This window comes from Zeugodacus cucurbitae, chromosome 3, assembly GCF_028554725.1.
Source record: "Zeugodacus cucurbitae isolate PBARC_wt_2022May chromosome 3, idZeuCucr1.2, whole genome shotgun sequence".
NCBI classification, from domain to species: domain Eukaryota; kingdom Metazoa; phylum Arthropoda; class Insecta; order Diptera; family Tephritidae; genus Zeugodacus; species Zeugodacus cucurbitae.
The window spans coordinates 31354865-31468513 of NC_071668.1; the positions used below are offsets into that span (position 1 = coordinate 31354865).

Consider the following 113649-nt stretch of genomic DNA (forward strand, 5'->3'; position numbering starts at 1 on the left):
GGACTTTACTTTTCAATTGCCTACTCAGTCCATAGTAGCACCTGTTGGCAAGAGTGATTCTGCGTTGGATTTCAAGGCTGCCACTCCTATAACAATAAAAAGCGTTCCCTATACATTACATAAATTTATTTGGTTTGTTTATATACACTGCGCGTCATCAGAATAGCCTCCATGCTTAGGTTAGGTTAGGTTAGGTTGCAAGGCTGTTTCCCAAATGGAAAAACACACGTAGACTTTAAAATGTAGTCCTTTGTGAAGCCTGGATCCCCCTTAGATTAACAAAATTAGGAGTCGACGAAGCGCCCTGAACCTACTACAAATCTGCAGAGATTCTTAACCTCTATATTCGCTATTTCGCGAGCATGCTCCAAAAAGTGAGAGCCAAGAAATCTCTTTCTTGATCTCGCAAAGGCGGGACATTCCAGAAGAAAGTGATGAGACGATTCCATCTCATCCTCCTCCATGCAGCTTCTACAGCTAGCATCCGGTAAGATTTTTAACCTTACAGCGTGGATCCCAATAGGGCAATGGTCAGTAAGAACCCCTACGACTAAGGAGAGGTGAGGTTTACTTAGGGCGAAAAGTTCAGCAGACCTACCGCGGTTAACCTTAGGCCAGAAGGATCTTGCGACTAAGCATGTGTTGGCAGCTGACCAGCGCCTACCCAGCTCCAATAGCAGACCGCAGTAGGACAATGGCGCTTGGTTGATACCAAATATTTTCCATAGTATTTGGGTTAGAGCTACAAATGTTTTTTCTAACATAATAGAAATTTTGCCTCAAAATAAGCTATAAAAGGACATAATACGATTCTTTATAAAATTTTAATTAATTAAAAGCCAAAACAGTACAAAATTTTGCAAACGAAAATTGCGTCATTAGGATAGCGTCCGCAAATGCAATGTAAATTATATCGCAAAATTTGCAAACCACAAGCACCAAATTGTTTGTGGTTCTTAATTGATTTTTTTTCCTGATGACACGCAGTGTAGTTACAACAGTAAGGTAGAGGTTTTTGTCATTATATACAAAATTTTTAAATTTAACTTTGTAAACTATTTTTTAAACATATTTCATACTGCATTGGAAAAAATACTGTAATTATATTTTCTTTGTCCAATCTAGCTAAGTTCATAAATAATAAAATTGGGATATTCACAAATTGTCGTAAAGTTTCGAAAAGCATAGTTTGTACAGTTTACACTTGTTTCAAAAAATTGTTGTTGGATTGCTTACAAAATAAATTTACCAAATTACGACTCAGTGCGCTATGTGTTCAGTTCGTTGTACATATGTATGTATAATGAAATATTTTTGTTTTTCAGTCAAGCATTTTTTTTCCAGATTTATCACAACAAAATTATAACGAGGTGCTCACAATCATTGTATTTGTTTTTAATTTCATTTACGACTTGTAACTTTATGACAACTTGTTAGTACCCCAAATCTATTTTTGAAGTCTGTAGATTACATTTGTGAAAAAGTAAACGAAGTTAAAAATGTTTTAATTTTACCCTAATATAGCAGAATATACCCTTTTTATAGACGCAAACTACTGCGGCTGTAATGAATGTACACTTATGTAATAAACTATTTATTTCAAATTTTAAATTATATATTGAAAAGTACTTATGCTCAAATTTAAATCGATATATTTATATAAATCTGTAATGTCATTAAAAAAATGACTAATAATAATATATGTTAAAAAGTTAATGATATAATCACCGTGGTGAGGTGAATATTGTCATTACATAATCATCTATAAGTTATTGAAAATTCAGCTTTTCGGGACCACCAAAACCACCGCTATTCATAAGTTGGCTTAAGAGTAGTGGGTTGTAAGCAGCAGCAGCTGCACCAAAAGCAGGGAACGATGAGAATGGTGGAACAAATGTATTATGGAAGTTAGGAGTTTTCTTCGGTGTAGACACTTTCGTGCGCCTTTTTTTGGCTTTTGAAGCTGTTACTTCTTCGGTTGAATCACTTTCTGATTCCGATTCAGATGTTTCCTCCTCTGTTTTAGACTCTTCATCATCATCTTCTTCTTCATCATCACTAGATGCTTGTTTGTGTTTACGCTTTATTGACTTCTTTACCGAATCTTTTGATTTTGTCCGCGGTTTTTTGGCCTTTTTATTTTGTTCAGTACTTGTTAACAGTGCATTGTTTTTCGTCGACGGACTGTCGATAACGCTAATATTTGTGGGTATGACGAATTTCTTTTCCGGGTTGAACTGACTCATTTGACCCATACAGAACTCCATAAAGGATTGAAGCATAGTACTGAGGTTTGCTTGTTTAGGACAACTTTTCATATTGTGATACGGCGCCGAGCAGTTTTTGCAAATCATTTGACATTCGAAGGCAGTGTGACCCTATTCGAAAATAAATATGTTTATAAAGATTGAAATACAGAAAATAGTTTTAGTTTTACCTGTTTATCACATATCAAGCATTGACTCTTTGACGTTCCAGAACTATTTTGTCTTGGTTCCTCGGCCTCTTCTGAAACATCATCTTCAATAACAAATTTTTTTTCTAATTTTCCAAGGCATATTAAGTCCTCTTCAGATGAGTGCTTCTTATTTGATTTTTTTGAAGCTTTAGGTCCTTTCTCCAAGACCGTATTAGACTTGTGGCTTGTTTTATCACTTATCGCATCATCTTCTTCCGAAGAAGAAGAAGAGGAGGAAGAAGAACTGGAAGAACTTGATGGGGCTGTAGTTATTTTCTGTGTTTGTTTAGCTAGTGGTTCTTGTTTTACTTTTATGGTTTTACTTTTAACTGGATTTGGCTCTTGTTTATTTTTTTCAGCCTCATTTTCACTTTCAGAGGATTCAGAAGAAGAACTAGAAGAACTTGCGGATTTTTTTAATTGTTTAATACGATTATCCTCTTTCATATCAGGTTTTTCTTGCTTTATATTCTTTATTATATGCGTTTGGTTTTCCAAATTAGTTTCTTTTGACACTTCCTCTTGATTAGGGAGTTTTAAAGTTGTGGAAACAGTGGGAGAAGCTGTAACTGTTGATATATGGTTGGTTTGTTGTAAATTACTTATTGCTGGTATTTGCAAAACTGACGACGATGAATAGCCTAGATTTTGCTCGTCTGTTTGTTGTAGTGGAGCATTTCTTCTATCTTCATACCAATTAGCACCATTATTACAATTATCATTGCCGTAATGTGACTTTCCACCACGTTTGCCATGATTACGACCACGACCATTGCGATCTTGTGAATCATGTTGAGGTCGCATATTATGTTCTGCATGTGGGTCTCGAAACTTTTGAAAACTATCTTCCTGATTATTTATCGGAGGAATACCAGAATTAAAGTTATTGTTATGGTTGTTGTGGTTGCCATTGCCATCGTAAGACCAATTCACGCCTGCCCAGTTTCCGGAACGTCGGTTTTCATCCCGTCCATCATGATGTGTCCCTTTTCTGTTATAGTTACCTAACGACCCTGTACCACCAAACCGTCGATGGCCATTATTACCTGCTCCACGGCGATAATTATTTTGTTTCCGACTCATAGTTCCAAACAATTAATATTTAAAAACCTGAACGATCAGGAAGAAAATAAACACTTAAGCTAGAACTGTCAGAATAACACACGTGGGAATAGAAGTGCTGACAAGTGTTTTTAAACAGTAATGTACACAGTAAAAATAAGATTTATTGGCATATGTAAAATTATGGAGAGCAATATGTTATAATCAATTAAATTTATTCAATTATTTAAATAAAGTAAAAAGCTCAATTTTAATAACCCATTACAACATACTTTTTTATAATCTGATTTAGTAATCAATTCTGGTACTCATCTACAGGAAACAGAAAAAATAGCGGATCGTTTGTAACAATAATGATATGATAAGTTAACAGATATCTAGACCAATTATAATTTTTTTTATTTTCTTGTTTTACTTAATTTTTTCACTATTTTTAATTTGGGTACAATATTGATTGTAATTGGCATCACTGGTAAAGGATTCATTAAATGGAACTACTAAACTTAACGAAGTTACCCAGCAGTCATGGGTACTGAAACTCAAACACATTCAAAGAAATTTTAATAACACCACTACATACACACATACACAACAAAGACCGATTTCACACAGGCAATTTTTGTTGCGGCAATTCTTAGTTTTATGGGAGAGGGGGCGACCAAGGGAAGCGAAAGAGAGAGAAATTCTCCTCTCTTCGTCGCCCCCTCTCCTATAAAGTTAAGAATTGCCGCAACAAAAATTGCCTGTGTGAAATCGGTCAAAGGGTAAAATGTGCGTAAACATTTAACTTCTCTCATACAGCACCCTGAATGATAGAAAGAAACAAAAAAAGTTCTCGTGTTTGAACAAGTTTTGTTTTGAGCTATATCATGGCTGCTTGTGAAGTATTATTTTGCGTGTTTTATTTAATTCAGTGATCTGCAGCCTAATTAAAGTTTAAATTTTTGAAGCACGCATTTTTAAATAAGTAAAACGTAAAATAAAAGTTTTCTAAAGCCAAAATATGGAATTGAAGAGGGTGATACAGAAATACTTCATTGCACTGTCAATTCGAAGCACGCAATCGAAGCTACGCCAACAATGGTCAACATCAATGGCGAAACCATTTAATACGTAAATAATTGTTGAATATAATAATATTATCTTGCCTTAAATTCTAATTAATTTTCCACACAGATATTTCAAACCTCATATGGCGCGTTAAAGGTACGCAAACTTATTGGTGTCACTTATTGTAGCAGCGTAGAACTTTCGAAGCGATGGAATATGTGCTGCAAGCAAATCCAAAACTATGGACGCAAACGCTGCTACATGGAACACAAATCATTCACACACCAGATATTACGTTTAATGTCACTTTTTTGCGTGCAATTAAACGTTTTGGTCAACACAAGCACGAGAATTGGAACGACATGGCGTGTGTCAACTGGGTTTTGCCAATGAGCTAGAGGACAAAGCAGTTTCAGTATTTTTGGGCTTATCGGCACTTGGCCGTGCCATTAGCAGCTAAAACACAGAAATTAAAGGGTAAATTTAAGTGAATGTTTGTGCTCATAGAAATTTAAAAACTTTTTGTATGTTTAATTAGGAGGACTTTTTTGATTCATTTTCACCTAGTATTGAGGAACCATAACGTTGTTGTATCGCTTTACAAGGACATAAATTCACCGAAATTAGTTCAATGGAAATACTACATGGTGCATGGTGTTAAGACTTGAACGGTGCCGTGTTAGATTTAGAATTCCTGAGGTAATTATTACCAACTTTTATTACAAACTTTATAAAAATTCTAATACTTTATATTTTATAGAAACCCTCCTCCCAGATGAATCTAGTACTAGTGAAATTAATGAAAGAACAGATCTTATTAAAACTCCGAAATAAACCAAAAGAGTCCTCACATAATGTGCGCAGCTTACACTTCCAGACCGCACGGGGTATTTGACATTTTCCACTCTTCCTCCAGCCTTTGTCGGATAGCAAAAATTGTTCAAATATTCATTTTCACCTACTTTATACATATGTATATAGTGTAGTACGATAATATATGTATAAAGTAAATATAATAATAAACAACTAAATGACATGATATTTTAAATAAATATGTAATATAATTAATGATTTTGTTATTAAATTCTCATTTGGGATTTTGGTAGAACTAACCGAAAACAGAGGGTATAGATTCTGGGCTTTTGTGGGTCGCAGTACTGAAAGTGCACGTGGAGTTTTCGTTCGCAGTATTGGGTCTTTCATCCTAGATTGTACCAATACCATTCCCGAAATTGTGCAAGAGGTATATATACATTGCTAAATGATGAATGTAATGTGCAAGAAAGGGATGAACGATCGCACGTACACAATAGTTTCGGGTACTTTTGTCAATTCGCCCTTAAGAATGGCATAGAAACTTTCATTGAAACTGCGGGTACCGCTCCCTGGCATTTCACCGAAGAATTCGCCGGTACCTGTCTTGCAGGGTAGTAATATAAAATAATCTGTCATCGATTGGCTAATAGCCTAAACAGACGGCAGAGTTAACCCCGATTAACTGTGCTTTTAATCAGTTCCAAATATGTAGGTGACAGACAGCAGCAAAGCGAGTTATAAACTCCCATAAACAGCTGATGGGCAATAATATTTTAATTTTGGTAAAATAAAATTTGATAGAAAGCAAATATTGCGGTTGTTAGCCGCACAATTAGTACAAAATCACCAATTACTAAAAAAATATACATAAATACGTCATTATTAGAACTTCCATTTTAGAAAAATTTAGCTATTTCATTGCATGCGTATGTTTTTGTGTTCATTTAATTGGAAAGCAGCTGTCAGTATTGCATATTTTCATTCACAATAGATAAGAAGCGGCCATGTTTAACAATGCTGCCAACGAAAGTGCCACGAACTCCCACTAACTCTCTAAAATTTTGAGAACTAAAATGTCCTCTTAATCATGCGCAATAGTGATGCACCATTTTCTTAGGTGGAGAAATACTTAAATCTTCTCAAAAATATCTCTTTTTATCCATTTGTTTCGAGCTGCGGATGCGACGTAAGTCATCGTCTTATTTAATCGATTAAAGTGTATTTCAAAGTAAAAACAACAAAAATATATTCAGTGGAACTTCTCTAACTCGAATCAGTAAAAGTCACAATAAACTTCGAGTTATAGAATTTTCATTAAAACATATAAATTTTCAAAAAGCTGTTTTGTTTGCCTCATGATGTCTGTATGCCATGGCTTTGTTAGATGATTTATACAATCCATAAGTATAATATCATATATTTTGTTCGCCTCCGTACGATATAGAGGGACTCTTTTAAAATTCTGCCTCGATAGAAAAATTTTAAATTTTGTTCGATTTATGGAAGGAAATTTGTATGAAAGTTGCCTTCTATTGCCACTTCAAGAGTTCGAGTTATAGAAATTTGAGTTAGGGAAGGAAGTTTGTATGAAATTTGGCTTCTAAACAATATTGCCAATTCAAGTTTTCGAGTAATGGATATATTCGAGTTATAGAAGTTTGAGTTATTGAAGTTCGACTATATTTGTATTGACATTTTTGTAAACAATTTCTCCTTTGAGTCGTTTGTACCAATCGATGACAGCTAATATTTCTCTATGATATCGGCTTAACTAATAATAGAGGTCAAACTGTTTTCATAACTGTTCAATAATGTACATACCCATGTATGTTAATTACATAAATAATTAATATACATATATGATTTTTAAATTCTTCAATGGAGTTTAGAGGAAAAATATTGATATAAAGACATTTAGAATTTCCACTGAAATTCTGTAACTTACATTTTGTGGATTTTCCCGCTGCTGAAATCTGTTTCTGTGTTTTACTTCGAAGAAGTCCAATAATTTGTTTTAATCTGTCGTAATTTAAAAGTTTCCACAGACGTTATAAATCATTAACAACTTTCAGGGGGTATGACTTATCAGCTGGCACTTATTGCTCTCCAACATTTCTGAAGCTAAAACGCACATTAACTTAATCTTCAAATAATATCATTTTCAGCCTAGAGCATACAGAACGATTTTTGTGGTTAAATAGCACGTATTGTCCTGGTGCGATCATTGAAATCACCTTCAACATCGTCCTTCAATTACGTGCCAACGTTATCAGAAGTGAATTTCAACTGAACTGTGAACTCTCTTACTTATTTAACATGATGGACCATAGAGAAATGGTGAAAGCTTGCTTCACTTAACCATCAAGTTGTCGCTAGCCAAAGGCGCTAGTATAAATGTCCAAACTCTGTAACACGCAAGTTTAGTTGTCGTGACCATCTGCAAGAGATCGGTGTACATAAAATACGCGTCTGCACAACAAACAAGCATTGAATGCTGTCCGGAAAGAAATTGTGTAAAATATTATAAACAAAAACAATAACAATAACGGTCTTTACCTTTTTGCAGTAAAACGTGGTCAAGTGGTGCATGAAACTACCTTAAAATATTGTTCTATTATGGTGACGACTTTGTAAAAAATGCTGACACTAGAAAGCTTAGCAAATGATAACATAACCAAGGTCAAATGTAATAGTAGGGATCAAGTTATTGACAAGCAGATTTGCGATGATGTGAATGACACAGTGATAATTACTGACGTGCATCGACGACGTACAATGGTTACTCTGAATTCCGTTAGATTTACTACGCAACTACTACGTTCGCTGTTGATGGTGTTCATTTTGCTAACCAGTTTGAATGCCAAACAATTTGGTAATTTCTCCACTATTGTAAATTTTGAGGAAGGCATCGTACACAAATATGTATGTATGTACATATGTACGTATGCTCACTTAAGTTAATTTTCAGTGTTATTAAATTATGCATTCGAAAGTGTAGGAAAGCAAATACATACACTTGTATATATGTATGTATTAATGCAGCATATACATACATACGAATTTTACGGTGCGCATTCCTAACATTCTGTTACCGCTTTTTATAAATTTTGTGCATTCGAAATTCAGAATTACTCAAAATTTTAACAATAATTGAATTCTACTTTGTTTTCGTTGACGTGACTGATTATTACATACACACATACATATTAGAGCTCTTGATATTCAACTAAACGAATTAACCGGCTAGGGCATTATTCGAATAATAATATTCGGTTTGCAGTATCCGGATAGTCGTAAGCTGTCGACTATTCGATTAACCGCTCATTTCCGACTAACCGGTTAACCGTTCGTTGTTGAATATTCTAATAGAGCAAGTTCATTAAATTTCTATTTGGGAAAACTTTAGTATACCGGCCCACGAGGTATGGATAGATAGAGGTTCTCCAGATTACGAATGTACATATATAATTATAGCCGCCGCAAACTTATAGTTTTCGGGATATTCGTTTTTCAAGTTGAAAATTTGGCAAATTTGATATTGCAATTTCTTGATTTACAGTTAATTTTTCATTTATATTATGCACTTATTAAACACTAGCAATTCACTGCATTGTTTCTATATATTTATTTTAAATCAATTACTTTAATTTTTGATTTAAATAAGCATTTTATTTTTAACACAATTCTCTTTAAATGCAACAAACGGGTTCCATGTTGATAAATAACACAGCCCGACAAAATTAAAAAAAAAATAGTAATATCATGAAAACTAGAGGTGATAGTGACAAACTGATTACAGATTTTAATTCACCCAAATTAACTAGAATCAGTTGATAAATTCAAAGAAGTAAATTGGGTGTTGGCCTGTGTAATCAGTGCTGTCCATATATACATATTTTGCAAACGAATTCATATAAATAAAAAGGAGGGATTGTCTAAAGTTCTTCCGTACTTTCTGCATTGGCGGCCTTCGGCATTGCTTCAAAAAAAAATAACCCTGGTCGAGCCAACTCCGGGCATTATGGACGGAGAGATGGACATGATAAGTTCTTCCGCGTAGAATTACTTTTTCATTAGCTGCCTTTGGCCACGTTTAAAAACTCTTTTGCATCTCCATTAAACGATTATGGTTAATATTTTTGGAATGTAATCCTTCTTTTTTATTTTTTAGAATCGTTTGCAAAATATGTGATATGGTAACACTTATTTTGTGTCCGCATGCAACTCATTTGTTATTGTGATATTGATAAAATTTTATAAAAATGAAAATGCTTATTTAAAGCAAATTTCGTAATAACTTATCTTTGCTTATACTATTATAAAGAGGAAATATTTGTATGTATGTTTGTAATGCATAAACTCAAAAACTACTGTGCCGATTTCAAAAATTCTTTCACCATTGGAAAACTACATTCACCTCGAGTAGGTTAGGTTAGGTAGAGTGGCTGCCAACCGGCGCACCTAGGCCTTTGGGAGGCCCATTGTGATACCACTGGGACTGAGATCCCTCACACTATCGAGTCATCATTAAACCACCCTGTGGTCCTAATGAAGTGAAAAAGTTCACACAGTTTGACATTTGCTACTTCGCCCACATCTTCGAGAAAACCGCGTCCAATAGTTGCGATTCTTTTTCTGTACAGAGCCTTGCATTCACAGAGAAGGTGTGTAATCGTTTCTTCTTCTTCTTCTTGGCAGCTCCTGCAGTAATCATTGAAAGGTAGGCCTAGTCTGCTGGCGTGTCTCCCAATCAGACAGTGTCCCGTTAGCACCCCTACAAGGGTTCTTGTTTCATTCCTCTTAAATTTCAATAAGCGGCAAGTACGGCTTATTCCACTCTGGCCACGTGTGTCTACTTACGGAGCAAGTCGTTACTTGTTTCCATTGTGATTCAGCCGTATCTACTGCATGTTTATCGATTAAGTATTTGCAGGTTGCCAGAGGTATATAGATTGCCTCTTTATCGGCCTCCAACTGCATTGTGGTGCCTAGTCTGGCTAGTTCATCTGCTACACAGTTCCCAGGGATGTCACTATGTCCTGGGACCCATTGTAGGTGTATCGTGAAATATGACGTCATTGTCAATAATAAATCCAAGCATTCTTTCACTATCTTAGAAGATATTCTATGAGACTTTAATGATTTTAGAGCCGCTTGACTATCCGAGAATATGAATATCTGTCTGGCCGCTAATACTCTTTTTGACAGAACGAGAAGGCTTTCTTTAATTGCGGTGATTTCTGCTTGGAATACACTGCAATGATCCGGTAGCCGGAAGGCGATTCTGGTATCTAGTTTTTCCGAGAATACCCCACCTCCAACTCGTTTGTCTAGTTTTGACCCGCCCGTATAGATACTTATCGCTGAATCTTTGTCTACTTTTCCCATATCCCACTCCTCTCTAGAGGGGAATGATATATGTAGTTCAGATTTTAGATTCATTTCAATAGGATTGCGAAAATCCGTCCTATTTGGTAGAAATTGGAACCTGCCGAGTATACTAGAATGACCTCTGTTGCAGGTTTGCAGTAGTGAAGATTCTCTCAGTCTAAGTGCCGATTTCGCCGCCTGTTGCTTACAGAATATGTCTATAGGCAGTAAGTGCAGAATAGCCTCTAACGCCTGGCTCGGCGTTGTTCTGAGAGCTCCGCTGATACATATACATGCCGCTCTTTGTAGACTACCCATGCTCTTTACTGCGTACTTCTTGTCGATTATTGGCCACCAGACCAATATACCGTATGTCATAATCGGCCTTACCACAGCTGTGTAGAGCCAATGCGATATGCGGGGTGTTAGCCCCCATTTTGGTCCGACCATCCTTTTACAGGTGTATAAGGCCAAAGCTGCCTTCTTTACCCTAACTTCCAAGTTTGGTTTCCACGATAGCTTCCTGTCTAAAATTAGTCCTAGATAGCTTGCTTTCTCACTTATTGTTAGTGATGTGTCATTTATTGAGGGTGGTGTGAACTCTGGGATCTTGTGTTTCCTAGTAAACAGCACTACACAAGATTTAGCCCATCGATTTAACTCATTTAACCTTGTTTGCATAAGGTCCGCGAGGATACTTGGGAATTTTCCTCTAATTGAAACCGCCACATCATCAGCGTAGGCCACAGCATGTACACCCCCCTTCTCTAGATGTAACAACATACTGTTCATTGTTAAGGTCCATAGAAGGGGGGATAGCACGCCTCCTTGAGGTGTACCCCTTTGGACAGATCTGCACATCTATGAAACCCCCAGTGTTGAAGTTATGAACCTGCATAGAAGCATCTGTTCTATAAGCTTCGTGAATGATTCCGACACATGCAGATCTTTAAGCGCGCTGATAATGGCCTTAGGCTGGATGTTGTTAAAAGCTCCCTCTATATCCAGGAAGGTAATGAGAGTGTATTCCTTTACCTCCAGGGCCCTTTCAATCTCTGTCACCACAGAATTTAAAGCTGTTTCCGTGGATTTTCCTTTGGAGTACGCATGTTGCGAAACTGCTAACCTTTCTGGAGGTAGTCTGCTTCTTATGTTAATTTCTATTAGTCTTTCCAACGTTTTCAGTAGAAATGAGGAGAGACTGATTGGTCTAAAGTCCTTTGGACTGCTGTGAGAGCTTTTGCCCGCTTTAGGTATGTATATTACCTTCACTTTCCTCCATAGAGAAGGAATAAAGTTCAATCGGAGAGTCCCTTCGAGAATGGTTGTTAACCAATCCATTACGTAGCTTATCGATTTTTGTAGTTGAGTCGGGAATATGCCGTCGGGTCCCGGTGATTTAAAAGGCTTGAAGCTATTAACAGCCCATCTTATCTTGTCCTCTGATATTAAGTCGGCCATATTAGGATCTGGTTCAATTTCAGTATCAAATGTATATTCCGCGGTGAAGCTATCTGAGCTGCCCGGGAAGTGAGTATCCATCAGTAATTTTAGGGTTTCCTCACTGGATTCCGTCCAGCTTTGATCCGGCTTCTGAAGGTACCCAATATTATGTGCAGATTTCGCTATTACTTTTCTTAGCCGCGACGCTTCTGCCGTGGTCTCGATTTCTTCACAGAAGCATTTCCACGAATTACGTTTAGATTTCCTGATTTCCTTTTTGTATGACCTCAGAAGGCTGTGGTAGCGGTCCCATTCCTGTTGTTCTTGGGATAGTTTTGCTACATTGAATTGCTTCCTGCAATCCTTCTGAGATTTCTTAAGCTCGGGGGACCACCATTGTGGCCTAATTCTTCCCTTACTGCGAGTAAGAGGACATGACATTGCCAAAGCTTGCTGATAAGATTCCGTGAATCGTTCAACTAAAGTGTCTAAGTCCTCTTTGTACTTAGGTTGGAATGGAGGAAACGTAGGAATGTTCTTTTTTAGCTCTTGCATGTGCACTAGGCAGTTTGTTTTCCTATGATTCCTGTATTTGTTCTCATGGTCTACTTTTTCACTCAGTACAAAATCAATATACCAATGATCGGAAAAGGAGTGTTCTTCTAGAACCCTCCATCGTATTACCCTATCTATCAGCTCTTCCGACACAAGTGTAATGTCCAATACTTCTTGTCGGTTTCTAGTGATGAAGGTTGGCGCGTTGCCTCTATTGCTCAACAATAGTTTCGTACCTACTAAATAATTAAAGAGCAACTCACCTCTTACGTTGGTATCAGAGCTGCCCCACAGTGAATGATGGGCGTTTGAGTCACATCCAAGTATTAATGGCCTCTTGGACGCTTCGCTATCGAGTACCTACCTTTTTATAAGCAGAGATGGCACCTGCTCCTCATCGTATGGCATGTAGCAAGAGACTAGCCGGTAATTACCTCTGCCCGTCTCCCAGCTTACTGCCGTGGTGTCCTTGTCACTATATTCGTATAATATAAAAACATTAAGATCCTTCCTAGCCAATATACATGTCCTTTTCTTACCTTCGCAGTGTGACACGTATAACTTGTAATTCGGCGTCCTCAGACCGCAAGCCCGCCCTCCATTAACCCATGGCTCTTGAATGAGGACAAAGTCAGGCTGATCTGTTGCCATGCGGTTAATTAGAGCTACTGACGCTAGTTTGCTATGGTGAAGATTTATTTGTAAGAGATGCATTAGTTATGGTTACATCTACATCATCTAGAGAATCGCTTAAAAGCTCTTTCTCGGTATACAAATTTGAGAGCCTGCCCGCTAGTTCAGACTCTGAGGAGCACTCACCTTGTTCGAGGCTATCGATATCGCTCGAGGACTCCATTGGATCTTCCTCTACCTCACCCATCTCGTTATCCGAGGTAAGATGGTCGATAGCGCCGGCATCTGCTTTGTAGGTCTTCACTTTGACTTTAGTGAAGCCATAATTAATTTCACCGCCACTTCTGTTCAGCGGTTCTATTGAGTCGTTAGTTAGCAACAACAGAATCTGCATCGTGGCCCTTTTGGTCTCCACGCCTGATTCAGTTGTTGCTTCTTCGAAAGCTTTCACAAATTTCCAACCCTCCGTTGGTAGGTTTGGGTTGCAAGCTTTGATCAGCTGCATGATCTGTTCCGGCTGGGATGGTGTAGCCGGTATCCAAACTCTTGCCCTCGGCCTGGACGGAATGTCATTTTTGTCGACGGCTATTAGCTTGGCTCCGGGATACACCTCTCCCACCTTCGCTAAAGCGGCCTTATATAGCTGGACCGACCTTTCGTCATCACAAGCTACTAGCTTGATCTGACCCTGGTACCATCCAGCATCTGTGCATGACGGCGGCGGGGCTGGATTGCTTAATAGCACTTCCAGAGCCACGTTAGCCAGCGCAGCCTGTACCCATTTCCATTGGGTTCTGGGGATTTTTCCTTCGGGGTCTCCCTCATCCAGAACACCAATGATGATGCGGTTCCGGGCCACTTCCGCAAAGGATCTGTTGGGCAACTCACCCCTTGTTTTAGGCCGCTTCAGCTGACCTTTGCCTTTTAGTAGCGACAACTGGCGGTTCCATGCTAAAGTTGGGTAACACCGCTTTAGCACACTCCAAGGTTTCCTGGAGCTCTTTTGTGAGCTCCTCCTTTGTTGGTGGGTACCGGTGCGCTCTTCGTAAGATGTATGCAGCGCGTTTCCTTTCCGCATACTTCGCTTTTGATGGCTCTTCCACCTTAAAGGTAGGCCATTCTCTGGTTGACACACCAGCAACTACACACTTGGCATCTTCCTTTGCCTTCTGCCTCCGGTTGGTAGGCCTGGCTCCGGCTGCCTTTGTTGTTGTTGTTTTGCTGGAACTTGGCTTAGCTGAAGTTCCAGCCCTGGTGTCAACCTTGGTGTCAACCTTAGCATTCAGACCAGGCTTAGCCACTGTCTTCGTGCTAATTGTTCTAGAGCTCGTTGCATACGCTGCTCTCTTTTCGGAACAATCTGTTCCTGCCGGCTTTATTGAGGGAGAACCGGACTCCCTTGGTTTTTCTTTAGTTTCTTCTGTTGTGCTCATATTTGGACCCATAGGGGAATCTATGTCCACTTGCGCATAGCCCCCGCTACGCAAGCAAGGCTTTCTTATTACGGAGGGCGCCAGGTATCCGTAAGCTCCGTTCAAGACTGGGCTATTTAAGGGCCCCCAGCCAGGTTGATCCTCGGCACGGGTCGCATGACACCTTGATCCAGCCCTTGGTTTTACCCCCAACCATGATACGACTACATCACCGAATGCTGTGCTATTGAAAAGCAACAAACACTCAATAATGGACTCGTACCTTAGCTAGATACCCCACAACTCAGTTGCGGCACTGTGGTAACTATTACCAGCCGGCACCCTCGCGGAGGGTTCAGCGGGGGATTTTTGCCGACCTTCACCTCGAGTAACATAGGCTATATTTATTGTTAGAATCTCAACTTTCTAGAAATAGCTCCCAGGTTAGGGTATAAAAATATTATCTTGGAAGTCATTCCTTCTCTTCTCTTCGCATCGCAATCGCGTGCCAGAGAGTCGAGTAACGAGCGCTCGATTTTGCTTACTGAGAAAAATTTCAAAACCTTCCAAGTACGCGCTTGAGAGTCAAGTACCTAGCGTGTGCAGCGCCTTGAAGAACAAAATATTAGAAATATACGAACTCTGAGCGTTCCCAACGCTTTCATAATAACAGAGAAAGACAACGGACACCAAAGACTAGAAGTCGTAAGTCGTTTTAGCTCATTGCAAATAAAATTTAATTTCATGTTCGATTTATCCTCATTTTACTTTTATAAAATGAACCCACGTAAGAAACGGGAAAGTACATACATATATATGGGAGAGTGTGTATAAGTGTGTAAAAACTTATAACTTTTGAAATGTTTGTTTAAACCCGTTCGAAGCCTGAGCGGTCTGCTAGTATAAAAAAACTACATAAGTAGAAACAAATTAGTGAAAATTCAATATTCGATGAGAAATAACGTGTTAAAAATTGTAATTTTTTAAACTTTGAATACAAATATCTCGAAAACTATAATCGGCGGCTATAATATAATATATTCGTAATCTGGAGAACCTCCTCTATTCGCCAATACCTATTTTAACCCCGAAATCGTGGGACGGTATAGTATTTTTATTGAAAAAGGTGAAACTAACGAAAAATGAGCACAATTGACATTTTCATAAATAAAACCTGGTGGCGTTGCACTCCGGGATTGCAGGCAGAAGTGAAAACTTGAACTTATGGCGCGTTGGGCACTTTTTTGGGTGAGCGTTTTTAGGTGCGATCGCGACATGAGAAATTGTACATAAAAAAGCAAGTTTATCAAAGCCATGTGGGTACTTTTTGAATGGACATGAAGTATAATAATATATAAATATTAGTAAATAGTAAATACAAAATTTATTAATTCTCATCCATAATTTCAACAACTCTTACATCATCATCAGCATTTTCATCATTATTCTCAGTATTTTCATTTAATTCTAAAACTGAAACAATAGGTCTATGGTAACTAAAGTATGAAATGAACAATTTTGATTTAGCTCTATTTGTATATCTTATGAATACTGCATCAATAGTAGTTTTGAATTTTGTTGTGCTAAGATTGCGATCATCGGACATGGTTAAATCAAATTCTTCATATAAAAATTCAATTAATGAGTGATTTTTGACATCTGGTAGATGGACCAGCGATTTGAGATGAATGTATTACTGTTGGAGGTACATAAGGCACATCTCTGGTAGATGGACCAGCGATTTGAGGTGCACTTTGTTGTACAAACGCCTGGTCAGTTGATAATAAATTTAACGTTCTTCGTTTATCTCTGTATCGTTAATCTTTGTTCGCTTGTTTCGTTTGAATCATCCGCATCCATTTTCAAATATATAATCAAAAATAAAAATGTAGATTTTTTTAAAGCTATAATCGTAACATATATATTTTTTCGGGTTTTCCTACTTTTCCGTCTTTCACATAATTTTTATCGATTTTCCGACCGTCGATTCACGTCCCTAGTGAAATTCTCTACTGAATTGAGTATATTTTCGATTTTTCAGGTTTTCCTACTTTTCCGGCTTTCCGATAATTTTTAATTCTTAGCTGAAATGAGCATAGAGTTAATATTCCTAATTTCCCATTTTTCTGTAATTTTGTAAAAATTTATCAACTTCAAACTTTAAATGTAGCGTATTTTTAAATGCTAGCGCCAAACTTGTATTCTTGTAATGTTAATGTTGGTAAAACAGGAAATTGTCTCCCTAACCGAAGAAAGAGACAGCTGATATATACCTATGCGTATACTAATAGTATTGTACACTATTGTAAACATATACATATGTACCCCACGTGTTTCTCATGTTTTAGATAATTTTATTTAATAACGTGTTGCATTTGTTTATGTACGTATCATGTACGTAACAAAATTTACCAAATAAAATAATGGGCCTAATCATTGAATCCGTTTCGATCGAAAAAATGGTTCGATTCGATCGAAAAAATTTACGTCGGAATCATTGAAACCGTATCGAAAATAAAATTTACGATCACATTGAACTCACTTACCGACTCGAGAAAATACATTCCGCGGCTAATAGATGTCGCTAATTACGAAATCATTGAATCCGCAAAATCGAAAATTTAGGTCGGAATCTATCCGTTGGTGAATGAGTTGCGGAAATGTAAAATAAATAATTACTGATGACGGTCTAAATTATGTTTTAAACGGATATTTTAGAGCCAAGAGACAAAAACAGACTAAAAAAAATAAATTAAAGATGTTTGAAAGCGATATAAAGTTGCCCCCTCGAAATAGCGATGGAATTTTTGAAAGAGCCTCAGGCGAATTAAAAATTTTTTGGAAGAAATTTCACAATAGTTAAAGGTCAGATTTAATTTTTTTTGAACAAAGCAAAAATGTTTATTTTAAGCATAGACACTTTATCAAATTTGTCGCATTTGTCGCTTAAGGTCGATTAAACAGTTTACGTTCTCACTTTGTAGTAAAGCAGTTTATCGGCGGAATCAATGATTGCATGAACATTTTCGATCGAAAATCTTTATCGTATCGAAATCGAATTCGCTGCGGATTCAATGATTAGGCGCAATAATTTACTTACGTGATGAGCAGCAGTTGTTGTAATGTATACAAAATATAGTAACACTATAGTATACAAAAGCACAACAACAATGTTTTTATTAATTCTATTAACACTTTAGATTTATTTATTTTTAACACAATTCCATAGCAGCAACACAAGTCAAATGAAATATTTAAATAAATAAATTTTCCGTTTAATATTCATTTATAAAATAAATATAAAAACTCTCAATCTCGTCTGTTGCGAGGGAAGACTGCGTACTGCGTAACTGCGTATGCAGCGCTCTCGCATACCTATACACTCTGAGTATACATATATGTTGGTATGTAATCTCGTCTGTCGCGAGAGTACGAACGAATGACCATGCAAAGAGCACATATAGTATACATAAATTATAAGAATACACGCGGAGTATATCTGTGTAAAATCTCATCTGTCGCGAGAACGTCTGAAAATGCTGGTTTCAAACAAATTTTCATTTATTCAAATACTCTCAGCGGAAATTTTTCACAGCTGAGATCACCTGTTCGAGATGCTACGTATTTCGACACACAGTTTTAAATAAACGCACTGCAAAATGGAAATATTCTTGTGGATTTGGAAGGAAAATATTAATGAAAAACATCATTCACAACAAAAGTTAATTACGTACATATATATTGCTCTTCCTCACCATCTCTGTGGTTGCAATATAGGCCCGTTACGAAATACATAGCTTTTACAAGTCGTTACACAAATATTTGCGAAATATTTTAGATAAAATTGTGATCAAAACCATATAAAGTATTCTTTATTATTTAAAATAAAAGAAAAATGTTTGAAAAATTACTAATAATTTACTTAAATTAATAAATTTGGTAGTATAACACGGCAACTCGACATTGTAGTTTTGGGTATTTTGTAGTACAATGCAACCCGCGGGAAGTGCCCATTGACGCGAGTTGTTGGTGTTCATAGTATCACAATCTTCACGACAACCGCGAAGTGTCTGTGCGAAGCGTTTTACTTCATTCTATTGTATTCGTATCGCAATTTCTTTCTATGTATTTTAGATTATCTACTTGTAGGTTTCTACAATGATTCCAATAGTCGCAACTATTCGAATAATCGTAATAGAACGTCGTAACATTGCGACTATTCGAATATTATTAATCGGTTAATATTCATACGAACGGTTACAAACCGTAACAATAAGTATGTTTGTTACGTCTTCAGTTGCATTATTAATATTATTGTTTATGTATTCATATATTTGTGTGATTTTAGTTTGTAAGTTTTGTGTGCGCACACTCTAAAATGTACAATCGAACACGCCGATTTCCTCCTTGATAATGGTTTTACGCAATATGACTTCTTTGACCACTTTGCTCATAAAATATCTCAGCGAATCAAGCACCGGCTGGTAACGGTTGACTGTGCAAGTCATGTGTGTATTACTTTATTACCAATCCGAACATTCGTACATCATTTTCTACATAAATGTTTTTGTGTATATGTTTATTTTGTTGTGTTGTGCTATGTTTATTGATCCATTTTTTCAGCGTACATAATTCAACTGTTGAAAAAAAACTTCCAAATTGTATGCAAAAATCAACTCCTTCTCCTTAGGTAATCAAATTTACAGTAAGTAAGTTTTTGCAGCAAAAAATATTACTGTGAGAAGAAAATCTATAATATAACAAGTAAGGAAAGGCTAAGTTCGTGTGCAACCGAACATTTTATACTCTCGCAATTTATTGATATATTTTTATTAAGATAACACACAATTTGACCCAATTTGAAAATCCTATAATTAGGTATATGAGAGCTAGGGGAAGTTATGACCCGATTTTAACCATTTCTGGTACAGAGACACACTATTAGAAGAAAAAGATTTCCTCTTAATTAAACTATGATACCTGAGAGATTTACCGAAATTTTCGGTGAAAAATTACCATGGGGCACTGAATTCTTCTTATTTGATATTCGGGGCTTTGAAAAGTTAGAGTCCGATTTCGACAATTTTTTCACAAGTGATGCCACAGATCATATACAGTATTTGTGTAAAGTTTTATTGCGCTATGTTCATTGGTTCCTTATGCACATATGTATATATTATAAAGTGAAGGAATGAGATGAAGTTCAAAATTGAGTTACATGAGAAGTTGTCGTGGTTGTGAACCGATTTCATCCATTTTCCACACGTGTCATCAGGTTGTACAGAAAATATTATATACATAAATATATATATATCATATCATATGCGCAAGCGCTTCCTGATTGGTCAATATTTGCGATTGCGCGACATAGGTATTCTAATTAGAACATTTAAATGTTTCATGCTACAACAAAAACAATTTCATTCATAAGGAACGCGCGTCTTCCATAAAGTAAAGTGCGTGAACCGCAACTCAGCGTCGCACTTCTTTTTCTGGGCGCCTGGTAAAGCAAAAGTCGTTCAGTTCAGAAATTATAAGGGAACATCGAAAACTCGCCACTTCGAAAGAAAAAAGTACACCATCAGGGAACTGGGAACAATGATACAAACAAGCGAAAGTGATGTGAACAAAACACTGACTAAGGCGCGCGGATTACACCTTTCGACATGGCACAGGTGGTAAGCACAAAGGAGTTAATCAAAAGCGATTCCGAGCATTTACGTTCGAATTCTGTAATGCTGAAACTTTTTATACTCTCGCAACATGTTGCACAGAGTATCATAGTTTTGTGTCACCAAGAAATAAAAGAGTTAGATATGGGGTTATATATATATATGTATATACAAATTAACTTCCCTTACGTGGGAAGTATTAAAAAAAATATATTATTTACCGCTACGCGCGGTTTTAAAGAAAAGAAGAAGTGTTGGTTTGAGTCCGCTCACCAACTGGACGGAACTGACTTTATTCTTAAAATTGCTTATACTTATTTATGTACTTACAATTCTATATGTAAAAGCTAATTATTTGAGATGCTTTGGCATTGCATTAAGTGATGAAATGCCAGAGCATTGGATTTCCAATTATTATCAAAACAAATAACGGAATCTTGAATTTTGCTTATTTATCAATATTCTTACTTTTATTATGCCTTCTTGTGAGGGCTACAAATATTGTTTGAATAAGAATGGATTATTCCATTCTGAACGGAAAAAGTGTATCGAATTCTTAGATAAACAAAAACAGTAATAAAGATTTTAATTTATGTGGTTGCATAGTTACAAAGTGTAAAGATTCAATTATGTTTATAGTTATGGTAAAGTTGCTGTGTGGAGGCTGTCGTTAACTTACATATATATAAATGATCAGGATGACGAGTGGAGTTGAAATTAGGATGTCTGTCCGTCCGTCTGTCTTAATGAAACTTAGAACACATATTCCTTGGCTGAGGAGGTTGTTTTCAAAGATGGGCAAAATCGGTCCACTGCCACGCCCACAAAATGGCGAAAACCGAAAACCTATACAGTGTCATAACTAAGCCATAATTAAAGTTATGAAAATAAAATTTGGAACATTGGGTCGCATTAGGGATGTATTTTTTTTTTAAGTGGGCGTGACCCCGCCCCAAACAATGGTTAGGTTGAAAATGACTAAAAGTGGGTTAACTCATTAAAGAGAAGCGTCAGAAACACCAAATTTTACATAAGAAATGGCAGAAGGAAGCTACACTGGAACTTTTTACAAAATGGAAAATGGGCGTGGCGTCGGTCAAAAGCCATATCTCAAAAACTACTCGACTGATTTCAATGAAATTCGGTATATAACACTTTCTTGACACCCTGATGACACGGGTGGAATATGGGCGAAATCTTCTGATTCGTTCACTTTATAATGCATATATACATTAGGAACAAATGAAGATAGCGGAATAAATCACAAATACTGTATTTGAGCTGTGACATCACTTGTGGAAAAATTTTCAAATCGGACCATGACTTTTCAAGGTCCCTGATATCGAACATGAAGAACTCAGTGCCTAAGGGTAATTTTTCACCGAAAATATAGGTAAATCATTCCCTCTGAATTTTTTTCTTATAACAGTTTGTCAGTCAGTCAGTTTTCTCTGTACCAAAAATGGTTAAAATCGGGTCATAACTTCCCCCAGATCCCATATACCTAATTATAAGTAATATAAAATTAAGCGAGCGTATAGTCTTCGATATATTGTATCTTGGTGGTGAAAACGAGTGAAATCGGTTTAGGAATTACCTCAGTCCCCATATACTATTTATTACGATTTTCGTTATTCTATTGAACTTTATGCCGAATATATGGGTCGAATTGTGTTATCTTTATAAAATTACATCAATAAATTGCGAGATTATAAAAGTTTCGGTTGCAACCGAGCTTAGTTTTCCTTAATTGTTTAATAATCTCTTTTTAAAGGAGTTTTTGCAGATTTAAGTTCTTATAGACATTTCAATAGTATATTTTCTTTATTATATATTATAAAGTGAAGGAATAAGATGGATTATAAAATTTCATTCATTTTAGACACGTGTCATCAGGTTGTCAAGAAAATATTTTATACCGAATTTCATTCGAATCGGTCGAGTAGTTCCTGAGATATGGTTTTTGACCCATAAGTGGGCGATGCCACGCCATTGTCCAGTTTGTAAAAAAATCTGAGTGCAGCTTCCTTCTGCAAAATTTAGTGTTTCTGACGTTTTTCGTTAGTGAGATAACCCACTTTTAGTAATTTTCAACCTAACCTTTGTATGGGAGGTGGGCGCGGTTATTATCCGATTTCAACTATTTTCATGGTGTGTGCTGGGGTACGTAAGAGAACCGACTGTAGAAAGTTTGGTTTATATAGCTTTATTGGTATTGCGAGAATAACCGATTTTGGAGGCTGGGCCACGCCCACTTTCCCAAAAAATTACATCCAAATATGCCCCTTCCTAGTGCGATCCTTTGTTCCAAATTTTACTTTTATAACTTTATTTATGGCTTAGTTATGACAATTATGTGTTTTCGGTTTTCGCCATTTTGTGGCAGTTGTCCGATTTTGCCCATTTTCGAAAGCAACCCTCTCAAGGTCCCAAGGAACATGTGTTCCAAGTTTCATCAATATATCTAAATTTTTTCTCAAGTTATCCGTTGCACGGACGGACGGACTGACGGACAGACAGACATTCGGATTATGACTCGTCTCGTCACCCTGATCATTTTGATATATATAACCCTATATCTAACTCGTTTAGTTTTATGACTTACAAACAACCGTTATGTGAACAAAACTATATTACTCTCTGTTTGGTTCATTTATTCAAATAAACTGAAGTTACACAACTAATGCACAAAGAAATAGAAGCTTAAAGTAAAAGAGAATAGGATAAAGGAAAATAGTGATGCGAAGTGTTGCCATATCAAACTTTATTTTCAACACTCCTTCTCAACACTTTACATCAATTAGTTAATATATACCAATTTCTTTTGAAAACTTTACATGTTTTAACTTTTGTAAGTTTTTAGTTAACATATCTGACATCATATTACTGGTTGAAATATAATTTAACTCTATTTCATTATTGCTAAACATCTGACGGACGTGATGAACCTTGATGTCGATATGCTTACTTCTAGCATGATAGGTTGGATTCTTCACAAGGCTTTGCGAACTTAGATTGTCGTTGTTTAACCTCATTGGTCCGCTCTGCTCGAAACCCATTTCTTTAAGAAGCTTTTTAATATAGGATGCCTCTTTCGCTGCTGCAGATAACGCTATATACTCGGCTTCAGTACTGCTTAAGGCCACAACGTTCTGCTTCTTCGATTCCCAAGAGAATACGCCACCAGCTGCTACAAAAGCATAGCCTGAATACGACTTTCTATCACTAGGGTCACTACCCCAGTCTGCGTCTGCAAAACCCTCAATAGCTTTGCCGGTTATGCTGTAGTGTAATTTATAATTTGCTGTCTTCTTCAAATATCGTAACACACGTTTTACTCCTGCTTCGTGTTCTACATGCGGATCTGTATTCCGCTGTGATAATTTACTCACCGAATGCAGAATGTCTGGTCTCGTAGAAATCGCCAAATACATCAATGCACCTATGATAGATTGATATTCTACCCTGTCGACCTTATTGCATTGTTTGCTGCTACAATACACCTTAAACCCAGCATCTAATGGAGTTGCGACTTCTCTGCAATCTTCCATATTATAATCATTAAGTAGCTTTAAAATATATTGTTTTTGACATAATGTTACACCACCAGTTTCGCCGTCACGCTCGATTTCCATACCCAGGAAATGTGTTAACTGTCCACCATCGATTACTTCAAATTTGCTTGCTATCTTAGCTTTTATCTGGATGAGTTCTGGCTTACTGGAACTCGCGATAATCAGATCATCTACATACACTGCGATCAAGTTCGTCACACTTTTAGAACTCTTGGTATAAATGCACGGCTCACTGGGACATTGCTTAAATCCCAATTCTTTAAGAACAAAGTCTAATTTGGCGTTCCACTCACGCCCGCTTTGTTTGAGACCATACAAAGATTTTTTCAATTTCAACACACGATTTGAATACTTTCTATCCATGAAACATTCTGGCTGCTTCATGTAAACCTCGTCATGTAATTCGCTGTTCAGATACGCTGATGACACGTTCATTTGGTGTAGATGTAGTTTATGCTCTACTGCCAATGCGATTATCATACGTATATTGGCATATCTGATCACAGGAGAAAACGTTTCGAAATAATTTATTCCGTACTGTTGACTGCAGCCTTTAGCTACTAAACGTGCTTTATATTGTTTCACCACGCCATGCTTATCACGCTTAATCGCGAATACCCACTTGGAACCGATTACCTTATGATTTTCTGGTAATTCTACAAGGGTAGAACGTATCATTACGTACGAGTGCTGAATACTCCTTCTCCATCGCGGCTTTCCATTCGCCACAATGATTACTATTTAACGCCTCTTCTACAGTATTTGGCGCGTCGGAAGAACTTTTATTCATAATATGTAACTCGTTGTATTGCTTCTTTGGTCTTCGTCTCATACCTGTACGTAACAACTTTGGTCTGCCTCGACCAATCACGACACCATCTTGTATGCTGCTGCTGCCACGATCCTCTTCGTTAGGTTCTACACCTTTCTCAATCAACGCGCTGCTATCTTCTGCTACTTCACCACCTTCGATGTTACTCTGCAACTGCGTTGCCTCTGTGGGCAATACTACGCCATCCAGTTCACCATCACCGAAAACGATTATTTTTGGATCTACCTCTTGACTACTTTTAGTATTCTCAACGAATATTACGTCACGACTGACGATAACTTTTCGGCTTACTAGATCATACAGACGATAACCTTTACTGGTTTCAGAATACCCGATCATTATGTATTCCTTACCTTTAGAACGAAACTTTTTTGTCTGTTTTTTATCGAGAGCCACTACCGTCGATCCGAATACTTTAAAATGTCCTACACTTGGTCTCATGCCCGCCCACAACTCATATGGCGTCTCATCTACGAGTACTTTTGTTACTGTGCGGTTACGTATATAAGCAGCTGTCTTAACTGTTTATTTCCAACACTCTCTTAGTAACTTTTGTTGCGAGAGTATAATACAAATGAATCGCTAAATGTGTTGCAAGCTTGAATCATACACTACACCAGCATGTTAGTACAAAATATTTACAAATTGTACATGGAAAAGGTCGTTATGGATAGTCTAAGGATGCTGGTCTAAGGATCTATTTCTTTTAATTTGTATACTCTCGCAACATGTCGCACAGAGTATTATCCCTGCAAGACAGGAACCGGCGAAAAAGCCAGGGAGCGGTACTAGCACTTTCAATGAAAGTTTCTATGCGATTATTAAGGGCGAATTGACAAAAGTACCCGAAACTCTTGTGTACGTGTGATCGTTCATCCCTTTCGTGCACATTACATTCATCATTTAGCAATTTATATATACCTCTTGCATAATTCAGTGAATGATTTTGGTACAATCACGGATGAAAGACCCAAAACAGCGAACCAAAATTACATGTGCACTTTCAGTACTGTTCTTGGTACTATCACGGATTAAAGACCCAAAACTGCGAAAACTACACGGGCACTTCCTGTACTGCGACCTTAAAAAATCGCCTGATACCAAGCGAAGCCAGGTCCCTCTCCACCTGGTCCTTCCATCGGAGTGGAGGTCTCCCTCTTCCTCGGCTTCCACCAGTGGGTACTGCATCGAATACTTTCAGAGCTGGAGCACTTTCATCCATTCGAACAACATGACCTAGCCAGCGTAGCCGCTGTCTTTTTATTCGGTGGACTATGTCTATGTGGTCGAATAACACATACAGCTCATCGTTCCATCGTCTGCGGTATTCGCCGTTACCAATGTTTAAGGGACCATAAATCTTCCGCAACACCTTTCTCTCGAAAACTCCTAGTGCCGTCTCATCGGATGTTGACATCGTCCACGCTTCTGCACCGTAAAGTAGGACGGGAATGATTGTAGAGTTTGGTTTTTGTTCGTCGAGAGAGGACTTTACTTTTCAATTGCCTACTTAGTCCATAGTAGCACCTGTTGGCAAGAGTGATTCTGCGTGGATGTCCAGGCTGAAACCTCGTCTGGTATCGAACGGCTCGGAGAGGTCTTTCCCGATACTGACGGAGCTTTTGGTGTTGCTCAACGTCAGCTTACATAGTCGTATTAGTTTTGCGGGGATACCAAATTCAGACATCGCGGCATAAAGGCAGCTCCTTTTCGTGCTGTCGAATGCATCTTTAAAGTCGACAAAGAGATGGTGTGTGTCGATCCTATTTTCACGGGTCTTCTCCAAAATTTGGCGCATGGTGAATATCTGGTATGTTGTTGATTTTCCAGGTCTAAAGCCACACTGATAAGGTCCAATCAGTTTGTTGACGGTGGGCTTTAGTCTTTCACACAGTACGCTCGACAGAACCTTATATGCGATATTGAGGAGGCTTATCCCACGGTAATTGGCGCAAATTGTGGGGTCTCCCTTTTTATGTATTGGGCAGAGTACACTGAGATTCCAATCGTCAGGCATGCTTTCTTCCGACCATATTCTGCAAAGAAGCTGATGCAAGCACCTTATCAGATCTTCGCCGCCGTATTTGAATAGCTCGGCCGGTAATCCATCGGCCCCCGCCGCCTTATTGTTCTTCAAGCAGGTAATTGCTGTTCGTTGGTATCGCAAAAAATCGATAGTTAAAAAATGATAAAAACGAACATCGGAAAGGCAGCATACAATTTTGAATTCAAACGGGAATAGCAACCAAAGCAAAGAACAAATAATAATAATAATAAGCAAATGTTAACTCGCAACTTTTTGTGTGCTAAAATATAAGGGAACATCGAAAACTCGCCACTTCGAAAGAAAAATAATACACCACAGCATCAGAGAATTGAGATCATTAGACACAAAGGGGGAAATGGGTGTTCTCACGTCAATTCTCCATATGCTTGCTTATTAAGATTTACATTTGCAATTTATTTTATATTTTAAGTTATTTTATAGAAATTTTTAAATTAATACTAGCTGACCCGGCGAACTTTGTACCGCCTAACAGTCAATGAATGTGGAGTTACAGATAAGCATAACTTTATGATTTTTTGAAAGCAATACAATGAATACATATAATATTTATAGCGGCCCGGTACGTGCTTCGCTACGTATAAAGTGAAATATTAAATCAAACTCATTTATAAAAAAAAATATATATTTAATTATTTGCTAGCTATCCAAAACATTTGAATAAACAATATTTTTTGTTTTTACATTTTGAGCATGAATAAACAAACGGCTGGGGGTACCGACTCTGGAACATGCAACATAAAGTTGGACATGTGAAAAACATGATTCCTCCAAATTCACACCACAAACGTTAAGTGTTTGCCCTTGCGCTTTGTTGATGGACATCGCAAATGATAAACGCACAGGATATTGTAATCGTTTGAATTCAAATGGCATATCAGTTCGAATCATAGGGATACGCGGTATTAAACAAACTTCTCCTTTTGATTTACCAGTTAAGATCGTAGCTTCAATCAAATTTGGCAATAAATTTTTCACTGCCAATCTGGTGCCATTACACAGTTTTGGTGGATTAATATTTCGCAATGATATAATCAAAGAACCCACTTTCAGATTCAAGCAATGCGGTGGCATACCAGCCGGTTCTAATGAATTTAAAAATTCAGTTGGATAATTCATTGCCTCTTCTTGATTCATAGCACTGTCAATTGATTTATATGTCGTGACTACGCCTGGGAGTTTTGCTTGAATTTGAAAATTTATGGCATTGATATGAATGTTCTTCGGTGCTAAAATGGCGCGTTCTCTCAACCAATCATGGTTTCTGTAATTCTGAAGAATATTTGGAAACACATATTCAATCAATTCATCTATCGATTTCGTAATTGTACAAAAATTGTTCGGTACAGTGATCAATCCGTTGGTTCTGTCGATTTGTATTTTGCCATCACCAATTTGTAACAATTGTTTTGAAAACTCATGGGCATCTGGATCATTTTGTAGGTGAATACGCATATTAATGGTCAGTGTCAATTTTTGTACATATCTTCAAAGAACTGATGACTTCAAACAGGCATTTATTTCATCAGCAGGAGTTGACCGAGGAATGACAGGCAATTTTTGTCGAAAATCCCCTGACAGTAACATCAAAGCACCACCAAAAAGCTGTTGGTTACCACGTAAATCTTGCATTGTTCGATTAAATGCTTCTAGTAATTTTTTATTCGCCATTGTACACTCATCCCATAAAATAATTGACGTTAACCGCAGAACTTTTGCCATAGCAGAATTTCTTGAAATATTGCAAGTTGGAGTTTCAATTACCTGTACATTCAATGGCAATTTTAATGCAGAGTGTGCTGTCCGACCACCTTCTAATAATGTAGCAGCAATTCCCGAAGATGCAAATGCCAATGCAATTTTCTGTTCCGATCGCATAGTGGCTAAAATCAGTGATATAACGAACGAACCACCAGGTGCATCCAAGAAATATAACCCACCTGCATTATTGGAAATGGCTTGCATGATTGTGTCATAGACATGTTTTTGCTGAATATTCATTTTGGTTATATTCGATTGTACAAATAAACGCAAACCTGCTCACGTTGCAATTCACGATCAAACAGATCATGCATGTCACGATTTGGTGCGGTCATACCCAGTTGTACTAATGTTCTATTTGCAGTCCGTAGACACATATCTTCAATTATTATCAAAGCTTCGTTGTACATTTCCTTAAAATAAGTGGAAAATGTGATTTAAGAAATTTCTACAAATGATGAAATTTCAACACACTGAAAATATTATTTACCTGTTCGTGGATCAATCATTGGTATATTTATATTATAGCCATCGTCACCTTTCCAATGCAATATTGGGTATTGTAATGCGTCGTAACTACGATGAAGTTCCGAAACAAGTTGCAATTGGTCATTTCTACGATGAAGTATAATATCACGTGATTGAAACTGATCACCACGAATTACAATTGCAACCTCATCAATTGTCGGTGCATTGAATCGCCTTTCATGCTCTCCAAAAGGTGTTCTATCAGCCCTTATTACGATTTTATGATGATCAGAGGGCATACGATCGAGAGCAATTTTGAACAATTGAACTAATGCGTTATGCTGATGGAAAAACCTTTGTAGCTCACAAATAATTTCTCGTCTTGTATTCAAAGCACTTGCACAACGTTGATCCAATTCACGATTTTCATCACCAATAAAATAAATTTGCAAAAATTGATAATCAGCGTCGGAGCAATAACGAACCAGCTTGATGATAAATTTGGCCCTGAATCTGCAACATGAATGCAATTTTAATTGCATAATAATTTTAAAATTTTTAAAACTATAGATTGATTGGGAGAATCCTGTTTAAGTATTTACCTTAAACGTCGGCATAAAATTATCTCTAATAATGTTAGTAGCACCAAAAGAATTCATTTGAAATGCCGAATTGTATTGTTGAATATGACTTAAAAAGTGCTTCGAATTTTCAGAAGTCCCAAAAATTAATGAAGACAATGGTTCGGGTGGAGTTTGTAATGGTGGCAATCTCACTTTGCCATTAGCACAACACATGCCGGGCGTTTCATCTGGAAATTTAGGAAATTTTAAATTACGTTCACTCTGCGATGCATTAGCTTGTGCTCGTTCATCTGGAGTCTGTGATCGCCGTAGCATTTTTGTGATTGTAATGCCGTAGCATTTGCATGACACGTTCGCCGACCTATATTTCCTCGTGTGGGTCGTGGCATTTTTCTTTCAATTAAAAAAGAATAAATTAAATTAAAACAAGTAAGGAAAGGCTAAGTTCGGTGCAACCGAACATTTTATACTCTCGCAATTTATTGAAGAAATTTTATTAAGATAACGCACAAATTTACCCATAAATTCGGCATAAAGTTTAATAGAATAATGAAAGTCATATATAGATATGAGGGCTGAGGTAATTCCTGGAATGGAATTCAAAATTGAGTTATAAAGAAAGTAGTCGTGGTTGTGAACCGATTTCATCCATTTTCCACACATGTCATCAGGGTGTCAATAAAATATTATATACCGAATTTCATTGAAATCTGTCGAGTAGTTCCTGAGATATGTTTTTTGACCCATAAGTGGGCGATACCACGCCCATTTTCCATTTTGTAAAAAGATCCTAGTGCAGCTACCTTCTGCTATCATTTCTGTGAAATTTTGACGTTTCTCGTTAGTGAGTTAACGCACTTTTAGTAATTTTCAACCTAACCTTTGTATGGGAGGTGGGCGTAGTTATTATCCGATTTCTTTCATTTTTGGACTGTATAAGGAAACGGCTAAAAGAAACGACTGCAGAAAGTTTGGTTTATATAGCTTTATTGGTTTGCAAGATATATACAAAAAACATATTTAAACATAAACATAAGTTTTTTGCACATATCTCGCAAACTACTAAAGCTATATCAAGGAAACTTTCTAGAGTCGTTTATTTTAGGTACTACCTTATACAGTCCAAAAATGGAGGAAATCGGATTGTAACCACGCCCACCTCCCATACAAAGGTTATGTTGAAGACTACTAAAAGTGGGTTAACTCACTAACGAAAAACGCCAGAAACACTAAATTTCACATAAGAAATGACATATGGAAGCTGACAATGGAAGCTGCACTCAGATTTTTTTACAAAATGGAAAATGGGCGTGGCACTAATGGGTCAAAAACCATATCTCAGGAACTACTCGACCGATTTCAATGAAACTTGGTTTGTAATAGTTTCCTTACATCCCAATGATATGTTGTGAAAATAGGCCAAATCGCTTTACAACCACGCCTACTTCCTATAGGCCAGAACTTTGAAGACGATCTGTATCGTTTACTTTACAATATATAAAATAAGCACTAGTGAAGATATCGATGCAGAACTTTGCACAAATACTACGTTTATAGTGTGGCAGCCCCATTCTAAAAATCGCCGAAATCGGACCATAGTTTTTCAAGGCCCATATATCGAACATTAGGATCTCGGTGCTTCTAACCCAATATTAGGGTTTCCAACTTTCAATGGACTTTATACAATATATATGACGAATATGTGGGTCAAATTGTGTATTATATTAATAAAGTTAAATAAATAAATTGCAAGAGTATAAAATGTTCGGTTACACCCGAACTTAGCCCTTCCTTACTTGTTTTATTTAATTTAATTTTCTATCTATTTTTCATTTCATTGTTATTATTATATTATTTTTAATTTTTTAAGTTACTTTTTATTCATATTTAATTAAAAATTCTGTCTTAATCTTTAATTATTTAAGTAAACTATATAAAAATCTAGATATCATTATGGTCTCGAGCAATAATGCCGTCAGCAAATTTCATAACAATGTGTATGTTCAAATATTTTTACTACGCGTGCAGAAATATACATACATATAGTGAGAAGCTAAACTGTCCGGATGTTTTGCACTAAGGAAGTAAGGTAATGAAAATAATACAAATATGGGTATATTATCAGATATATGTATGTATTTTTTTATTTAATTGAACATTATTCTAAATTATAAAGCAAAAAAACTTATATAAATTGCTTCAAAAAAATAAAAAAAAAATAAAAAAACAAAGAATTTACTATTCGGACACTTTTGCACAGTACAAGAAATAAACATTATCACGATACTGCTTTGTTAAAATGTAACGGTATTTAACCCGTTGGGGTTATTATTTGTTGTCTCGTTATCAAGCTTTTATTGCTCTATTTGTGCATTATTGTTTGAACTGTGAAGTGATTAACATGATTTTTAAATAAAAAATTAAAAGATCTTCAAAAATGAGAAAAACGCCAACTGATATTGAAAACAATGTATTACATTTGTTGCAAAATAATTATTCATGCCGTAAAATTGTCAACCGATACCAGTCTGATGGAAAAGAATACTATTGGCATAGGCCGCAGGAGCGCATCCAAAAGGACCATGTGATTTTTGTCCAGCTGCTTGCTCTGTTTCCACTTTTCGCTTTGACTTCAGCATCAACATAGAAATATGATTTTAGCTTTTGCCATCGTCGCGAGGAGGCACCCTGCAAGACGAGTAGACTTACTTATCATATGGAATATTGGTTACCAGTAAAGAATGCTTGTATTATCTTTTTGGTCTCTTTTGTTCTAGCAGCAGGAAAAAAGTTACCATTTCTCCTCTTTTACGGCATGTCGGTGTGATTATCTTGCTCGCTCTCTCTCATTGATTTTGGTGTCCAATGCATATGGTGGTTAGCAGAGCCCCCTGTAGTAGTTTTTTTTAATCAGCCATCTATCAGTGGAGACTGTTCGATTTATCATTTTCAGGGTAACCCTTTAATCAGGTATTGGTCATTTGTTGGGTCACCGTTTCGTTACTTAAATTTGGTTCATTGGTCTTCATTCTATAGGTCACCTACTTTTCCGTTTAAAAATTAAAAATTTAAATTTTTTTTATTTTTATTGTTATTTATTTAATGGTATGAGGTATTTACATTTATAAATTAGTATGGTATTTTACATTTTTAATAATTATTATAGATTAATTTTTAAATATTAACATTTCAGTAGAAAGTAAACTTTCATTTTATAAACGTTTTTGCGGCTATCATTTATACATTAACAAAATTTACATATTTTGCATACAAAGTTAGTATTAATTATTAAATTTTTATAATTTACAATTTCTCAAAAGTTTTAAGTATTGATTTTTTGTGTTGTTATACAATACTAATTACATTTCACTACTATTGCGATTGTTGACTATTTTACATTTAAATTAATAATAATAAATAATATTATTACGTTCAAAATTTATAAGTTAACAATCACAATATTGAAAATGTTAAGTTGTAACTTCAGCCTAATAATGTATACTTAATTAGAAGCAAGATGAACAACATCGGCGCCTCAATGTTGTTTTTAGAGCTCTGTTAATTATCCTTTGAATTTGCCAGACCGCCAATGGCTAGAATACGTTCGTTTAGATATAAGCCACATGTGTTGCTACGTTCAATATTCATTGGAGAAATCTGAAAGTAAATATTATAATATAAAACAATAAAGTTGTGTTTACCAGTAACAAACCTTTGTCCACACATTTTTGACTGGATCATGAGATTGCAAACAAACGCCACCAACACTTTTTGTACCGCCTAACACATAAATTTGCCCCTTTGCTATTGTCAACTGGAAAAGGTAGAACATAATAATTTATTCGAACTTGTGTATGTTTACCGTCAAATGTTAGTACTTACACCAACATTACCGCGAGGTTCCAGCACTTTGTGTCCAAGTATTGCTCACTGCGTCATAGCATTCACAATCGGCAAGTGGTGTTCCTGCAGCCGTAGTCAAATACCGTGACGTTTGCTTCAAAACGTGGTTTCAACAAATTGGCGACCTGCTGCCACTCTGTGCCGTTATTGTCTAACCTAAATGATAAATTATTATTATTTATTAATTCATTATTTAATAAATTAATAGATTTATTAAGTAATTAATTTATTTATTTATTAATTTAAAAAATGTCCACATACATATACACAGTGTCCAATTGCGCAGCTGCATTGTGCACATAACCTGCCAAAACTTAGATGCTTTCATTCAATAGCGCCACATTCATGCCCCATAAGTGCTGTGGCAATGCAGGCATGCTCTCCCACGTACATGTTTCCAAATTGTATTCCTCAACATTATTAGTCCTTTCAGACTTGTCATTGTAGCCACCAATGGTATTCAGCTTAAGCTTTAATTTTTCGTCCTAAGTTTGCAAATATCTGAAAAGGATAATAAAAAGATAAAAGTATATTCTAGCAAAAGATTTTATGTTTAGTATATACATAAGGTTTGATATTATCAACTCACCCATCTGCCTAAAGTAGCATAATCCTTGTTCTGCTTCTCTTTTTAGTTTCGCATGTACGCACCAGATGTGCGTTGCAACTAGGGATGGAAACGAATAATCATTTGATTAAATTAATCGATTATTTTCATTCAATTTACGATTTAATTGCATCGAAACACCTTTTCTAATTACTCGACTATTACTCGAGTAATTGCAAAATAATCGCAAACAGCATTTTGAAATTTAATACATTTTATGTTCATCTAAGTTAGCTACAAGGGTCGAAATTGCAAACGGTGTAAACATAGTTAAATTCTAATATGTCAACGTAGTTTAATATCAACAAATGAATGTCTGGTAACACTGCATTTACAGTTAAGTCAAACGCATTTTACGTTCAGTTGTTTGAAGAGCAATGGCGCCAGTTAAATGTCAACTTTGCTGCAAAAATTTAAAATTTTCTAATAACACTTCAAATATGTTGCAGCATTTAAAATTAAAGCATGCAACTGTAGCCTGCAAATTGGTGGTAAGTCGGAGCAATCGGTATTACATTTTAAATTTCTTCTAGTTATATATAAATATATGTGTACAAATTAGACTCTGCAATCTTGGAGTAAAGACAATGTTTCCCTAAGTGATGATGACACTGACACCATTTTGTGCACTCTAGTGCACACAAGAAGAAGGAAGGACAACGATTTTACATCTCCACAAGATGAATTGAGCTTTTATTTGAATTGTCAGGTATTAGAACTAAGTCGAAACACTATTTATGCTTGGGAAGAAATGAAAACCGTTTACCCAAACTGTACGGACTTTCAAAAAAGTATTGTCATCTACTTGGTACCTCAGTACCAGCTGAGCGGCTTTTCTCAAAAGCGGGTGCAACTACGACCGAAAAACGCAATCGTTTGACAACAAAAAGTTTATCGAAATTGCTTTTTCTTCAAACTTGGTTGAACAGACTTCTAAATTTTCTGAATATATTCAATGAATATATTTTCCTTTATGCTAAGACAAATGAATTTTTAATATGATATTTTAATTTTATTTCCGTTTTTGTTTTTGTGTATATACGAACACAATTTGAATGTCTGAAATAAGAATATAGTCTCCTATATTTTATTGGTTTTATTTTTACGCAAAGTTGCAAACATTGGAATTAATCGATTAATCGATTTTTTTACATTAATTGGAATTAATTGCAATTATTTTTTTAAATCTTGCAATTAATCATTTGATTATTTAATCGATTAAAAAAATTATTTTGCCATCCCTAGTTGCAACTCGCTTTGCCATTTTCTGCAGTTATTTCCTTAAAATAAGCTGCAGAATCCAGTCAACAATAGTACCGCTCTGTATGGAGATAATTAAATATATATAAAATAATATCAGTAACAAATTATTAATACGCACTTACATCCACTCACTTCAAATTTTCTTTTCATATGAATGGCGGCCATGGCGGAGATTTTGATCGGTTCATTGTAGTACGTGCATCTCTCTCTTATACATACAAAAATTAGAGTTAATGAATGTTGCCACTCTAACTACCGAGATTGCCATTTAACTACAAAAATTACTATTGCGTATGTGTTGGCAAAAGCTGAAAAACTTTGCATGTGTAGTGGCAGAGAACTTAGAACATAGAGAAGGTGCATTTTGATCTGTATGTGATGCTCGATTGCTCGTGTACAGAGCTGAAAACCGACGAGTAAGGAATTCACCAATTGCTGTTATACTCGTTATTATTTTACAGAATTGACTGTCGGGGGGAATGAAAATAAGTGACGATTGGCCTTTTGATGTGATACGACCATGCTTTGATATGATATACTATTTTGACTTCTTATGGCTTTTTATTAATTTTTTATAATTAATTTGATTTTTTAAACTCATAAAATGGATTTTAAAGTAATTTTAATAACTTATAAAAAAAAAAATGTTTATAAAATATTGCAAATGTGGAGACGTGAAACCGAAAAATGTAAAAAGTTGAACTGAGTTCACATTTGATAACATCATATCTTCATATCATATTTGTCTGCATTCAGATATTTGACCACATCGCTTGTATCATATGCGCAATCGTATAAAAGACATGCCAAATATACAAAATAGTTCTTACATAAATATGTAAGTATATTTGTATGTAAGCATAACCAGGGAATCCCTTCAAATGCGCAATCATAAACGCACAATATGCGCGAGTGACCGACAAACTTACAAGTGTACGTACATATGTACATATGTTAAATATTACGAATTGCCATGTGTCATAGAAACAACAACAACTATCTAGATAACTCTTTTCCCCGCTACAGGCGTCGCTCTCGACAAACTGCTTCCTCGCGATGATGGCAAAAGCTAAAATCATATTTCGATGTTGATGCTGAAGTCAAAGCGAAAAGTGGCAACAGTGCTTGACAAAATTCACAAAACAATTAATTTTCATATTTGCCATCAATTGTGGCAGAAATATAAAAATATGCGAAAAATAAGACTTCGGCCAGGATTTGAACCCGAGCACCGTCTAAAAACTGTTGAAAATAAATCAGCTTAATTGATATTTTACAATCCATAGCATAAGATGCTAGTTCTAATAGAAATATGAATATGATTCTCGGCCACTGCCAGTTTTCTCTTCTGAAGGAAATATCAGAAATTGTTTGAATTTGTGGTTTTTTGCATCCGCCATACAAACCGCTTTTAGGCAAGGCATGCGCGGAGATGTGCGCGACGCATGCGTTTATGAATGAAGTCCACTTGCTTTGTTGTTGATAGTACGCATGTGTTTATGAATGAAAATGCTCTTGTAATTTTTTGTTGTAGGCGAGTTGTTTTTTTTTTTAAGATGTGTCGAAGTGACACTTGTGAGGAATGTAGATTTGTATGTTCACATTTATACGTACGTATGTACATACATAAATATTTCTGCACGTGTATTGTAGTAAAAATATTTGAATATACACATTGTTATGAAATTTGCCGACGGCAAATCAATGATTGTTCGAGTTCATAATGATACTAAAGATTATTATATAGTTTATTTAAATAATAAAAGAATAAGACGAACTTTTTAATCAGATATAAATAAAAATTAACTTAAAATAAATAAAAAATATCTAATAAAAATTTAATGAAATAAAAATATTTATGAATAATATATAAATTTAATAAAACATGACTTTCAGAATTGCCTACCATCAATTGACAAATTCTCGCACAATCTAATCCGTGTATTATCATACATACGTTCATACATTCACACATATTTTCCTATTTTGCCTAGCCATTGCATTCCCTAGTTGAGAAAGGGCAACAGGTTCGACGCTCATCATAAACATTATTTTTATTAATAATTGGGTAAAAATATGATTTTAATTAGTAATTATATCAATTTATAAATTAGTTTAAAATAACATAAAATAAAAAATAATAAAAAATTTAAATGAATTTGAAAAATATCACATGATTATTTCATGTGCCAGCAATTTCTCGTTGTACAGATTCCCTGCTGCTAAAACTGAAATCGCTGTTAACCTTTCAGAAGGTGAATTCCCCGGTAGTGTGGTAAATCCCCCGTTGAAAGTTTTCAGAATTGAATTTATTTCGCTATGTTCTAAGTTCTATGCTCACGACAGACGAGATTTAGAGTTCTTTATGTATATTTATTTTACAAATGAATATTAAACGGAAAATTTATTTATTTAAATATTTCATTTGACTTGTGTTGCTGCTATGGTATAGTGTTAAAAAAAAAAACAAATCTAAAGTGTTAATAGAATTAATAAAAACATTGTTCATGTCCATTCAAAAAGTGCCCACATTGCTTTGATAAACTTCATTTTTATATACAATTTCTCATGTCGCGAGCGCACCTAAAAATTCTCTTCCAAAAAAGTGCCCAACGCGCCATAAGTTCAAGTTTTCACTTCTGCCTGCACTCCCGGAGTGCAACCCCACTAGGTTTAATTGACCTCGCACTTTGTTACTGATTCACTGTCCTTAGCTATATTGTGCTAATATGTTCGCGACATATGTATATTAATGTGTTTACCTATGAATTGTTTAGCATTTTTATACTCTCGCAACAAAGTTGCTAAGAGAGTATTATAGTTTTGTTCACATAACGGTTGTTTGTAACACCCAAAACTAAACGAGTTATATATAGGGTTATATATACCATAGTGATCAGGGCGACGAGGCGAGTCAAAATCCGAATGTCTGTCTGCCCGTCCGTCCGTCTGAGCAAGCTGTAACTTGAGTAAAAATTAAGATGTCTTGATGAAACAAAATGGCGAAAACCGAAAACACATAAAGTGCCATAAATAAAGCTATGGAAAATAAAATTTGGTATGAAGGATCGCACTATGAAGGGACATATTTTGTTGTAATTTTTTTGGGGAAATGGGCGTGGCCTCTCCACCAAATAGGTTTTTTATAAATATCTCGCAAACCAATAGAGCTATATGAACCAAACTTTCTGCAGTCGTTTTATTAGCCACTTCTTAATACAGTCCAAACATGAAAGAAATCGGATAATAACCACGCCCACCGCCCATACAAAGGTTAAGTTGAAAATTACTAAAAGTGATTTCAGATTTTTTTACAAAATGAAAAATGGGAGTGGCATCTCCCACTTATGGGTCAAAAACCATATCTCAGGAACTACTCGACAGATTTCAATGAAATTCGGTATATAATATTTTCTAGATACCCTGATAACACGTGTGGTAAATGGATGAAATCGGTTCACAACTACGACAACTTCCCATATAACTCAATTTTGAATTCCATCTGATTCCTTTCACTTTATAAGAAAAGTTTTCATAAATACTGTTAGGGGTTCCAATTTCAATGGCCTTTATACTATATATGACGAATATGTGTTTTAAATTGTGTATTATATTAGTATTAAATAAATAAATTGCGAGAGTATAAAATGTTCGGTGACAACCGAACTTAGCCCTTCCTTACTTGTTAATATTGTCTTCTACTTCAACTTATTATATTTTTTGTAAAAATAAATTAACGTTCAAAAATATTTGATTTCATGTTTATCCATCACGTTTCAAACTATCTTTTATCGTTTTATTAACATCAAATGTTAGTGAAAATCTTCCTAACAGAAATTAGCTGCTTACATATGGAGAACGGATTTTTGAACAAGAATATGTATAGGTCCAATAATTTGTTTTATCTAATCTATAATAAAAAAATGAATCGCAAAATGTGTTGCTAAGCGCATAACTCGAGAACCGCTGAACCGATTTCGCAAATTCTTTGTTTAGAATGTTTTTAGAGGTACCGGGATGGTTCTTCTTAAAAAATGTAAAAATGGTCGATTTATTTGTTTTAAATAATCGATTGTTATTATAAATGATATATCAAAGCTATTTTACGTTTCTGTTGGCAAAATAACGTCATACTTGTGAGAACTTTGAATAATTTTACATTTCACATGTTAGTGGCAGCTCTACAGCGGCCATTGTCGTCGGCAAAATTAGAAACATTTTTAATTTGGCGACAACGACAACTACAAGTCTGTTGTCGCGTAGTCGTTCTGTTGTTAAAAAATCTGTGCCCATAAGAACGCGTGTATTCAGCACATCAAGCATCGGTAACTGGAGCTTTACTCTTATTCACTCTCTCTCTCTCGCGTTAATTGTTCAACGCTATTCCCTCTCCACTGAAGCGTTAAACAATTATCGCAACATTTTCCGAAGTCGTATAAGAAGTATAACTTCAAAAGTAAATATGGAAAAATTGCGAGGAACATAAAATAAGAGAATTTTATTTGATTTGCAACAAAAATATAAAAAAGAAAACCAAAATTAATAATATTTTGAAGGTTGTCATTGTTGCTTTGTTAAAATATTTTAGTCATTGTTCAATTGTATAAGGTTGTGTCGAAAGCTGAAAGCAATTTATAGCAAGTAAAGAAAGGCTAAGTTCGGCTGCAATTGAACATTTTACTCTCCCAATTTATTGATCCGATTTTATTAAATTTACACACAATGTGACCCATATATTCGGCATAAAGTCCACTAGAATAACGAAAATTATTATATATCTATGTATTTCACTCATTTTCACCACCAAAGTATAACGGGAATAGAGGCAACTTGGCACCTGTTAGTTGGTAGATAAACGGTAGAATGTACCGCCTTGAAATTACTCCTAAATTGCAAAGCTTACGAACTCGCTAACCTAAAATCATCTAATTTGTGGCAACACATAAAGAATCGCCAATTAACACTAAGATACGAGTGTTTTTGCAACAATATCAAACTGCGATTGTACAAGCAGTTGGAAATGGTAGGGTCGCAGTTGACACCTCGACGGATTAATAACATTTCCAACAGATTTCTGTCACTTCATGAACTAGAAAGAGAAGCTTATTCATCGCGTATTTCTTGACATGAAACCACAATGTTATAACCATAAATGGCTGATTGAATGGCCTATTTTGGTGTTAAAAAAATGTCGATTATATCAAGGTGACAATTTAGAATTTCGTTGCAGAAGAGTTGACACAGCTACAAACATGGATGACGTAGTAAATTATCCCACAGACTATTTAAAATTGCCTGGACTATCACCACTCACTTAGCAATTAAAAGTAGAATCAGTTGTCATCATGTTGTATAACATAAATCAACCTCGACTTTACAATGGAATAAGACTGGCTGTGAAGAAGCTAATCAATATCGTCATCGAAGCCAATATTGAGCCAACTTTGTAATTTACTAATTTGTTGCATACCTCAATATAAGTTTAACAAACTATGTTGATTTGGGCTTAAAATATATCTACAATAATGTATATCAATAATTTTCAAATTTACCGGCTATTGTCTTTATGCGTAAGAATTTTTTCACTATATTGACAAAAAAAAATTTATACCTTAGCCACAAAAACATGTGGACGGGTCTGCTAGTTACAATAAAAAAAATTAAGTATTTACTTTTTACTTTTAATTTTTAACTTTTTGTTGTATTAATGGCTCACATATGAGGGATTACTGAAATTTTTGAATATAATATTAGAATCTCTGCCATTGTTATGCCATTATCAGCGAGCCGAAAGTTCGCCCGCGTTGGCAGCATATCTCCTTGCAGGAACATCAACAGGAAAGTGAAAACAAAAAAACAAAAACTGGGACTAATGAATGAATGAAAATTGAATTTTTGGTTTTTACGAAAAAAATTGTTGCATAATACTTCGCGACAATAAGTTCTTCAGTTCGTATATCTAAAACTATTCCTCGGATTGGCTAGGGCAATATTCTACAGATTTTGTATAATTTAATAAGACAATCGGTTAGGATTAATGGTGAAACCCATTTTATTACATACTATAGTTTTTCTGTTCGTCAGAGTAACATTTCAATTTTAAATATAATTTTTGTCAATGCTTCTAGCAGTAAAAAAAGATCTATTCATTTGTTATTAACTAATACCAATAAATGGCATCCGAATTGAATAATTTTAAATACAGTAAAAGCTCCTTATTCGCGCTTCCTTTATTCGCGTTTTCACTATTCGCGGATTAAAAAAATTAGACCCAATTTCTATATTAGCGACTAAAAATTTTTTTATTCGGGGATCTAATAGGTACATACATAATAATAAAATTATTCCAATAGGTATCCAATCCAATATTCTCAAATGTCAAATGGACTAATAAAAAAGTAAAATATATCTTATTACAAGAAAATTTTAAATATTCCAATATTTTCGCAATATTTTTGAACTTTTGGTATTATTTACATATAGAAGGGGCTCACATGGAACTGAACTCTTGTTCTTACCCATTTTTTAGAAAACTTTCAAAAAACACTTTAAATTAAATGGAACCAATAAACTCTTGCCTTTTTTAATATTTTTTTTTACACAGATAGTGATTGCTAAGGTTTCGTTACATTGGCTTAATTATATGAGCACACCCGACTAGATCACCTGCGAATGAGCTCTGCGATTTCTTTCTGAACATTGATCCGTCTATGGAACGAAGTCTAATTTTTAAGAGACAAATTGCTAATGCGACTGCTGTGTATCAATCTGAATTGAAGGAGCTTTTGAAAACTGCTAAGCAAGAAAAAATTACAAAATTCTTCAAACCATTGCCTAAGCCTTAAGATAATTAATTAAAATGTTCAAAAACTTCAATTAAATCATTTTATTACATACCTATTTGTTTTTTTTTTTGTCACCTAGGAACATATCCCCTATAATCCCATATAAATTACCATCCCGTATTCACGGTTTCTGTCTTCGCGGCATATTTATGCAACATATACCCCGCGAATAAAGAGCTTTTACTGTATAGTATTTTAACTAAAATTTTCTTGATACCGATTTATGCCTCCAACAGGACTATTTCTTAAATGAGGGAAATTATTTTCCACATTCTGTATTATTAAACTTTAGTGATACGATTCGATAAAACTTGAGAAATAATATACATCTTACAAAAAGTTTTTCACCATATGTCCTTCTCACTATTCTTTATATTTTTACTTAGCACAAGCATCTAATTTGTTTAAACGTAACACTCGGCCGAACATTGAATGTTTAAAAAATGATCGTTTCTATCGCGATCCGAGTAGGCCAGTGCATAAAATTTGGACCAACAGTGAATGTTCGAAGTATTTCCTTTGCTTGGATGGTGACGTTTTTGAGTTTAAATGCTCGGAGGGCTTGTTGTTTGATGTTGTCAGACAAATCTGTGATTTCAAGCAGAATGTGGATAACTGTGATGTCACAGCAGGTAAGAAAATATATATTTCTAAATAATGTTATGACGAAATATTCACCATTTTCGTTACTTTAGAGTGTTTGATTTTTGATGTACCCAAGTTCAACCGAAATTCATTAAAAATATATTAACAGGATATTATTGTCGAAAGACAATTATGTATATACATATTATAAGTATGCACATATGGGCATATCCCAGAAACTGTCTACCAACCAAAAATATTTGAACTTAATCCAACCTAATTTTTTTTAATGGAGCATTAGAATAGATATCCAATTTTATAAATTTATAAAAAAAAAAAATATTTCGATGACGATTAATACAAAAATTATTACCAAATCCTACCCTACCTCATGTCTTTGCAGATGTTATCCAATATAGTGAAATTTTTTACGTATTCATCATTGCTTAATATTAACATAGATGGTCCAATCGAAAGCCATATTGTTATTCACTCAATTCTCCTTAAAATTTGTAAAAAAAAATTTCGTTTACTTTTCTGGAAACATTAAAATTTGGTATGAAATGCCAGGTAAATGCGTTGTAGCGTGCGTAACGGAAAATCAGGTTTTTTTTTATATTGTGAGTAGAAATTTTTTTTTTTTACAAATCATCTATAATTTAAATTTAAATAAGTATCCTGCTTTTAAGAAAAAAAAAATTTCATTCTACAATTAAAAACCAAAAAATTACAGCATATTCATTTCTGTGGCGTGCGTAACGATTTGAGTTCTCACAAAAATTACAATAGAAACCTTTGCAATTTTTACTCTGTTTTTTTTATCACTTCGCTTCTTAAATCTATTATTCGCCTACTATTCTTAGCCTACTATGATCGTACCGATTAGCGATTATTTTTTTAAACGGTAAATTTCACGTTGTCTCGGCTTTGGTTTCGTTTGAATCATTTGCAATTATCTTTCAGTGTCACTTTAGATTATCGGCATATTGGTACCACAGAAAATTGTTTATTTACAATATAATATTTAATAATAACAGTTGAAAAAATTAAAACGGGTGCAGAGCGTAGCAAAAAAATACAATCCCGTGAAAACTTAACACAAATAGAACGTTTAAAAAATGCGAAAAAATGAAAATTAAAGAAAAACTTAAAAATGATGATTCATTATCAAAAAAATTAAAGGCTGACCACCGAAACCGTATGCAAATTTATAGAAAGATAAAGGAACCAAAACAACAAGAGCAACCAATAATATCGTTGGATGGTGCATATAAGTGCAAAAATACCCTTTACAAGGCCTTAAAAAAAGTGGATTTAGCGTTACCAAAAGACATTAACAAAAAAAAAGGAAATTCTTAGAATGCTTACAGAAAAATACTTGAAAGAGGAAGAAGAAACAAACAAAAAATACGGTTGACGAAAATGTTAAAATGATTTATGAGTTTTACACTAACGATGACATCTCTACGGAAACTGCCGGAAGAAAGTCCACACTTATATCAAAATCAAATAACCTTCCAATATCTAAAAGATTCATGGTTATGACAATTAGAGAAGCATATGAATTGTTTAAAACAACGTTTCCTGGAACAAATATTTCACGTACTAAATTTTATAACAACCGACCAAAACACGTGGAATTGTCTAGTAAGCTTCCACATAACATGTGTGTTTGCCAGTACCACGCCAATTTTTCATTTTTATTGGAAGCTATGTTTGGCATTTTTCGTATGTTCCCATCTAACTTCCGAAATTTTTTAAGAAAAGTGTGTTGTGACGAAACCAATGAAGTTTGTATGAGGAATGAATGTAACAAGTGCATTAAAGACATTACAGACGCTTTCGTTCCTTTGATTTACATTAATCAACTCGAAGAGCTTACTGAATGGAAGCATTGGAGAAACGCATCATCATTAGTTATACGAAAGGACCAATAACTGATTTGATTAATGAATTGGAATCTCAGTTACCTTCCTTTAAACAGCATACTTACGTTAAACTGCATACTTACGTTAAAAGGGCTCAACAAAAATACTTTCAAGACCGAAAAATATCTATTAAACAAGATGAAGCTGTTCTGCAAGTCGATTTTGCGGAAAACTATAGGCTCCTCAATCAAAATGAAATTCAGTCTGCACATTTTAGTTACTCCCAAGTTACCATTTTTACTTGTGTTGCCTGGTTGCACAATTGCACAAGATCATTTGCTATTACGAGCGATCAACTGTCACAGAATAAATATGATGTTTATTGCTTTCTCCAGTTAATTGTAAAGAAACTTAAAGAACAAAACGCTATTTCGAAGTTGTTTTTATTTTCTGATGGCTGTGCAAGTCAATTTAAAAACAAGTTCATTTTGAGTATTATACCGTTTTTTAAAGAAAAATTAGATTTGACCAACTTTGAGTGGAATTTTTTTGCAACTGCTCACGGAAAGGGTGCAGTAGACGGAATTGGAGCTGTCATAAAGAGAAAAATTTGGCAAATGGTGAAAGCTCGGAATATTGTTCTTAATAACGCCCATGATTTTTTTAAATTGGCAAAAAATAATATAAATGGTATTTCTATTTTATATGTAAGCAGTACATATATAAAAAATTCAACTGCATTTCTTTCGGAGAGATGGGCTAACGTTAAGAGCATTCCCGGAATAAAAAGCAACCATTATTTTTCATTTCTTAATGAAAATGAGCTCGAAATAGCACTAACGGCAGATTCAGCAAAACATAAAATTTATTTATAAACATATATACAATAATAAATTAATTTATAAACATAAAATATGAATTAAATAATCTTATTAAATAATAGTATAAATTGTTTTGTTAAAATAAATACAATTGTTTTTATTTATATACTAATGGCAAAAATTTAGCGTGCGTAACGTAGCGTGCGTAACGTTGGGTTCACGGCCATTGATAAAAAACTACACAATTTTTTGGCAGCAAGTAAGTTATTTTAGAATTCTCTTATATTCATCTTTCTTTAAGGTATTTCATTTGGTGTGCTTTATTATACAAAATTTGCTAAAAATTACGAAAACATACCTCAACCTTCAAAGCTACTTCCATTTTTTGTAGCGTGCGTAACAATACTTTGAGATCAAATTTTTCGCAGCTTAAACCTGTTACAAAAAATATTTTGATGACATTCGAAAGTACACTCAAATCCCACTAAACACTGTGTATAACTTGAAGGTATGTCTTTTGAAAGACCAAAAAATTGTTATATTTCAATCCGAAAACGCGTACGAATGTGGCGTTCGTAACGCAGGATTTGCCCATATGTACATATATAAAAAGATATTTATCTCCCTTTGATTTTAAAACATTCAGACAGCTACATTCAAAATATTTTCTATCACTTTGTCATGTTCTGTTATCTATTATCTTTCCTACTTATCTATGTATATATGTATGAAATCTTTATAGAAACACAAATCCCTAAACCACTATTGGAAAAAGCTGGATGCAAAGACAAAACGCATTTAGGTTGCGGTGACGGCACTTGTCTACCAAACGAATATTTTTGTGATGGCTCTGTAGATTGTCCAGATGAATCCGATGAGGTAAAATGACTAACACAGGCTTTATTTAATACAAATAATTAATATTAATATTTATATATTAGGGTTGGTGCGATATGGATAACGATCCCAATGCTGCTGTTTCTTGCGACGTTCGTGAATGTCAGTTACCCAATTGTTTTTGCTCCAAAGATGGCATACAAGTACCAGGCCGACTAAGTCCAAGTACAATCCCACAAATGATAATGTTAACGTTTGGTAAGCAATGTATATAGAAATAAGAATAAACAAGTAAAGAAATAACAATTCAGAAGTTTATATCAGTTTACTTAGCCTAATCTATAAAAGTTGCTCTTATTTCGCTTGTTACTGTACTTAATAATTGCTATATATTAGGTCTACAACTTTGCTTCCACCGTTTTTTTGTAAATTTAAATCTTTCTGGCAGCATGCGTATTCCGTGCAAATGTCGAGAGTTCTGCTCAAAAAGTGACATTTTTTCAGTTGAAAATAAGTTTAGGATGCAAACAGATCTCTACAAAGAAGCAAAGTTGTAGACCTAATAATAATAATTGCACATTGAAATTTTCATAAACCAAAACTCCAACAATCAGATTTTTTTTTTCAAATTCAATTTCAACAAAACTTTTTTGGAACATTTTTACTTTCTCACTCATTTAGTTTCTGAATCGCTTATTTTTTCTTGATCCCATTTTTATATATTTAAGACGATGCAGTGAATTTTGAGAACTACGATCTATATACTAAGCTTTTGTTTAATCCAAATAACCTTAATAAGCATGCGTATTCCGTGCAAATGTCGAGAGTTCTGCTCAAAAAGTGACATTTTTTCAGTTGAAAATAAGTTTAGGATGCAAACAGATCTCTACAAAGAAGCAAAGTTGTAGACCTAATAATAATAATTGCACATTGAAATTTTCATAAACCAAAACTCCAACAATCAGATTTTTTTTTTCAAATTCAATTTCAACAAAACTTTTTTGGAACATTTTTACTTTCTCACTCATTTAGTTTCTGAATCGCTTATTTTTTCTTGATCCCATTTTTATATATTTAAGACGATGCAGTGAATTTTGAGAACTACGATCTATATACTAAGCTTTTGTTTAATCCAAATAACCTTAATCCAAATGGCTGTCCAATTAAGGGCACATTTTTTGTTTCGCATCAGTACACGAATTATCAATTTGTGCAGAAACTGTGGAACGAGGGACATGAAATTGCTGCACATTCGGTAACGTATGTTCATTTTCTTTAAAATTTCTGCTTTTATTACAATTATATAACTTAAACCCAATAAAAAAAGAAAACAATTTTACAGACATCGTGGTCCGGAGATGTGGTGGTCAAAAAATGCCACTATTGAGGACTGGTTCGATGAAATGGTTGGACAAGCTAACATTCTAAATCGTTTTGCTAATGTGCGAATGGAAGATATTCGAGGAATGCGAGTACCATTTCTCCGTATTGGTTGGAATAGACAATTTTTAATGATGAAAGAGTTTGGTTTTGTTTATGATTCTTCGATGGTGGCCCCATTTAGCAATCCCCCATTATGGCCGTATACCTTGGACTATAAGATGCCTCACACTTGTACTGGCATAAATCAGAATTGCCCCTCACGTAGTTATCCTGGTATTTGGGAGATTGTCATAAATCAGTTAGAAGTAGGCGATTTTACTTGTGGTATGATAGATAGTTGTCCATCTCAATTAGGCGGCGACGATGTATATCGCATGTTGAACCACAATTTCAAACGCCATTATTTGTCGAATCGTGCACCATTCGGATTATATTTCCACGCGACTTGGTTTAGAAATAATGATTACTTGCAGGCATTTTTGGTAAAACATTGGCAACAAACACAAATATAAAATATTACAAATCTCTCTTTTATAGCGTTTTATGGGTGACCTGCAAAAATTGCCTGATGTATATTTCGTTACACAACAGCAAGTTATACAATGGATGCGCAAACCAACAACTACTCAACACTTAAATTCATTTGAGCAATGGGGCTGTAAACAACGTAAATGGGATCCTCGGGAAAAAGTTTGCAGTATACCAAATACTTGTAAATTACGAAGCCGGGTGTTGCAACAAAATAGATTTCTATATACTTGCAACGAGTGTCCTACCCAATATCCGTGGATACGCAATGAATTTGGTTTAGACTAGTATATTTCTTTGCTGTCAGCATACACTTTAGTATATTTTTATATCATACAAATATTACTTTAGGTATGAAATTATTTTGAATATTTTCTTAAAATAGTACCTAATATTATTTGTTTTTATTAAATCATATAATTATTTTCTCTTCTTTAATTTATTCCAAAATTTTAATATTAAAATGTGTGAAATTTATTTTTATAGTTAACTGTTAAGAAATTTAATTAATCATGTATCTTGAGTAATAAATGGATTTGGAATGGATTCCATACCATCTTGTGGACAAATAAGCACTAACGCTGTGCCACGGCATACAACAAGTCCTAAACTTCGAGTTTCTTCAGCCAATTTAAATGGTTCGTCTACGTCCCGTAGATACTCAACGGTATTATCAAGGACTAAGTTAAGTAATGCATCATATCCTTTTAGTATACCTGAAGCTTCGCGTCCGCCGGCAAACTTAACTCGTATTTGTTTTTCCAAGTATTTGGAAAGATCCAATATGGATTCTTTGCGGCGTTTCTCCTTACCATCATTGCCACTGCTTATCTGCTTAATAAGTATATATTTTTAAACTATTAAATATTTTTCTTTGCAAAAACAAATTAACGCACCTTTGCTTTTTCTGCCATTTATTAGAATATTAAATTATTGTAAGCTTTATATCAATTAACAGCGAGGAATCAAAAATATTCTAACAAGATATTTGTTTACATGCGGTTGCCTTTTGTCATTACTGTCAATCGAACCAATCGCTTAAGGTGAAACTACATAATTCTCTCATGGTAATGCATACATTCGTATGCGATGAGTTCCATTGCTTATAGTAGCCACACACGATAACACATGTGTGCTCGATCTGTATGAAATCGTTTCGCCATACACGACATACAAATCCATTTTACGCTCGTTCTTCAATGAATAAACATTGGAGAGAACATGCGGATAATGTAATAACACTTCTTGTAATTATGTCATAAATTTCTAATTTTAGCAATTTTATATATTTGTCTATATTTAGACAATACCAAAGTGTATTCAACAAAGTGAACCAGGTATATGAGATTTAATTTTTTACCCGAATTTGACATGTTTGTTGCCATTGATTTAACCCATACATTTATTCAAAAATTCAAATTTTGAAATTCAAAAGTAAACAAATTTCAAACCAAAAAAAAATATTTTTTTAAATGAATAAAAGAAAATGCCGAATACTTTCTGCTTAGGCAAAACAACTCATGGAAGCAATTTACTAAGGTTTTGTGCTCCAACTGACAAATTGCAAACAATTTTATCAATATATATATTATATTGTTAAAGTTAAAACAGACGGGTTAATGTAAACAAATACATGAATTGTTTACTATTTTATTGTCAAAAGCGGGTATGTCAAATACTTAGTTCACTTTGTTGAATACACTTTGGACAATACATTATTTGAACGAAACCATTTTTTTCTTCTCCAAATCACCAATTGTGTTCACACAGCGCCATACATGACAAACATGTATGCACACCCATCGTAAAAAAACAAATTTTTTTGCGAACATAGATTGGTATGCGCACAAGCCCATACACGAGTAAATCTGCTTCCAACGCATACCGATCGAACACAAATGTGTATCGTGTATAGCCACTTTTATGTAGCCAACGCAAATATATTTATTTTGGATTGTAATGTGCTGAACACAAAGGCGACGACACGACTCGACGTAGCGACGGCTGACCACAAATGTCGCAGCGACATATCAAATAGGAATTTCATTGTTGCCGTACGAAAATCTTTCACTTCAATAAAATTTACATATTTAGATTAAAGTGAAATTTTTTGTGCAAAAAATGTAAAAATATATCGATTTATTTGCTTTAAATAATCCATTGTTATAATAAATGATACATCAAAGCTATTTTACGCTTCTGCTGGCAAAATAACGTCATACTTGTTAGAACTTTGAATAATTTTACATTTCACATATTAGTGGCAGCTCTACACCGGCCATAGTCGTCGGCAAAATTAGAAACATTTCTAATTTGGCGACAGCGAAGACTTCAACCCTTTTGTCGTGAAGTCGTGCTGTTGTCAAAAAATCTGTGCCCATAAGAACGCGTGTATTTTAATATTTGACAGGTGTCGCTTGTCGTCTTCTATGTGTTCAGCACATAACGCTTCGGTCAATACTACCAAGTCTGTTTTTATCATTTTGACCATTCACAATGGTAACAGTTGTTTATTGATTTTAAAACGAAATCAATTATAATTGCTAAAATAAAACATAATTGCTGTATTCGATTGGTTACTGTTCGTTATATTTTGGCTATGTTCGCTTGTCATGAGTTTCACATGTGGAAGCAACAACAAAAGGCGTGTTTTATTTGACCACCACAAGCTAATAGCTAAATCATGGACAAATAAAACGCATTTAGCTTATTTCATATCTTCGCTTAAAAATGAATTGTGTTGACAATGCGGGCCCGAACTCTCAGCTGACATGTAATTTATTTGAAAAAAAAAGTTGAATTTATAAATCAAATTTCCTCTTGTTTACCGCTTTTCTATAATATTCTGAGCCTTTAAGGAATCTACAATCATTATTATGATATGAGGATGGTCTAAATAAATATGGATAAACTTCGATAGAATTTAAAATTTTGGTTTGTTTACATTTTTATCTGTCAAAATGGGTTTCTCGCTATTGCCAACTACATTTTTTTGGAATAAACCCAACTTTTGTGAATGAAAAAAAAAACGATGAACTGGCAATGCCTCTAGTTCACTATACAAGCTATGATAGCTTATGACAAGCCAACATAATTATGTTGGCTAAGTCTTCCATACAAAATAAGCTAATAGCTTAATTTGCTGGTCAAATAAAACACGCCTAAAATTATCCAGTTCAATTCGTACAAGGGAGTATACGAATACCTTAGACGCATTTTATTTGACCGCCACAAGCTGATAGCTAAATCATCGACAAATAAAACGCATTTAGCTTATTTCATATCTTCGCTTAAAAATGAATTGTGTTGGCAATGCGGTCCCGAACTCTCAGCTGATATGTAATTTATTTGAAAAATAAAACTGGTGCGTGGAGTTCCTACGCGCGGAACAAGTTATACTTCTTAATGATATTCCAAGAAATGCATATCATTTTGTATGAAAGAAAACTAACGAGAGAGGAAGGATAAAAATATTGTGGAGTGACCAACACTTTCTTAAATTCACATTTTATAAATTTATTATGCACAAAGTCCAAATCAATTATCATATCTGGGTTCTGACGGATTCATATCTATAATATTTACAATTGGATTATGATAACTAAAATACGATATGAAATGTCTTACATCTATTTTATCTATATTTCTCGCGAATACCGCATCAATAGTCGTACCTCCTTTTGTCGTAGGATCATTTTTTCCATTGCTCATTTCTAATGAAAATTTCTCTCTGAGGAATAAACATACATATGCGTACTGTACTTATTATATATATACTAGGGTAATTCACAATCTGGTGCAAATGGTCTTGCATATTTGCAATTGCAAATGAGCGAGGCATATTGTTGCTTTTACACTAACAAAATATACTGCGAATTTGCAATTGCAAATATGCAAGACCATTTGCACCAGATTGTGAATTGCCCTACTGTACTTAATGACTATTATTATTAGGGATGCAAACATCGTGAAATGAAACTTCGATGTGTTTTTTAACTTTTTTAAATTTAGTGTGAAAAGCTAAGGGATACAGAAGCAGAAGCATAAATAAATGAAATGTAGTACGTCTTAAGTTGATACATTTTATTGCACTTGGCATTATGTCTGTTAAAGTTGTTTCTCAATAAATAACAGAATTTCAAAACAACGACATGGAAAGTTTTTTCACAGTCGGCAATGAAGTAGCCACAATGTCTAAATATTAATAAGCCTTTTTATACAACTCCGGAAATACAGTATTCATGTCAACTCAAACTCTATTGGCTTCTGATTGGTAGGAGTAACAGCCGAGATACACTTTCTCTTCAACCTTCCGTCCCTGTAATTGTAGATAAATTTGACAGCTTACATTTCACCTTTTGATGGACCAAATGTTTATTCTGGTTCCAAATATCAAACGAGTATTCTGTTTCACACTCATCCGAAGATTCTGTTGTATCAGCGCGATTCTTGCCATAGCATCTTTAAAATGCAGTAATTTGAATCTCTGATCTAACGCAGTAGTATTGTATAAATAAATCATAAAAGTAACCGCAGTATTGTCCAAGCGCACATTCCCTTAACGAATTCTCTGTATTTTACAAAAATCGAATTCCAATGTAATAAAGCGTATCCAAATAGAGGGTTTCGAGTTAATACCCGAAAAAGTGTGAAGTCTTATTTTTATATAAAACATCGTTGAAAGGGACATCGAAGCATCGATATTTTTAGATTCAAGACATCGATGGCTAACATCGATGCTTTTTGACGAAAACATCGATGTTTCAAAAAACATCGATTCATCGTTTGCATCCCTAATTTTTATATATATTTATTTGTATTAATCCTTGGAATTTATTCATTAAAATCACCACTCAGAAGTCGTTTTATCCGTTGTAACCGAGCGATCATCGAAGAAACATCAGTTCTAATATGCCACAAGACAAAATTAGAAATGAAGTTCATAAACCTCACGCTGTGTAATACTTTCGATTTGCAAAGAAAGTAAATGAAGACTGACTACAGAAATGATCCTACGAAGTTTAGTCCAAGAATGATAGAAGACAAGATTACGACAGGCGTTTACAGTTAGCTTTTTTGGGTTTTGAGTTCCTGTTGAGTGACAACTTTCACGACCCCGAACACGCGAGCAAAACAAAATTGCACGGTGGTACAAAACAATAAAACCAAAACAAAGAGCTGAAGTCAAGGCTAGTGCTTAATTATTATTTAAAATTCTAAGTGAAAAATGTATTAACTTGAAAAAGAAGTCCGCAATGGCGGAACAACAATAGTACAAAAAAGTCGTCTATAAAGAATTTTTTTCACTTTTCCAACCAACAAAAAAGTTGGCAAAATAGCGAACTTTTTGTAACAAAACATATAATTTTAATTATAAATATGCAGATTTTAAGATTTACGTTCATTGTGAAATTTTATCTGCACATTATTCAATTTGGTTCACTATGTTTCACATTTCCGTTTTCAATTTGACAATTCTTCTGTTGCCTATTCGCTGGGTCGCTTCAGCCTGTCGCAGAGAATGTCAATTATAGAGAAGGTTCAATTGCGGACAAGCGTGTGAATTGTCAAAACCTATCAAGATTCTATAAGCGTGTTTCACCACAGCCAGCTCGGAAGGGGAAATATTAACAGTGCTTCGTAACAGAGATGAGTATTAATTGAAAAATATGCTCAGAAGTTTACATTTCTATTATAGACGCATGTTAGGCTTTTTGTTTATATGTTGATGCGTTTATATGCTTACTATATACAATTGATATGAAATTCGTTTTACGGATATTTATGAATCCAACTACAATTGAAAAAAGTTTCAAAAGAATTATGCGATTTCAGAGGCATATTTGTGGAAAAAATATATGTTTTCTAATAATATACATATGTATATACATACTTTCATAAAAAATATGTTTATAATTTTATACTAAATATATTTCTTACAATATTAAATTAACTACATATTTCATAACATTAAATTTGCATATATATTTGTGTATCTCTATACATAAGCATTTACGTGTGTTCTTATGTAGATACATATGTCTTCAAAAATTCGAATATTATCATTATCACTTATCAGTGAAGGTCATGTCACATGTGCACGCATTGCTCTGTATGCATATATCTACATACATATGTTTGCATGTCACTGAACAAATACACAAACTTACATTTGCATATGCGTGCACGTAAGTCTGCCAACCATCATAAAAAATCAAAAGCATTGTTCTACAAAAACGCATAAGCAGCATCACAAGTAATATGGCAGCCAATCGACGTAGCCAAATATTGTAGTAAACACAACAAAAACATTTTCATTCATGAACGCAGGCGCACATTCACTTGGCAAAGTTGCTTCATTCATAAAAGCAGAGCCATATACATCACCCCGCGCATGCCATGCCAACAAACGCCTTTTCGCGACGATGACAAAAATCATAAATTAAAGATTTTTCTAATGTTCCTTCAGAAGGAAAAGTTGCAACGCCGCAAAAACCTAGGGAGAAAAATGGCAACATAGCCCTTGAGTCGATTTAAAATATTTTTCAGCAAAAATTCTGTGGCTCGCAAAAATTTATGTCGATATGTTTGCATGCTCATACATATTCATACATATTTACGGCAAGCCGATTTTCTACCAACAACGCAATGTAGCGTCGCGCAGGCGGCCATCAATTTTTCGACACATCGAGCTTTACAGGGCCGTTTCAAGTGATCCCGCCGTAAAAATATTTGCGCTTAATATGTATTGACAAATATTGAAGTATTAATAATGTATCCACGCAATTAAATACATTTTAATATTCTACCAACATATTAAATCATATTTTAAATAACTACTACTCATTTTTGTAAGAAACAAGGCATAAAACTTAAAGACATTACATGTTGGGCATCTGGGCCTTTTTGCCTGCGTACGCTCCACAATCATTACAACGTTTTGAATTGAAAACAAAAAATCATAGGCTTCGGCTATTGGTTGACCATGGCAACAAAGATTTTACATGAAGCCATGAGTGCACATTTTTACATACATATATTGAATGTTGACAAATTGAGATATGTACACAATTAGAATGATTCTTTGATATTTGTTTACATGCACACATAATTACAAATGCGCGGACGTTTATGATTTTGAGATATCATAGAAATTATTCATGACCAAGTAATTAAATATATACATAGATATTATATATATTATTTTACATATATAATATTTTTAGTTTATTTTATATTTCAAAGGTTTTTATGGAATAAAAAATGGGTAGACATTTATTACATATGTATGTGCGCATGTCCTTTAATATCAAATATAAACAAAATATCTGTAAATTACATACATATATAAATATATACAAGTCGTTTGCGCATTGTATATAAGCGAATATGTAAGCTTATATTTACTAACATTGAAATTAACACAATTTTTCTCATTTAAACATGAAAACGCTCAAATCTGTTATTTTTGAGCCCTCTAATGTTAAACTGTGGTGAAACACGCTTATAGCTACATGTGGTGAAACACGCTTATAGAAACGAGTACCCCTTCGAAAAGCGGACCAGTGTGACAATCGGCACACCATGAACCTTCTCTATAATTGACATTCTCTGATTCTGAGCCTTTAAGGAATCTACAATCATTATTATGATATGAGGATGGTCTAAATAAATATGGATAAACTTCGATAGAATTTAAAATTTTGGTTTGTTTACATTTTTATCTGTCAAAATGGGGTTTCTCGCTATTGCCAACTACATTTTTTTGGAATAAACCCAACTTTTGTGAATGAAAAAAAAAACGATGAACTGGCAATGCCTCTAGTTCACTATACAAGCTATGATAGCTTATGACAAGCCAACATAATTATGTTGTCTAAGTCTTCCATACAAAATAAGCTAATTGCTTTATTTGCTGGTCAAATGAAAAACGCCTTAAGTCTTCCATATAATGTTAGCTAACAGCTTAATTTGCTGGTCAAATAAAACACGCCTATTGTATCAGTTGGTTGATTTATCTCTCAAATCACACATTTTTATGTAGGCAACGCAAAATAAGTTACCACTGAAATAGTGAAATTCGTAATACCAAATAATATTTTGGTTGGCTTGTAGTTGAATTGCTTTATCTTCACTTCCACTGAATCGGGTTGAAAAACGTAAAAGGGACATAAATTGTATTTCAAAAATTATAATTTTTATTTTATTTAAATATATGCCAATAAACCCTTAAACATAGCAAACTTAATGCAACCCTACCATCGAGAATGTCAAAACAAAAAATATGAAAGAATTTCAGTAGGCCATTTTGTATAAGTGATTTGGAGGTGAAAATTTGAAACTTGGTTGAATTAATTATAAGTGGATATTGTAAAAATAAAAGGAAGTTTTATTAATTTTTAAAGAGTTTGTTTCCGATATTATAAAATGGGCCGCAAGAAGAAGAAGGCCTCGAAACCATGGTGCTGGTATCCTTTTCAATTAAAGAAAAATAGACTTGTCCTTTGTGACAAATGTATCTATACCGTTTTATATAATTGCGTCAACAGCGCAGCTAACGTTGGGTGCTTCTTTGTACGCCACGTTTTTTAGAAATATTGTGTTAGTTATTTTTTAATTTGCGGTTGCTTAACATTTTTTGTAAACAAATAGGTATTGCAATCGTGAGTTTGATGATGAAAAAATTTTGGTACAACATCAAAAGGCTAAACACTTCAAGTGCCACATATGTCACAAGAAATTGTATACGGGGCCAGGATTATCAATTCACTGTATGCAGGTTCATAAAGAAACCGTGGACAAGGTTCCGAATTCTTTGCCAAATCGTTCTAATATTGAAATTGAAATTTTTGGTATGGATGGAATTCCAACAGAAGATGTGCGAGAGCATGAACGTCAGAAAAATGGCGGTAAATCGGATTCTGATGACGACGAACCTGCTGCAAAGAAAAAAGTGGAAAGTACGTGCCAGCTCTATAGAAATAATATGCACTATATTTAAATGTACATTTTGTAATTTTTGTCATTAGTTCCTTTAACGGCTCCACCTCCCATGATGATGCCACCAAATATGATGCCACCGATGATGGGTCAGTTCGCGCCAATGGGTATGATGGCCAATATGCCGCCAATGGCACCAATGCCTCCATTTTTGGGTCCGGGTGGTATACCAATGATGCCACCCCATATGATGCCTCCGCGGCCACTATTCCCTGCAGCTATGGCTGCTACCACTTCTGCGGCAGCAGTACATGCCCCCGTTGTTCCACAAAAGCCAACGTTTCCCGCGTACAGGTAATAAAAAACTCCTGTTATATTGGTAAGCACTTGTTAATTGTAAATTACATCTTACAGCAATGCTACAATAAGTGCACCACCAACAACCAACAATCCAATTGCCACAGGCAGTGGTACTGCACCACCTGAGACCCCTAAGACATCAGTTGTACCTGTTGCTGGAAATTCTGGTAGCATTACATCGAAAATCATGCATCCACCTGAGGATCTAAGTTTGGAAGAGTTGCGGGCGCGCAAACCAAAGTATCAGAAATTACACAACAGTGTTGGGAGCAATCATCACAATCAACGCATAGCGTCAAGTGGTACACACAGTATCAGTCATAACACTGTCGTCAGCAGCGGATCATCAACAATACCAACAAGTTCGAGTACGTCGAATGCTGCAGCTGCCCAAGCTGCAGCTATATCAAAGGCCCAGGAAGTGAGTTCTTACCATAGATATAGAAATCATAGTCAATATAACTACTGAGCAGGCGAGTGAGGGAGGGAAAGTATAGATTTACACATATACATTATTCGGCACACTAGATACGTGCTTATTTGTCATATAATAAAAAATCAAAGCAAATACATAAAACATTCGTGCGATTTTTAAACATATAAAACTAACTTACTTAAATTCGGGAAATCAAATAAGACAGAAAGGGGATATGCACAAATTAGTCCCTTACTTAACTAAACTCATTCGTTGAAATCTATGTATAAATACGGACCGATTATGTAACTTTTGCTTAAGTGGTATAGTTTTGCATTTAATTTTCATTTCCAATAATTCAAAATGATTACAAATAATACATAACATGCAATTATGTATTATTTACAGAAATATTAACAAATACAAGCAGGAATTAAATAGTGAGTGACATTAGTTTACGTATAACAATTTTCCTATTAAATTAATTTATCTAAATATGAAGTTGGTTGCCAGGCATCGTTTGTAAAATCGTTAAATAGTATACTAATATACATAATTTGTTTTAATTTTTGCAATTTTGAAATTCCGACAAACCTTAACGACGTTATAATTGTGTGTATTTTTATAATTTACAATGCAGATAAAAGGCGATTTTAATTGAAATAAATCATGAAATTTTTAAAATAAAATGCATACACGTTCTTTTTTTCCTATAATCTGGCGTGGTTTCAAAGTGCTATTGTTAACTCACTCCCATTATAAGATTATACCTATACATATAGGCTATAAACGATTTTGATACAAGTCCTTTAATTGTATTTTTATAGTTATTGACATAACAGAACACTAAGTGATTTTACTGGTTTTCAAATGTCAAAATAAGACTTGTCAGATTTTAAAATTGCAAAAGTAAAAATTATTCAGTTCGGTATGATAAGTGGTTCTTGAAATTAAACAAAATAAACTACACTCAAATTGGAGCTTGAAGTTATTGATATTTTAAAACAGTTTTTTATCTTTAATTTTTGTGATAAACAATAAGTTTACAAATTGAAAGTTGCTTTGAAATTGTTGAATTTATTTTCGTTTAAAGTCACTAACGGTTTAATTTTTCATTTGTGATTAAATAGCAAATTAATATAAATGCCACCGCAAATTGAAAATCTAATTAATTTTAATTTGGGATTTAAATCCTTGTCAGATAATGTTGTATAAACGCCAATGTCGTGCTTTATTAATGCTTCAAAATTTGTTTTTTAGAATTATTTAAAGGTATTTTTTATTCAATTTGGATATTAGGGAATATTACGTTCTGTGTTGTCAAAATGTTACGTTGCATAACTTACTACCAAGAGTAATAATTATTAAAATAAAATAATAATAACCGGAATCAAACGTTAGTATAACCACAACACGTTAATCAAAATTATAACAATTGATTAATACAATGCTGGTGGAAATGTGCAACAAATATAACAATTTGACATCAGAACACCGAAATGAATAAATAAATAAAATAAAATTAGGCGATTAGTTGCTCTTCCCTACCCTGCTTAACCTGGAGTACGTATGAAATATTTTTTTACCTAAAAAGATACTCATACAAATCTTTAGCATTTTTTGTTGGGAAAAACGCATAGTTTTGAAACAATGGTTAAAAGTTTGGTAAACATTACTTCTATTTTTGCAATATAAAATATTTAAATGTGTGTGTGTAAATATATGCAGATTTCGAATTGATTTAGCTTTGCTGAATGCTAAACAACTTGTTACCCAGACTAACCTCCCTACTTCGTCTCAGTAGCATTTATGCTGATTTCTGCCACCACAACTCATATTGATTGCGCGCTTTCTCTCTCTCTATCTACATGTATCTCTCCCACTCGTAGGCTGCTGCAATGGTAGCGGTTGCACAGGCCCAAGCAGCTCAAGTGCAGGCACAAGTACACGCCCAGGCGCAGGCACAAGCGCAAGCTCAGGTGCAAGCGGCACAAGCGCATGCACACGCTGCGGCACAGGTACAAGCAGCACAAGTTCAAGCACAGGTGGCACAAGCACAAGCGCATGCGCAAGCGCAAGTCGCTCAAGCGGTAGCCGCCCAACAGCAGCAACAACAAAAGCAATTAGAAGACCTTAATCGGGCTGTGATATTGCAGCGTCTACAAGCCACCCGTCCAGGACATCCGCAAACCGCTGGCGCCACCGTAGGCATGGTAAGTATCCACAAAAGGGTATTAAAAATATTTTCCAACAGAGTTTTAAAAAACAACAAATCAGTTGTTTCGTTAAAGCGATACAACCTCGACTATATTATATAAAATTCAAATTACATACGAACGCATGTATGACGTCATACATGGCCATACACCCAGCAAGATGATATAAATACTTTCCAGGCTTTTGTGTGTTGGATTCTCCAATATTGTGAACTGAGTTGTAAACGCTAGTAAATAATTAAAAAGCATAAAGCGCCATAACTAGTTTTGAAGTTTACTCTTCAAACTTTTAAATCAGATCAGATAAGTGGGAGTCACGATTAGTCTTAGTATAGTCTTTTTAACATATCATAGATATATCAGTTTGTCAGAAAATCTTAAATTTAACTATAACGAGGATATGAAAGGTTTACATGTAGTTAAGACCCATAGCTGCCTGTATAAAACCAGTTAAGTGCTGAACACATAGAAGACGACAAGCGACGAGCGACATCTGTCAACTATTAAAATACACGCGTTCTTATCGGCACAGATTTTTAGACAACAGCACGACTTCACAACAAAGGGTTGAAGTCTTCGCTGCCGCCAAATTAGAAATGTTTCAAATTTTCTCGACGACAATGGTCGCTGTAGAGCTGTCACTGATATGTGAAATGTAAAATTATTCAAAGTTCTCACAAGTATGACGTTATTTTGCCAACAGAAACGTAAAATAGCTTTATCATATATCATTTATAATAACAATCGATTATTTAAAACAAATAAATCGCAAATTTTTACAATTTTTGCACAAATAATTTCTTCTTCTTCTTCTTGACTGGCGTAGACACCGTTTACGCGGTTATAGCCGAGTCCAAAACAGCGCGCCACGTATCCCTCCTTCTGGCAGTTTGGCGCCAATTGGTTATTCCAAGCGAAGCCAGCTCCCTCTCCACCTGGTCCTTCCATCGGAGTGGAGGTCTCCCTCTTCCTCTGCTTCCACCAGCGGGTACTGCATCGAATACTTTCAGAGCTGGAGCACCTTCATCCATTCGAACAACATGTCCTAGCCAGCGTAGCCGCTGTTTTTTTATTCGCTGGACTATGTCTATGTCGTCGAATAACACATACAGCTCATCGTTCCATCGTCTGCGGTATTCGCCGTTGCCAATTCTTAAGGGACCATAAATCTTTCTCTCGTAAACTCCTAGTGCCGTCTCATCGGATGTTGACATCGTCCACGCTTCTGCACCGTAAAGTAGGACGGGAATGATGAGAGACTTGTAGAGTTTGGTTTTTGTTCGTCGAGAGAGGACTTTACTTTTCAAATGCCTACTTAGTCCATAGTAGCACCTGTTGGCAAGAGTGATTCTGCGTTGGATTTCCAGGCTGACATTGTTATTGCTGTTAATGCTGGTTCCCAGGTAGACGAAATTATCATTATCTACAACTTCAAAGTTATGACTGTCAACAGTGACGTGGGAGCCAAGACGCGAATGCGCTGACTGTTTGTTTGACGACATGAGATATTTCGTCTTGTCCTCGTTCACCACCAGCCGCATACGCTTCGCTTCCTTATCCAGTCTGGAGAAAGCAGAACTAACGGCGCGGGTGTTGTTTCCAATGATATCGATATCATCGGCGTACGCCAGTAGCTGTACACTCTTATAGAAGATTGTACCTTCTCTGTTTAGCTCTGCAGCTCGTATTATTTTCTTCAGCATCAGGTTAAAGAAATCACACGAGAGTGAGTCACCTTGTCTGAAACCTCGTCTGGTATCGAACGGCTCGGAGAGGTCCTTCCCGATCCTGACGGAGCTTTTGGTGTTGCTCAACGTCAGCTTACACAGCCGTATTAGTTTTGCGGGGATACCAAATAATTTCACTTTAAACTAAATATTTAAATTTTATTGAAGTGAAAGATTTTAGTACGCCATGAAATTGCTGTTTGATATGTCTTTGCCTTCTTCAAAATGTCCAAAGCGCTGGCTTCAAAGCGACATTTATAATCAGCCGTCGCTATGTCGTGTCTTGTCGTCGTCTTTGTGTTCTGTAAATTAGAATCATACAAACAGACTGTCAATACATTCGATGCAACTTTTGGGCTAATTTTGCGTTTGACGCATGCGTAATTATTTCGTGCCACACTGTTAGGTGGAAAATGTTTCTTTCGGTACAAAATAACCTTTAGTAGTAATACCAAACCCTACGATCCCCTGTACTAATATGATTTCCGTTATTTAAGTTAGTTTTAAAATATATACTAAATAAGTTAATGTGTGTAAAAATGAGATCAAACTTTAGCAATTTTGCTAGCAAATAACATTTTATAAAATGAAGTTCTGCTGACTCCAAAGTACTCAATTGAGATATAGTGTTCGGATTCATGGAATTTCCATATATGTATTCAGTTACTATATAGGCCACTTAATCTGTTGATATAACAGGTAAATTTATACAATACCATAGCATACATTATATACGTTAATATTGTCTTTTTTAACTTATAATTTTTAACGACTCGTACGAGTCCTACATTGAATAATTTAGTAGACATCCCTATAAAGCAGAAACATAATTTATATATGCTATTATGATCTAGATCGTTTATAGACCTAAAAAAATAACTATGAGAACATCTAATAAAATTTAGCACTTGGACATCGTAATCTCTGTTTTTATTGTAACACACATTTTCCTCATTTGACTTTTCCAACGAGAACGAATGATTTGCATTGAACTATAAGTTATTTCTGAATCAGGCAAAATTAATAATCATGTGTAACCACCATTTAACGGGTTTAAACTAGGAAAAGTGTAGTAAGTAAGTATGTTCCCCAGATAAGCAAAAAAATACAAACTCACTTAAAACTATATTTTTTTATTGATTTGGAATAGAGAAAATTTAATATTTATGCAAAATGTATGTAATGTTCCCAAATAGCTATAATAAGAGTAGATTTGGAAATTATAGATCATGGTGGTTTTTTTAGGTTTATATAAGGTTAACAAAGTGTTTCTGGCTTTTGTTTCTCAACTGGCTTCTGAAGTGTTTCATAATGTGTTTCATTATAAGTCAATGTCCCTAAAACCGTATTATTGAAAACTCCGTACATATACATATTATAATCTACTAGTTTTATTTGAAACGTAAAACTACACCTATTTTCATTTTGTCGACCATTGAGGTTAATCTAGGTCTTTTGACAACAGCCTAAAGCGATGTGTTAGAACACTAGCAGTTTGAGTGTACAAATAAGCCAACAATCACAGAAATGTTTGATACAGAAAAAAAGATAAGTAACATAATACATAAATTCATTAAAAGCAAGAAAAAAATAATATTCATGTAAGTACCATTTCCACAATATTAGTATTCATAAATAAATTGTTGTAATAAATAGTTGCTGAGTTGGTTGGTTGATTGATTGATATGTCTTACAAATATCTCAATGTTATTTTTCCGTAAATTACAAAAGTGATGGAACATTTAGTGTATTTTATTTTTACGCAACAACAACAACAAAAATGCATTTACCACAAACTTTATTATTAATAATATAGTAACTAAGTGCAAGTGCATATAAGACTGCAAATTGCAAGTGCAGATGAAAATTATCGACACTTAACCAAACAAAATTTAATACTTAATCTTATAATATACATATACATATACCTACTTAATACTAAAGTTATATCGGTATATCCAGCATCCCATACACAAGTCTCAATTGCTTTCCGTATATTTTATTCCCTTTACATTTGAACTAATAACTCACGCTCGTTGCTCAGCAACATAATCACTCATACACGTATACATACTATATTTATCTCACTTCTCCTAATTCTCTTGAACTCTTATTGATCATATTTGCCGAATTTACGATTTCTTTTTTCCTAAATACATTTCGAAATTTGTTAGTAAATATGAATGAAATCAAATAGCGTATATCTGCATTGTAGATAGAAATTTGTTTATAATTGATGAATTAGGGTTAAATATTAATTGTTTTAAACCAAATGCCATACGTCAGTTCAAAACAAAAAATAATAACTGAAAAAAGTTTATAAAAATGAATTTTCAAGGTTGGGGAAATTATTAATTTCTTGCTGACAATAACAACCAAGTTTAAAAAAATCTATTGAGCTATTCCCTACCAAATTTCTTTAATTTGAAAGTTATTGGCAGATTATAAATATAAAGAAACTAAGTTATGATAATGGATTCAGAAAGAATTTGAGGCTTATGAGAGCCTTAAACAAAAAAATCAACTAATTCTTTAATAGTTTCCATTTACCTAATAAACTTTCGAAAGGAAATATGAATCAGAATATTGCAGTAGCAATATTTGTTTCTTACAATAGTTTATTCTTGACATTTTACTAAACTTATTATGAATGAACTTGTTATTTGCACAAAATGCTCACTATTTATAAATCTAAGTTCGAGCTAAATAGATTCAGTCACTTTAGATATCGAAGGGGATGCGAATAACTTTCATATAACTAGAGCATTTATACTTATTAGGCATTTACATATTCCGCAAGAGTAGTATTGTTAAATTTAGTGTGAAAGTGAAAAAGAGAGACGAGAGAAAGTGAGTAGAAACGGCTAAAGTAAGTACGTTTTATATTATACTTCTATTACAAAAATGCCTTTTATATTCATTGTAATGCCAAACAAAAAAAAAACAGTATTTTATATATATACTATTTATATTTTATGCGCCACCACTATTCTTTATAATACATAAATTAATTAAACCATAATATAAATAACATTAGATGATTTTTGTGTAACTGAAATGTGTGCGAAGCCGTTGCTTTCGCTCTTTCAAATAACCAGTTGAATTCGTTGATATATTTATTTTTTATCTCTATCTAATTTGTTGCTGTCATTTGCGGCGCGCCATAGATGTCATTACCAGGACAAATGCAGCTGATGCAACCCATGTTACGTCCCGCCATGTCTTTGGGACCCCATGCCCCGCTACTGGGTGGTAATATGTTGCGTGCGCCAGGTGGTTTGCCGGGAATACCAGGTTAGTGTTTGCATACATTAATTTAAAGTTCATCGTATCATATAATAAATATATATTTATATTTGTTTTGCTTTTATGTAGGTTTGCTACCAGTACAAGCCATTCAGATACCACAGGGAATGCATATGCCCGGTATGGGTGTTATGTTACCGGCAGGCCATCCTGTACTGCAAATGATGCCACGGTTTCGGTGATCCGTTGCTCAATATGCACCGTCATCAATTTGTTTGGCAGCGCCGTTATTAGGATCGCGGTTGCCGTTATTGTATCCACTAGAAGAGTAACAGTGGAAAAAAGCAATAATGCATTTAGCATCGTCTAAAATAAATTACAACTTTAAATAAAAAAAGAATTAACGAACACCAAATGCCGTACAGCAAACATTACATTATTTGGTAAACCAATGTAGTGCATATTATAACAGGAGTCGATATAAAGCAAACTTATTGCATATTGAATTTATGAGCACATTATCACCCAGTAGCATTTGCAATAAAATTATACAATTCACGGAGATCGGAGAAGTAGAATGCGACACTTACTATAAAAACAGCAATACTTTGAACAACAATAACATCGACAAGAAGTGCAACAACAAGCAAGTTCAAATTTCTTTAATCTATTCTTCATATTTACTAGTAAACTCACTTTTAAACAATCACTATTCGATAGTATTTATCACATAAAGAGTGTACTTTTAAGCAACGTTGTTGTTCTAGAAAACAACTTTGTACTTTTATCAGTTCTTCTATTTCGTCCTATTTTAACCAAAATCGTATACTCACATCAATTAAACTTGTCAATACATAAGAACCTAATTGAAAGGAAGTTGGGTGAAAATGGGTACCTTTTGAAACTGGCAGGGTAAACTAAAATACGATGAAATGCGCTTTGTGTTAATAAGGGCGATTAATTATTGAATGATGCAATTCAATAATTTGATGCTTGAAATTGTTAATTTTCGTTTGTTATTCAGTGAATTCATTTAAATTTAACTTATTTAACTTTTTTCAAACGCTATTTATATATACTTACTCATTTACCCAAATTATTTGTTTATTTTTTAGTTATCTGCGATTTTTCAATTTAAAGTAAGATAAGTTATGTTAAAGAAAATCATTTTGAACTAATCAATCAAACACACGCAATAAATTTAAAAGAAAACGTAAGTTTTTTTGCTACAGATGTACAATGTAAGTGAATTATTGTTGAGTTTGACTGTGTCTTATAGCAACATATGAACGTATACACTGATTTGTATTTATTATATGCTAAATTGTTTATTTTTTGAACATGATATTAGCCAAAAACATAAATTCATGTTTATATATCACTTCCTACTATACTACTACGTATAGTACGTAACATTTACATTTATTATGTATATAAACTCTACACACTAATTACTCAGCTTTTGTGTTTTGCACTACTTATACTTATATTACAGTGGAACTTCTCTAACTCGAATCACTATAATCCACAAAAAAACTTCGAGTTATGGAATTTTTCATTAAAAAATACAATTTTTTAAAAAGTTTTAAAATATAGATTTATACAGAGTTTTATTTATTTACTACGCATACAGTTTTGTGTACATACGTTAAAACATGTATTCTGTAATAATGTTGGTTGCACTTTGCTATTGTTTGGCTCTTGACGTCTGTATCCCATTCCTTTGTTACATGATTTATGAAATCCATAAGTGTTATATCATATTTTTTGTGGGCCTACAAACGAATATAGAGGAACTCTTTGAAAATTCTGCGTTAATAGTAAAATTGTATTTTTTGTATTATGCCCTGGCCGAAAAGTTCGATTTATGGAAAGAAATTTCTATGAAATTTGACTTTTATTGTGAATTTAAGGTTCGAGTTATGGGAAACTTCGAGTTAAAGAAGTTTGTGTTATGGAGGTAAATTTGTATGAAATTTGATTTCTAAACACTATTGCGAATTCAAAAGTTCGAGTTATGGAGATCTTCGAGTTGTGGAAGTTCCACTGTATTTCCAATTGTCATAACTAAAGGGTATATGTATGTTTATCGTATCGTAGTTTAGCTCTTCGATTGATATATACTTCTTTTGTATGCGAATTTCATTTCCCATGACTTTCATCTCGAATAATTTTAGGAATATTACTAGATGGAATGAATATAATTGTTATAAATAACCAATACTTCTTTTGGAAGTTCCCCTCTTATTTCAGGTTTTTATAAAAATAGTAATTTTTTATGATTATTTCCATTTTTTCCTCATTATTAAAAATGCAGTTGCATCGTTATTTATTAAATACGGCATACATTTAATTTGTAAAATTTACTAACCTAAAATCCTTCAATTCATGAACTTATACACTATATCTTTACTAAATATAATTTTTAAATTGGTGAAATATGAAATACGCTTAATCGTAGTAAAAGCACACATATTTTCGTTTAAGTAACTAAGTAAAAAGTAGTGCGCTTGCAATTTGTAAGTCATGTTTGTTTGAAAAATCTCACTTTGAAAGTATATGGTATTGCATTCATTTTGTTTCTTATTTTATCTTTCTTTATTTTTGTAACCATCAATTCTGTTTTAATTTCTTAAGAACATATTCATTTTTTAACAGGTTCACAGGTCGATCGAAGTCGTCGTTGGTCGATTGAAATCTGCGTGATATATTTAATTGTTTTCAGTAGCCAACTGATTAACCTCCATATATCGACAAATAATCAAATTATTAATTGAAAATTAAAAAAACACAGACACACAAAACAAAGAACCTAGCCGTAGCACGCAAACGCTGAGTAAGCAATCATTTTACATTTCTTTACTATACCATTCATTTTTCGTAACATTTGTTTAATATCTATTATAGAGCAAAGCACGTAAAACTTAGTGTGTTTATACTTATAAGGTATATCTATTTCTAGAAAGCACATAAGATCTAATAATTAAAATCATACCGCAAAAATATATATGTACATCTTAATTGAACCGTTTTTACAGTATAGTTATCGTTGTTTTCTGTGATGGTCGGTGTCTGCTGACAATTTTTCTGTTTGCCGTTCGCCGAAAATTCACATATATTGAATAAAAATGTACATATATAACATATATGTAAAATACATTATATGTTTAATATAGTGGGAGCATTGGTAAACAAATAAGTGAAAAATATGTTTGGCTTTGTTGCTTGTCTCATAACATAATCAAATGTTACGCAATAAACACGGTAATTGTCAATTTAAAATAGATACCAAATACGTAAATTGATTTAAATTGTGTTAATACGTTGAACGTACTCAAATTTATTAAGTATCCTGATTTTAACTTATATATGAAGATGACAAAAATCGGTTCTTCATTTGATTGATTACATGAAAATCTCCAAAGTAAGTTTTTCCTTCTGTATGCTTATACGAGTATAATTCAATATTTTATAAGTATCCAAATAATATATTTCCTATATTTCGTTTTTACCAAAAGATCAATAAGTTCACTTATAACTTTTTTTAAATGTGTAAAGATGCTAATGATTAGCGTACAGTCATGACGCCGAAAAACCGGATAAGCAGGTATTAAAATATATCTTTATTTATGTGTTTGTTGTTATAATACCAAAAATGGTTTTGAATTTAATTTGGTCGACAGGAAATGGCCTGGTTGTTTTGGTTATGTAAACCCATCCACATTGGAAACTTTAGTTTTAATTGTTTACGGCACGGCTAACGGCTTTGTGATTATGGTGTTCTAAATTACGTATGTCTGTATACTCATTAACTTCCATATTAATTTGCCATTTGTAGGGTTCTTCTCTTACTTAGAATTAGGATGGAAAATAAAAAAGAATCATAGTTTGTATAGAAATATTGAATGCAATCTTAAGTGCTCCTGTACTTTACATTCTGCTTTCATCAGTGCACCAAATGGAATTAATAATAACTGCTCTAAAATTTTGCATAATATTACAGTAAAATACTAATTGGTTAGTTAGTAAGCTCGTATACCTATATTTTTTTGTTCAAACAAAATTTTTTTGATTCTGAAAGCTGATAATAATTTTATTAATATTCAGTTCGAGGCTGCAGTGAGTGTGTGTGAAGTTAAGCATTTTCTCGCATATTACATACTTGTTACTCAAAGTTTAATTATAAAACAAATTAATATATAATTTTGATTGAGACTATTCGTTTTGTTATTTCATTCTTGAAATTTAAAATATTACATATTTCTAACGTCTAGGGAATTCAATGTATGAAAGCTCTTAAGATATTCTGGGTTTTTTAAATATAACTTCACTCCGCTTTTTAAATATGCTCGATTTATATAACTAAGAAATTAATGGGTAACGCGCTTTCAATTTAATTACTTAATATTCTTGTATTGTCTTTAAATACGTGTATGTATATACATATGTAGTTTCAGCAGATTTTATACACATCCTTCTTAAAATTTGAAAATGCTTTTAAGGTGAGAAGTCTGAAACATTAAATTATAACTGAAAGGTATATTCCTGAAATTTCATAAAAAGGTTTTGTAATCACACATAGACACATAGAATCGTACAAATTTAAAACACTTGTATGTACATATAAACATCTCCATCAAAATTTTAATACACATTGTACTATATTGTATATCATTAGAGTGTACCATATAAATAATTATGAGTAAAGTATTTATCCGTATTTACTCGTACATATTGTGTATTTGAATGAATAATATACATATAATATTATTGCATATCGAGTGACAAGTGATTGCGTCGCAATAAGTTATCTGATTTATATTCCACAAAATATTTATTTAGTTGCGACCGCGCAAAACTGGTGTTGGACTCCTGGTTCGCAGTGGCTCATCAGGGGCAAACAAATGCCGCTGGTATGTAGTTCTGCGAGACTTGGGTACCTCAATGCAAAGCGGATAGAATCGAGAACATTTTAAATTCAAAAATATATATGTGTTTCAAAGAAGGCTAGCCATTGTTGAAATAAAGTAAGAATTCTTGGTGAAGGAAAACTCGAAATTTTGGAAACGGTTAATATTTAATGTATTTTAATAATAATAATAATATAAAAATAACTCATTGCTTAACATTGTAGACATTATTTTCGTTGTCCTTTTCAAAATTTCATATAAAGTATATAAAGGCAAATGTCCTTATTAGAAAGACAATCCGCTTGCGCTGGGCGACACATGAGTAGTTGGTTGCGCTTGCTCTCTATTACAAAACACCACCCCTCCGCACTCCTAACATGTACTCCTATAATTATATTAGTTTACAAACATTTTAAGGTAATATTTTATGAATTGTTTCCGTGTGTAATGATTTTGCCTGCTATGTTATTGGCGTAGTTGAGCGAGATTAGCTTTACGCCTTTGATTAGGAAGTAAAATAATGGGTATATAGTTGATATGTTACTCTATACTCGTATAATACTAAATACTGTTCAGTGAAAGAAATTGAGTATAACTTTTAACTTGAAATATAATCAAACAAATTTATTTAAAACTAAAGTCATTTATGCAGCGATTTAAAATGTATAATTGGTAATTTCCTTCGCTGAACAAATTACCTAAATTTCCTATACGACTTTTCAATATTTTGTTAGTAAATTAGCGCCCATTGACATTTTCAATTCATATTATTAGTAATAAATATTTAACCCTCATTTTAAATAGAATTATGCGTGTACTTTTTATTAAACCCTTTTATATTGCATTTATTCCATAATTAATATATGTATGTTCGTACCTCTACCTCTATTCTTCATGATACCTATGAATAATATTGATTATGTGAGAGCGAGCGTTCAATCGAAAACGTGTCACATCAATTTTGCTGATTGAAAAGTTCCTTGCAAAGGGTGCGTACGCATGCAATGCAATGCTGTTATTGTACATTTTTTAAAATTGCATAATATTCGAAATGCAAATAGTTATAGTAAGAGTAATTATTTGCAAAAACGCTTATACTGTTTGCTGCGTACCACCACCCAAGCAGGCGATGTGCTCGCACACATCATAGTCATGTCCTGGGTGACCCCAACGGACAGGCTGTTGGACTTTTCGGTCCTTGTCACTACCTAAGTACTTCGGTATATTTCTAACATGGATATATTTTTTGTTGGCTACCTGAAATATTGATTACTTTTTAACAGTATTTAAGTTTGTGGAGCTTTAAGTTTTTTTACAGTTTTGCTGTGTGCACCGATCTGCGGCTTAATAAAGAAAGAGGATTGTACAATAGTAAATGTATATAATCGTTTATATTTCCTCCATATATTGTATTGAGTTTTATATATATGCATACCAATTAGTTCTGATTAAAATTAAACTTTGTTTTGTTGCAAAAATCAATAAATGTCACTATATATTTGTTTCAACTAATAAATGCTTATGTATAAGTTAAGTATTCAGTATACAATAATGCATTTTTTTGTTAATAAAACACTTTGCTATACTATATCTTGGCGTTATGCCCTTGTGGTTATATTTGCAAGGATAGATAATAGTGCACTCAAAATATTAGGAAATATAATTTTGCAGAAAATGTGAAAAATAAAATATATCTAATAGAATAAGATAAACAAATGAAATAAAAATTTGAACGAATAAATATATTTCTCTGCTCGCTCTCTTCTGCTTTCGAGCTGTTTCTGTTTTAAATTCAATTATATAAGCCAAAGCTGTTACTTTATATGCAATATTTTCAATAATTTGTAAAATAAATCGAAAGCATAGACTAATCATAGTTTATAGTTTTAAGAAGGTTATTGTTTTTCGGTCTCTCTTTGACTCTTTCATATTATGTTGTAGCTAAATACCTTATTGTTATATTATATATGTATGTATATCTATTTATTTTCGTAATATTATATTTTCATGTTTTTATGATTTTACTGAAATATACATTATAATAGACATATATGTACATGCAACTTGTATCATTGTATTTTATTTCTAATAAGATATTACACAGTTGTTTAATGTACTTTTCAATGGAAATGAAATGCTATATAAATGAAACTGAAGAGCAAGCCAAACGCGGTTATTGACTTTGTAATCTTTACTCTAGTATACACTCGTATATATATTTGGTTTCATCGGTGCAGATGATGGTAAGTAAATACCTACTTAATAATTTCAACCCTATTGTCCAACTCTTGAGTACAATGGTTTAACATCTGTTTTGGTTAGACCCCCGGGTTTTTGATCCTTACGTCTCATTTTTTGCAAGAACTGCCTATGTACAAATACTATCTGTTATAAGATTCTGTTGAAATTCTATATTAAAATTGATGTATTAAAAAAAATAAAAAATTTCATTTCATAACTAGAGGGAAAGATTTAAATGAAAATGAAATGAAAACAAGTAAGGAAGAGCTAAGTTCGCGTGTAACCGAACATTTTATACTCTGGCAATTTATTTAATTAATTTTATTAATATAACACACAATTTGGACTCACATATTCGGTATACATATACATAAAGTCCATTGTAGGCGTGGTTGTGAACCGATTTGGACTATTTTCATAACATATCATTGGGAAGCCAAGAAGATATTATGAACCGAATTTCATTGAAATTGGTCGAGTACTTTCGGAGATATGGTTTTTGGTCCATAAGTGGGCGAAGCACGCCCATTTAAAATTTGAATGAATTAAAGCATTTTTAGTAGTTTTCAACATAACCTTTGTATGGGAGGCAGGCCAATTTCCTCCATTTTTAGACGGTATAAGGAAATGCCTGAACAAAATTATACCTGAGAGTTTCGTTGATTTAGCTTTAATAGTTTACGAGATATGTACAAAAAACTTAGTGGGAGGCGGGGCCACGCCCACTTCCCCAAAAAAGTTGCATCCAAATATGCCCTTTGTAGTGCCATATTTTACTTTCATAGTTTTATTTATGGCTTAGATATGACACTTTATGTGTTTCCGGTTATCGCCATTTTGTGGTGCCATCTTCGATCTTAACCTTCTTATGGTACCAAGAAACACGTGTACCAAGTTTCACCAAGATATCTCAATTTTTACTCAAGTTACAGCTTACACGGACGGACAGACATACATCCGGATTTGAACTTTACGCGTCACCCGGATCACTTTGGTACATATAACCGTATATCTTACTCGTTTAGTTTTATGACTTACAAAGAACCATTATGTGAACAAAACTATAATAGTCTATTTTGTTGCGAGAGTATAATAATACGGAATGTAAAGCGAGAACGAAGCGACAAGGACTACACGAATATCATATTCTATAATATCAAATTTATATTTTTCGTAGCAGATATTATTTACGTTATAAATGTAAATTTGTAATCAGTAAAATATTTGCGTAACTGAATAAATAATAATTAAATACTCTTAGATTTACATTAAAATAGGCATACCGGTAATCACGACAAATGATTTCTTCTTTTAGGTACTGGTAGCACTTATAAGTTAGCCTCCAAAACTCGAATATACATATTCAATAAATCATTTGTCGTGATTAAAAAAAAACAGAGAATACATGTTTTTTACTCTCAATCTCCAGAAAAAAAATAGTTTGGTCCAATACCAAGAAATAAATAAATTTTTGTCGTATAGTGGTATTGGTATTGTTTATTTAAACTATCATTTTACAATGTCATATCGAAAAATGTTATTATGTTGGTGAACATATGTATGTACGAATTTTAAAAATAAAAAATATCAGTTGATCAGTGATAATGACATTAGAAAGCAATAAGGGAAAACAATATTATTTCTATACTCTCGCAACAAAGTATAATAGTTTTCTTCACCTAACGATTGTTTGTAATACCTAAAACTGAACGAGTTAGATATAGAGTTACATATGTATATGTAATTAAATGATCATGGATGACGAGAAGAGTTGAGTTGAGTTGTCTGTCAGTCCGTCCGTCCATAATTCAAATAGAAATTTAAATAAGTATCTTGAAGACGCTTGGTACACGTGTTTTTTGGCACCAAGAGAGGGTTGGGATTGCAAATCCTATATCTCAGGAACTAGTCCACTAATTTCTACCAAATTTAGTATATGTATATAATTTTAATAACATCCTCAGCTTGAATCGTTTTTAGACCTTAATTAGATCGCTTGGAAACATGTTCTCAACATTTCTGTTGATTCTATACCGTTAATTTGGGTATTTTCGATACTTTAACCACACACATTTTTCATACCTTGTATAATAATAGCCTTCATATAACAATATATTTCGTCTTTTTAGTTGATATATCTATCTACATATATATAAATACGGAAGATATCGTAATAATATTAAACTATAATATTTCTAACGGAAATATTTCATCAAGACAAAATGCACTTTCAATTATCCGGATCTGACCTTCAGTGAATTTGTATCTTTCTTGGACCTCAAGATAATGCTCGTTCATCGGTGGCAATTGTATTAAATCAAAATATCTAATTTTGTCAAAAAATGTTTTTTTCCTGTAAGCATGGGTTGAAGAACAAATGATTTAAATTCAGTTTCGATTTCATTTATTCAAAATTTAATGTAAGTTGTACAAGGAAAAAAACAGCCACACAAGATATATTCTTGTTGCGCAGAAATAGAAGCAATGCCAAAACGAAAGGCTTAAAAATAATAGTTATTATTTAAATTTATTCTGATATAAACTTTTATTGTTTGCATTATTTACATATCTCCACAATATTTATACTTTATGTCCTTAGTAACATCTTCCTAAACTGATGCTTTCGTAATTTTACCTAAATTTTATATACTCCATTATTCAATCACAATATAATTTTGGTTCTTAGTCATAGCGAGTATGTAAAAGCAAATATTTTGAGATGTTCTCTCTGTAAAATCAAGTTGAGTAAAGAAATTTCAAAACAAACACTCAATTACTCATTGCTTTCAAATATATGTTCATGAATCATGATAGTTAGCTGTTAGTGTCCAATCGCCTTGGCCGTTTTAATTTACGACAGCAACTTTTAGTTTCATTACGAGTGTCATACGGTGAGTAAGTCATTGCGGATGGTTAAGTTTTAAAATTTGATGTAGATTGAGAAAACTAATCAAAACGTGTTATAGCGTTTAGCTAATAAGCAAGAGTGAATGAATATAAATACAAATTAGTAAAGTAAATATGTGAAAACTGAGAGTTGTGAGTAATTAAAAGCAGAAATGTGTTAATTTAGAAGAATATTGTTGATATAACTGTGTTATAATAAAATAAATGTAAATAATCTAATAAAAAGTGTATTATATGTGTTTAGTCATAAATGAAGTTTAATGCTGTAGAAAAAAGTATTTTTATGCTGTGTAATAACAAAACATTAACGCATACAATTAAGACTTTAAAATTTCAATTCATATTGTCTTGGCTTTCAGCGGTTTATTCGGTAGTAGCTAAACTTTGTAGTTAATTTAAATGGAATGGATCTCACGCACTCATAATCTTTGTCCGATCAACTTTGACCCACTTATAGTCGAACATAGATATTTTCAGGTTTAAATAATTATAAATAAATTATTTACTTAAATCTCTAATATAAGCAATGGTTATATATAGTTAATGTAATTTTCAATTAAAATATATAGTCAATTCTCTCAGCTCAACTTCTGCAAATAATGTAATAATTAATACACAAAATTGAATAGGGTCAAACTAATGTAAATATGTAAACGCTATTAATGTACCTAATTTCACGTTTACAGTTTCTTACAAATTACTGCAACAGAATGAACTAGATCAAATTTATAGAAAGATTTGGAAAACAAAAGACTTAAGCCACAAACCTGATTCACACATGCTAACATATTTAGATGGTGTATGCATATTTAGAGGTTAGACTAACTGTTTTTGCTTGATAATAAATCTACATTAAATTTCGAATTCTAAGTGGTCAAATGTGGTAAAAGAAATGGACAAAATTTGCATAATAACTGTGCATTATTTATCTTTTGTCTTATATCCAATTGTATCATTATACTCGATATACGATTTCAGCTAAGCAAATAATTTGTCGGATAATAGAACGTCGCATTTTACTTTATAGAGTGAAAAGAGCAAGAGCGCAAGGGAAATTATTTCATACTAAAAACAAACACTTTTAATGGTAATAGCAATCCGCTAAATCAAACAACTTCAGTGACAGAGGAAAATGTTTCCTATTTGTATGTTTTTTATGACATTTTGTATGTATAATGTACATACATGATAAATGCATATTTACCTTCCACTTCCAACTTTATTGAATATTTGCCAGCGACATAACTATTTGTTTAGTTTGGAAAAATCGCTATTTTACAAAATCAACAACCTGCATGGTTAATGTCCTCTGCCCACGTATAAATGTATCTTCAATTTAACTTTGTATACGTAAGAGTTCTGTCCTTGTATGTTCAAATAAATTGCAATTCACTTCCGTTTATAGCATATCTCATACGTATTTATTATTGTCGGTAAAATTAAAATTGTTTCTATAGTACAGTTGGTACATACGTATGAATGTCTATATACATACATATATACTTATGTGGAAATATATATATGCATTCGCACTTCAATAGATCGAAATGTATTTGAAGAGTTTAAATATGCTTTTGTTTGATTTTGAAAGAAACACGTTTGCACAGGTATGCAACAAACATTCATTGAGAAATAGAAAGGTGCACTAATTTTTGGTGCGTTTATACCTTTCCAAGCTTACGTAATTAAATGTATATGTATGTAATTACAGAAGCGTATTATTAACTGACAACGCTGCCAGCGCAATTTGCAACACATTTTGTAATATTTTTGAAAAATAGAGAAAAACTGTGGAAAGAGTGAGAACAATTAACAAAGGATAAGGATTTTGTTTTAATTTGGACATTGATGAAGTCGCTGTAGACTTTATTTTTTCTCACCCTAGTTGCACTAAAAGCATCACAAGATGACAATGGTGCGAGTTTTTCAGAGATAAATATTATGTGAATTGTTAAGGATTAGGATTCATTTTGATATTAAATGTTACGACGATATGTTTTGACATCATATACATACGTACAATTTGCGTCAATTCTTTATTGTTCTACTGTGTATAGTTTTGACAGTTCTTCAAAATAATTATAACAGATTGTGAAAGAAATTACATTCGAGTTCTGAGTTTATTAAATACACAAAAAATTTTGAAAATGATTTTTGGAAATAAGCTTTGTCACAAAAGGATATTTACAAAAAAATCTAACTACTCAATTTCAGACATATTTCACCAGATTAGAATTAGATTAGATTGTAACACATTAGACAATGATACAAGCGAAGTGAGATACATATGTCCACGCGTATGAGATATAAACACTAGTAATATTAATAATGCATTAACTTCATTTAATAAATTGTACTACTAAAAATAATTTTATTATCTTTTTTCAATACCTTCTATACTTTTAGTATAAACAATGATACTTCAAACCCTCACGTTTACATGAATGTCCTATGAAGGGTGAACACAAACTTATGTGCATACATATATAGTTTTCAGTTTGGTGGATAGACTCAAATTAATTACGAAATAATTAAATTAAGTCATAAAAAAATAAAAATAATAAATACAAAATGTGTGAACTGCTAAGGACAAGTACTTGCCTTATTTTACTTTTTGCTGTTTTGGCCAAAAGCAAAGATAATTTGCGCATTGCCTTCGAGTGGAAGGAGATGGACTTTAAATATGAGAATGCTGAGGCACGTTGGACAGCTATTGAAAATCACGAATTTCGTCCAGATAATGTTATACCTTTTGGGCTGGAAGTATATAGGACGCGAATGTATGTTGCGTTGCCACGTTGGCGAGATGGTGTACCAGCGTCATTGGCATATTTCGATATTAATGGTGAGTCAAATAAAAATACAGTGTTGAAGAAATTATATAATAAGTACAGAATAGAAGTAGCGGGTGTATTACTATATAGTATTAATATGTTCAGTTTAAACTTGGTTTGGAGCGAAATAGCATATCAATCAAACCTTGAAACCTTTCACCACCTGTATGGCGAACATGTTTACTTTTACTGTTTCAGTATCGAACTTAATAATAAGTAAATAAGGGAAGGATAAGTTGGAGTGTAGCCGAATATTGTCGCTATTGCAATGCTCAAGATAAAGGGGAAATATTTCCTGGTGTTGGTAAAGCTTTATAATAAAATATGTTGCTAAAGGAAGTTTATTCATTCAATTCGTTAACCAATATTATTACAATTATATTGGTAATAGTAGTATGATATGTACTTTGAGAATTACTTGTCTATGTAGCTGTATTTTTGCTCTATAATTATACAGTTATACGACAAAACATAATATAGTGCACATAAAGGAAAAATTAACCACATGGGCGAAAATTATTATAATATAATATAATGTACATATTCTTATAATAAGGTTATGGGGGATAAATCAATATATAAACTGAATTCTTCACTATATTGGGAATATTGGGACTAGGGGAAGGTCTATACTCAAGAACATGTTTGCTTGAAATTTTATTAAGATAACACATAATTTGGCCCTTATATTCGGAACAAAGTTCAAAAGAATAACGAAAATCTTTATACATATTTATATACTAATTGACGCTGGTTGACGTACATCAAGATAATACTTTTACTTATTGCTGTGATATCTTACATATTGATTGAAATATATAGATACTGCCAACCGGATTTTGAAAATGCTTATATTAGGTATATAAAGTCAGTCAGCCATCGGTCCTGAAGTGTTCGATATGACAAATTGACTAATTAATCCGAATTTAAGATTTATATGGGTCGTATCACGCCACTAATGTAGAAATTCATTAAATTGTGTTCAGATTGTGTCAGTGTGTGAATCGGATGGAGTTTTAAATTTGGTTATATGGGAAATAGATGTGGTTGTGAACCAACAACTGTAACATCGTGATATTAAAAAATTTTACTTAGAAAATTTAGTTGCAACCCAAAAGTTTTCAACATAATCTTTGTTGGGATGGTGGGCGTATTTCCTGTTCTCGACATCCGGTTCATTTTTACATATACATATGTAATCCAATATATACATATGTCGATTAGTTTTTGGTGTTACAAACAAATGTTAGGTGAATAAAATTATTATTCTTACATTAATTACTTACTAGAAATAGTGTTTTGGGAAATTTGGTTGATATGTAAATTACAAAAACATTCAAATTATCAAGCTGCAATAATAAAGACCGGTTGACACAGCACTGACTCAGCTCATATTTTTACATACAATGTTATATATGTGCATATGTACGCGAATACATTTTTGAGTGAATTTAATATTATACATACTTATATACATATTTATGTATGTATATATACGAATTACTCAAAATTTAGTAGCCCAACTCTTGGAAAGGAATCAGTTATGACTCAATAAAATGCCAAACAAACTCCAGATATTTGTTGGTGTGTGTATGTATGTGTTAATTTTAAAATAAAAATAAGAGTAACTTGCGTATAGATCATGAAGTTCGACAAAAAGCCGCATACTTGTAAGATTTGAAATCATGCACATTTTCGATCAGATGCTAAAACTCATATTGAAAGTAATTAAAAATCATTCTTTCTAACTTGTTTGTTGCGAAAACAACACCTGGGTTATGTATATACAAATATATGTATATGTACATACAATAGTACTCATTCAGATGTTTAGTATTCAAAGAAACCAGTTTAACGATCATCTTTGCTTTTATATTCTGCTCAAAGTTAGATTTTTCCATTCAAATTATTTTTCGCAGAATACTAAAGAACATTGACTGTATTTTCTGTACAACCCAACTTTATACGACCTATACTAGTTTCTAATATGAAAGCTGGCGCTCTTCAGCAGGCAATAAATAGCGAGATAATTTTTGAAAAATTTCGACAATAGACTTTACTGTTAATTACTTGCAAATGTAACGAGTGAGTTTTAATGAAGTATTACTTTAAATTTGCGTTTGACGTCTGCAGTTTTCTTTTCTCAGTTTATTAAAGTTGCTTTTGACGTCTGAAGTTTTCTTTTCTCAGTTTATTATCAAAAAGTGAGATAGTCAATTTTTAAATCTTTGATTCATTTTCTATTTAAATAAACCCTTTAATAATTAAACCACTTATAACATTTTTCCTAATAATACAGTGGGCAAATACATTAAGAGTCAGACGACACTATTTTTAGAATATGTCTGTTTTTGTGATTTCATAGCTCACATACTTTCTTTGACGCCTAACTGCCTTCCCTAAATAAAAGAGGCAGCGGCAAAGTACTGTCAAAAAATTCTCATGACCATATAATTTGTATGGCGCATACCTAAATAACGCAACGGCGACGCTGAGCGGTTGAAAATTTCGATTTTGACAGAGCGTTCCGAAGTAAAGTTCGCTGCGAAAAACGAAGTTACTCTGTACAATAAAATTTCACAACAACAATTCAAGTAAACATTTTGATATATTTTACGTAAAGTTGGCGCTTTTGTTAGGGATGGCGCATCGTCGTTAACGCTACTTTTTTAAAGACAAAATCAAAAGCACAAAAATTTAATGAAGAATGTTTATTATCATTTGAAAGAACAAAGGCCCAAAACGTGAAATTATCTGATCACCGAACACTTCGGTATTAATCCATTGATTGATTCAATATATGGGAAGTGGCGTCGTATTGATGGATACCGCCGAGATCATGAGCGTCAATTTCAGGCATCAAATTGTTGGTCAGATCAGGTGCTCTTCGTATTTAAAGAACGTGAATTTTCTTAATAAAGTTGAACAAATTGTAAGTCTTTCCATGATGAATTGCCCGTGATCTAGCTATTGAAAAAGGTACCTCTACTTAGATCACCCGATGTTATGTTATCTAATATGGAAGGTGAAACATTCAATTGTTTTGGGTTTCCTGTTTTGGTTGATTGTGAAAACGGAGACCTACAACCTTCGTAATCCGCTGTCACTGCTCAGAGCATATCAAAGCTTGTATTTAATATTCCTGATATATAAGTACAATTTTTTAATAACTTAATTATTTTGTACTTCAGTTTTTATGTATGTATGTATGTGATTGGCGTTGCAACCGTTTAGCCGGTTATAGCCGAATCGACGATAGTGCGCCACCTCTCTCTCTCCTTCGCAGTTCGGCGCCAGTTGGAGATCCCAAGTGTAACCAGCCTCCACCTGGTCCCTCCAACGGAGTGGAGGCCTTCCCCTTCCTCGGCTTCCTCCGGCGGGTACTGCATCGAACACTTTCAGGGCTGGAGTGCTTAGCCAGCGTAGCCACTGTCTTTTTATTCGCTGAACCACATCAATGTCATCGTATAACTCGTACAGCTCATCGTTCCATCGTCTGCGGTATTCGCCGTTGCCAATCTTCTGAGGACCATAAATCTTGCGCAAAATTTTCCTCTCGAAAACTTCTAGTGTCGTCTCATCTGATGTTGACATCGTCCAAGCTTCTGCACCGTAGAGCAGGACGGGAATGATAAGCGACTTGTAGAGCCTGATTTTGGTTCGTCGAGAGAGGACTTTACTGTTCAATTGACTGCTCAGTCCAAAGTAGCAATTGTTGGCAAGAGTTATTATGCGCTGGATTTCGAGGCTGACATTGTTCGTGTTGTTGATGCTGGTTCCCAGGTATAGGAAATTATCTACGACCTCGAAGTTATGACTGTCAACAGTGACGTGGGAGCCAAGACGCCAATGCGCCGATTGTTTGCTTGATGACAGGAGATATTTCGTCTTGTCCTCATTCACCTCCAGACCCATTCGCTTCGCCTCCTTATCCATGCGGGAAAAAGCAGAACAAACGGCGCGGTTGTTGCTTCCGATGATATCAATATCATCGGCGTACGCCAGTAGCTGTACACTCTTGTAGAAGATTGTACCTTCTCAGTTTTTATACTCTTACAATATTTTAAACAAAATGCCATAGGTTTGTTTACATAACGGATATTTGTAACCCTTAACACTAATTGATTTATATATAGAGTTATATACAGTAAAATTATCAGGATGACGAATCGATTTTCGGAATCCTATCTGTTTTCCATTAATTACTAGCCACTAGCTTATTTAACTTAATAAATAAAAAAATATATTAAATAAATTAAAATGTTTCCTTCCTTAATAACTATGTTCGAATTTCAGATAAATCTACAAAATCACCATTACTCATTCCTTTCCCTAGTTGGGAGGCACATAATCTTGCTGAATCGGATCCAGAACTTGTTTCTCCCTTCCGAATTCGTGCTGATCGTTGTGGCCGACTTTGGGTACTGGACTCACGTATTGCAGGCGTTTTGGAGAAAACAACTATATTTGGACCTGCTCAATTATTAGTATATGATTTACATAATGACAATCTTTTGCGTCGCTATAAATTCCTTAACAGTCACATAAAACAGGGTTCGTTTTTCGCAAATTTAGCGATAGAGGACTCGGATTGCGAAAATTCGTTTGCCTATGCTGCCGATTTGGGTGCACCTGGTCTAGTAGTTTACTCATGGGCACAAGATGATTCATGGCGCGTGCAGCACAATTTCTTCCATCCCGATCCATTAGCTGGAAATTACAGTATAGATGGTATAGAGTTTCAATGGGATGATGGTTTGTACGGTTTGGCCTTATCTAAACCTCAAGAAGATGGTTTCGCCACACTATACTTTCATCCACTCAGCTCAACAACTGAGTTTTCAGTAAGTACAAGTGTACTTAGAAACAAAACGTTAGCTACGTCTGGTGATATCTACCATAAGTTTAACATTTTGGGATCACGTGGTTCAAACGAACAAGCAGGCGCTGCATTTATAGATCCACGTACCGAAGTATTATTTTATACTTTACCAAATCTAAATGCTCTGGATTGTTGGAGCACAACTAATACAGATTATTCTGCTAATACTCAAGGACGTGTTTACATGAGTGCACAAGAATTGGTATTTCCCAGTGAAGTGAAGGTCGATATGGAAGACAGGCTATGGGTACTTTCAAATAAGTTACAAGAATTCATTTATGATGAGCTATATCCGGGCAGAGTCAATTACCGCGTTTTGACAGCGAATGTCGTGGATGCAATCGCAAATACTGAATGCGATACCAAGTCGAAGCCACTGCCAGAAATTGTGAAAACTGAATTAGACACGATACTGGACACAGTGATAAATTCGACGAATGATGTTTCAGTCTCAGGTGTGGGAGTGAGTAGTTTAAGTGGTATCATCGTGCTCATAGCCGCGTGTTTGATGGGATTAGCATAATTTTTACATTTAATCTGAATAGTTTTAGTCTAACTAACGTTATTTTGTATGTAATGATTATAATAAATATTTTTAAGACAATAGTGTGTCAAACTACTTGTGATTTGTTTATATTGTTTATTTATTTTTACTTCAGCTCAATATTTTGATCAAAAAACGTATTTATAGTCAAATGCAACCAAGTTCAGTACTATTGATAATTTACAATGTCTAAAAGAACAAATTATACAAAAATTACAGTACACATTTTTTTTTTATTTCAACTTGAAAAAAGTCTTTTTTCACAAAAGAAAATAACGCAATATGGCGAATCGAAAACAGCTTATATAAAATAATATGACCCAATTATATGTATTACTTGATAAAAGAGAAGTTGCTCCGTGAACACCATTGACTAAAATTGTTAAAGGTGTGTCGAACTAAAATAAGTTGGTAATTGTTGAGTTGTTTGTCAAATTGGGTTGATTCTAATATAAATATTTAGGATATAAAAGAAAACGTAGTCAATAAACTAAAGGAGGAATGATAACAAAAATATTATGTTAAAGCTTCTTGCACAGTTGTTTTATTAGTGTGACAGAAAAATGTAAACAAATTTGACGACAGAGATGGAGTCACAAGTTTAGTTAATGCGAAATACCAAATAGCGCGTACAGTTTTATTACAAATTATTAAACTTACTTAACTATTACAGATATACTAAATTATCATAGTAATTATTATAATTACTATACTAAAAGGAAATAAGGTCATTTAATGCAACTCAAGAATTTATTCGTCCCTATATTTCATTTCCATTTGTTTAGATATTGTGGTTATTTCCAGAGTTGTATCCGTTGTATCGGTAGTATCTGTAGTATCACTATTTTGTGACTGGCGTTCTGCTTCATCTTGCAACTGTTTCTCGTGTTCTAATTGTTTTTTAATTAAGCCCCCGCAGAAAAATAAGGTTAGCTATAAATGAGAAGGTAAGTTTTTATGTATGTTAGTATATATTTTATAGATAAAGTTAAACAACTACTAACATGTTCCAATATGCCGATTAAGCCCAGCACAGAGAGGCCTAACAGAAATCCCAATGATCCACCGATGTCTGCGATGAATTGAGTAGTGTCATAGCTGGGGCGCTCTTCCACCATCTGCTGAAAGGGATACACATATGTACAAATATATTTACTTAATATTTATGAATTTTGTTTAGACCATTTCGAAATTACCGAAACTAATTTTGTTGAATAATAAATCCACACTTGTGTATATTGTTGTCCTGAATAAAGCTTTTTTCTGCTTTGTATAAATGTCGAATAAATACGCGCATCACAAGGTCGCTTGCAATCGCATTCAATGTCGTCATCGCTCTCATAGTATCTAATTAATATTATGAAAATAGAAAGCTATAAAAATTATAGTTGATTTGCTTATTTACATTCCATAATCCTTTATAAGGTTTCGCATTGACATATTGGTCTTGCATGGCTGCTGCGCTATACCGGCCATCCAAGGACCTGTACAGTTGGTTTTTGTAACTAAATCTTCGAAAACACATAATTCAGCACACTGAGGGAATACAATATTAATTATTTAATTGATTTAAAGAAAGTTTATTTTTAAATGATCTAATAAAGAGTGGTTTAAATTTCAAGAACACACATTAATACTTTAGTCGGTATGAGATATGATTGCACAAATATCCCTTTTCGTTTTAATAAAGAAGTAGTTTCTTTTGGTATCTAATTTTGGTATTGAAATAAATGCATTCGATTTATATGGAGTAAGAAGGATATAAAATAAAAACTAGTAAGGAAGGGCTAAGTTCGGGTGACACCGAACATTTTAAACTCTCGCAATTTATTTATTTAATTTTTTTATTATAACACACAATTTGACTCACATATTTGGCATATTTGTAAATAGTAATAAGTCCATTGAATGTTTGAAAACCCTAATATTAGGTATATGGGAGCTAGCACTGGTCGATTAAATCGATTTTTTTATATCGATCTTGGACATTTGTGTAAACATTAACCCAATAAAATATTTGTAGATATCTGTTTGCATCCCAAACTTATTCTCAACTGAAAATTTAACTTTTTGAGCCGAATTTTCGACGAAGAGAAGTGCGGCTGAGGCTCATCATCAAGCTTTCGGATACGTACGGCGAGGCTGTCCTAAGTGAAAAAAGGCCTTAAATTAAAAAAAAAAAACGGCGGAAGCAATGTTGTAGACCAATTAAAAGTTTGAAAACTCTAATATTTGGTATATGGCAACTTGGGGAAGTTATGACCCGATTTAACTCATTTTTGGCGCGGAGACCTATTATTGGGAGAAACATATTCCCTCTGAATTTGTTCAAAATATCTGTGAGACTTACCTATATTTTCTGTAAACAATTTTTTTGAGGACCTCATATTCGTTATATTGGGTCTTGAAAACTTATGGACCGATTTCGAAGATTTTTAGAAGGGCGATGCCACTCTTTAATTGCAGTATTTTTGCAAAGATCTGTTTCGATATCTTCACTAGTGCTTACTTTATATATTGTAAAGTAAATGATTCAGATCGACTTCAAAGTTCTGGTATATGGGAAGTAATAGGCTAGACAGACGGCAGAGTTAATTCGGATTAACTGCGCTGTTAATCAGTTCCAATTTTGTAGGTGACATACGGCAGCAAAGCGAGTTATAAACTCCCATAAACAGCTGATTGGCAATAATATTTCAATGTTGGTAAAATAAAATTGTATAGAAAGCAAATATTGCAGTTGTTAGTCGCACAATTAGTACAAAATCACAAATTACTAAACAAATATACATAAAAACGTAATTATTTGAACTTCCATTTTAGAAAATATTAGCATGCGTATGGTTTTGTTAACTTTAATTGAAAACCAGCTGTAAGTATTGCATATTTTCATTCACATTAGGTAAAAGCGGCCATGTTTAACAATGTTGCCAACGAAAATGCCATGAACTCCCACTAACTCTAACTAAAATTTTGAGGATTAAATGGGAGTTAGCAAACGGAGTTAACTGAGATAACTCTCGAATTAACCCTGATTAAAGCAGTTATTCCGAATTAACGCCGCCGTCTCGATTTGAGCTATTTTCACAACAGACCATTTTGAGTGCATAACATTTGTATGGGAGGTGGGCGTGGTTATAATCCGATTTCCTCCATTTTTGGACTGTATAAGGTAGTACCTAAAAGAAACGAACCTAGAAAGTTTCTTTAGTAATTTACGAGATATGTAAAAAAACTTAGTAGGGGGCGGGGGCCCGCCCATTTCCACGTATGTCCCTGCATAGTGCGATCATTCATAGAAAATTATACTTCCATAACTTAATTTATGACTTAGTTATAGCTCTTTATATGTTTTCGGTTATAATAATCTAAATCTTTACTCAAGTTACAGCTTGCACGGACGGACAGAGAGACATCCGAACAGTAATCATTGAACTTTACTCGTCACCCTGATCATTTTGATATATATAAACCCTATATCTAACTCATTTAGTTTTAGGATTTACAACCAACCGTTATGTGTACCAAACTATAATACTCTCTTTAGCAACTTTGTTGCGAGAGTATAATAATTAAAATGAACATCATTCAGTTGCTCATATTTCTAATTGTGACCTTACTTAAGAAATGTATTTTTAAACATTTGAGTCATGCTGTACTATGGATGTAGAAAATGAATCAATTTTGCTAAAATTTTTATATGTCATTGCTCTTTAAAAAATTAAGCGCAAACTTGGCAAGAGAGTCTGACAACAAAGAGTTTTTTTGATATTTAAAAATTTTAAAAAGCGGATTCTGTGTGCTAACATATGCTTTATTTTCATATCTCATGAATGACAACAGAAAAATTAATAATGAAACTTCTATCGTTTCTCTTCTCTAGAAAATTATATATCAATGTTATACAAATGCTCCATTGCACCCTCTAAAAATCTGTAAATTTTTACACGGCAAAAGAACAAAAAAATACCCCAATATAATTCTAGGCAACTCTTACTCTCACGTTTTGAGATGTACAAAAAATGTATAGAAAAGAAAACATAAATTGGACAGCCCGCTAATAGGCAGAATAAATGCATTTTGATGAGAGAAGAAAATGCTATTAGACGGACAAAGCAGAATTTTTTCATTTTATAATGAAGAATTATTGAAGATATCGAAATGGTCGAAATCGGTTCGCATCTTTTGCAGCCCCCATATTCTGATTTTTATATATTTATATTTATTCAAAATATATAATTGTTTTAAGTTCGTTTTCTAGTCTCTATACGGTGTCGTATGTAATATATGTATGTATATATGTACCTTCATGTCGCTGTATTCTGGTGTAGCGGAGCAAGGCGTGTCTCTGGACTCAATGTTTCTGAATTGTTGGCTTTGAAGCTTTATTTCAATTTCTTCATCAATTTCAGCGAAAATATACTCCGTCCGTGCGGTACCTTTCAAATTGAGTTCTACAAAAAGAAATAATTAAATAAGATATAATGAAGTATAATTATATTTTGAAGACGATACCTTATAGTTAATTTATAGTTATTTAAATATTTTATATACAGTGGAACTTCTCTAACTCGAATCACCATAATCCACAAAAAAAGTTCGAGTTAGAGAGACTTTGAGTTATAGAATTTTCATTAAAACATATAAATTTTTAAAAAGCTCTAAAATAAGATTTATTTATTGTTTTATTTATTTACTTCGCAAAAATTTTTATTGACATACGTTAAAAGATGTGTTTTGTAATTTGGTTTGTTGCATTTTGCTATTGCTTGGCTCTTGACGTTTATATTTTATGCCTTTGTAAAATTATTTATGCAATCTATAACTGCAATATTATATTTTTTGTTCGCCACCGTAGGATATAGAGGAACTCTTTTAAAATTCTGCCTCGATAGTAAAATTTTAATGTTTGTATTATGCCCTACCAAAAAGTTCGATTTATGGAAGGAAATTTGTATGAAAGTTGCCATTTCAACAGTTCGAGTTAGAGAAGGAAATTTGTATGCAATTTAACTTCTAAACGCTATTGCCATGTCAAGTGTTCGAGTTATGGAGATCTTCGAGTTATAGAAGTTCGAGTTATGGAAGTTCCACTGTTGTTATTTTTACTTTCCTGTAAATTCATGGCGATAGTCATGTATATAAATGTGCCATCCTGGATTTTTTTCCAGCGTCATTTCCATGCTCGATCCCGACACGATGTGGTGCGTAAGCATTAGAGAATAACCAGAAGTACGAGTAGTACGTTTTAAATCTATTTTAGGCTTCAACGTGTAACAGCGCCCCATGTAGAAATGTAAGTTGCTTTTGATTTCTAAATCTTGAAATACACAATTATACATTTAAATAAATTGGTTATTATTGAACATTTTTGAAATATTTGTCATCATAACACACTCTCAGGCAGACCATTGAGCCCATATTGTTCCCCTAGTAAGGTTTCTTCTAAGTCGAAGGTTGAGTTCATAAAAAAATCATCTAGTTCCAATTCATTGAAAGGGAAATCATTCCAACAGGTTACATATTTTGGATGCGGGCATGTCCCTCCCGACATACTCTAAGAGAAAAAATTAAATAATGTAATTTTATAAATATATATATATATATATATATACTTATAAATAAATAATGTAATTTTTAAAATATATATACATACTTATACATATCATATAACTTACATTTAGCACATCTTCTTTGTATGGTGGATCGCGGCATATGGTGACAGCTGGCATTTCTACAGTATCGTTTAGACTAAAATATGAGTGAGTTGATATCGGTGGACTATACAGTTTGGTAAAACATTCCGACAGCTGATTGAGGAAAACATAAGTACTATTATGTATTCATAAAAAATGCATGATGTATTAAATTTTTTATTGTAATCTCCAGGTGTTAGCTAATTTTTAACCTTTCATATTTATCACTGCAAACTAAGACGTATTACCATAGTCACTCTATTGAAATGTTTGATAATATATTCACCTGCACAATAACAATAACGGAGCACACAAAAAGCACTAAATAGCGTATCAGTTTTCCAGGATCTCTTAATATCCAAGCCAACAGTTCTGACCAATATCCCATATTTGTAATTTGTTGAGTGTTGTTGGTATATCCGTATTAAGCGGCTGTTAATATGCACCACCGATTTCAAACTGAAAAACTTCTGCGATCGGTAAGTGCTATTGACGCATTGTTTTCATGCTCTACGCAAAAACATCCTGTATAAGTTCCCACGATAGGTCTCGTTTGTCAATAGATAAAGCATATGATTTATATCCATATCCGTAGAATAATTTCGCTCTGCTTGCTTGTAACGCTTGGTTCGATTGCAATTCGGCTTTGTTAATTTGAATAGCTTGTGACAAGAAAAACATACTGCTTGATAAGACTTAAATTAGTAAACGCGTACAGTGAAAGCGGTACCTATATTAATTATATGAATTTACATAGACTTGTTTACTCATTCGAGCTGTGATATCGCGATTATCTGTACGATAGTTTCTACATTAAGGCGCCCCTTAAGAAGTATAAGCATAAAAGGCAATATATCAACATATTTCTGCTAGGAAAAAAAAACATTACGTTAAATACAGTAGAACGTCAATAACTCGAATTTCTATAACTCGAAGTTCTCCATAACTTGAACTCTTGAATTGGCAATAGAAACAAATTTTATACAAATTACCTTCCGTAACTCGAAAGTCTCTCTATCTCGAAGTTTTTTTGTGGATTATGGTGAATCGAATAAGGAAAGTTAAACTGTAATTAAAACCTTTATAATTATATATAAATATAATATACAGTAGGCTTACGAAAAATTCTTAAGGCAGTTTTGTGTTTTCGGCTTGTAATCAAGCCCAAGGGTTATTGCTAAATCTCTTGAGGAACAAGAACCCCTTAGCGTATTTATAAAAAAAACTCGTATTTTAAGGTTATAAAAGAAAATCAAAGAAAAGTTTTTCGAAGTTTCGCCGAATAAGAGCCGCCTTCATGTAAATAGATAATGGAAACTTTTATTCCTGTTTTTTTGGCTAAATTGATTGCCTGAAAAATCTCGGTAATGATGTGATAAATTTATGAGTTTATTATGATAATGAACCCAATTTTTCTTTTTGGCTGGTATTAGATTGAGGAATATAAGAATATTCAAGAATAGTATTTTCTTTTTACTCGTTAGTTCGTTAACTAAAATACCGAATATGAAAATATCAAAAATTTTGTAAGTTATTGTATTTAGCGAGCAAAATTAATTGATATCTGGATATCCAAAACTTAAAAATATAAAAGAGTGGGCACCGCTTATTTAAAAACCCGAAAACTATATTAATATTGATATCTTAGTCCATCTATCCCGTTACCCATATATTATGCAGATAATGATATGCTTAAAATTTGATTAAAATTAGAGGAGTCGTCTAAAGGTGAGCGGTGTTACGTCCATCGTTTAATTTTTAAATCGACTCGATTCTGCACTAGGTACAATATTTCCGATATGGTTTACTAGTGGTATGAGGGTTTCTGTTAACTTCTATTAAGCTTTTTGAGTAGTTTTGGACATAACAATGATATGGGAGTGGTTATTTCCGATTTCATTGTATGATGAAGTGATATAGACAAATGTTTCCAGAAAGTTTGGTTGATAAAGCATTATGTTAAACCTATATTTAATATATATGAAAAAGGGAAATATTGCATATCTATAGGCAATTTCGTAATGCAAATAATTAAAATGTGTATATCAATTCACTAATTTTAATACTGATATTATATCTTCAAACTGGACATTGATAATTCTGCAAAATTTCTGAAGTTTAGTATTTTAAAAGATGTACTACCAAACCAGAATGTTTATTTTTTTTAAAGCGCATTCATTTGAAAATACGACTTTAAGGTAGTTCAAACATTTCCACCAATTATCTATACTACTATTATAAAGAGGAAAGATTTGTATGTATGTTTGTAATTAATAAACTCAAAAACTTCTGTGCCGATATCAAAAATTCTTTCACCATTGGGAAGCTACATTCACCTCGAGTAACATAGGCTATATTTATTGCTGTAATCTCAACTTTCTGGAAATAGTTCCCAGGTATCAAAAAGACTCCGTGAAGGAGAATCTTAATCTGAAACTGAAAATCGTCTTGCAAGTCATTATCTTCGCATCGCAATCGCGTGCCAGAGAGTCGAGTAACGAGCGCTCGGAGCTGCTTGCTGAACAAAATTTCAAAACCTCCCAAATACGTGCTTAAGAGTCGAGTACAAGGGTGTGCAGCGTCTTGTAGAACAAAATTTTAGAAATATACAAGCTCGCACTAAGGCGTCGAATTCTAAGCGTTCCCAACGCTTTAATTTTATTTCACTTTTTTAAAATGAACCCACGCAAGAAACGGCAAAGTACATACTTCTGTATGGGAGAGTGTGTATAAGTGTGTAAAAACTTATAACTTTTGAAATGTTTGTTTAAACCCGTGCGAAGCCGGAGCGGTCTGCTAGTGTTTTTATATTTTAATCAAACTGACACCCATCACCTTATACTTTGGAATTGTATTGTAAAATAATAAATCGTTATTCTTCACAAATTTGATGATCTTAAAAAATCGGGAGCGTTAACATCTACAATGTACTAGTTCATGTTTGAATTCATAGTACACTATTTAACTTGTTTTTATTCTCTGGCAACAAAGTTGCTAAGAGAGTATTATAGTTTTGTTCACATAACGGTTGTTTGTAACACCCAAAAATAAACGAGTTAGATATAGGGTTATATGTATATACCAAAGTGATCAGGGTGAAGAGTAGAGTTCAAATACGGATGTCTGTCCGTCCGTCCGTCTGTGCAAGCTGTAACTTGAGTAAAAATTAAGATATTTTGATGAAACTTGGCATACTTGGTTTCGAAGATGGGCAAAATCAGACCACTACCACGCCCACAAAATGGCGAAAACCGAAAACACATAAAGTTCCATTACTAAGCCATAAATAAAGTTATAGAAATAAAATTTAGTACAAAGGATCGTACTGTGAAGGGGCATATTTGGATGTAATTTTTTCGGAGAAGTGGGCGTGGCCCCGCCTCTACTAGTTTTTTTACATATCTCGTAAACTACTTGAGCTATATCAACCTAACTAGAATCGTTTTTTTTAGGTACTACCTTATACAGTAAAAAATGGAGGAAATAGGATTATAACCACGCCCTCCTCCCATACAAAGATTATGTTGAAAACTACTAAAAATGCTTTAATTCAGTAAGGGAAAACACCAGAAATCTTAAATTTGGTTATAAAGAAAGTACAGAAGGGCTTCAATCAAAATGGTATACAAAATTTTAAGTGGGTACCGCTCCGCCCACTTATGAGTCAAGAACCATATCTCCGAAACTACTAGACCAATATCACAATGATATGTTGTGAAAATAGGACAAATCGGTTCACAACCACGCCTACTTCCTATATACCAGAACTGTGAAGTCGACCTGAATAGTTTACTTTACAATATGTGTAGTGAAGATATCGGAACAGAACTTTGCATAAATACTTCATTTATAGTGTGGCAGCCCCTTTCTAAATCGAATTCCGAAATCGGCCCATAGGTTATCAAAGCCCAAACATAATATTAGGGTTCCCAACTTTCAATGGACTTTATACCATATATATGACGAATATGTGGGTCAAATTATGTATTATATAATATTAATAAAATTAAATAAATAAATTGCGAGAGTATAAAATGTTTGGTCACGACCTACCTTAGCCCTTTCTTACTTGTTTATATATTGCTGTTCGCTCCGTATTCTAAATATAACCAAAAACTATTTAAACACTCTAGCAGAAGTGCACAAATAATTTAGTTGCCGTAGTGTTGTTATTTGTGGTTTTCCTTCCACTACTGCATTCCCATCTTGTTCGTTGGCTTTACAATTCTAAAAAAAATATAGGAATCACCTGTGAAGTCAGGTCACTTTCCACTTTGTCTTTCCAACGGAGTGGAGGCCGTCCTCTTCCGCGGCTTCCTCCAGCGGGTACTTCATCGAACACTTTCAAAGCCGGCATGTTTTCGTCCATTCGAACAACATCTCCTAGCCAGCGTAGCCGCTGTCATTTTATTCGCTGTTGCCAATGTTCAGAGGACCAAAAATCTACCGCAAAATCATCGGATGTTGTCATCGTCCATACATCAGGACGGGAATAATAAGCGACTTGTAGAGTTTGATTTTGGTTCGTCAAGAGAGGACTTTAATTTTCTATTGCCTACTCAGTCCAAAGTAGCACCTGTTGATGATATCAATATCATCGCTATACGCCAGCAGCTGTACACTTTTATAGAAGATTGAACCTTCTCTATTTAGCTATGAAGCTCGTATTATTTTTTCCAATAGATTGAAGAAGTCGCATGATAGTGAGTCACCCTGTCTGAAGCCTCGTTTGATATCGAACGGCTCGGAGAAGTCCTTCCCGATCCTTACGGAGCTTTTGGTGTTGCTCAACATCAGTTTACATAGCCCTATTAGTTTTGTAGGGATACCCAATTCAGACATCGCGGCATAGTCAGCTCCTTTTCGTGAGTATCGATTCTTCTCTTTCGGGTCTTTTCCAAGATTTGGCGCTTTTATCTGGTCCTGGATTTTCCAGCTCTAAAGCCACACTGATAAGGTCCAATCAGTTCGTTGACGGGTTGTGGGGTCTCCCTTTTCATGGATTGGGCTGAGCACACTGAGATTGGAATCGTCAGGCATGCTTTCTTCTGATCATATTCTACAAACAAGCTAATGCATGCACCTTATCAGTTCTTTGCCGCCGTATTTGAATTACTCGGCCGGTAATCCATCGGCCCCCGTCGCTTAGTTGTTCTTCAAGCGGGTAATTGCTATTCGAATTTCTTCATAGTCGGGTAATGGAACATCTATTCCATCGTCATCGATTGGGGAATTGGGTTCACCATCTCCTGGTGTTATACTTTCTCTGCCATTCAGCATGTCGGTGAAGTTTCCCCGCATACTCCCCGTATGACATCCATTAACAGATTACCTCCTCGGTCCTTACATGATAATGCTCCGGTCTTGAAACGTTATGTAAATCGCGTAATCTTTTCATAAAATTTTGAAACATTACTCATGTCGGCAAGCTTTTCTATGAAAAGATACTCACGCATTTCGGCCTCTTTCTTTTTACGTCTGCAAATGCGTCTCGCTTCCCTCTTCAGCTCCGAGTCAATATTTGGTCCTCGGAGCGTACACACGTTTAAAACACTGGAGACATGTCTTCCGTCTATCACAACGTGATCGATTTGATTGCACGTGTTTCGATCAGCCACGTTGCTTGATGAATTTTCTTGTACTAGAATCGATATTGTCAGCACTGGAATAAAATTATTCATTCCAAAGCTTCTATATTGTCCTTCTTAAAACCCGTTTGCTTTCTGTTTCCCGTTGCCTGGCTATTTTTATACTCTCGCAACAAAGTTGCTAAGAGAGTATTATAGTTTTGACACATAACGGATGTTTGTAATCTAATCTTAATCGGGTTAGATATAGGGTTATATATACCAAACTGGTCAGGGTGGCGTGTAATGTTGAAATCCGGATGTCTGTCTCTCCGTCCGTCTGTCTGTTGAGATATCTTGATGAAACTTGGTATTCATTGGCTACATAAGAAGGTTGCTTTCGTAAATGGGCGATATCGAAACATTGCCACCCCCACAAAATGGCGTTAACCGAAAACAAATAAAGTGCCATAACTAAGCCAAAAAATAAGCTATAAAATAAAAAATTTGGTGCAAATGACCGCACTAGGAAGGGGTATATTTGGTTGTAAGCTTTTTGGGAAATTGGGCGTGACCCCGTCTCTACTAAGTTTTTTGTACATATCGTTAACTACTAAAGCTATATCAACCAAACTCTCTAGAGTCGTTTCGTTTGGGCGCTTATACAGTTTAAAAATGGAAGGAATCGGATTATAACCACGCCCACCTTATATGCTTCTACATATGACCCCATCCTCCCCACTAGTATATTATAAGAATAATAGTGGTCCACTTTTTATCGAACCGTTCTCAAAAGAAGAACTCATTACAAAATAATAAGTGTCTACATTGAAAATGACTTCGGGAGATATCCGTAATTGTTGCGAATAAATCCTAGTCATCTAGAGCCATTGTCTGTTTTAAAACTTATGTACAATAGATACTGCATTAGTATCATTGGATTTTATTTTGCGACATATAAATGCTGGACAAAAGCAATATAGAATGAAGATAATATACGTATCATTAAATGGTAGAATATCAAAAACACTTTCATCGATTTGGTCGAATCACAACTGTTGTTTTTGCTCGATGGTCTTGCAACTTACATAGTTCTCCAATGTGTACATTTTTTAGTTTTTTTTGCAGTTTCCATTTTGTTGCTGATAAAACTGTAACTGCTATTACGAGACCCTCTAGGCTACTCAACAATGTTCCTTCTCCTTAAGACCGACTTCGGATCAATTTTTAGATTGGTCAATGAAAGTATTAGGGCAAGTTACATTGTACTATTTGGCTGATATCGTTTATCTTGATAAGTGAACATTCAATAATTTTTTTATACTCTCGCAACAAAAGTTACTAAAGAGAGTATTATAGTTTTGTCCACATAACGGTTATTTGTAAGTCCTAAAACTAAACGAGTTAGATATAGGGTTATATATACCAAAGTGATCAGGGTGACGAGTAAAGTTCAAATCCGGATGTCTGTCCGTCCGTCCGTCTGTCCGTCCGTGCAAGCTGTAACTTGAGTAAAAATTGAGATATCTTAATGAAACTTGAAACACGTATTCCTTGGGACCATAAGAAGGTTAAGTTCGAAAATGGGCGGAATCGGTCCACTGCCATGCCCACAAAATGGCGATAACCAAAAACACATAAAGAGCTATAACTAAGCCATAAATAAAGTTATGAAAATGTAATTTGGAACATAGGATCCCATTAGGGAGGGGCACATTTGGATGTAATTTTTTTGGAAAAGTGGGCGTGACCCCGCCCCCAAATTGGTTTTTTGTATATAACTCGCAAACCAATAAAGCTATATAAACCAAACTTTCTGCAGTCGTTTATTTTAGCCATTTCCTTATACAGTCCAAAAATGAAAGAAATCGAATAATAACCACGCCCACCTCCCATACAAAGGTTAGGTTGAAAATTACTAAAAGTGCGTTAACTCACTAACGAGAAACGTCAGAAACACCAAATTTTACATAAGAAATGGCAGAAGAAAGCTGCACTGAAATTAAAAAAAAAATGGAAAATGAGCGTGGCGTCGCCCACTTTTGGGTCAAAAACCATATCTCAGGAACTATTTGACAGATTCGAATGAAATGCGGTACATAATATTTTCTTGGCACCCTGATGACACGTGTGGAAAATGGCTAAAATCGCTTCACAACTACGCCTACTTCCCATATAACTCAATTTTGAAACCTTCTGATTCTTTCACTTTATAATGTATACATACGAAATAAAACTTTACACAAATACTGTATTTGAGCTGTGACATCACTTGTGGAAAAATTGTCAAAATCGGACCATGACTTTTCCCCCCTGATATCAAACATGAAGAACTCTGTGCCTAAGGGTAATTTTTCACCGAAAATATAGGTAAATCTCTAAATAAATTGCGAGAGTATAAAATGTTCGGTTGCACCCGAACTTAGCCTTTCCTTACTTGTTTAATTCATTATTTATAATAGGTCTCTACATGATTGATTGTACCTCAGACTGATAGTCATACTAATCAAAATGAAGATTTTGTCTTATTTCCATACATTTGCCATAAAGTGTACACCCATAACTACATCAGCCGACTTGTAACATCTTGTTGTCATTAATATGTGGTATATCATAACACAGCTCATACCTTTGTACAAAGGCTTTCATTTCTTCCGTACAAATCGCAAAAGGCAATTCTGTTCTGATTATGTTATAATGTATTTTATCGCTTTGTTCCTTATTCATTTAATTATGCTCTCAAAATCAAACTCGCAGTCATTAAAAGTGTATTTAAATTTTAGTATTCCTGGATACTTAACGTGTGGATACAAATTAAGATTGAGATGGGTTAGATCCTTGTTCTACAGTTTCGAACTCAATTACTGTTATGCCGTTTTCAATGTCATCAGTAAAAAACTGCTGGTCTTCTTCGTCTATACTTAGGTCATCAAGCCTTAGATCGTCACTGTTGTCAGTCTATTCTTTTTCCTTCAAAAGAAATTCTCTATGGGCCTTTTAGACCCGTATCTGAAAAATTATAAATGTTATTATATTTTAGGGAAAATTGAAATAGCAATTTAAAAAAATTACATTCTTATATGTATATATTTTTTATACTCTCGCAACAAAGTTGCTACGAGAGTATTATAGTTTTGTCCACATAACGATTGGTTGTAAGTCCTAAAACTAAACGAGTTACATATAGGGTTATATATATCAAAATGATCAGGGTGACGAAAAAAGTTCAAATCCGGATGTCCGTCTGTCCGTCCGTGCAAGCTGTAACTTGAGTAAAAATTGAGATATCTTAATGAAACTTGGGACACGTGTTCCTTGGCACCATAAGAAGGTTAAGTTCGAAAATGGGCGTAATCGGACCACTGCCACGCCCACAAAATGGCGAAAACCGAAAACACTTAAAGTGCCATAACTAAGCTATAAATAAAGCTATGGAAGTAAAATTTGGTATGAAGGATCGCACTAGGAAGGGGCATATGTGGATGCAATTTTTTGGGGAAGTGGGCGTGGCCCCTCCCCCTACTAAGTTTTTTGTACATATCTCGTACATATTTGGTATGAAGGATCGCACTAGGAAGGGGCATATGTGGATGTAATTTTTTGGGGAAGTGGGCGTGGCCCCTCCCCCTACTAAGTTTTTTGTACATATCTCGCAAACTACTAGAGGTATATCAAGGAAACTTTCTGCAGTCGTTTTTTTAGCCACTTCCTAATGCAGTCCAAAAATGAAAGAAATCGGTTCATAACCACGCCCACCTCCCATACAAAAGTTAGGTTGAAAATTACTAAAAGTGGGTTAACTCAGTAACGAGAAACGCCAGAAACACTAAATTTCACATAAGAAATGGCAGATGGAAGCTGCACTCAGATTTTTTTTACAAAATGGAAAATGGGCGTGGAATCGCCCACTTATGGGTCAAAAACCATATCTCAGGAACTACTCGACCGATTTTAATGAAACTTGGTTTTTAATAGTTTCTTTACATCCCAATGATATGTTGTTAAGATAGGCCAAATCGCTTCACAACCATGCCTACTTCCTATATACTAGAACTTTTAAGATGATCTGAATCGTTTACTTTACAATATATAAAGTAAGCACCAGTAAAGATATCGATGCAGAACTTTGCACAAATACAACGTTTATAGTGTGGCAGCCCCATTCTAAAAACCACCGAAATCGGACCATAGGTTGTCAAGGCCCCATATATCGAACATGAGGACCTCGGTACTTCTAACCTAATATTAGGGTTTCCAACTTTCAATGGACTTAATACAATATATATGACGAATATGTGGGTCAAATTATGTATTATATAATATTAATAAAGTTAAATAAATAAATTGCGAGAGTATAAAATGTTCGGTTACACCCGAACTTAGCCCTTCCTTACTTCTTTTATATTTGATTCATCAGATTTTATATCCATCTTTTTGTAGCGCTTTAATAATCTGAAAATATCGGTACATTCATAAGTTTATGAAACATTAATTTTGTGAAAAAACTAAATTATTGCCGTCTTTAATTTGTAGTCTATAAATACATTGTACTCCTATATGCATACGGCATATGAATACATTTCTCTGTACGTAAATAAGATACATATGTACATATGTATGTAAGTTTGTATAAGGAAGGGCTAAGAAGTTCGGATGGAACCGACCATTTTATACTCTACTTTTATAAATTATCTAAAACCTTCGTTCCATATCTTTCTAAACGGATTATTTGTTTATTAAATTATGTTAAAATAAACCATTACGTTAGTCCACACATCTCGCTTTTGAGAAAATTGTATGATTCAACAAGTTACTAGAACTTACAATTTTACAATAAAATGGATATTAAAACACATTAAAATTTCTTACCGAACTTACCGAACTGAAAGAACAACCAGTTATCTCAAGCGATTCTATATTTTGTCGGATTTCATTGAAATGGAATATGTCAATCAAACAATAATTTGTCATTGTCTATTCCGTATTTCTGTTGTCAATCCTTTTCTTTTCGCGCTACAGTAGAATGCTCAATGCAGTGGAATCCGCAAGTTATTTATGCTCACAAAACAATTTATTAAATTTGACAAATCTGCCATGGCATATTCGTGGGGAACTTTCAGTCATCAAAACAAAAATATATTTATCTCATATAAAAATATTGGAAATTTGGCACAAATTGCAAGTTACGCAAAATTTCCCAATTCAAATTTGTATGATTTCACACAGAACTATTTTTGCTGAAATCCCGCTCATTATTTCACAAATTGTCTCTTACAAAATTATTGCAGTGCGACATTTTTTCAGTTTATTAATAAAAATTCTTTTGTAGTGCTCCGCACCTATATACCTATTTGGATACACACATACATATATGAACATATGTACATATATGCATGTGACAAGCAGTGAAATCAAAAATCAAATGAGTTTAAACTACTTTACAACTACTAAGAAACGCAGACGCTCCGAGTGAGTCAACTGAGTAATCTTCTCCTTTAATATTATTTTAGGTAGATGGCCAGGGGAATATTTGCATACATTTTGAACACCTTTGGGACCGAACCAGTAGTCATACTATTCCGTAGTGCGGCCTCCTTCAGAGAGGTGTGTAGCAGAGAGGCAATACTGGATTTGGATTCGATGACACTACGGTCTAAGCTAACATCTTTATCAGTAGCTTTGAACTACTTTGCAATCCGACTTGTATGGGTACCCCGGTTACTGCGAAATCGCTGGAAACTGCAAAACGGACCAGCTTGCAAGAGAGAGTACCCTAGTAATATTGACGTCCGACTGTAAGTGAGTGGGCGCTGGACACACTCACTTTGAGCGAACTCTCCAAATGCTGGACAACAACCAGCAACTGTGCAGTAGCGAGGTCTTCCAAGCACTTCCTCCTTCAATGTCCAGCATTCGCCAGACTAAGGTTATAACACCTCTGTAGGCACACTTTCCGCGAACTCAGCGAAGTGACTAGATTCGACATTACTGCTTTGTCGAACCACAAGGGTCGTTGGCAATCCGTCAGGAGTATTTGTATGTTAACTACAATGTTGGTATGGCTTTGGTAGTTTGCGAGATGATCTTTCTTATTAGGTGCTATCCTGTTCTGTTTTATTTGGTTAATTGGTATAATTATATTTAGTTTATAAATCTTATATGAACGGCATTTTGCTCCTCTGTCACAAGTTATCACAAAAGCAGACGGGATACATACATATGTATAACTCTTTATATATGTAGATAAGTATGACAATTTCTCTTATTCGCCGTGCAACATGTTGCAAAAGTACAATAAATATGATTTTCTTTAACTTTCTGTTTTTGTTGATTGGGAAATCGGTAGATCGCCAACACAATTTCTTCTCCAAGGTATTGTGTATGCACACGGAAGTGCCCCAGCCGCAGATCAGTGTATATGTGCACGAGTATAAGTGTATCTGCATTGGCATGAAATTGTATATTTACTTGTATATACTAACCCTGCATTTATCTGATTTTATTTAGCATTAGAAACAATTTGTTTTGAGTTGGTAACACTATAATTTTTCAATTTCTCTTCATATAATAACCACAAACACACACCAGTACGCATGCTCTATACCCAGCAATGGTATCAACTTGTTTAGACTGAAAAGAACCGCAAACTAATATAGTCAAGGTGGTATTTGTTATGTATTGATATTCTACATTATCAGTATTACATCAGTTCAGTTATATCAAAATATAATTTGAGCATATACATATATATATATACATAAGTACATATAATTAGTTCAGGGAAAATATGAGATGTGTTGAACAAAATGAACCACTCCTTGTGAGGCCTTTTCTAGATATAGTTCTTTTATTGCTACTAAAATTCAATTTAACCTTCTTCTATATACATATATGTACATATGTAGAAAATAATATTTCCGAATACTTAAACTTTTTTTGCCTGGTCTGTACGGTGTGAGTATTTACTCAGGTAACTATGTACATACCCTGCATATTTAGAGATGTGGGTTTACGGTATGAGCGGCAATTGTTTATTTATATACTGCCGATTTGGACGCGGTCCAATGTATTTGCAAAAAATACCATTTCTACAAATTCGTGCATATCTTACAAACGCCGGGCCAACTTAGACAGTAAATGCATATTATACATATAGTCATCTATATGTAAATATAGGTAAATGTTTGTACTTAGAAGCATTTACACGTACATATGTACATAGCTTTGAACGTTCTAGTTCGGGCACTTAGTATAAGGGGATTTATGCGTCCATATTTCATCACTCATTATATGAAGCAATTTTATAACTAAAGAAACAATTACTTTTAATAATTTCATTTATCGATACCATGGCATTAGAAAAAATTACTTGCTCATACACTATGTACCTAATGAAATGACTTTAATATCGATTAAGAACTTAGAATATTCAAAGTGTGAGGCAAGCAAATGTTTGCTATACTAATATCACAGGTTTTGGGAATATTGTCGATATACATATGTACATATTTAGTTTCATTAATATTTGCTAAAATTAAATTACTGGATGACCTTGTCTATGGTTTGTCAAGAACATTTACATTTCAGAATATTTTTGCCTAAAAGAAAAGTCTATAGGCTGTAAAAGGTAGTGTTTTAGATAGTTAGTTGGTACAGGAGATTTTGCTACGAAGACCTATATTTCGATAATTTTTTTTTGGGAAAAACGAGTGGAGCCGTACTTAATAGGTTTTTCGTACATATTTTGCAAACTACAAAATCTATATTAAACAAATTTGCTAGAGGCATTTCCCTCTCTAGTACCATATTATATGATGTGAAAGTCGGTTAAATACAAAAATTTGTAAAATAAATTTATAATTAAAAAAAAAAACTAAGGGATACAGACGCAGAAGCATAAATAAATAAAATATAGTAGTTAGTACGTCTTAAGTTGATATATTTTATTTACACTTAGCTTTAGCTGCCGGTTAAAACTTTTTCTCAACAAATAACAGAATTTAAAAACATGTAAGGAAAGGCTTAGTTCGGATGCAACCGCAATTTAGTGATAAAGTTTTATTAAGATAACACACAATTTGACCCATATGTTCGGCATCATCATATATTGTATACGAGGGCTGAGGTAATTTATTAATCGATTTCATTCCATAAATTTCTAAGAAGTTTGATAATTCTAATATAAAGTATATGGGAGCTATGGGAAGTTAAGACCCGATTTTAACCATTTTTGGTACAGAAGTATAGAAGAAAAAGATTCCCTCTGAATAAAATTAAAATATCTGGGAGATTTACCGATATTTTCGAAGAAAAATTTACCTTTAGGCACTAAGTTCTAAATGTTCGATATACGGGTCATATAAAAGTTATAGTCCGATTTCGACAATTTTTCCACAAGTGATGCCACAGCTCAAATACAGTATTTATGCAGAGTTGTATTCCGCTATCTTCATTGGTTCCTAATGAATATATTTTAAAATGAATTCAAAATTTACTCTTATCCGGTTATATAAATTTTGATGGTGGGTAATGGGGTACGTAAGGGAAACGCCTGCAGAAAGTTTGGTTTATATATATTAGAGATATATAAAAAACATATTTCCTCAAAAAAATGACATCCAAATATGCCCCTTCCTAGTGCGATCCATTGTACCAAATTTTACTTTTATAACTTTATTTATAGGTTAGTTATGACACTTTATGTGTTTTTGATTTTCACCATTTTGTGGGCGTGGCAGTGGCCCGATTTCGACCATTTTCAATACCAACCCTCTCACGGTCCCAATACCAAGTACTAAGTTTCATCAAGATATCCATGTACCCTATATCTAACTCGTTTAGTTTTATTACTTACAAATAAACGTTATGTGAACAACATTATAGCGGTATTCGATTGGTCACTTCTCTGCTCGACAGCTTTGGACACATTTTTGACAAAAATTACAATACAAATATATATTTTTGTTGTTTTTACTTTGAAATACATTTTAATTAAGTAAATAAATTGCAAGGCATAGACGCTGCTCGAAACAAAGCAATACAAAAATTTATTTTTGTACAGGTTGAAATATTTCCCCACCTAAAAAAATGGTGGAACATGATTAAGAGGACATTTTAGCGCTTAGGATATGACGTTCTATTGGCTTCTCTATAACGCTTAGCTGATGACAGCTTATAATACTCTATTAGCAACTTTGTTGCGAGAGTATTAACATTTCTTTAGTCATAATCCCCCCTATTGCGAGTGTCGACTGAGTCGATTATATTTTATTTTCTTTTGTGTAACTTGATCGAAAAATGCAAAAATTGCTAACGATTAAAAATTTTTGTGTTATCGTAATACAATTTCGCGGAAATAGTCTATGGCTTCCCCACGCCGCAATATACTTTATATAGTGATGAAACGGTCAATCGCCAAACGGTGGCTGGATCATTTGTATGTAGAACTGTTTTACTACTCACCTATTGTTAAGCATGTATTATCGTATAATCTTAACATTTTTGACATGTGTAAAAAAGCTTAACCGTACATCAATAGTGGTTTGGTAGCAAATAAGACACGGGATCAATACTCGACAAAGCTATATTATCGATAATACATTCAGATGCATCAGTTTATATGATTTTAATCAAGTTAATCAATCAGATATGATAGATCGTTATAATAAACATAAAATAGGCGTTGATAATACGGTCAAATGGTTTAAGATTCTCGACGACGATCTTCGAGATGGTCAATGTTAATGTTCTTCCATTCTAGATATCTCCACTGGTTATCGCCAAGGCCCTCTTGATACTTCAATGGCATCATATCCAAATTATTTTTAACATAATATGACAAGCTGAAAATCTACATAACGTCGTAAATTTAGTGAAAACTGACACTACAAATGAAAGAACAATGTACATCGAACCCTCAAGTAATGCGACAATTCACTTAGAAGATTGTCATAAAATGTATTTCTGGACATGCAAATCCTGGTCCAAAGGTTCAACTATATATAAGTGGAACGTAAACATGCATATGTGATTTGCTTTTCCAATGAAAAGACGACGACAGACTGCCAACAGCCAATTTGTGAAGAACAAACAAATATTGTACAATGAATTAATTGTTGTAATTAACATAATTAGGGTATTCACAAGGTGTCATAGTGTGTCATATCGTCATATTGTCATATTTTTTTATGACTGTCATACCAACACTGTTGTTGTTTCACATGCAAAATAAAAATATGACTAATACAACACTGTGTGGTATGTTTCTTGAGTTCGCTATTCTATACCCCTATCCACTTGCTGTCGAATTTTTTTGTTTTTTTTGCGGCATATGCCTAGTACTGCAATAGCCGGTTACTTTTTGGAACCGTTTTTTTTGGGACACACTCGTGGCAGTGTGGGCTGTCGGTGGGTGGGGCTTTGGGGCGTTTTGGGGCAAAACTTCGACGAGTGGGTAGTCGGTTTTCTGTGAAGAACCGGTTTTTTTGGGTCGGTCAGTGGTCGGTTTTGCTCGTGCCCTTCTGCCCGAACACTTCTCATATTTATACCGCACATTGTATATATCTGGAAAATGCGGACATATATCTGGTTTTGGCCTCAGCAAAAATCGTTCGCTGTTTTTTTTTTGCTAAGGCCAAAATCGGATGATCGCATATATATATTGATGATTTTTTATCGCGGATCGCGGATATATAGCATTTCTGTCTTCTTAATTTCTCACTATCAGAAGATTAAGTGTAGAAATATGACAAAATATGAAATACAACAGTTAAGGGTGCTCACAAGTGTCGTTTTAAGAATATTAAAATATGACATAAGACATACAACAAAGCTTGTGAATTGCCTAAATATATTATATAAAATACAGTAATATAATTTATATTTTTAATACAATTTAGTTGAATTCATATTTATAAAAGATGTTCCATATATTTACTATGCCTACTACTGTGGGACGATGGCTGAAGTTTAAGCTAATTTTATTAATACATATGTATATCTAAAGTTAAAAGAAATAGGTTCAGTCATAAATAGCTAGCTTTTGAGTTGGATAACGACGATACGAGATCTTAAGGTGAAAAATTATTTTATTTTTAGGTTATTCATACTAATATATCGAGGTGGGCATCCGGGTACCCGGTTATTAACGTAAGATTTAATGTGAATTTTTCTGAAAATTATTAGCGCATAAATCATAGAATATGGTTCATTATCAACCCATATCACTGACAATCTTTAATTTGATGTTTTGATCTAATTTTTAAAGATCTATATTTTACAAACAGCGCGTTTTCGAATTTGCCTACAACTCACTAACTGGTAAAAACTTCGAATCTCGTAAATATTTCTTAAAAAATGTATTCAAATAATATTAAAGAATACTATTCACACATCAATTTAATTTGTTTTCATTTTTCTAGAATATTCTACAAAAATTTTGTGATGAGCAAAGCTATTTATTTTCATTTTGTGTTATTTCTTAGGCTTTGGCTGTGAAAACGCATATTTTGTTGTTAACATTTAGCAAATACAAATACATACATATATAAAGCAAATCTACATTTTATAATACGAGTGCGTTAATAGTATATAATGCGATTAAAAAAACAAATATTTTTTACAAAACTAGAGAATGTCCATGAATAACGAAAAAGTAAGAACAAGACATCAAAAACAAATATATTGTACGTATGTACATACATATATGTATATAATCAACTCGTATATAAATGTACTTGTAGTATGTTGCCTTTGATAGAAGCATACATTTAAAAATATTTAGTGCTCATTCGAAATAAATCTAAAAACTTGTTTAAAACTCTCTGCTACACGTAGATATTGCATATGAAGGTATATGTATACATCTTTGCAATTGAGAGTGATTTGTTTTTAATTTCTAACTATTATCAACATGAAGCCAAATTTAATTTCGTACAAATCCCTAAATACATAATGTATGTACATATCTAAATCATTTGTTGTCTCATTTATTGCACATGCAAACAATTAGCTTGAAGAATCGTCGAAATCCGGAGAGATTAAATTTGAAATCAACATTAACAAACGGGTCATCACATTAAATGATCGATACCGCTATAGATCATTTCGTTCGCAATTATTTAATCGAGCCGAGCGTACGCTTATCCCTCCTACGTATGTATGGATGTATTTATGTATTTATATAGGCAAGTATATTTGCATAGCGCTGTATGGTTGCCAATATGTTAACTGTATGATCTAACCGTGAAGATGGCAACAGAATGTAAAATCAATATGAAATGTTGCACTGGTTTATGTCGACCAATTTAGCATTAAGATAGATGCACATCTGCCGCCGCATTCGGTAGTACATATATGTATAATAGAAGAGTGAGGGGTTAGGATTGCTGGTGAGGGGCGTTGTTATCGATGTTCGTTTCATGCATTTAACAAATAGCAATATTGAAAAATCGCTTAAATTGTACTGAAGGACGCATAACAATGTTGATTTGAAGTTCATTAAAATATACTTTCACATGTACGTATGTATATATGAACATATACAATAATACATCTACATACACATACACACATAGTTTGTTGAATATAAGCGTGTATACACTTGTACATGCGGTTATTTATAACATTTTCCACTACAGACGTTTCGCTGCTGAAGACAACTTGTTTATAAGAAATTTAACGAAAAACGCATGCTTCAAAGATATTTTTATATGTTTGTATTTATGTATGTATGTGGAAGCATTTTTCTTGTACGCAATCAAAATTTCATTTGGCATTTGGCAATATGAGTATCAAGAATAAATAATAACTTTTTGTTCGCAAACTCACATTTGCATTCAGAACTAGCTCAGGTACATACATACATATGTATATGTACATATGTATGTATGTACAGGCTATTAGAAGAGCAGCCAATGTGTATTACATACTGTATGTACATTCTCGCGCATTTCTAATAATAACGCATAGGTATTTATACTAAATATACGTATGTATATACATATGTTTATATACATATATTTCTGCAGCATTTTGTGCGTATAGCACAATAGAATCGTAGACGAGCGTCAATGGTGTGGGGAATGCGATAAATGTTGCTTAGAAAGCTAAAAGGATTTTCTAAAATATTTACTTTTTGATTTTTCTCGTACAATACACACACACACGTGCCCAGCACACATGATAACCCTGCAGTGAAATCAACTACAGTAGAACTCCAATTATCCGAATTAATGGGGACCGGGACCCATTCGGATAATTAAATATTCGGATAATCAGATTTTTTTTTTAAATTGCCATTGGAGAGAATAAAAGCTACGTTTTGATATATCACTATTTTTTTAAGAATTAAATGAAAGAAACATGAAATTTTCACATTTTTAAATATAAATAAAATGTACTTATGTATAAGTTTAGAAATAAAAATCATTTTTTTTTTTTAAACTTCTCCGTCAATGTAAGCTGTTTTGCGGTCTTCAACCGTTTTCGGGCAGCCAGGTCACGCATTCGCTTGAGCAGTTGCAAGTGGTCACACTCGGGCTGACGCTCCATCCACTTCAAAGCAGTCTCGAGGCCGGCAAATGCTTCACTTGCTGATGGTCCAGCGTTTACTTCAACATCAGCAGAAAGTTCTTCTTCCACTTCAACATCTTCTCTCACACTTACAACAATTTCATCGTCATTGAGAAGCGGGGGGGAAGTCAGTGTAGGCACAACGGCAAGTTAAGACAAGTCAAGTCAAGACTTGACGCGCAAACACTGGCTTCGCGGAAGGAAGAATAATAGCGCACTTAGACTTTTTTGGACAATTTTTTTTGATTCGGATAATCGGCGATTCGGATAGTCGGAGTTCGGATAATTGGAGTTCTACTGTAGTTATAAAATACTTAACAGAAAATTCTAGGCAAGCAACCGATATTGAACAACCTACATAAAATGCCAATTTTTTTATAATTATTGTTTGTTACTTTGTTTACGCTTGACAATATGGGAAGAAGGTGTGCACTTTTTTCTGAGGTACTAACAGTAACAATATCAAGTATATTAGTTAGTTTTAAAGATATCTCAAATTAGTTTAAAAATAATAATTTTTCTAAGTAGTATAGAATATGAAGAAATTCGAATAGCAATTACCCGCTTGAAGAACAACAAAGCGGCGGGGGCCGATGGATTACCGGCCGAGCTATTCAAATACGGCGGCGAAGAACTGATAAGGTGCATGCATCAGCTTCTTTGTAGAATATGGTCGGAAGAAAGCATGCCTGACGATTGGAATCTTAGTGTGCTCTGCCCAATCCATAAGAAGGGAGACCCCACAATCTGCGCCAACTACCGTGGTATAAGTCTCCTCAATATCGCATATAAGGTTTTGTCGAGCGCATTGTGTGAAAGACTAAAGCCCACCGTCAACGAACTGATTGGACCTTATCAGTGTGGCTTTAGACCTGGAAAATCCACAATGGACCAGATATTCACCATGCGCCAAATCTTGGAAAAGACCCGAGAGAGAAGAATCGATACTCACCATCTTTTTATCGATTTTAAAGCTGCCTTCGATAGCACGAAAAGGAGCTGCCTTTATGCCGCGATGTCTGAATTTGGTATCCCTGCAAAACTAATACGGCTATGTAAGCTGACGTTGAGCAACACCAAAAGCTCCGTCAGGATCGGGAAGGACCTCTCCGAGCCGTTCGATACCAAACGAGGCTTCAGACAGGGTGACTCACTATCGTGCGACTTCTTCAATCTATTGCTGGAAAAAATAATACGAGCTGCAGAACTAAATAGAGAGGGTACAATCTTCTACAAGAGTGTACAGCTCCTGGCGTATGCCGATGATATTGATATCATCGGAAGCAACAACCGCGCCGTTTGTTCTGCGTTTTCCAGACTAGATAAAGAAGCGAAGCGTATGGGTCTGGTGGTGAATGAGGACAAGACGAAATATCTCCTGTCATCAAACAAACAGTCGGCGCACTCGCGTCTTGGCTCCCACGTCACTGTTGACAGTCATAACTTTGAAGTTGTAGATAATTTCGTTTATCTGGGAACCAGCATTAACAACACCAACAATGTCAGCCTTGAAATCCAACGCAGAATCACTCTTGCCAACAGGTGCTACTTTGGACTGAGTAGGCAATTGAAAAGTAAAGTCCTCTCTCGACGAACCAAAATCAAACTCTATAAGTCGCTCATTATTCCCGTCCTGATGTATGGCGCTGAAGCGTGGACGATGACAACATCCGATGAGACGACTCTTGGGGTTTTCGAGAGAAAGGTTTTGCGCAAGATTTATGGTCCTCTAAACATTGGCAACGGCGAATACCGCAGACGATGGAACGATGAGCTGTACGATTTATATGACGACATTGACATAGTTCAGCGAATAAAAAGACAGCGGCTACGCTGGCTAGGTCGTGTTGTACGGATGGAAGAAAACACTCCAGCTCTGAAAGTATTCGATGGGGTACCCGCTGGAGGAAGCCGCGGAAGAGGACGACCTCCACTCCGGTGAAAAGACCAAGTGCAAAGTGACCTGGCTTCACTTGGTGTTTCCAGTTGGCGCCAAAAAGCAAAAAGGAGGAATGAGTGGCGCGCTCTGGTGGATTCGACTATAATCGCTTAAAGCGGTTCCACGCCAAATATATATATATATAGAATACATTACATTTTTGGAAATTAAATGATTGGTGTAAATTTGAGATTTTTCCGTCTAGTTCGATTTGAGGCCGAGATTTGTGTTTGTAACTGGTATAATTACTGGCTAGTTTGACGATTAATGGTAGCGAATATCTGCGAAAACTTATATGTATGCGTGTATCTATCAACATATGCATTATAATATACATATGTATGTATAAAGAAAAATAATTTTTAATTGTACAAAGCGAAAGAAATATTGTTTGTAGTAAATTGGAATGCTGCAATACCCAAAAACATGACACTCATAGATGGAAGGCATATTACGCTGCACTAGGGATTCACTCGCTACATATGTATGTATATACAGTGGAACTTCTCTAATCGAATCACCATAATGCACAAAAAAACTTCGGTTAGAAAGTCTTCGAGTTATAGAAATTTTCATTAAAACATAAATTTTTTAAAAAGCTGTAAAATATAGTTTTATACACAGTTTTAGTTATTTACTTCTCAAAATTTTTATGTACATACGTTAAAATATGTATTCTGTAATTTGGTTTGTTACTGTTTGCTATTGTTTGGCTCTTGACGTCTATATCCCATACCTTTGTTAGATGATTTATGCAATCCATAAGTGTAATATCATATTTTTTGTTCGCATCCGTACAATATAGAGGGACTCTTTTAAAATTCCGTCTCGATAGTAAAGTTTAAAATTTTGTATTATGCCTTGACCAAAAAGTTCGATTTATGGAAGGAAATTTGTATGAAATTTGACTTCTATTGCCAATTGAAGAGATCGAGTTATGGAGAACTTCGAGTTATAGAAGTTCGAGTTATGGAAGTTCCACTGTATATAGAACATAAGAATTTGTTTTATATATACTTATACATTTATGAATATACGTACTATATACACGTTGTTTTTTCGATATGATATATTTCGTTTATGATTTGTTTTATGTTCGTGTCTATTTGGTTATTCGAGTTCTTGGCACTAATAAATAACACCCATAATTGGTTTTGTATTACTATTGAGATTGTTGGCACCAATGATGTCCCAAAACTTACTGCATCTCATTAGAAATTTAAGTTTTTTATATTTTATAGTTGGATTAGATAATTAAATCATGCATATACTCATGTAACAAAAATGTACATTCATATAAATATAATATGTATATATGTTAATATGATAAAATTTTCGTTTTTTGGGTCGAATATCCGCAATGTCGCGATAAAGTTTTTAATATATTCAACAGTGGTAGAATACTACTGATATTTACTTACATATAATTGATAGACATTTCAAGTAGACAGTTCGGTAGGGTTTTGAAAGCAAAAGTTGACAACATTTTCCAAATTACACTAAATCACACATTTATTAGATATATGACTGATCTCGTCCACATATTTGATTTGTAAGTTTTGAAAATATTATAAAAAGTACTTCAAAAATAAGAATTTTGGCTCTTTAATATACATATGTAAATAAAAAATAAATTTTTATTATTTATTTGTATTTTTATTTTGTTTATTGTTGTTGCAAATGATTAAACGGGCTGTCCTTAATCAATTATTTAAACAATTCAGCATATCAAAAATACATATTTAAACAGAAAAAAGCTCTTGCCGTCTACATCATAACTCATTATTGGTTGATCTAAAATCAATAAACCACAATATTTCGATATTATTATAAATGGATAAATGTAGTTAATGAAAGAAGAAAAAAAATGCCTCGGAAAAAAATAGTTGCAATAAAAATATAAAAAATCCTTCCATCATTAACTAGATAATGTTATTCCGAAGATGTGTGCAAAATTTGAACAAAATCGTTTCATATCTCGAAAATATCGTGTATATCGCAACTTAAAGCGAAATAAAAAATTAAACTATTATGAATTAGAAATTAAAAAATAAATTAAAAATATCGAATGGCCTACATTTTTACCAACCGGTAGTTAAATTGAAACATATAAAAAGTGTTTGAAAAAAAAATTTAATTTAATTTTAACTAGGTTTCAAAACATTTCAGATTTTTTCAAAACGCAAGATTAATGGCGTCAGATATTAGGTGAGACACAAGGCTCTTAAAAGGAAAAATTAAAAAAAAACCATAAAACTTAATAAAAATTTAAAATGTGAAAATTACAAATTAAAAGGATTTTACCACCATACTGTAAAAATGATACCCTTAATGAATGTTATTTGTTTTTCTGAACTTAATTATGAGTTTGTTGTAATCGACAAATGGAAAAACATACATGCGGATTTTATGGCAGATTTTTGCTCTATGCAGTGTATTATCCCTAACAATGCCAAGCTAAATAATATACAATCGTCGATATAAAAAGTTAAATACAAGGAGTGTCACATACAAATTTAGCGAAATGCCATTGGCAGCTTATTTCTGATTTTCATGCATAGCATAACATATTTCTAAACTAAACATACATATTTCAGATCGTAAGCTGATAGCAGCATACGTTGAACACTGGCGCATGAAATATGTTTGTTTGTACCACACACAGATCGTTAATGTGATGCCCAGCAATACGAGCTGAAGCAGAATATTGCTTTGTTTTTCTACGATAAAGACCTTGTCCCTTCCCCAACACCAAAATGGAGATTTTCTTTTGTTTATATAATTTCTACAAAGAAGAAAAACTTTAGTGAAATACTGAATTTCCTTTATTGAAAATATTCTAAGGTTTTAAAAGTAATTATAATTCATACGAGTTGCAATTAAATACAATATTTTATTTGAAACATGTTGAGAAATTATATTTTCAGGGTAGCTCGGTTCTTTTCAAGATACTTTTTCAAAGTGTCAGCCATAATAAGCTTTTCATATCGATGTTCATTTCGAATGCCTTTCTATTCTCTTGTATGTGTGCTACTAATATTCATCAACATTTGTATATGTGTGTGTGTATTCTCTTATGTGTTCGTCACTCTCTCAAAAAGCTTTCACGATCACTTTTATGCGGTGGTTCTCCCCAATGGATCCTGATACTTTATGCTAACTTTATACTAACGCAATCGATTGCATCACATCAATGGGCATTATCACACCACCACAAATGCCAAAGTAACTGAGTCATGCTGCCGCATACGAGCGCA

General features: G+C 33.9%; 6 protein-coding genes, 2 long non-coding RNA genes and 1 pseudogene across 12 annotated transcripts; 4 read left to right on the plus strand and 5 right to left on the minus strand.

Moving 5' to 3' along the window:
- Positions 1-1562: 1562 nt before the first annotated feature.
- LOC105218521 (protein mushroom body miniature) lies at positions 1563-3639 on the minus strand. Its single transcript, XM_011194152.3, has 2 exons — positions 2438-3639; positions 1563-2378 (listed from the first exon to the last, which is right to left on the minus strand). The coding sequence occupies exons 1-2, from the start codon at positions 3539-3541 to the stop codon at positions 1770-1772; spliced, it is 1713 nt and encodes a 570-aa protein (XP_011192454.1). The 5' UTR covers positions 3542-3639; the 3' UTR covers positions 1563-1769.
- A 662-nt stretch (positions 3640-4301) lies between these two features.
- LOC128920262 (uncharacterized) lies at positions 4302-5601 on the plus strand. The gene is made up of 4 exons (XR_008470367.1): positions 4302-4633; positions 4697-5047; positions 5109-5269; positions 5331-5601. It is a non-coding gene; the product is annotated as an uncharacterized LOC128920262 (long non-coding RNA).
- A 2198-nt stretch (positions 5602-7799) lies between these two features.
- On the plus strand, positions 7800-48834 carry LOC105218523 (chitin deacetylase 1). 3 transcript variants are annotated; one of them, XM_011194154.3, is made up of 7 exons: positions 7800-8258; positions 42761-43006; positions 46391-46527; positions 46590-46743; positions 47565-47745; positions 47828-48350; positions 48406-48834. In XM_011194154.3, exons 1-7 carry the CDS (start codon positions 8024-8026, stop codon positions 48682-48684), a joined length of 1755 nt encoding a protein of 584 aa, XP_011192456.2. In that variant the 5' UTR covers positions 7800-8023; the 3' UTR covers positions 48685-48834. The 3 variants fall into 3 exon arrangements, with proteins under 3 accessions (XP_011192456.2, XP_054084127.1, XP_054084126.1); XM_054228151.1 differs by having other exon boundaries at positions 7863-7899; XM_054228152.1 differs by lacking the exon at positions 42761-43006.
- On the minus strand, positions 32902-34365 carry LOC105218522 (uncharacterized). The gene is made up of 5 exons (XR_008470634.1): positions 34249-34365; positions 33921-34160; positions 33639-33815; positions 33469-33570; positions 32902-33413 (listed from the first exon to the last, which is right to left on the minus strand). It is a non-coding gene; the product is annotated as an uncharacterized LOC105218522 (long non-coding RNA).
- Positions 48817-49453, minus strand: LOC105218524 (U6 snRNA-associated Sm-like protein LSm7). Its single transcript, XM_011194156.3, has 2 exons — positions 49293-49453; positions 48817-49227 (listed from the first exon to the last, which is right to left on the minus strand). The coding sequence occupies exons 1-2, from the start codon at positions 49308-49310 to the stop codon at positions 48907-48909; spliced, it is 339 nt and encodes a 112-aa protein (XP_011192458.2). The 5' UTR covers positions 49311-49453; the 3' UTR covers positions 48817-48906.
- A 3796-nt stretch (positions 49454-53249) lies between these two features.
- LOC114804744 (small nucleolar RNA U3) lies at positions 53250-53425 on the minus strand (annotated as a pseudogene).
- Positions 53426-56680: 3255 nt separating this feature from the next.
- Positions 56681-71307, plus strand: LOC105218525 (BUB3-interacting and GLEBS motif-containing protein ZNF207). 2 transcript variants are annotated; one of them, XM_011194157.3, is made up of 7 exons: positions 56681-56864; positions 57049-57356; positions 57426-57690; positions 57751-58117; positions 60001-60324; positions 65222-65348; positions 65430-71307. In XM_011194157.3, exons 1-7 carry the CDS (start codon positions 56824-56826, stop codon positions 65540-65542), a joined length of 1545 nt encoding a protein of 514 aa, XP_011192459.2. In that variant the 5' UTR covers positions 56681-56823; the 3' UTR covers positions 65543-71307. The 2 variants fall into 2 exon arrangements, with proteins under 2 accessions (XP_011192459.2, XP_054084128.1); XM_054228153.1 differs by lacking the exon at positions 65222-65348 and having other exon boundaries at positions 56682-56864; positions 67959-71307.
- Positions 71308-75242: 3935 nt separating this feature from the next.
- Positions 75243-83693, plus strand: LOC105218526 (protein yellow). Of its 2 annotated transcripts, none has more exons than XM_011194159.3 (3): positions 75243-75342; positions 77765-78203; positions 82489-83693. In XM_011194159.3, the coding sequence occupies exons 2-3, from the start codon at positions 77930-77932 to the stop codon at positions 83595-83597; spliced, it is 1383 nt and encodes a 460-aa protein (XP_011192461.2). In that variant the 5' UTR covers positions 75243-75342; positions 77765-77929; the 3' UTR covers positions 83598-83693. The 2 variants fall into 2 exon arrangements, with proteins under 2 accessions (XP_011192461.2, XP_011192460.2); XM_011194158.3 differs by lacking the exon at positions 75243-75342 and adding an exon at positions 75353-75490.
- A 63-nt stretch (positions 83694-83756) lies between these two features.
- On the minus strand, positions 83757-90140 carry LOC105218527 (acid-sensing ion channel 4-A). The gene is made up of 9 exons (XM_054228154.1): positions 89601-90140; positions 89297-89428; positions 89016-89175; positions 88732-88938; positions 87924-88072; positions 85024-85154; positions 84815-84965; positions 84623-84739; positions 83757-84551 (listed from the first exon to the last, which is right to left on the minus strand). Exons 1-9 carry the CDS (start codon positions 89700-89702, stop codon positions 84369-84371), a joined length of 1332 nt encoding a protein of 443 aa, XP_054084129.1. The 5' UTR covers positions 89703-90140; the 3' UTR covers positions 83757-84368.
- Between the last annotated feature and the right edge of the window lie 23509 nt (positions 90141-113649).

What these genes read in the sequence shown, in the direction of transcription:
- LOC105218526 (XM_011194159.3), top strand. Translation starts at nt 77,930, where the DNA reads ATGTGTGAACTGCTAAGGACAAGTACTTGCCTTATTTTACTTTTTGCT. An exon ending in GGCATATTTCGATATTAATG is followed by an intron (nt 78,204 to 82,488) that starts GTGAGTCAAATA and finishes TTCGAATTTCAG; the next exon opens with ATAAATCTACAAAATCACCA.
- LOC105218525 (XM_011194157.3), top strand. Translation starts at nt 56,824, where the DNA reads ATGGGCCGCAAGAAGAAGAAGGCCTCGAAACCATGGTGCTG. An exon ending in GCCTCGAAACCATGGTGCTG is followed by an intron (nt 56,865 to 57,048) that starts GTATCCTTTTCA and finishes GTAAACAAATAG; the next exon opens with GTATTGCAATCGTGAGTTTG. An exon ending in TGCAAAGAAAAAAGTGGAAA is followed by an intron (nt 57,357 to 57,425) that starts GTACGTGCCAGC and finishes TTTTGTCATTAG; the next exon opens with TTCCTTTAACGGCTCCACCT.
- LOC105218521 (XM_011194152.3), bottom strand. Translation starts at nt 3,541, where the DNA reads ATGAGTCGGAAACAAAATAATTATCGCCGTGGAGCAGGTAATAATGGC. An exon ending in GCTTGATATGTGATAAACAG is followed by an intron (nt 2,379 to 2,437) that starts GTAAAACTAAAA and finishes ATTTTCGAATAG; the next exon opens with GGTCACACTGCCTTCGAATG.
- LOC105218523 (XM_011194154.3), top strand. Translation starts at nt 8,024, where the DNA reads ATGCTGACACTAGAAAGCTTAGCAAATGATAACATAACCAAGGTCAAA. An exon ending in TAACTGTGATGTCACAGCAG is followed by an intron (nt 43,007 to 46,390) that starts GTAAGAAAATAT and finishes AAATCTTTATAG; the next exon opens with AAACACAAATCCCTAAACCA. An exon ending in GTCCAGATGAATCCGATGAG is followed by an intron (nt 46,528 to 46,589) that starts GTAAAATGACTA and finishes TTTATATATTAG; the next exon opens with GGTTGGTGCGATATGGATAA.
- LOC105218527 (XM_054228154.1), bottom strand. Translation starts at nt 89,702, where the DNA reads ATGGGATATTGGTCAGAACTGTTGGCTTGGATATTAAGAGATCCTGGA. An exon ending in ACAAAGAAGATGTGCTAAAT is followed by an intron (nt 89,176 to 89,296) that starts GTAAGTTATATG and finishes TTTTTCTCTTAG; the next exon opens with AGTATGTCGGGAGGGACATG. An exon ending in CTATCGCCATGAATTTACAG is followed by an intron (nt 88,073 to 88,731) that starts GAAAGTAAAAAT and finishes TTCTTTTTGTAG; the next exon opens with AACTCAATTTGAAAGGTACC.